Raw genomic sequence first — 144,179 nt, 5'->3', positions numbered from 1 at the left:
ATATATATATATATATATATATATATATATATATATACACACACACACACACACACACACACTGATGTCCGGCACTAGCAGGAAAGATGTTGCAGCTGCTTAAGGTGCCTTCGGTTCCCTTATACCAGGGAAGTAGATACGGTGTTGTAAGTCCGTGGCACTCAAAAGTCTTGTGTAGCAACGAAATGATACCCAACCACAGGTCAGGTAGGTCAACGTTTCGGGAGATTTAATCCCTTTTTCAAGACATAAAAGACAAGTCAAAACATACTTACATATATAGACAATCATGTGTGAATGACACCCAGTGCACCCGCTCCAAGTCCAGCTCCCCGACGGAGACCCGATGACGTCATGGACGCGACCCAGCGCCGACGCATCCAGCATCTCTAGGGGGCGTGGACTACACCCTGTGTACCATCACCTAGGTGATGAAAGAAAACAAAGCCTGTTAAGCGGACTGTTCAATACTTTGAAATATAACTTGAATAAGTGTGAGAATCAAATAAAACAAATAAATCTAGTCTCCTGGCAGTGCGCTATATGCATGAGAGATCTGATATAACATATTAAAGGAAAACATGTTAAAGAAAACAAGAGAGAGGCAGTAATTCATTCAACCCGAATGGTTGTACGGTTTGGAGTTTGTATATCCAGCGCGACTCCAATTGTAGAAGTGCCCTGTCACGATTGCCTCCTCTTGTATTATCCGGGATACAGAGATATATATATATATATATATCAGGGAAGTGGGGGGTGATTGGGGTGCGCTACCTAGTATAGAAACTGTACCTTCCAATAAAACATTACAATTTCAAAACCGAATACACATTTCTGAAATAGTGTTCTTGTATTTGAGGATGTTCCCAATGAACAAGCTCAGTCCATCTCTGGGTAAATAGTTCTTTTATTGGCGAAGAAACCCAACGCGTTTCGTCTCTAAGACTTCATCAGGGGTAAGAACCAATGGGTGAGTGGATTTTGTGTGGCTGGTCCTATTTGAAGTTTCTGCTGATCACAGCTGATGCAAATAAAATAAATATCACCAAGTCCTTCTTGATGGGGCTCAATTAAATGGAAATTTCTGAGTTGAGAGTCTAGTGTAGGTTCTTATCAAGAACAATATCAGGACGCTCTCTCTGCAGTATCCTCCTCGCTCTGCATTCAAAATGAGAATTCTGAATGCAGAGTGAGGAGGATACTGCAGAGAGAGCGTCCTGATATTGTTCTTGATAAGAACCTACACTAAACTCTCAACTCAGAAATTTCCATTTAATTGAGCCCCATCAAGAAGGACTTGGTGATATTTATTTTATTTGCATCAGCTGTGATCAGCAGAAACTTCAAATAGGACCAGCCACACAAAATCCACTCACCCATTGGTTCTTACCCCTGATGAAGTCTTAGAGACGAAACGCGTCGGATTTCTTCACCAATAAAAGAACTATTTACCCAGAGATGGACTGAGCTTATTCATTAGGAACATCCTCAAATACAAGAACACTATTTCAGAAATGTGTATTCTGTTTTGAAATTGTAATGTTTTATTGGGAGGTACAGTTTCTATACTAGGTAGCGCACCCCAATCACCCCCCACTTCCCTGATTACTACACCGTTCCTCACTAACAGGAGGAATTTTGGTGGTGCTGCACACACAACCCAGCGCAACTCAGAGTCAAAAACCCTTTCTTCTATATATATATATATATATATATATATAGATAGATAGATAGATAGATAGATAGAGTGTTAGTTTTAATTTTGTAATACGGAGTGTAGATACTTTTTTCAATAAAGATGAGAATAAAATCCAATAGGACCGTGATGGATAACCTATGGCGCACGTGTCACTCCAAGGCACTTTGACTGACATGCAGACACAGGTCCGTCTGACCAATCAATGCAGAGAGTGAACACCCGGTAGTCCGCAAGGGAAGCGGCTAAGATGGCATGCATGATGCGCCGCCAATGGGAAGGGGACAGAGGGGGGCATCGCCTGTCCGCTGGAGGGAGCAGACGTGTACAGAGCTGGCTCCCATTCTCCTATAGTCCACCCCTGCTGCTGTAGTGTGGACTGTTGAAGTGCCGGCTGGGGACTAAAGACCCGCCTGCTGCTGAGCACCTGACCTGGAGGATCAACAGAGGCTACCACATCGACAAAGGCTGACAGAGAAGCTTTGGGCGAGGTGAGGACTGAGCTCCGGTGCCCTGCTGCTGCGGCAAGCCATATTGTCCAGGAAACCCACAGCTTACCCTCCCTGGGACACCTTTCCCACACATGGGCTCTGTTGAAAACTGCAGGCTCCGAATGCCACACTATTCAATGCTTCTATTGGCACTGGTAGCTGCCTTATTGACAGACACTGTATTATTGCAGCCTTCTTAAATTATATCTTGCTCTTTCACAATGGCTTTCAAATTTATAATGGGCACCACAGTGTGTGGCATATGTATAATGGAGCATCACAGTGTGTGGCATATGTATAATGGAGCATCACAGTGTGTGGCATATGTATAATGGGCAACACAGTGTGTGGCATATGTATAATGGGCAACACAGTGTGTGGCATATGTATAATGGGCAACACAGTGTGTGGCATATGTATAATGGGCAACACAGTGTGTGGCATATGTATAATGGGCAACAGTGTGTGGCATATGTATAATGGGCAACACAGTGTGTGGCATATGTATAATGGAGCATTACGGGGTGTGGCATGTGTATAATGAAAGCATCACGGTGTGTGGCATATGTATAATGGAGCATCACAGTGTGTGGCATATGTATAATGGGCATCACAGTGTGTGGCATATGTATAATGGAGCATCACGGTGTGTGGCATATGTATAATGGGCATCACGGTGTCTGGCATATGTATAATGGGCATCACGGTGTCTGGCATATGTATAATGACTGCAAATATCATCAAATTATTGATATTTCTTGAAGTGACAGGCGACTCGAGGAAGGCTACACTTTTTTATGATTTTTGACACACCAAGTTGAAAAGGTTAGCCATCACTGCAATAGGACATCAGTAAATAATTGCTTACTACTGTATATTATAATCTCATGTTTATCATTTTAGTCCACAACACAGCTGACTGTAAAAAACAAAAAGAAATAAGTCATGTTTTTAGGTTGCAGTAAATCAGGGACGGGCAGTCAGGGGAGGCAGTGCCTACCCTGTCATTAGTGATAAGTATATTCTTTGTATTCTTTTATTATGGTTATGACACATATTATGTGTCATAAGTATCTGCTTTATATTAATCTATTAATTTTGACACCATAATTAGTTGCTTTACTGTTAAGGAGGCACCTAGAGCAGTGCCTTCGTCTGTTAATGTTAAGGTTCAAGAACAAGGGGCGGGCAGGGGGCTGGGCCAATCATCAGGCTGTAAAATCCCATTTAAAAAACCTCTATAAGCGGCACCTATAGTGTTGCCTGAGTGACAGGGACATGCTTTGAATGCACGCCCCTTCAGTTAAGTAGCTGCGATTGGCTAGCGCAGCAGAAGCAACCCAGCTGCACTTGGTACAGACATCCCCCCCCCCCCCCCAACCCCACATGGCAGGTGCACAGACCTCCACACCCCACACCCCCCTTCCCCACCCGACGGGTTCACGGACCTCCGCATCCCCCTTCCTCATTCGATGGCTGCACGGACACCCACACCTCCCCCGGCGTGTGCTTGATGAAAGTAACCTCCACACCCCCTCTCCCACCCGGCGGCTGTATGGACACCTCTGCTGTGTGCACCAAGGGGCCGCTGTCAGCTACACGCAGGGGACATCCAGCCAGAGAACCGAGGAGCCATGCACGCAGCCTGAGAGCCCCAGGACAGCGACTGGGCAGACTGGACAAAGCCAAATTAAGGCATACAATCTTATGCGATGGGCGCCATTCTAGGAAATAAGTACCGGGCCTTTAATAATGTGGGGCATATGTAAAAGGCATTATATGCATAAGAACAATTAATAATGTGGGGAAAATGTAAGAAGCATTATTTGGGGCATTATGTGTAAACAGGATTTCAGCAGCAGGCGACCGGTTAGTCAGAGCCGGGGAGCGGACGGTGGGGGGGGCTGGATACTGAAGGGCAAATGCTCGCTTTTGGCGCAGATCACTGCAGGGTGAAGGTGTCAGCCCTGCTGGTGCTGTCACTGATCCCAGTGTTGTGCTGTTCTGGGAAGGGAGAAAAGTTGGTCTTAAAACAATATGGGGGCCGAGGGATATGTGTTAGAGGCATTCTGTGTAAAAGGGCCTATGGTACTTATTTCCTAGCACGGCGCCCACGATCTAGATTGTATGTGTCGGGCCGATATGGCAAGCATTGCATGCATCTTATGTGTTTGTGCGGCATAAGATGCATGCGATGCAATCGATGGGATCAATGAGATTTTTACATTGGAATCAATGTGAAATGGTCCCTGAGACCCAATTTTACATTGATTCCAATGTAAAAAGCCCCCAAACCCCCAATTTTAATTGCTAACCCCCCCTCATGGGTGAAATGCCCCCCCCCCATTGTTAACGCCACCCCAAAGCGCGGCGAGCCCGCGAGGGGTGGCGGTACGCGTCCTCCGACCCTTTCATACCCCCACTATCCACGTCGGCGTGGAGTTGATTATATATAGTGTGGCGACCGCAGCGAGACACCAAGCCCAAAGCGTGGCAAACCCCGCGTGGGGCCGCGCATTACTTCACAGGTATTACGAGTCCGCTCGCCACACTATATAAAATAAACTCCACGCCGACGTGGATAGTGGGGGTATGAAAAGGTCGGAGGACGCGTGCCGCTGCGCTCGCCACGCTTCGAGTTGGTGTTAATGGATCTTTTATCTTATGGCTTCTTATGGATCTCATGGATCTTATGCATTTTATGGATGCATAAGATGAGATCCATAAGATGTGATATTGTATATACAATTAGAAATCTTTTCAATTGTATAGATTGTATGCCTTAATTAAGGCATACAATCTTATGTAATTGGCGCCATTCTAGGAAATAAGTACCGGGCCTTTAATAATGTGGGGCATATGTAAAAGGCATTATATGCATAAGAACAATTTATAATGTGGGGAAATTTTAAGAAGCATTATTTGGGGCATTATGTGTAAACAGGCATTTAACAATGTGGGGCATATGTATAGGGAATTATGTTTATATGTGAATTTAATAATGTGGGGCATATGTGTATGGGGCATTGTGTGTCATGTGTATAAGGGCATTAATAATGTGGGGCATATGTGTCATGTGTATAAGGGCATTAATAATGTGGAGCATATGTGTACAGGGCAATTTTGTGTACAGGGTATTAAAAATGTGGGGCATACAGTAGGTATAACGGGCATTATGTGTATAAGGGCATAAATAATGTGTGACATGTGTAAGGTGCAATAAGTGAGAGAGAGCATTAATAATGTGTAGCAAACAGTTTGTGTATGAGTGAATTATTTTTATTTGGGGATTAATAAATTGTGGCATAATGTGTAAAATACATTAATAAGGTGTGCCATATGTGTAAGGACCTTTATTGTGTGGCAATATGTGTATAAGGAAATTACTAGTGTGTGGCATTCTGTGCATATGGTGTATTAGGGTACGACTGTGGAGGTTGAGCGCAGTGGCATAACTACAACAGGTGCAGGACATGCGGCTGCTATGGTACCCTTGATGGTTGTAGGACCTGCCGCTTCCCTTTACCAAGTCATGCTGCTGCCAGTGCCTCACCAACCACTAACCTCACCGCACATCACTGCAGTAAATTGGAGAAAACCAAAGTCTTGGAAGAACCCATTTAATGTGCTGACTGCTTGCTTGGCAATGTGACTTTAAATGTGCCATACAATAACATGATTCATGCCGATTAAACAAAATTGTCAGCCTTTTGCTATTGCTCAATAGTTGAGTAGAAAAATCTTCCAGAAATCGTGTTGGCTGCCCAGGTGGGCGATCGATAGCTGCAACACGCAGCGAGAAAGAAGTGTAAGTTCTGATGGAATGTACTTCAAATGATGTGAATGTGAGTGATGGAACCTGTGGTATAACGGTGTATGTGAAGGATTGGGATAGTAACATTGCAACCGCACCTCCTCTGCTGTCACCAGGCCTGGAGTGTGTGAAGTTAAGACCACCATATGACAGGGCTGCAGTAGAGGCTGTGTCTGAGGGCGGGATATATTAATATACATCGCCGCCCTTCGCCGGCTGTCCGCCGCGATGCCAGCGCATATGTACTAACATATGCGGCTGGCATCGCGATGCGGTGACGGAGGCCCCCCGGATACCTGGAATGTGGTGTGCGGGGGGTCTCCGTCACTTCCCTGCCCCCTCCTGCATCCCTCACGCCGGGGACAGCTAAGCAAGCTGTCCCCGGCGCCTCCTCCTCCCCCCTGCAGCCGGAAGGACGTCCGGCTGCCTCACTAGGGGGAGGAAGGTGTTACCTTCCGGGGTCCAGGAGGACCTGGACCAGGTAAGAGAGGGAGGGGGAGAGGGGGGGTCGGCGGGTTTTTCGGCGGAGGCGTCGGGCGGCGAAAAGAAGCCCATAGGCTTCTATAGGGTATCGCAACCCAAAGGTAATAGTACATAGGAAAATGCGGTAAAACGGGGGGTTTTACCGCATTTTCCCGTTAGTACATCCCGCCCTGATTGTGAGAGCCATGTTTATGTTATAACCAGCAGGTTGAAGTGGTTTAAAATAAAGAGGTCATTGATGGATGTTAATTTGTTGCCAACAGAGCGTGCAATCCATAACGCACATTTTAGTGATTTGGGGGATGAAGGGAGGCATTTGATGTTTATGAGGTTAGCTGGATTACTATGTTCCTGAGAGTTAGGTGCCTGCGAGCAGGGCAAGCAGCTGGGACCTGGATTAAGTGAAATGTCACCTGCTAATAGAAGCAGTAGAGTGAGATCGGTGTAGCTGCAGGTGGTTTGTGAATGTTGTTTATGGCGACAGTTTGTGGATGTTATTGTCAATGTAGAGAGATATGTAGAGAGAGTCTTAATAAGAGGGGTGTGGATAATGGAGGCAGAAATGTGTATAGAGGGCTGAGTTTCAGGGAGTTGAGTCAAATTACTGCCCTGCTACAGGTAATAAAAATCCCTGCTGGGTCCCACCACCGCCTGTAGGAATTAGGTTCCAGACTGTCCGCCTATGGTGTATTTTCTAGAGTGCAGTATTTTCTATATTTAGTGTTCATTCTATCTAGTGCCTTGCACCTTTCAAAACCCATGCAGTTCCTCTTTCCTGCCAGGGGTGCCACTCTCTGCTGTGGTGTTTCTAGCAAAGTCTGGTCTGTATGGAGATACAGACCAGACTCTGCTAGAAACAGCACAGCAAAGAACGACACCCTAGGCAGCAAACTGAACTGCATGGGTTTTAAAAGGTGTAGGGTGCTAGAATGAACATGAATATTTATCTATCAAGGGGGCCCAGACCATGCACTCATAAATGGCTATCCAAGCCTCTGTAGCAGCTGGCCACATGCCCTCTGCAGATGCCCCAATCACTGTATTCCCCCAGTGAGCCCGTCATGTCCAAGTCCAACACTAGTCACATAGATCTTTGCTTCTTATAATCAACGCAGGGAAATGGCACTGATAGAGGAGCAGTGGGGAGGACGGCAGGTGCTGAGTGCTGCGCTAGGTGGCGGTGATCAGATCAATAGCGGGACGGGCAGCAGTGGTTATTAGAATTGAAAAATAACCTGTAAAATGACTAGCACTCACCACTGCCCGTCCCGCTGATGATCTTATCACTGCCAGCTAACGCAGCACGCAACACCCGCCGCACTGCTCCTCCGCTGCCCGCTAGCGCATCGTTCAGCACCCGCCACCTGCCCCTCACCGCCCACTAGAAAATGTACCACCCGGGAAATCAGAGGCTAGCCCTTTTGATATATGTGATACTCACTATTCATCAAGGGTGATTCATTCTCCCTTCCTTGGTTTTTTTTTTTTTTACTCTATTGTATCATATTTATTGCTTATTTCTGTCTGTACGTCTAATATTTATATACACATGTTTATGCCCACCTAGCCTATTTTAAGTTAATAAAATAAGTTACATTTTAAGAATTTAGACAAATGACTTGTTGAAGCTACAGTAGCATTGTACTGATCCTTCCTCCCCATTTCACTATGGACACAACTGTCCTATAAAGATTGCCTGAGCTCACTGAGCTTCACACATTCACCATCGGGTATCCTCCCGGTTTACACCTTGTCTGTTGACAAACCTAAACACAACCTTACTTCTAAACTTAAATTACTTAACCTAAAATAAGACACGACACAAAGTGCTGGCGTTTCAAAAGAATGTCAAATTTATTTTGACAACTAAAACTATGACTATAAAATGGTGTCGGCACTAAAGAACGGTCACTATAGGAAAGGTGGGGTTAAAGATCACTATGCATACATACATCGCTGGTGATCACTCTCCCTGGTCAGCCACCCGGCCTGGTGGTGACGGCCACCCCCCGGACAAAAGCATGGCCCATGACAATCGATGTCGAGGGAGAGTGCACCCCACTACCTACACACACACAGAGTTCCTAAAGAATGACCGTTCTTTACCGCCGCCGGAGAAGAAGAGAAAGAGGGCATGGTGGGTGGGGCTTCTTCAGACAGAGAGTCTATCACTATAATGCTGGCCACACATCAGACCAACTTTCCTCCAACCATCCAACTAGTTGGTTGGTTGGACTGAAAATCTGGTACTGTATGGAGGCAAATGCCAATAAGCAATTTGCTCACAAATTCAGGAGAATGGACAAAACATTCAGTGAAATTGTTTAAATCAAATAGGTCCAACTACAGTACATTGTCTGAGTGACAGTTGTTGTCCATTTTCAGATTTGGGAAACAAATGACTAAATTACAAATTACATTTGCTCCCATGCAGTACCAGGTTTTTATTTCATCCAACCAACTAGTTGGATGGTTGGAGGAAAGTTGGTCTGATGTGTGGCCAGCATAACTCGTGATCCCTTCCTACCCTGTCTAGAACCCTCCCCCTGCTCTGATAGGCATTGTGCCCATCCTCATTAACACACATGTGACCAACAGCACTGTGTAACCTGTGAAGAACCCTGGTTTATGCCCCTTCAGGCTTAATCAGCCCTCTGTGTTTCTTTACCTCTCTCTGGGATTCCCTTGATATCGGTATACAAGCTCTCCACACTACAGTATATATTTACTGAAATAGAAGATTCATTATATTAGAATATATATATATATATATATATATATATATATATATATATATATATATATATATATATATATATATATATATATATATATATACACACACACAGTCCACTTTGCTGTAGGTTCCTATTTCTCAAAATAATGACCATAAATATAGCGATCACGTTAGTGTAAAGCCAGGTACACACAAGTAGATGTATCTGCAGATCAACTGATCTGCAGATATATCTACAGACGGATCGTTCAGCATGTTCTCCATGCATGATCCCTCGGGACTGACATCACAAATTGGGTGGGGGTGGAAGGGGGGGCATTTGCCTGCCCACTGAGCTGGCTGGCGTATATATCTTACATATTTGTCATCTGTTATTTAGTATGCTTATGTATTCGGACGCTGTGTGACCGTTTTGGATTAAGCCAATGCAAAGTGACTTGACTGGGTCCAGATTACGTTCACGATCAATAAAACCTCCAATCCCGACCCTGTGGGTGTCCTGGGTCCCAAAAAAAGGGATCCAACCACTACAAAACGTTTGTAAGAGAAGCAAGATATAGCATAGAGAATGTAGAGGACACGGGGTGTAAGATGGTCAGATCTGGGAGCCCACCACAGAGCGGTGTATGTCGGGCCTTCCAGTGGATGGATTTGAATGAGAACTTCAGAGAGGGATGCCAAACAGTCTGGGATGCCTATTGGAATGGTCAGGACTGCTGAGAGAATGTGAGATAATGTGATCTGTTAAGTGACTGTCATTTTGTCCTAGCATTCATATACCTGGGTATGAATAATGGCAGTGGCGTAGCTATCGTGTGGCAGCCCCCGCAGCCGCTTGGGGGAGCGGGTCTGTGGTGGGCGCCCAGCACAGGATAGCTATCGCCAGTGTGTCCAGTCATGTGTCAGCGGCACCCGTCACTGACATTAGGCTGCCGCAGCCGCAGGTCTCCCCCCCTCACTTATGTGCAGCAGCGAGGATTATCCAGCGGCGGACAGCTTGCCTTGTAGTAGCGCTGTGCCGTCGGGGCGGGAAGCGCTGCTGATTTGAAAAGACCATCCGGACACTGACTGGTTGAATTCTCTAAGCTAATCAGCGTCCGGATGGTCTTTTCAAATCAGCAGCGCTTCCCGCCCCGACGGCACAGCGCTACAATGCCGGCACCCCCTAATGACTGCCCACCCCCTTAAGATTAATCCCGCATGTTACCAGCATTGCAGGTGCGGGGCATCATGACATCATGCGGCTACACGGACGGACCCGCTCGCACTCATCTCGCGGCACACAAATATCGGGGCAATATGGAGGAGGGACTGCTGGCGCCGCACCATCTACCCTCAACACAGGGTCCTAAAGCCAGCCAGAGACACCCCACATTGAAAGCCCGGACCCAGCGCTGCTACTACAGTGCCAGCACGAACAGGTCAGGCAGTGACTGGCTCTTTGTGGCTTAAGTCTCCCTCGCTGATTTCCTGGCTGACTGCTGTTGCTTTGAACATGCAGCGGCTGCTGTGCTGTTTCTCAGCTGGTGGTCTGGTCCCTTGTGCAGGAACAAATTTACTCCATCCCCTTGGCCTCCTTTCTGCAAACTGGTGGTGGGTGACTGACCATGTGCTGTATTATTTATATGGATTTTTTTTTTTTTTTTTTTTTTTTTGGGGGGGGGGAGGAGTTATATGCCGTTTTATATGTGGGGGAGGGGACCTATGTGCTGTATTACTATCTGGGTGGGGACTTATCATGTGCTGTATTATATGTGAGAGGGGACCTGTGTGCTGTGCTATAATCTCAGTGGAGGGATTTACAGTTGCTGTATTATCTGGGGGGTCTATTTGCTGTGTTAGTATCTGTGGGGGGACCTATGTGCTGTGTTATTATCTGGGGGCCTATTTGCTGTGTTACTATCTGTTGGGGGACCTACAATATGTGCGGTGTTATTATCTGGGGGCCTATTTGCTGTGTTACTATCTGTTGGGGGACCTACAATATGTGCTGTGTTATTATCTGGGGGCCTATTTGCTGTGTTACTATCTGTTGGGGGACCTACAATATGTGCTGTGTTATTATCTGGGGGCCTATTTGCTGTGTTACTATCTGTTGGGGGACCTACAATATGTGCTGTGTTAAGATCAAGGTGGGGGACTTAGTGTATGTGCTGTATTATTATCTGGGGGACGCCGAGTTATATGCTGTAGTAATTTCTGGGGGGGACCTAGAGTATGTGCTGTATTATCTTTGGGGGATGACGTAATATATAGTTCTGCTATAGTAAAGTATTCATTCCTTTTTTCAATGCGTTTGCATTGATGCCCGGTAGGAGGTGATAGACACACCCCTCCAATTGTGCACCCTCTAATAAAATGGGCTGCGCACGCCTATGCAGGGAGGCATGTGGTACTATGAAGGGACTAGGAGTGACACGAAGGGACCAGGGAGGCATGTGGTGGGAAGGGACCTGGGGGGACACAGGGAGGCATGTGGTGGGAAGGGAACAGGGGTGACACAGGGAAGCATGTGGTGGGAAGGGACCTGGGGGGACACAGGGAGGCATGTGGTGGGAAGGGACCAGGGAGGCATGTGGTGGGAAGGGACCTGGGGACACAGAGAGGCAAGTGGTGGGAAGGGAACAGGGGTGACAGGGAAGCATGTGGTGGGAAGGGACCTGGGGGGACACAGGGAGGCATGTGGTGGGAAGGGAACAGGGAAGCATGTGGTGGGAAGGGACCTGGGGGGACAGAGAGGCATGTGGTGGGAAGGGAACAGGGGTGACACAGGGAAGCATGTGGTGGGAAGGGACCTGGGGGGATACAGGGAGGCATGTGGTGGGAAGGGAACAGGGAAGCATGTGGTGGGAAGGGACCTGGGGACACAGAGAGGCAAGTGGTGGGAAGGGAACAGGGGTGACAGGGAAGCATGTGGTGGGAAGGGACCTGGGGGGACACAGGGAGGCATGTGGTGGGAAGGGAACAGGGAAGCATGTGGTGGGAAGGGACCTGGGGACACAGAGAGGCAAGTGGTGGGAAGGGAACAGGGAAGCATGTGGTGGGAAGGGACCTGGGGGGGCACAGGGAGGCATGTGGTGGGAAGGGAACAGGGAAGCATGTGGTGGGAAGGGACCTGGGGACACAGAGAGGCAAGTGGTGGGAAGGGAACAGGGGTGACAGGAAAGCATGTGGTGGGAAGGGACCTGGGGGGGACACAGGGAGGCATGTGGTTGGGAAGGACACGGAGAGGCATGTGTATGGGGCATTATTGGGGGGGCGCCTAAAAACATTTTGGCTTGGGGGAGCAAACTTTATAGTTACGCCACTGAATAATGGTATAAAGTAGGACAAAATGAGAGTCGCTTAACAGATCACCAATCTGCAACACAAGCTTTCTGTTATAAATATAATCTCTCAGCGCCGATATTAGTACATGACAAGGAAATGATGCAAATATACTTGAATGCATATTTAATAAAAATTGTTTTAAAATTGGATTTGTATAGAAAGACAGACACCAGTTTTGCTTTTATATATTATTTATTAACAGTTTCTTATATAGTGCACACATATTCCGCAGCGCTTTACAGACAATATTTGAACATTCACATCAGTCCCTTCCCCAGTGGAGCTTACAGTCTATATTCCCTACCACATGTACATGCACACACAGACATTCTAGGGTTAATTTTTTGTTGGAAGCCAATTAATCTATCTGTATAATTTTGTATTGTGGGAGGAAACCGAAGTACCCGGAGTAAACCCACGCAAACACAGGGAGAACATACAAACTCTGCACAGTTACAGCCATGGTGGGGATCGAACCCATGACCTAAGCGCTGTGAGGCAGTAATGCTAACCATTACACCGTCCGTACTGCACTATATTAGATTATATATTAATTTGCCCACTCCCCAATATACTAATTAAATAATATTGCTGTCATGGCAAAACAATGTTTTTTGCCTCCTTAACAGCCTGGGCATATAATAGCACAAAGAAAGGGGGTGGGGTCATGACTCATGGGGGATCACTAAAGTCTAGGCATCACAGCATGCCCCCATTTCACTGTCTCCTCATGGTAACTGTATTATACCTACTCTTGTGTTACTTTTGACAAATGTAAAATTGCTGTACATAGCCCAATGTTTTATCAGTATATAGAGGCGAGTGGATGACAGGGTCATGTCAGGGTTAGAAGACACTGAGCTATATACATTAATATCGGTACTTGTGTATTTTCACGGCGCCCAGAATCCCTACGTATGGCACCGTAGGGAAATCGCATCCCGATTTTTTTTTCCCATTAATTTATTCACTGCTCATGTCCGCAGGCCATCTCATCGCACACCTCCAAAATTGCATGCAATTTTTTGATTGCATGTGATTTTATGGGGTGCCATGCAAGACAGTTGGATGGCATGCAATTAGGTTTGAATGACCCCCCACTATCCATGCCAACCCAAAGCGTGGCGACCGCAGCGAGCCCCGCTTCAGGTTGACAGAACGAGTCCGTCCGTTCTTTTCATTGCCCCACTATCCATGTCGGCGTGGAGATGATTTTAGATAGTGTGGCGAGCGCAGCGAGGGGATGTGGATTACTTTACATGGATTGCGCGTCCGCTCGCCACGCTTCGGGCTCGATGGCTCGCTGCGCTCGCCACGCTATATAAAATCAGCTCCACGCCGACGTGGATAGTGGGGGAATGAAAAGGTCTGACGGACGCGTTCCGCCGCCGCTCGCCACGCTTCGGGTTGGCGTGGATAGTGGGGGGGGGGGGTCATTCAAACATAATCGCATGCCATCCAACTGTCTGGAATGGCATGGCACCCCAAAAAAATCGCATGCGATTTTTCGGGAGGTGCGATGCTATGCGATGAGATGGCCTGGGGACATGAGCAGTGAATAAATTAACTTTAAAAAAATCGCATCGCATGCCACTAAAATAGCATGCGATGCGATTTCTCTATGCAGAATAGCCCTCTATGCATTTGGCGTAGTGGGTGCCATGATAATATACAAGTACCGTAATATCCACTAACACTGAAGAATTGGACATCATTTTTCATCCACAAAATATATCAGTAAAATACCAACATGTACAATAACATTGTTAATATGTCAAGACGACACAAAACCTTCCTCCATTATAAAAAACGGTACTTATATGTTAGTTGGGCGCTCAAGTAGCATACGTACGTTACCGTAGGGAAATCGCATCGCATCCAATGTTTTGCAGGCGATGTGATTTTTCCATAGGGTTCTATGTTAGTGACTTTACTATAAAATATTGGGTGCCATGGCATCCGATGTTTCAAATGCGATGCAATTTTTCCATGGGGTTGTATTTTAGTGAATTTACTGTACAATATCGGGTGCCATGGCATTCGAAAATCGCATCCGATGTTTTGAATCCAATGTTTTGCATGCAAACCATCGGATGCGATACGATTTTTCCATAGGGTTGTATGTTAGTGAATTTACTGTACAATATTGCGTGCCATGGCATCCGATAATCGCATCCCATGTTTTGCATGCAGATCTGATTGTGTAGGGTTTTATGCCATATTATGTACCCCCACTATCCACGCCACCCCTAAGCATGGCGAGTCCCGCGAGGGGCGGCGGAACGCATCTGCCCAACCTTTTCATACCCCCACTATCCACGTCAGCGTGGAGCTGATTTTATATAGTGTAGCGAGCCCCGCGAGGGGAAGCGTATTACGTTACATGTATTTCGCATCCGCTTGCCACACTTCGGGGTGGCGTGGATAGTGGGGGGTGTGCGTCCGTCACATTATAGGTCATAATACATGGATAGTACATTATATGGCATAAAACCCTATACAATCGGATCCGATATTGTATAGTAAAATCAGTTACATACAACCCTATGGAACAATCGCATGCAAAACATCGGATGCGATTATCGGATGACATGGCACCCGATATTGTACAATAAATTCACTAACATACAACCGTATGGAAAAATCGCATCGCATCCAATGTTTTGCATGCAAAACATCAGATGCGATGCGATTATCGGATGCCATGGCACCCGATATTGTACAGTAAATTTACTAACATACAACTCTATGGAAAAATCACATCACAACGCATCCGATGTTTCGCATGCAAAACATCAGATGCGATTATCGGATGCCAAGACACCCGATATTGTATAGTAAATTCACTAACATACAACCCTATGGAAAAATCGCATCCGTTGCTTCCCATGCAAAACATCGGATGCAAAACATCGGATGCGATGCCGATTATTGGATGCCATGGCACCCGATATTGTACAGTAAATTTACTAACATACAACACTATGGAAAAATCGCAACGCAACGCATCCGATGTTTCGCATGCAAAACATTGGATGCGATGCAATTATCGGATGCCATGCCACCCGATATTTTACTGTAAATTCACTAACATACAACCCTATGGAAAAATCGCATCCGATGTTTCGCAGCCAAAACATCGGATGCAAAACATCGGATGCGATGCGATTATTGGATGCCATGGCACCCGATATTGTACAGTAAATTCACTAACATACAACCCTATGGAAAAATCACATTGAATGTTTTGCATGCTAAACATCAGATGCAATGCGATTATCGGATGCCATGGCACCCGAAATCGCATCGCATACAAAACATCGAATGCGATGCGATGTGAGGCGATTTGCCTACGCAGAATAGCCCACTAAGCTATTTGCTTAGTGGGTGCCCAACTAACATATAAGTACCTAAAAAACTAATTTTTATTAAAATTGTTACAGATCATCCACCTGCCAAATACTCTCCAAACCGCTGAATAGTAAATCCATAGGTTTTGAGGTAAAACCACAGGCAAAGGTGATTATTTGTATTCAAATTTCCTTGTTCCTCTTTGAGGCCTGTGTATCAGGACAGTTGGGATCTGCCCCCACTTATCCCTAAACTCAATCTGAGACACTTTCACTTTACATTCTTGCTGCATAGCGGCCATCTTGTCCCATGACATCATTATGACATCACAAAGGCTTTGTGGCACAGGGATTCTATCACCTGAGACTCTGGAGTTGTCAGGACAAGACGTGCATTTTATGCTCTCTTGCTTTTTTCGCTTAAATTTGGGATTTCTCTGAATTTTAGCATTTACTTGTACCTTCGGGAACATCATGGGCTGCCTGAGCAGCAAACTGTGCATCCCTGCATGCAGGAAGAAGGTAAGTGTGCTGTTATATAAGGTATATGGGTTGTACATTGCACATATAGAGGATTATCTTAGGCCACAATAAGGGGGGGGGAGGCACAAATTTCCACACGTAAACATATCTACTAATGTATTTAAACATGTTTTACACATCTTATGTAACAAAAAGGTTAATGCTGATCCTCACCTTCAAGTGTTTTGCGCACTGGAGGCCACTAGCTGGCACCCAACGGAGCAATTCAAATACTGCTCCAATTTGGGCGGGCACAGCTGGCGCACTGACATTATGGTTATGTTGTTCCATCATTTTGATTGGCTGGTAACTAGTAACATATAAATGTACCACCCTGTATGTAGCATTAGAGGTACATGGGTGGGTGACTCTCCCTGTATGTAGCATTAGAGGTACATGGGTGGGTGACTCTCCCTGTATGTAGCATTATGGGTACATGGGTGGGTGACATTATGTACCTCTCCTGTACCTTCACCTGCACAATTCCCAAGCAGCAGTGTCTTATAATGTGGGCATGTTGTATGGTAACGGTCAGGTTTCCCCATTAGCCTCACAGGCTCCTCCCTCCCCTTTGCTCGGCTTTGTAGTTTGGAAGCACTTCTGCTGCTGTCGTACATATAGGTTCCCCCTGGAGACCCCCTCTCACATTTGTGGCTCCGTGCAGTGTGCTCCTTCTCCTGCCAGTAGCTGCCTCCTGCCTGACTAACTGCCACTAACTGCCTATGCCCCCTAGTGGTGACCCTCATACCAGAGTCTACCTCACCATGAAGAGAAGGAGGCCCACAACCAGGTTTCTCTTTTAAAGCACCCCTGGGAGGTGGCATGGAGAAGGCGGTCTGGGGGTGTGGAGATACGACACATCATTGTACCCCTGCCCCCTGCTGTTACCAACTTTGCAACGTGTGGGCAGAGTTATGATTAAATGGTTTAATGTGAATAGCATCATTGCCCCACCCACTTTGCAGGGGTAAGGAGGGCTCAGCACGATCCAAATGCACTAAGCTTCAAAACTGATAAAATGGAGAGTGATTAACAGCCAGCCAATCAGCTCCTGCCTGCCATGTCACAGACTGTGTTTGAAAAATGTCATGCTGAAGCTGATTGGTTGATTGTTTAGCACTCTCCATTTGATCACTTATGAAGCTTAGTGCATCTGGCCCTAAGTGGGCAAGTTCTGGCAGGAGGGGCAAGGTATTGCGGGTGACTTGCCTACTGTCCTGGGCCCAATTTTGGAAGCCTCCTGGCCTATCTGGAAGAGTAGACAAGTATGATTTTTGCCTCTTTGCCTTATTATGTCATGTCTGTCCCATGTGTTCTGGGAGCTCAGATATGTCAGCATTGCATGTAAGGTGGATTCTCCTCTATACTAGGGATGGCCATCGATGATTCAAAATCATCAATGGTTTATGGCCGATGTTGAATACTTTTGCCATCGATGGGGGAGAACAAGATGGTTTCCCTCCAACGATGGAATAGCAAAACAATGTTTTGCTTTCTTTTTTTTTCCAAAGTGCCTGGACACGGAGCTTAGCTTCGCCTCTGACACCCGCGAACCCCCTTGTTTTGATTGGCCCACATGCCAATCAATCAAATACAATGGATGACCATCGATATGTAAAAATATCGATGGTCATCCAATGCATAGTTAAGCACTATTGATGGCCAGTTGTAGAATTGCCATCGATGGCAATGGCAACGATGGGCATCCCTACTCTATACAAGAGTTTCTGCTCCCTCTCTGCAGTTCTGTAAATGTAACTATTCTCCTTTTGGCATGCTGCCAATTAGCTGCCAATCACCTGAGAGCTCAGATTGCAGCAGCAGCTGCTGTGACTGTAGCTCAGTGCCTTGTTCTCTATACACAATGGGCCTGATTCAGAACTGCTCGCAAGGCTGCATATATTTGGAGCATAGTGATCAGGTCAGGGGTGTAACTCGAACGTTGTGGGGCCCATAGCAAAAAGAGCCCCAGCCTTTGTCACCACAATGCCCCCTTGGGGGCGTAGAGTGAGGCGTGTGAGAAGTATAGCTGGGGGGAGGGGCATTACAAATAATATATATCACAAGGGATCGCACTCACATCTAGCCACACACAACTGCTGAGGTGACCTCCAGAACGTCAGTCCAACATATATAGAAGGGAAAGAGGCGCTCACCAGACTCCAATTTGCAATTAAAAATGCAGAGTATTTTATTCAAACCTTCATAGGTGCATAAATCAAGTTACAAGAGGCAGGGGTTGGTGGGTGAAGCAGCTGGGGCACAAGGTATGGGAGCTGGAGATTGGTGGGTAGAGTGGCAGAGTCATTACAGTATGACCTGTCATTGGGTGGGATGCTCTAACATTTATCACCCATCTCCGCCGGGCTTCACATAGGATAGTGTGATAGCCATAGGCAGCTACAGTTCACAGCAGCTTAAGCAGCGCGGGGAGAGCGCACCTCCAGCCTCGCTCCTCCCTTCACTGCGGAAGCTGATGGGAAGCAAGGATTAAAACTAAAATAATGTTCAGAGGGTGCCAGGCCCCATAGCAGCTGCATCCCCTGCACCCTCTATAGTTACGCCACTGGATCAGGTTAACGCTGCCCCAAGGAACGCACGCCCCGCTGCGCCAGTATTTTCTCACTGCGCTGCACGCGGATGTGTATGCATACACACCCTCATGTAAGTGCCCGCACAGAGGAAACATCTCTCTCTACAGGAATATTCTGACATATAAAAGCAAAACGGTGTCTGTCCTTCTGTCTTTCTATACAATTCCACAGTTTACAAGGGAAGATCATATTACCAGCATATTAACACACGGCTGAGGCAACTAAAAACATTTCCAAATCAAAGAACAGAGTATAGGGGAGATTCTCTAAGAATCTCCGCCCCCCTTCGCCGCCCATCGCATACTTAATTATCGCATATGTTGTAACATATGCGATAATTAAGGCAAAGGACAGCTCTTGCGTTAAGAGCTGTCCTTTGCGGTGGGAGTCGCCGGGTCCCAGCAGGTCCCGGCGGCTCCCCCCTCCCTCACACACCCGGCGCTGCTGCTGCTGCGCCGGGCTCTCCTCCTCCCTGCACCCGGAAGAGGATCAGTGCAGGGAGGAGGTCACAGGTCCGGGCAGCACTGCGCTGTGCTGCCCGGACACAGGTGAGGGGGCGATGCGGGGCAGCGGTGGGTCGGCGCGGGGCGGCGGAGGGATGCGATAGAAGCCCATTGGCGGGGGATGCTTACAGCATCCCAAAATGCGGAAAAAACCCTGATAACGGGGTTTATACCGCATTACTTGTTTAGAGAATCTCCCCCTATATCAGCATCATATGTTAGTGATGACAGGGACAGTGACATGATGTGAGGAGATTGCACAAACCCACACACACAGTTATATAGTGTCTGTACTGTAGCAGGGTCCCCCAGCAGTACAGAGTATATCAGGAAATTCATAATGATGTGCTGCGCTTTAACGTAAATTAACAAAACATCTAGTGTTATTTATACTGTGTGCTTAATATTTAAATATATTGTTGTAAACAAACATTCTTAAAATCCTGGGCAACACTGGGTATCAAAAATGATGGGATTCTCATTGTATTGTATCATACTAGCCCCTGACGCCAGTACTAATAATTAGAACAATAAATGATAAGCCACAATGGGGATGTTATAGCTGGTTCCACTGCCCTGATCTGTTCTATTGCTTCCGTGGTAGAAGGTGCTTGCACTGCAGAGAGTTATGTACATACAGCTCATGATGTCTCTTCCTCTGCTCCTTACAGCCAAGCAAGTCTGCGTGGCTTAAGAAAGGAGAGGCCAAGAAGCCCACCAACGTGCAGCCCCCCGTGCCCAATGTGTCTGGCGAACTTCCAACTGAGCTGGGCACTACTCTGGTCACCGAGGATGCGGCAGCAGTTGTGGCAGAGCTTTTGGACTACCTGATCAGTGAAGGTAAGCTTCCCCCAGGTGCAGAGGTGGAAGTCCATCCCAATAGCCCGGAGGCAAGTTAGAGTTTCATGCCCCCTCCTCCTTTAAAAAAAGAGAAAAAAAACAACAATTGTGTGTGCGCACCGGTGACCACCGTGGACTGGCAGTGGGCTTGATCCTGGTTGGAGAGGCCACCCCACTGAATACCCCCGCCACCATTTCCCCTTGCAACCATGTTGGGGGGGGGGAGATGTGTAACTAAGACACATCCCCTCGCATGCCGCCACTGCATGAGAAATCATTTTATAGTCACCGACCATCGTATGATATTTCCTGCGTCACAAATAAAAGTCTCTCTCAACTGACTTTTCATTGCATGTGCCGGGACGAAGACAAGGCGGGCAGCTAACATCATGTGACATCAGCCACCCGTCCCCAGCAGGCATCGACCTGCCCACGTACCCATGGGAATGCCTAGCATTTTCATGGGGACATCAATAAAGCGCTGGGCGTTCCTATGGCCAAGTGCCACCACTGCCCATCCCTCCCCACCGCAAACAGCCCGGTGAGTGTGTAACTCCTCACAGCCATTCGCAGTTAGGGTCTGTATATGTGCAGAAATGTGCACGCGCAAACTCCGACCATTGGGGCAGGGGCCGAATTCAGATCATTGCGTGTGATCCAGAAGTGGCCCCTAAGTGAGAGTGGCCGGTAGGTCAGGGTCAGACTCCTGAATATTCAGGTGCACCGTCACTTGCTGCAGGTGGTACCAGGAAGGAGCCATCCTGTCCTGTATTACAGGTGTTAGCAGTGCTCCTGGGATAGAGCCAGATACTGTAACTATGCGGGTGTGCCGCAGAACGCCATTGGAAGAGGAGAGGTCCCCACGGTGAACCGCACGGGTGCTTGTGTATATGCAGGGGCCCCTTCAGGGCTTGTATCCCAGAGGCTGATGCCTCTATTACCCCTGAGAGTTACTCCCCTGTCCAGGCGCTATGCATGATGGTGGTGGGGGTGGTGCTGACATCAGGGCCGTTTCTAGACAATTTAGCTCCCAGGGCAAAGGAATGAAAATGCGCCCCCCCCCCCCCCCAAATATAAAAAGTTAACACGGCATAGAAGAAATTGCGCGCGTCGTAGGCGCGCGCGCCAAAATAGGGGGCGTGGTTTATTTTTCAAATGGGCGTGGCTTAATATAAGGGCGTGGTCTAGCAGGAAAACAATTACCTTACAACTCACCTTTGCAACCTGCATGTCCAGACATTGGTTACCGCAGGAATTGTCATTGTACTCCCGCACTTTAGTTGGCCGGCTGAAGGCCACACAGTGACATAAAAATATAAAGGCCCACACAGTGACCTAGTACGCCTCACAGATCAAGGCCAAACAATGATAGGTTACTTGAATCATTATACACTATTTATCCATGACGCCGCACACCGTGATGACAATTACACATTGTCGCACACCGTGATGACAATTACACATTATGTCGCACACCGTGATGACAATTACACATTACGCCGCACACCATGATGACAATTACACATTATGATGCCCGTTACACCCCACACTGTGATGGCAATTACACAATACTCCCCACACCGTAATGCCTATTACACATTATGCCCCACACGCCGCTGCCGCACAACTCATGCTGTTTATTAATATGCCCCCACAGTGCCACACATATGCCCCCACAGTGCCACACATATGCCCCCACAGTGCCACATATATATGCCCCCATAGTGCCAAATATGCCCCTAGTGCCAGATATGTCACCAGTGCCAGATATGCCCCCCCCAGTGCCACACATATGCCCCCACAGTGACACACATATGCCCCCACAGTGACACACATATGCCCCCACAGTGACACACATATGCCCATACAGTGCCAGATATGCCCCCACAATGCCACAATATATCCCCCACAGTGCCAAATATGCCCCTAGTGCCACAGATATGTCCCCAGTGCCACACATATGCCCCCACAGTGACACACATATGCCCCCACAGTGACACACATATGCCCCCACAGTGACACACATATGCCCAAACAGTGCCAGATATGCCCCCACAATGCCACATATATATCCCCCACAGTGCCAAATATGCCCCTAGTGCCACAGATATGTCCCCAGTGCCACACATATGCCCCCACAGTGCCAGATATGCCCCTACAGTGCCACAGATATGCCCCCAAAGTGCCACATATATGCCCCCAAAGTGCCACATATATGCCCCCAAAGTGCCACATATATGCCCCCACAGTGCCACACATTCCCCCAAAGTGCCAGCAGCACTACTCACTCTCTTTCTCTCTCTCTGGGTCTCCCCCTCCAGTCCCCCGCCGCTGCATGCTGCTGCCTGCTGCTGCTTTCGATGTGTCCCTGAGCCGGCAGCCATTCATACCTCGCGGGCTGGCTCCTGATTGGCTGCCAGCCCGCGAGGTCCTCTGATTGGCTGCCAGCCCAAGGACACAGTGAGCGAGGGGGAAGGAGAGACGCGCTGCGCTCTCCTCCCCTGGGGCTCACCTGTGCGCCTATTCGTTGCGGGGGGGCGGGGGGGGCGAGACGGGACTTGGAGGAGGCGGCGGCGGGGGAGACTTGGAGGCGGAGGCGGCGGGGGAGACTTGGAGGCGGAGGCGGCGGCAGCGGCGTTGTGGGCTGTGGGGAGCTGAGAGCTCAGCTGCCGGCCGGGCGCCCTGGCTGTGTAACAGGTGGACAAGCCGTGCGGCGCCCCGGGCTGCTGCACGGCTTGTCCGCCTGTAGAAACGGCCCTGGCTGACATTACTGTTATGTTCCGTCACTGTGACAGGATGTAATAGGCTGAGAGTCTAGTGAGGGGGCACCAGCCTGATTCTGCTCTATATCTACAGAGGAGATTGTGCCTCCACACAGGACTCGCAGCCTATTACACAGAGCCCATGGGGTAAATTTACTACAATGAAAAGTATTGATGTTGTCCATAGCAACCAATCTGCTTCTGTCCATCATTTTCTAGCCTGCAAGAGTGATGTGATGCGGTGTGAGGACTCCCCAGTATCCTCCACATTGACAGATGACACCATATCTTGCTATGACACCAGTGATAGCTGCAATAGCTTCTGTTATGAGCTGATGGACCTGGCAGAAACATCCTCAGATGCTAGCAGCACTGGCTCTTCTGTGAGCATAGACTCCTCCCCCAGGTAGGTTGCTGGCACAATACGCGCGTCTTCCCTGCTCTGGTCGCTGGGGTAGATTTTGGGTCTCTTGTCTTACAAACATGGTGTGATATAGAAACGGTATCTCCATATCTGCCTGCAGCTGGGGCTGCTACAGAAACTCTGCCTATACTGTATATGCATATGGTATGTAGTTAAGTTGCCGCCGGACAGAAAACGGATTGACAGAATCCCCACAACCAAACGTTGATGGACAATGGGCCTTATTTTAGTTCACTCTGACAAAATCCTTCTTAGATGGACAAAACCATGTGCACTGCAGGGGTGCAGATTTAAAAAGTGCAGGGAGAATTAGATTTGGGTGAGTTATTTTGTTTCTGTGCAGGGTAAATACTGACTGCTTTATTTTTACACTACAATATAGATCTCACTTTGAAGTAAAACCCCACCCAAATCTAGTTCTCTCTGCACAAGTAACATCTGCCCCACCTGCAGTGCACATGGTTTTGTCCGTCTAAGAAGGATTTTGTCAGAAAGAGTGAAGTAGAATAAGGCCCAATATACCGACATATACACACCATGACAATCGAAATACGGTACCTACCACATCAAAATATCGACAAGTAAAACAGACAGGAAGAAAGCAGTGACACAACCACAATGCCGAAAGCCAAAATAATGACACGAATAAAACCGAACAGAGTTTTTCATGATTTTTTTCTCAAAAACCGACTTGTTCATACTTTACCATTCCAATAGGCATAGAGGGAGAATATGAATATAATAGTATGGCGAGCACAGCGAAGGGACACGGGACCCTAACACGTCCATGTCGACATTATAACTGCCGTTTTCTTACCATGATTAAGATCAATATGATCTTCTTGATATATAGATGGAAGGCATTTCAACAGTCGGTATCAGAGCCGGCCCTAGCCTAAATGATGCCCTAGGCAAGATTTTGACTGTTGCCCCCTAGCACCGCCACTAGTTCCATCTCTGACCCTGCTCCCCTTTCCCAGCACCATCAACCCTCATCATAGCAGTCATCATTTTGGTGTCCCTACCCGCAATATTTTAAATAGAACCAGCGCACCCATTCGGTGCCTTTTTAGCTGAAAATTCATCTTATTTGCAATGTTATGACCAGCACACACAAGGAGCTTCTGATGAGTAAAATAATATGCAGCATGCCTATATTCTGTGTGCGACTGTGGCTGTACCTGCATACGGAATGCTATGTTACAGTAATGTCCATGAATACACTATTTCATATGCAGATACAGCCTCACTCACACACAGAATATAGGCATGCTGCATATCATTTTAATCAGCAGAAGCTGCTGATGCCCCTAAGCATTCCAAATGCCCTAGGCAATTGCCTAGTTGGCCTATGCCTAAGGCCGGCTCTGGTCGGTATTATGTATGTCGGGATATTGACCATAGTCATTTACACAATACCGGTCAAGTAATAGATAATAATTCAGTTGTAGGTAAATCATACGGATCACATCCATATCCAATAGGACAAGATCATTTCCCAAAGCAGCATTGTGCTCTAGGCCCAAAAGATGGGAAGTTGTTGTCATCCACTCACTGGTCATCTCACGGTTCGACTACTGCAATGTTCTCCTCACTGGCCTCGCTCGCTCCCAACTGGCTCCTCTCCAATCTGTCCTTAACTCCGCATCCTGGCTTATCTTCCTCTCCCGTCGCTCCACTTCAGCCACACCCCTTCAACAAAATCTGCACTGGCTCCCTTTCCCCTACAGAATCCTCTTCAAATTCCTCATACTCACCTACAGGATCATTTCGAATTCCACTGCTCCATATATCTCCATTCACACTCCCTCCCGACCTCTTCGGTCGCACGACTGTCGTCTCTCCTTCACCCTGATCACTGCTTCACATGCTAGAGTTCAGGACTTTGCCCGTGCTGCACCCCTTTAGTTAAACGCACTCCTTCGCTCCATAAGACTCTCCCCGACCTTGCGAAGCTTCGAATGGGCAAGGAAAACTCACCTATTCATCAAAGCGGTACCCTTCCGCTGCACAACCTTGTCCTGAAGCTGGTCCTCCAACCTCTACCACAGGCCTTGGTCATCTCTTCCTGCTTACATCCTGCTATCACCGTCCACTTGCTTACACCTCATGTAATCTGTCTGTCTCCCGTCCCTACTAAATTGTAAGCTCCTCTGTGCAGGGCCCTCTTCCCTCCTGTTGTCAGAGCCCTCTTCTCTTCACATTTCACACTCACAGCTCTCCCAAACACTCACACCCAGCGACCATCTTCGTCCACATACTCATCTTTGGCCACCAGTCCCTAGTAGCACATTGATCACATCCTCACTACTTACATTTAAGCTGTAATGTGTATTAAATTGTGACACTTTTTACCTGTACTCTATTATTGTTAGTTACTGTAATTCTAAGTTTTGTCTCCCTGTACTGTTCCTTTGTGCGGCGCTGCGAAACACTTGTGACGCCTTATAAATAAAATAGTAATAATCCTTTATATGAAAATATCTTCTCATACTGGGGCAGATGTATGAAGGGTCGTTATGGGGGAGAAGGGGTATCAGCGCACGTTATGTGCACTGATACCGCTTCTCCCCCATGTATGAAGCAGCCAGCGTGCGGTACAGGACAGAGGCACTATGCGCCCCTGTCCATATCGGCGCTGCTAACTAAATGATAGCAGGCCGAATGTATGAACGGTCAGCATCGCTGCTGTCAGCTGTGGGCTGCGCTGGGGATCTCGCGTGAGTAGCGAGATCCCGCACATGCCCAGTGCAGCCGGCCGGGGGACAGGAGGGAGTGTAAACTGATGCGCTATCTCCAGGAGGGGACATCGCCGGAGGGGGGAGTTAGCGCTCCACCGCTTCGGCAGACAAGATGTTAATACATCTTGTCGGTCTCCCCTCCTGCTTAGCCTCGCTAATGAGGCGAAGCAGGAAGTATTATAGCGGCGCAATAAGCGCTGCTATAATACATCTGACCCACTGTGATTAGTGACGTTATGGACTAAAATCAGGACAGTTTGCAGGTCACTAAATAATGAGAGGACTTGTACATGGCAAATGTTTATGGTTTTTAGAATAACATTCACTGATCAAAGTTTGTTTTTACAGGGGAAGTAGCTCTTTTAGCCTCCTTGGACGGGAATGGAATCGATGGAATGCCAAGGATGGATTTCTAATATAAACCTTGGCATCAGACATCAGTGTATTTTAAAGTGATGTATTTCACATTTGTATATTTCGGTCTGTATCTTTCAGTATTTCAGATTTGTATCTTTCAGTATTTCAGATTTGTATATTTCGGTATTTCACATTTGGATCTTTCGGTCTGAATGTTTCAGTATTTCACATCTCTATCTCATATGTCTCTTACAGTGATGTATCTCTCATTTGTATTTTACATTGATGTATCATACAGTGATGTATCTCTCAAATTCTTATTTTGTGAGATAAAAAAAAAAAAAAGAAAAAAAAAAATATATATATATATATATATTTTAATAATAATAATAATAATAATAATAATAATAATAATAAACATACAGAAATTAATATACATATGTATGCATCTATATATCTGTTGTTTCAACAATAAAAAAAGTAAAACAATGTGTGATGTGTTAGTTCCCACTTTCTAATGTGAATGTTTCCCATTGTTGTATTTGTCTGAACCATATTCATGGGTAATAATAGCTGTGGGAATGTGCTGTGGGTTAGGAGGATCTGTGCAGCTACACTGAGCCCCAGAGGTGACTGATGCGCTTATACTTGGGGGGGGTATTCAATCCAGGATTCCGACTGTCGGAGCGTTCCGACAGTCAGAATCCCGGGCCATTTTCGTTCCTCTTGACTGACACTCAACAGTTGCAATACAATTTTCCGAGTGTCAGGATGTCCGGGGATTGGTGAAAATGGCTGCGTATTGTCAAAAAACAGCTGTGAATTGGACAATCCGCATCCCTTTCCGACAAAACAGATCCAACTTTTAAAAAATTTGGATCCAACACCCTTCAATGCTGTCATTAATGGCAACATTGAATAGGTGAGTGCCGATAATTCTCTGTTGGGAAATATCGGCACAGATTGAATACCGCCTTGGTCTCCTCCCTGGGTTACATAGGATTATCTACTCACAAGAGTTATCTGGTCATTAGGTCGACCACTATTGGTCAACATGCATTAGGTCAACATGGTCAAAAGGTCGACACAATCACTCGTTTTTCATTATTAGGTTTTTAAATTGACATGTTCATACGGATACACTGATATGGTCTTTATGTCAACCGATGTCAACATAGACACACACAAAACCTGTGAAAAACTCAGGTGGACCTTTTCCAGGTAAACCTTTTGATTGTGTAGAACAGAGGTGGCCAACCAATCAGAGGCATGGTTACCATATGTTATGGTAAGACAAAGAGCTGATACCATGCAAAAAAATGGTCACGACATTGCTCCCACAAGGTCACGCCCCTTTTTTAAAATAGGTTGTGGCCTAGCTGGCACAAGGCCATTTTTGGATTCCTGACTTTAGAATGACACTTTCTTGGAGCATGAACTTGTGTCAATCCTCAGTCATCAGTTAGGCTGGGGTAGACAAGACCATTGAACATTTCTGTAATCTCGTATCCGAAGCTACTTGCAGTAATTCTCTCACATGTAAGAACAGATCCAAATTTTAATTTCACTCATTTCAGTATTGAAAAAAAATGACTCAAAAATGTAAGTACACAGCCTCCACACCTGCTCTTCTATGTAGCTGCAGACCTGCTCTGCTCTACAACCGCTGCACACAGCCTTTAACCCCCCCACAGTCTCTGTGCCCACTTCCTGACACTGGGTGCAGCATGCTATTCCCGCAACGGGAGACCATGAGATCACAGAGCACAAAGCAAAGTAGAGCACAGTCAGAGGAGGCAGTGCAGCAGGTGCGGTAACCAGCACACAGCGGTGTACCGCCATACAGCAGTGTACCACACGGTCAGAGGAGGCAGTGCTGCAGGTGCGGGAGCCAGCACACAGCGGTGTACCGCACAGTCAGAGGAGGTATGCAGCAGTGCCGTGGGTGCAGGAGCCACATCTCATAAGGAAAAGAGCCACATGCGGCTCAAGAGCCACAGGTTGGTCACCCCTGTCGATCAATAGTGGTTGACTGTCAACTTTATAATACGTAACCCTCAGAAGATAGATACCACCAGGGCCGGCTCTACCATTAGGCAGCTTTAGGCATCTGCCTAGGGCGCCGGGATCTGGGGGGGCGCCACCAAGTCTGCAAATCAAGGATGTCTATGAGGATCCTTGTTGTACAGATGGAGCCGGGCTCCCTCTTGCTGGCGAATCGCCAGAGCGTCACCGCTGGTGATCCGCGAGCAGCCCAGCTCTCCATCTGACTGAGACGCGCGCGCGTCTCAGTTTCCGTGCGGCGGGGCGACGGACAGGGTTAGGGGAGGTGGTGCAGGGAGGCGGTGGGGACCCGGGGGAAGCGCCGCCGGTAGGGGACTCGCGCACATCTCATGCGCGTGTGTCCCTTTTCTCAGATACAGGTGGCGGGGGGGTGGCGGCTAGCGTCGCCATCGCCATCCCCTGCAAAGAAGAGACCCGCTCCATCTGTACATGCAGGTGGTGACTGTGGAACTTCTAAGACCTCACCTCCATACTTTCCCTTGAGACATACTTGCCTACATTGCTACCCCCTCCTCCTTGTACTCTTTTGTGGGTGGCAAAGGGGAGGGTGCAGAGGGCCTCCAGGGAAAGCAGGGGACTTGCCCCATCACCCCGGGGGAGCTGGGAAGACCACATGTTTTTTTTTTTTTTTGGGTGGGTAGTAGGTTGAAGTTCTGCCTAGGGTGCTGAGAAGCCTTACACAGGCACTGGATACCACACACATGGCCACGTGATCAGCATTATGGGCCCCTGGGCCAAGCAGTGCAGTGAGACCCTTACCTACACAACCACTTACAGGAATAAAAATGGAATATGCTTAGGTACCACTTAAAAGAAAACAATTACATACAATTCACAGTATCCAACAGCATATTCTTGTGTGGGTTCATTCACTCAAACGATGGGGGTGATTCAGACCCACTCCCAGCAGACCCAATTCAGTCGCCCGGTGGATGCTGGGGGTCTGCACATATGCACACCCCCTGTGTGAGCACCGTTGGTGAGTTTAACACTCGCAAAGGCATTTATTCATTGGGCAGTATTCCATGAAAATATTCACGGCGTGCAGCGAATCCTGTTTAGGATTCGCTGCACAGTCGCCGTGTTCCGGAGCCTCGCTGTCCCCCCTATTCAACGTCGCAGGGGATCGCTGCCCCTGACGGCGAGTGTGAACCCCTGTGGCGGATGCCGCAGGGAGCCTGAGGACGGCGGCAGGCAGGGAGATGGAAGTCTCCCTGCCTGCCCCAGAACGTATGTGGGGGGGGGGGGGTTGGGCTCCCCGGGAGCCAGGCAGCACAAGCTGCCCCCCGGGAGAGCCAGCAGGGGACCAGGTACGCACTGCTCCCGAATACTGCCCATTGATGGGCGGGCAGGGGGGAGGAAGCAGCGGGAACACCCATAGTTTCATGGGCACACCTATAAAACCGCTGGGCGTTCCGCTGTGAATGCAGGTGTGCTGATGCCTGCTTGGGGCAGGTGGCGGACGTTGCATGCATTGCCTGAGGGACCTTTTGTAAATACCCCCTGGCTATGGCATGACACCTCTGGCTGTTTGAGCCCGGTGCTGGTTTCCGAAATACAGGGGGACCCCTATTCCTTTTGTCCCCTGTATTTTGGGAACAAGGACCGGGCCAAGAGCTTGGTGCTAGTTATTGAAATACAAAGGGACCCCAGCCTCTCCCCCCTTTACTATTTATCTCTGCAACCAGGACCTGCTTAATGAGCCTGCACTGATTATAGCTGGACCAGGGGGAGGGGTGCGGGGCTTTGCCGTTTATTTATTTTTCTTATTTTTTTACACAGAAAAGCATGGCTTGGATCTGACTGGATCTGACTGATCCGTGCGATGCTTCACCATTGAAAAATATGAATTCGGAGAATAGAGTAACTTTTTCTAAATTTGTAAATTCCTACACATGATCGACCATCTTAGTAATTTTACCCCACAGTCTCAGAAATGTCCTAAAAATGTAATGGTCGTTCCTAGGCGGTGACAGGGAGGAGGTTAAGCAGAGGTGCTGAGATGGATGGATTTACGGGCTTATAATGGGAGAGTATGTAACATGTATGTCCTGGGGCGGATCCAGGATAAAATGACAGGGGGGGCACCATGATAAAAGAGGGTTTAGGTGGGGGAGGGCCAGTGTTAGTGGTGCCAGTGTACATGCTAAGAGAGCGGCAGAGAGAGGGTGGGAATGGGATTAAAAATAGGCCCTGGCATTTAAAGTACGCAGGCCCACCATGGCAACAAAAGTGAAGGATGTAGTTGTGCGCGCGCCGAAGGCGCGCTCTGGAAAAGGGTGTGTGGCCACTCAACAGGGGGCATGTCCTTGAGTGTAGTGTACAACACCATATACAACTTCACATTATGCAACAAAATACTAGACCCTATTATAATTGCCCCTTACACATGATACCAAATGGATTGAGCCAAAATTCACATAATGCCACATGGATTGTGTCAAAATTCACATAATGCCACAGGGATTGAGCAAAAATTCACATAATACCAAATGGATTGAGCCAAAATTCACATAACGCCAAATGGTTTGTGTCAAAATTCACATAATGCCTCACGGATTGAGCCAAATTCATAAAATGCCATATGGATTGAGCCAAAATTCATATAATGCCACACGGATTGAGCCAAATTCATAAAATGCCATATGGATTGAGCCAAAATTCACATAATGCCACATGGATTGAGCCAAAATTCACATAATGCCACACGGATTGAGACAAAATTCACATAATGCCACACGGATTGAGCCAGAATTCACATAATGCCACACGGATTAAGACAAAATTCACAATACGCTTCATAAACAGGGACATTGTCCACCAAAGGCGCGCATTAAACATTTACACCATAATGTCCATTGCACGTTAAGTTACACGGCATGATGTCCATTCTGTATTATGCCAAACACCATAATGCCTATTAAAAATTATGCTACATACAGTAAGTGCTACTTATCTACATGCTCATTGCCAAGGGTTCCATGCTCATTGCCAGAGGTTCCATGCTCATTGCCATGTGGGATTACATGCTCATTGCCAACGGGGAATACATGCTCGTGGTAAATGAGGGACAGCTGCCGCCAGGCAGAAGTGATAGCCACTGACAGTGGCAGAGCCTGGCTGTATTCCGAGCACTGCAGGTCCCAGCTATTTGAAATAATACCCATTTCACACCAGAAATTGCATTCCCAGGTTGGCCCCTTTTACACCAGCCTAGTCCCTGCATTTTCTGGTGTGAGGGGGAGAGAAAACCACCCCTCCCCCCCTTTAACCAGTTATCTCATTTAACCGGCTATATCTTCGGAACTAACTGACCCATTTACATGAGACAAGTATCATATTGAAGAACTTTTGAGTGGGCTTTGAATGATTTTGGTCCATTAAAACTGGAACGTTTGGTTCCAGAGTAATCTGCCTTAAAAGAACATGAACAGCCATGAAATTACATTTCAAAAATAAATAAAAAAAAAAAATCGATTTACACGCTATATCTCTGGAACCGATTGACCGATATGGACCATCCTGGAATCATATTGAAGGCCCAGCAATTTGGAATTGAATAACAATTCAATTCAATCACAAGCTCCTGTAGGGGAACTGGCAGCTGTCGGAACCGGGTGGGGGGTCGGGATTGACGGTTCCCATATTATCCTATGGGGAAAAAATGTTACAGCTTTGCCAGGCGATATCTCCGGTTCCCGGGGGGCTAGAGACATGGGGTTGGGCTCGTTGGAAAGCTCTGGTCCTCATCTACAAAATGAATGACAGGGGGGGCACGTGCCCGGGTGCCCCCCCCCCCTGAATCCGCCACTGTGTATGTCTGGTGTACATTCTGAAGACACTCAAAATGGGTAGACATTGCACAATCAGACACAGTTGAATAACAGGGTAGAGCTTGTACATACCTTCTGCTCCTTATGGATGTGCCCCATGGCAGCAGGGATAGGACAGGGAAAGCTCAGCATGTGAGAGTGCAGTTACTGAAGAAGGGTGCAAATCATTAATTTGGGTTTTTATGCCTACCTGTACAACAGTGCGATGCAAGGCAGGCAGTCAGTGCAATGCATTGTCAATCCTTTATTAGCTGCAACAGCCATGATTACTGCCCCTCAGAACCTTAGGTCCCAGCACGGGTATACCCTTTGTACTCCCATCGCCAGGCTTACCAGTACTGTGACTATATACTAGCATTAGTATATAGTCACAGATTCCAATACAGATGCTACAGTGGTCACAGAAGTGTGCAGCAGCTTTTGAAATTTCTGTTAGGGTTAAGGTCCGCATTACGATTACAGTTAGCATTAGGGGCACAGGGGTACATGTATGAAGCAGTGATAAGGGAGGAGAAGTGATAAAGTGCCTGGTACTTTATCACTGGCCAATCAGCTCCGCCTCCTAACTGTTCCTTTTTCAGCCCAGCCTGTAACTTAACAGTCAGGAGCTGATTGGCCGGTGATAAAGTACCGGGCACTTTATCACTTCTCCTCCCTTATCACTGCTTCATACATCTACCCCTAATTACATGAAAAAAACAATACCATGTTGATATAAAATCAGTGCTTTCATGCTGAACATTAACAGTACGACCATGTTGACATTACAACTTTGCCGACATTCTTATGTTAACATAATGTACAGATTTGTACAGTCACTGTCATACCCAGAGCCGGCCCTAACCAATTTGAAGCCCTGGGCAAAATTTAGGCTGGTGCCCCCTAGCACCACACTACAGTAGTTCCACTTTTAGCCTAGCACCCTTCTTCGAACACAGCACACATGAACCAGCAGCACAGATCATAGCATCGGCCAGCAACACCAATCAATGCTTACCCATAGTAATTTTCAGCCAGAGAACTTTAGCTAGACATTTTGTTGTTCTATACCAGCAAGAGCACCCCCCCCCCATTCACATTACACCACACAGTAGTGTCCTTTCTACAGGCTACACTACATTGAAGTGTACCTTAAACATATAATGCCACACAGTAATGCCCCTTACAGATTAGTAATTCCTGTATACACATAATACCCTTACACATGTGCCACATATTATTACACACCAACTATATGGCTGTGATTAACTATAGCTATGGTGTTTTTAAAAAAAAGGTCTTTCTTTTTCAATAAGACAGTTTGTCCGATAAGTTGGCTAAATACCATTTCAATAACAATTGCTTATCAATATAAAGGTTTACATCAGAAACATTTACAATCTATACATGCTGGCAACAGTATCACAATTTATTGTACTAGAAAAGGGTCTCCCGGCCCCCCGGAAGGGTGGGCAACCCTCCTGGATTCATGGGGGACCCCCGCTGTCCCCCGGACCGCGGCATTAAAATGCCGCAATCCTCGGGTCTCAGGGGAGGGGGCGGAGCTAAAATGACACAATCACATCATTTTAGCCCCGCCCCCTCCACGGAGATCCGTGAATTCGCTGTTTTAACATCATGGGGGCGTGGCTTAGTGATGTCACTCTTAAGCCCGCCCCCTGAGCGGCTGCTGAAACTCTACTCTCCGGGCTTCTCCCGGAGAGGAGAATAATAAAGTCGGCAACCCTGTACTAGAACTTTTGGAAGACTTTGAATAAAATACTTCAAAGTTCAGTATTTTGCAATGTAGCAATCAGAATTAAGGCCTATACACATTGGGCGACTTTGAGCTGAAAGTCGCTCAAAACAGCAAGTTTGAATGGCTTTCAGCTCAAAGCCGGCCAGTGTGTGTGTGGCGCTGCTGCGCACTCCCGCATCATTGACTGGTATTACCAGCAGATGAGCGGCTTTGAGGACGGCTTTGCATAGCACTGTGCTATGCAAAGCCGCCCTCCCCCCTTCGTTGGTGCCAGGAAGGGGGAAAGCAGCTCAGTGTGTATGCACCGAGAGGCTTTCCCCCCAGCGATGATGGCGACCATCGCTGTCCATACACCATACCTCCAAACATGACCTTCTCCAGGAGGGACACATTGCTCTGCTCCTGCAGTTGAAACACCTTTCTTATTACATAACCTGTGCAACACAGGCGATGGTAATCATACATTGGGCGGTATTCAATGAGCCTGATTCGCCATGTTTTTATGGCGAATTTGTGCTGTTTGGCGAATTTCTGACTAAAACGGTGAATCACCCTATTCAATGACCACATGGCGAATACATTTCAAGGTTTTTTTCACCATGATTCACCGAGTAGCAATCGCTATCTTTTTATGGTGAAGTTGAATGTGAACTTTTAAAATAAAGTGTTTTGTTTTTTACATTTGGTGTCAAAAAATCAGGAATTTTATTCTGAGGAGGGGCATGCTATTTTTATTCATGTGCTGTAAGCACATGAATATATATTTAATTTAAAAAAAATATATATATATATTTTTTTTACACAGCAGCCAGCAGGGGCGCCGGAGCCGAGCCGCTCATTACATATTCATATATTCACTGCACCCGATCGTTACGATCGGGTATAGTGAATATACGGTCCCCTGCTGGCACCCCCGGGGGGCAGCCTGTGCTGCCTGGCACCCGGGGAGCCCACCTACCCCCCACAAAGTTCTGGGGCAGGCAGAGAGACTTCCATCTCTCTGCCTGCCACCGTCCTCAGGCTCCCTGCGGCAATCGCCGCAGGAGCTCATATTCGCCAGTCAGGGGCAGCGAGCCCCTGACACGTTGAATACCGGAGCCCGCCAGCTCCGGAACGTGGCGAATGTGCAGCGAATCCTAAAAAGGATTCGCTGCACCTCACAGGTATTCTCATTGAATACCGCCCAGTGAGAGAAGCCCAGGAGCAGAGCATTCTGTCCCTCCTGGAGAGGGTCATGTTGGGAGGTATGCATACACGCTGGGAATAGTCACCCAGTGAGTATGGACCTTAACACTCCTGTACCACTTCCGCAACATACTACATAATCACATTGTAACATAAAAAATTTCACTCATAACACTTTCCCAGGAGAATACAGTTTTAACGCTCAATGTCCACGTGCAACAGAACATAATGCACATAACTCAGCAGACTATACATCTACACAGGTTCTGTGGCTGCATACAGTAAAACCAAGTGAAATGCAGACTTGAAGTCAGACAGCCACAACCTGTGTAATGTGTGCGTCCCAGTTAAAATGATCGCATGGTAAGCCTGTCCATATACAATGCATGATAAATATCAGTCACTACAATATAACATTTGCCTGGTCCACTTAAATTACAGGTTCCCCACACAGTGCATGTTTTGCAGGTCTCCTCACAGAATAAGGTGAAATAATTAGCTCCACCTGTGGATCTTTAAAATGTGTCAGCAAGTAATGATTGCACCTGTCGGGTGACCTGGAAAACATGAACTGTGTGGGGATCGGAGGACCGGGTTTGAGAACCACAGCATTAAATGAACAAGATATACATTTATATATGCACAAAATTGTGCTCTCAAAGGTCTTTGCATGGCTATAATGGTTGACTGTGAGAGCAAAGAAACGGTCCGGCCATGACAATAGCATACATACCTTCTTAACAGGAATCCCTCCTATCCGGAAAGAACTCAATTTCTTTGATCTTGGAATTCTCTCTTTTTTGTCGGTTTCCATGTGGTCAATTGCTCCCAAAAAATTCCAGATTTTCATTCCAACCAGCCAGATTGGAAAGATAATCTTATAATGTGTATGGGTATAGGGCGTGTTGGCACCTTTTAGTCTGAAATGCAAAAACAGAAGAGTAAAGGCAAAATGGTAGCAAAAAAACTGCAAATGTGGTTTGCATGAGCAATGAAATATGAAAAATTATTACATCAAAGAACTGTAATAAATTACTTCACCTATTGTACCAGTCCTATCTGACTTTTATAGTAATATGCAATAACCACCTCACAGCATCCCCTCACCTTCAATGTACAGCTCACACATACTTGCCTACCTGACCCTCTCCTTCAGGGAGACAATGCTCTGTTCATGGACTTCCTTGGTAATGTATGATTGCCATCACCTGTGGGGAGCTAAGGTAATTGATAAGAAAGGTGTTCACCTCAGGTGATCGCAATCCTACATTACCAGGGAAGTCCAGGAACAGAGCATTTTCTCCCTCATGGAGTGGATCAGGTAGACAAGTATTACCTCACAGCACCACATACAGTCGTCACATTATCGGTGCAATCATGCATGCCTGCACCAACCTTATACTGTATACATCCGATGCCCACATTTTCTGCTGCTGGTTGCTAGAGTTATCTCACAGTGTACAAAGACAGAACCACAATAAGTTTCAGAGAATGTGATATTTGGTAGATAAGTTATTTTAGCCTAGATAATGGGCTGCAGTATATTGCACTTCTCAGAAGGGAACATGTCTGTAATGATTATAATGATTATTCTACTCAGAGTCACAGCAAACAAGGCTCTGGACACCACTGTAGTTTGCCCAGTGCTGCAAAGTACAATGGTAACCGTATGCCCAATACTGTGGTGTCCCCAGTGTTGAATCTTACCTGCTGCCAGTGTGCCTCCTTGCTCCTCATGGGCTGCTCCAAGCTGGTGGCAACAGATACTTCTGGTAGCAAGGTCCATTGTTCACTGTGGGCAGTAGCTGCTGAGAGTGGACCCAGAGTGGTAAAACATCCCAGACCACATCCATTAATAAGGCATCAGTAATCAGTCTGAGGAATGCACAGACAGGAGAAGTTCTTACAGGCAGACTCTCCCAATAAGCCCCACCCCTTTCCCATACTTTGGTTCCTGGGAATGAAAAGCTGACTCAAATGATCAGCCACTATATCTGCCAGTGTGTATACAGCATTATATAGCTATTTATCTGTCCAATCTATCTGGTGGGAAAAAAAATATGGCAATGTATGGGAGCATCTGACTCAACCATTTGCAGCCGAATGCAGGAAAACAAACAATAGTAATTCAGATAAATTGGTTAAAGTAATTAGATATATCAACTTAAATTGAATCATTTCTATCCATTTTCCAGTGATTGGGAGCAACTGATCTGTCAGTTTCTCTCATAAATATCCAGATTTATGTTCCCTCCAGACAGATTGGACAGATAAATATTTGTGTGTACTCAGATTAAGATGCTCTGTCCAATCTTTCTGCATGTAGCAAAAATCTGGTAATGTATGGAAGCAAATGACAATCAACCATTTGCTCCCAAAATCCAGAAATTGGCAAAACAGTCCTTGAAATAGATAAGGAAATGGATTTAATAATTTGGTCTGAATGTCCATTTCTGTCCGTCTTTGGCATATGCAAAATGCTGCCCTGCACAGATAGCTCAGCACACATCGCGGGGGTGCTGAGTGGTCCGTGCTCAGCACTGGCTCCCCGTGTGTACGGGACGTTACAGAGTGGACAGTCCTGGACCACTAAAACTGTATTGGGACAGGAGGCAGCCAATCCAAGCTCGCCCTCCGTAGAGGTTCTTGTGTATTTTATACAGCCAAATTCTCAGGGTCCAATGCAGAGTTGCCGTTTGCATGTTTTCACGCTGCTCATTAAACCAGTGTACACAACTATGGATGAAGAAAAGTGATAAGTGATTGTGGGGAAGATGTATCAAGCCTTGGAAAGAGAGAAAAAGTGGAGAGAGATAAAGTACCAGTAGTATCAATACTTTTGGGTATACGGTTAACGCAGCTAAAGGCTTTCATACAGGGGCAAACTTACTTTTCCAACAATCTGCATTTTAAAAATATAATATTGTTGAGTTTATTTAGACACAATAAGGTCTTATTTCTCCGGAATTTTCAGGTCAGTTGGATTACTGATGTGAAATGGAAAAGGCTCAGAGCTAAATACTGAAATTAAAAACAAAAAACAATATGAAAAAATATTGAAAATTGTCAAAATATTAAAATGTACATATAACGCCTGAAGGGTATTACTTGTCAGCTGGAGAAGATGCACATACTGTGGAAATAAACGTGTATACGTCTACCAGAATAACAGCACTCGGAGCTAAGAGCAGTGGTTCTCAAGTGCACGTTTTCCAGCTCTCCACACAGACTCGCAAGAGAAATAATTAGCTCCACCTGTGGATCTTTTAAAATATGTCAGTGAGTAATGAGTGCACCTGTGCACCTGCCGGGTGACCTAAAAAACATGAACTGTGTGGGGGTCTTGAGGTTGAGAACCACTGGTTTAGAGACATACAGTAGGCGTGCGCAGCACATTATTTTAAGGGGTGCACCGCCTATTGTGCATGTTTAACATCATCTATTGGCACTCACTACAATATAAAAGTCTCTCAGCCACAACATAATCTCCTGCCTGTTTCAGTCAGTTTTTAATCTTCTTATTACTCTTTGTAACAGTTCATGCAAATAAAGTCAAAAACATATATGGATGACACGGGTATAGTACAATTAACAATGCAAAACACATAATTGAATGATGGGCTCTTCTTTTAATAGAATACAGTTCTAAAGCCGTGTACACACAGCGATATGGGCTATAATGGATGGAAATATGGTCGCTGGCGACCATACTGCCAGTGATGGGAGTGTGCCCCGGTGATAAATCGCCGGGTGCACGCTCCCGTTTTCAGCCCCTTTCTAACCGCTGGTCAGCTGATTCCCTGTGCAGGTTCCCCGGCAGAGGTTACCTTTCATCAGCGACCATCTCTGGTTGCTGATGAAAAGGAGAGACTGAGCAATATATTGCTGAGCAATATATCTCCCCCCCCCCGTGTGTACTCACCTTTAAAAGCAAAAGTCTTTGGTAAAAGGTATTGCTGGTTGCGGCAGGGAGGTGTTTATAAGGGCGGGCACAGCATTAGGGGGTGCCTGTGCACCCCTAACACTCTATTGGCGGGATGTACTAAAGGGAAAATGCGGTAAAACCCCCGTTTTACCGCATTTTCCTATGTACTATCACCGGTTCGCCCCGTTTTCGCAGGCCAGGGTATCGCCACCCAGAGGGTGGCGATACCCTATAGAAGCCTATGGGCTTCTTTCGCCGCCCGACGTACGCCGTCCGCGCGCCGCCCCCCCTCCCGTCCTCCTTTAACCTCCTCCTCCCCCTGGTGTGACAGCCGGGAGGACATCCGGCTTCAGGGGGGAGGAGGAGACACAGGGGGACGCTGGCAGCCGCCGGGAGGTGACGGAGACCCCCGCAGCCCACATCACAGGTATCGCGGGAGTCTCCGTTACCGCAGCCCGATGCTGGCCGCATATGTTAGTACATATGCGGTAGCATCGCGGCGGCTGCCGTGCGAAGGGCGCGGATGTATGTTGATACATCCCGCCAATATGTGCGCACGCCTATGTTTAGAGATAGTTACATTTATATACATATGAGGCATTGAGCACTATGCAAGGGCATCACTCACCCCAATGACAAATGCTGAGGCACTTAGGGCCTTATTTTGGTTCACTCTTTCTGACAAAATCCTTCTTAGATGGACAAAACCATGTGCACTGCAGGGGAGCATATGCAAAATGTGCAGAGGGAGTTAGATTTGGGTGGGGTTTTATTTCAAAGTGAGATCTATATTGCAGTGTAAAAATAAAGCAGCCAGTATTTTCCCTGCACAGAAACAAAATTACTCACCCAAATCTAATTCTCTCTGCACATGTTACATCTGCCCCCCCTGCAGTGCACATGGTTTTGTCCATCTAAGAAGGATTTTGTCAGAAAGAGTGAACCAAAATAAGGCCCTTAGAGACAGCGGTTGCTCCTACCTCTCTAGACGAGAGGGCTGCCGCGATGTGAGCCCCCCCCCCCCCCCCAACCTCCTCTGCTGATGCCGCTGTTCTCCTGGTCCCGGTCCCCGTTGCTGCTGCTCCCGACCACGAGTCTTGCTCCCCGCCGTGGGGCCTGCGCATGCGCTGGCCCCCAGCTTCTAACGGTTGCTTTTACAGCAGCCCACAGAGGCATATTCAGGGTTCCAGGTCGGCATATGCAATTTTACCTCCATACTGCGCATGCGTAAAACTCAGGTTTTTATGTAGAAGCATTCCGGATGGAGGGGACCCCTCCCAATAGGACTGCCTTGGGTGAGTGGCAGGTCGGACCTCAAATGGGAAGTCAGTGCTAGTCACAGTGAAGCCAGAGCAGTCCCACAGACTGCATCTGGCTTCACTTAGGCAGAGAATAGTGGCAGACTTTACCTGGAGGGGCTGTTAGGGATGCCAATCCCGGGGCATTTTTTCAATCCCGGGATTGGGGATTGAAAAATGCTCAATCCCGGGATTCCCGGGATCCCGGGATTGGCCTCCCTGATAAAAAAAAAAAAAAACAAACTGCCCGGGCCGCACTTCAGATCATCCCCACCATTTCTCTGTAACCCCCCCTGCCCTGCACTGCACTGTCACTTACACGGGGTTGACAGGCAGTAGCAGGACCATCATCTCCAGCAGTCGGTGGCCTTGGAGCATCACAGTTGGCGGGCGGGCGGCGGCTTGGAGCATCAAAGCGGGCGGGCGAGCGAGCGAGCGCGAGAGAACATCGGGAGGGCGGCTCGGAGCTGCTCAGCAGGCGGGCGGCTAAGCGCATGAAACGGAGGAGGGAGAGTGGGTGACTGGGAGCAACACACGCCGTGAACAGGTAATCAAGTGTGCTGTGCTGTAGCACCATGGCGGCAGCCGGGTTGTGCAGCGTGACGTTATGTCAAGGGTCACGCTGCGCAGCCCGACCGCCGCCATGCCGCTACAGCACACTTGCAAACAGCCGGTATGCCTGCCTGTATATTACAAGCGGGTACTAATCCCGCAATCCCGGGATTGAAAGGCTCGATCCCGGGATTAAAATCCCGCCGTTTTTAGGCCAAAATCCCGGGATCCCGCCGATCCCGATCCCGGGATTGGCCTCCCTAGCTGTAGCCCTGCAGTCCATAGATAAAAACCTTCACTGCATAAGGTGCCCATACAGTGGCGTTACTATAGTCCCCTTCTGGCACCAACTGGTATTTTGCACAGAAAGTCATATTGCAGAGTATAATCATACCTCCCAACATGATCCTCTCCAAGAGGAACACAATGCTCTGTTCCTGGACTTCTCTCATAAGGCCCATACACACTAGTAGACTCATTTCAAAAGACTTTGTCAAAATCTTTGATAGATATAGCTTTCACCAAAGTAGGGTGTACACACTGGACTATTTTCCTCAAAGAGCAAGAGATTTTCAGGAGGCGAAAGACTTTGCTGAAAATCTTTCATATACAAGGCTATTTACATAATGGTCTGGGTTTGAATTCCAAGGGTGGGAGCAGGGGCCATTTTAATCAGTGCATTCCTTGGTGCCTGATTCAGAACGATTGCTGGCAAAATCCCGCCCCTGTGTACGGCAAACATTTCATTTGTAGCCGTGCACATAGGGAGAAATTCATTCACTTTTGCCAGCAATGTATACATTACGCCATAACAAAATATACATTGGGGGGGCAGTGGCGGTGGTAATGTATACATTGCTTGCCTGCAAAAAGTTTAAGGCATGGCTTTGTGGGACAGGGGACTAAACACATCATCATGTCCATTACACATTATACCACATACTATAACGCCCATTACACAATATGCCATACACCACTGGGTGATAGCAGGGCCGAAACTAGGCTTTCTGGTGCCCGGGGCAAGACATCCCTTTGGTGCCCCCCTCACGGCCCCACCCCCTCCCGGCCCCGCCCCCTCCCGGCCCCGCCCCCTCCCGGCCCCGCCCCCTCCCCACAAAAAAAAACCTCGAGACTTTAAGAAATGGCACCATCACATTTCAAAATAGTTTTATTGAAATAAGTCCAAAAAGGAATGCATCTGCAGATTTACATAATTCGGAACATGTATGTATGCTAAGTAATTCCTATCTGGACTGTAATGTCGCTAGTTCCAATATAAAACACAGAAGTTCAAAAGTAACAGAATTTGTGCATCTCTAAACATTGCAACAGAGCAGCCTTAGGATACTTTCAATGTTCTAAAGCATGGGTCCTCAAACTGCGGCCGTCGAAATGTTGTGAAACTACAAATCCCAGCATGCCTTGCCACAGTTTTAACACTCCCTTATAGCAAAACTGTGGAAAGGCATGCTGGGATTTGTAGTTAATAACATCTGGAGGGGCGCAGTTTGAGGACCCATGTTCTAAAGAGTAAAGACAAGGACTGACAGCATGCTGCAGACATTCACAAACAGGACAACATACAACATTCCAACCCTATGAATGCAATCAGATGCCAAAACTCAAATATAAAGGTATTCAATACATTCCCTTGTAGTGGAATTTGTGCAGCTCTAAACAGTGCAACAGAGCAGCCTTAGGATACTTTCAATGTTCTAAAGAGTAAAGACAAGGACTGACACCATGCTGCAGACATTCACAACCAGGACAACATACAACATTCCAACCCTGTGAATGCAATCAGACGCCAAAACTCAAATCTAAATGTATTCAATACATTCTTAAACAGTGCAACAGAGCAGCCTTAGGATACTTTCAATGTTCTAAAGAGTAAAGACAAGGACTGACACCATGCTGCAGACATTCACAACCAGGACAACATACAACATTCCAACCCTGTGAATGCAATCAGACGCCAAAACTCAAATATAAATGTATTCAATACATTCCCTTGTAGTGGAATTTGTGCAGCTCTAAACAGTGCAACAGAGCAGCCTTAGGATACTTTCAATGTTCTAAAGAGTAAAGACAAGGAATGACACCACGCTGCTGACATTCACAACCAGGACAACATATAACATCCCAACCCTGTGAATGCAATCAGACGCCAAAACTCAAATATAAATGTATTCAATACATTCCCTTGTAGTGGAATTTGTGCAGCTCTAAACAGTGCAACAGAGCAGCCTTAGGATACTTTCAATGTTCTAAAGAGTAAAGACAAGGACTGACAGCATGCTGCAGACATTCACAACCAGGACAACATACAACATTGCAACCCTGTGAATGCAATCAGACGCCAAAACTCAAATATAAATGTATTCAATACATTCCCTTGTAGTGGAATTTGTGCAGCTCTAAACAGTGCAACAGAGCAGCCTTAGGATACTTTCAATGTTCTAAAGAGTAAAGACAAGGACTGACACCATGCTGCAGACATTCACAACCAGGACAACATACAACATTCCAACCCTGTGAATGCAATCAGACGCCAAAACTGAAATATAAATGTATTCAATACATTCCTAAACAGTGCAACAGAGCAGCCTTAGGATACTTTCAATGTTCAAAAGAGTAAAGACAAGGACTGACACCATGCTGCAGACATTCACAACCAGGACAACATACAACATTCCAACCCTGTGAATGCAATCAGACGCCAAAACTGAAATATAAATGTATTCAATACATTCCTAAACAGTGCAACAGAGCAGCCTTAGGATACTTTCAATGTTCTAAAGAGTAAAGACAAGGGCTGACACCACGCTGCCGACATTCACAACCAGGACAACATACAACATTGCAACCCTGTGAATGCAATCAGACGCCAAAACTGAAATATAAATGTATTCAATACATTCCTAAACAGTGCAACAGAGCAGCCTTAGGATACTTTCAATGTTCTAAAGAGTAAAGACAAGGGCTGACACCATGCTGCAGACATTCACAACCAGGACAACATACAACATTGCAACCCTGTGAATGCAATCAGACGCCAAAACTGAAATATAAATGTATTCAATACATTCCTAAACAGTGCAACAGAGCAGCCTTAGGATACTTTCAATGTTCAAAAGAGTAAAGACAAGGGCTGACACCACGCTGCTGACATTCACAACCAGGACAACATACAACATTGCAACCCTGTGAATGCAATCAGACGCCAAAACTGAAATATAAATGTATTCAATACATTCCCTTGTAGTGGAATTTGTGCAGCTCTAAACAGTGCAACAGAGCAGCCTTAGGATACTTTCAATGTTCTAAAGAGTAAAGACAAGGACTGACAGCATGCTGCAGACATTCACAACCAGGACAACATACAACATTGCAACCCTGTGAATGCAATCAGACGCCAAAACTCAAATATAAATGTATTCAATACATTCCCTTGTAGTGGAATTTGTGCAGCTCTAAACAGTGCAACAGAGCAGCCTTAGGATACTTTCAATGTTCTAAAGAGTAAAGACAAGGACTGACACCATGCTGCAGACATTCACAACCAGGACAACATACAACATTCCAACCCTGTGAATGCAATCAGACGCCAAAACTGAAATATAAATGTATTCAATACATTCCTAAACAGTGCAACAGAGCAGCCTTAGGATACTTTCAATGTTCAAAAGAGTAAAGACAAGGACTGACACCATGCTGCAGACATTCACAACCAGGACAACATACAACATTCCAACCCTGTGAATGCAATCAGACGCCAAAACTGAAATATAAATGTATTCAATACATTCCTAAACAGTGCAACAGAGCAGCCTTAGGATACTTTCAATGTTCTAAAGAGTAAAGACAAGGGCTGACACCACGCTGCCGACATTCACAACCAGGACAACATACAACATTGCAACCCTGTGAATGCAATCAGACGCCAAAACTGAAATATAAATGTATTCAATACATTCCTAAACAGTGCAACAAAGCAGCCTTAGGATACTTTCAATGTTCTAAAGAGTAAAGACAAGGGCTGACACCATGCTGCAGACATTCACAACCAGGACAACATACAACATTGCAACCCTGTGAATGCAATCAGACGCCAAAACTGAAATATAAATGTATTCAATACATTCCTAAACAGTGCAACAGAGCAGCCTTAGGATACTTTCAATGTTCAAAAGAGTAAAGACAAGGGCTGACACCACGCTGCCGACATTCACAACCAGGACAACATACAACATTGCAACCCTGTGAATGCAATCAGACGCCAAAACTGAAATATAAATGTATTCAATACATTCCTAAACAGTGCAACAAAGCAGCCTTAGGATACTTTCAATGTTCAAAAGAGTAAAGACAAGGACTGACACCACGCTGCTGACATTCACAATAATTTTCTTTACCAATGATAACAATTTATCTTCCTAGAATATTGAAAAATAGATGAACAAATGTTTAGTTTAATCTCATAGATTGGCCTAGGTGTCGTGGTCTTTAAAAAGCTGAACATGTCTCTATAATGACTTCATTCCATCACTACATTGAAGTCAGAGACATTTCCACATTTTTTCAATGGTCTAGACATCTGCACTTCACGTTTGACGTCTGCCAATCTACGATTGCACTACGCATTTGTGTATTTTTCTTTTTTCTATATTCTAGTGTTCGGAATTGTCACCACGGGTAACAAAATTCTCAAAAACATCCAAATCTGCACTTTGCGAGCTTTTTTGGCAGCTAAGATTTTTATAACGTCAGCATAGCAAATACTAGAGGCTCTCTTGTGTTCAATTGAAAGTATACTGAGGTTTGTCAGTCTTTCTTGACCCATGGTACTTCTGAGGTAGGTTTTATTAAGTTTTAATTTAATAAAACTTTATAAAACTCCTGTCCCCTGTGGCGACAGACTGGAAACATTATAAAAATTGTAAGTGCTGTAGTAACATTAGCCTATGCCTCCAGAAGCCTATGTTTGTGGATAAGGAACAAGATGATGATGCATGTAACAAGTCGCAGGAAAAATTGCTTTGGATTTCGCCATGCAACAGACATTCACACAATCCGGACAACATCCAACATTCCAACCCTGTGAATGCAATCAGACGCCAAAACTCAAATATAAATGTATTCAATACATTCCCTTGTAGTGGAATTTGTGCAGCTCTAAACAGTGCAACAGAGCAGCCTTAGGATACTTTCAATGTTCTAAAGAGTAAAGACAAGGACTGACACTACGCTGCTGACATTCACAATCAGGACAACATACAACATTCCAACCCTGTGAATGCAATCAGACGCCAAAACTCAAATATAAATGTATTCAATACATTCCTAAACAGTGCAACAGAGCAGCCTTAGGATACTTTCAATGTTCAAAAGAGTAAAGACAAGGACTGACACCACGCTGCTGACATTCACAACAAGGGTAACATACAACATTCCAACCCTGTGAATGCAATCAGACGCCAAAACTCAAATATAAATGTATTCAATACATTCCTAAACAGTGCAACAAAGCAGCCTTAGGATACTTTCAATGTTCAAAAGAGTAAAGACAAGGACTGACACCACGCTGCTGACATTCACAACTAGTACAATCCAATACATTCCCTTGTATATAGATGTAGCATTCAAAAATATTTCTATAATGCAATAATTTTCTTTACCAATGATAACAATTTATCTTCCTAGAATATTGAAAAATAGATGAACAAATGTGTAGTTTAATCTCATAGATTGGCCTAGGTGTCGTGCTCTTTAAAAAGTTGAACATGTCTCTATAATGACTTCATTCCATCACTACATTGAAGTCAGAGACATTTCCACATTTTTCAATGGTCTAGACATCTGTACTTCACGTTTGACGTCTGCCAATCTACGATTGCACTACGCATTTGTGTATTTTTCTTTTTTCGATATTCTAGTGTGCAGAATTGTCACCACGGGTAACAAAATTCTCAAAAACATCTAAATCTGCACTTTGCGAGCTTTTTTGGCAGCAAAGATTTTTATAACGTCAGCGTAGCAAATAGTAGAGGCTCTCTTGTGTTCAATTGAAAGTATACTGAGGTTTGTCAGTCTTTCTTGACCCATGGTACTTCTGAGGTAGGTTTTAATAAGTTTTAATTTACTAAAACTTCTTTCCCCTGAGGCCACAGAGACTGGAAGCGTTAGAAAAATAGTAAGTGCTGTGGTAACATTTGGATATGCCTCCTCAAGCCTATGTTTGTGGATAAGGGCCAACATGCCTGCTGGAGGGGATGATTTCATCTTTTCATCGACTTCCAAAGCATGAAATTTGAAACTCTCAATTTCATTGATGAACTCTTCTTCATTTATATCTTCTTTGTACATTTGTGCCAGATCCTTTGCTCGTGTTTTCAGGTGCTTTACTTCAGTTGTTTGAATCTCCATCCCATGTAGGAATCCAAATTTTTGGTTGATTTTTTCAAGTGCTTGGAATCTCTTCTTAAGTTCACTTATAATTCTATCAATAATTTCCAGTAGTGAAATCCTCAGCAATTTTTCCTGCGAGTTGTTACATGCATCATCATCAGCTGTTTCATCGAACATCTTCCTTTTCTTTCTTTTTCTTGTTTCTTTATAATCAACTGTAAGGCTGTTAGAGCATGCAATATCTTTAGCCTTTGTTATAGCTTCAGGCACAGCACTGTCTCTTGTTGATTGAATCAGATTTATCAATGCGTGTACATTTCTTACTGCCTTGTCAACTGTGACATCACATTTCTGTAAATATTTGCTCACGCGATTAATTTGTTTTAGTATTCCATACCAAAAACAAGTGATGATTACAAATTCCAACTTGCTCATGTGTTTTAGTAGCGATTTTGCCCCTGTCTTAGTTTCCGGAGAAGACAGAGTACTGGTCCCCAATTCCTCCAGGGCCTTCAGAACTTTATCTAAATGTTTGTATACTGCCTCAACAGCGTCCACCTTTGCAGACCATCTTGTATTACTTTGTGATTTTAATGAGGTAGGGACGTGTTTTTTAAAAACTTCCCATCTCGAGGTTGATGCTGCAAAGAAAAGATAGAGAGAGTGAAGTGTCCCAAAGAACTTCTGTGCTTCAGGAGATACATCAGCAGCATGTACTCCTACTAAATTTAACGAGTGTGCAGCGCAAGGCACAAAGTATGCCAATTCATTTTCTTGGAGTATTCTTCTTTGGACGCCTTTGTACATTCCAGCCATGTTCGCTCCATTATCATAGGACTGACCTCTGCAAAACTTCATGTCTAGACCATCAGCTTTTACTTTCTTGAGAATTTCTTCACTCAAACCAAGGCCTGTCTTGTCAGTAACCACAAAAAAATCAATAAAACTTTCTATAATTTCTGTGCCACTCTCACTCACTTTTACATATCGAATTACCTGTGTCATTTGTTCAAGTTTGCTCACATCTGGAGTGCAATCAAACATGAGTGCAAAATATCTTGCTTCTTTTATCTCTTTCAGTATATCTTCTCTTACTTTTTTGGCCATCACAGCTAGGAATTCGTCTTGAATAGCCGGAGAAAAGTAGCTTACTTGGCCTTTCTTGTGACGTTGTATGTGTTCACGCAAAGGATCATTGTAGTGGGATATAAGATCTATGGTGTTTAGAAACTTCCCACTGTTGGGGTTACCAAAGTCAGCACTTTCTTCAGTTCCTCTTAAGGGACTCCCCTGCTTTGCCAAGAACAATATAGCATCAATAATACAATACAAGACTGCTCGCCAATGTTTTTCTTCCTTTGCTATCTGCTGTTGCAGTTCTTTGTCGATACCACCCATTCCAATTGAGATTTCTAGAGTTTTCCAAGTACAAAAACATGATTTGTGATGTTGTGAGTTCTCATGGTCTGGGATTTTTTCACTGAGCTTTCTCCACTTTGTTAAACCTTCCTGTTTAGCCAAATAGGATAGAGATGTTTCTATTGAAGCTTGAGAAAATAACCTACATGGAATGCAGAACAAAGCATTTTTGGTTTGGCTATACCCTAGCCATGATCTGTTTACTTTATGACCATTTGGTAGCTGTTTGGAAAACCACTCCTTTGTGAGATGTCTCCCATCTCTCAAGCTTTTGCGTAGATCAGGAAAAGATTGTGTCTTTGCTCTCATTCTTGTAATGTAACATCGCTCAAGATCCATAACTATTCTTGGCCATGTACCAGGGTCACTGAAATCAAAAGAGAATTCTGCACAAATAATATCTTGTGAGCCTGACGAGGTTACAGAAATGGAGTCCTGGTTGTGAACGTCTGTAGAGTTGATGTTACGGCCTTGTGAGCCTGACGAGGTTACAGAAATGGAGTCCTGGTTGTGAATGTCTGTAGAGTTGATGTTACGGCCTTGTGAGCCTGACGAAGTACCAGAAATGGAGTCCTGGATGTGAATGCCTGTAGAGTTGTCACTAAGGCCTTGTGAGCCTGACGAGGTTCCAGAAATGGAGTCCTGGTTGTGAATGTCTGTAGAGTTGATGTTACGGCCTTGTGAGCCTGATGAGGTTACAGAAATGGAGTCCTGGTTGTGAATGTCTGTAGAGTTGATGTTACGGCCTTGTGAGCCTGATGAGGTTACAGAAATGGAGTCCTGGTTGTGAATGTCTGTAGAGTTGATGTTACGGCCTTGTGAGCCTGACGAAGTACCAGAAATGGAGTCCTGGATGTGAATGTCTGTAGAGTTGATGTTACGGCCTTGTGAGCCTGACGAAGTACCAGAAATGGAGTCCTGGATGTGAATGCCTGTAGAGTTGTCACTAAGGCCTTGTGAGCCTGACGAGGTTACAGAAATGGAGTCCTGGTTGTGAATGTCTGTAGAGTTGATGTTACGGCCTTGTGAGCCTGACGAGGTTCCAGAAATGGAGTCCTGGTTGTGAATGTCTGTAGAGTTGATGTTACGGCCTTGTGAGCCTGATGAGGTTACAGAAATGGAGTCCTGGTTGTGAATGTCTGTAGAGTTGATGTTACGGCCTTGTGAGCCTGACGAAGTACCAGAAATGGAGTCCTGGATGTGAATGCCTGTAGAGTTGATGTTACGGCCTTGTGAGCCTGACGAAGTACCAGAAATGGAGTCCTGGATGTGAATGCCTGTAGAGTTGTCACTAAGGCCTTGTGAGCCTGACGAGGTTCCAGAAATGGAGTCCTGGTTGTGAATGTCTGTAGAGTTGATGTTACGGCCTTGTGAGCCTGACGAGGTTCCAGAAATGGAGTCCTGGTTGTGAATGTCTGTAGAGTTGATGTTACGGCCTTGTGAGCCTGATGAGGTACCAGAAATGGAGTCCTGGTTGTGAATGTCTGTAGAGTTGATGTTACGGCCTTTTGAGCCTGACGAAGTACCAGAAATGGAGTCCTGGATGTGAATGCCTGTAGAGTTGTCGCTAAGGCCTTGTGAGCCTGACGAGGTTCCAGAAATGGAGTCCTGGTTGTGAATGTCTGTAGAGTTGTCGCTACGGCCTTGTGAGCCTGACGAAGTACCAGAAATGGAGTCCTGGATGTAGGTACTGCTTGAATTATCTCCCTGTGGATTTCGGAGTTTCTCTTTTAACTCTACTGCCTCCAAATCACAGGTCTTTTCCATTTCACCTGAAAAAATATACAATATGAAAATATAATATTATACAATTTACTACTTCACCTGTACATCAAGTAAAAACTTAAGTATTATAATATAATGCATTAATATTTTTAACTTACCTGTCTTTGATTTTTTGTCGCTCAACCATGACGACATCAATGATGATAAACGTTGTGCTGCTTGTTCTCTTTGCCTCGCCTTCTTCCTGTTCTCTGCTCCAGAAGGTTTTTTCGACATCTTTGTAACCAATATTCACTTCATGCAAATTGTGCAAAACAAATCTACAAGCCAAATATAAATATTTCAAATCCTGCGCCAACAATTCCATCTCTTTTCTGAAGTTATTTATATAGTGCATATATATATTCCGCATCACTGTACAGAGAATATTTGAACATTCCCATCAGTCCAACACTTCCATGCACAATTAGACTCTCCGCTAGCCTCCAAACTTTCAAGCGTTCCCTGAAAACTCACCTCTTCAGGCAAGCCTATCATATTTAAGTTCTACACGCATAATCCTCTGAGGCACTTATGTATTATATAGCTTCCCTTCTGGACTTGTAACTTGTTGGGACTGCTATGCTATTACTGGTGCCTGTCCTTGTGTTTCCCGCCTATATACCAAATAGATTGTAAGCTTGCAGCAGGGCCCTCCTACCTCCAAGTCTGTCTGTTACCCAGTTTGTTTTATCACTGTCTACTATTGTAAAGCGCAACGGAATCTGCTGCGCTATATAAGAAACTGCAAATAAATAATAAATAAATAATCAGTCCCTGCCCCAGTGGAGTTTACTATCTATATTCCCTACCACATGTACACAGACATTCTAAAATTACTTATATTGAAACCCAATTAATTTAACTGTACATTTTTGGCATGAGGGAGGAAACCAAATTATCATGAGGAAAATCACGCAAGTACGGGGAGAATATACATGTCAAAACTTCTTTGTTCTCTTTAGAGCTGGATAACAACATAACAATGACATAGCAATAGTGACATGATAGTCCATATGGTGCAATTTAATTTTTTTTTTTATATGGATAGTAATTTAACTGTCTCAAAAGAGAAAATAAAACCAGATGTCCTCAGCTAACTCCTCCTCTAGTTGTACCAGTTACAAAGCAACATTAGAGCACCTGCAAGGAATAGTACCGACAATTGCATAAGACTCATCCAAAGTTTTGAAACAAGTCAATTACAAGTATCATTGCTGAAGTCATGAATACCACAAACAGCAGTTACATCGTTTATATCATATGAATAATGTACCAACAAAAAGAAGCATACAAAGCTAGAAATCTTAAGGTCCATAAACACAGGGTGACTATGCCCAGCGTGTATAGACAGCGATGATCACGTCCAGGCTGGAGGGAAAACCGCTCAGTGCATATACACTGAGCGGCTTTCCCCCTGACTGGTGAAGACGGAGGAGGGAGGACGGCTTTGCATAGTGCAGAGCAACCCTCAAAGCAATAATATTAATAAACATGGGAGTAAACATATATATATACACACACACACACACACATAACCCTGAAAACTGTAATTAACAAACAGTAGAAACCAAAAAAAAAAAACAGGAACATACAGTATACATAACATCAATTTAGCAAAAAAAGGCCCACGGCGGGGCTCAATAGTACATATGTTATGAAATGAGCCTCGGCGGGCTCTAGGCAAACAGGGTGCACCTTGCACGGTAACCGCCTGACAGCACAACACAATCCTTAAGAGGAAAGCATAAACATATCCAGAGTATGCAACAGAGCAATCACTGACTATACACAGGAGCTGTACAACCAGTGGGGATACAATACCCTTAGCGGGATCATTAAAGACATACACTGTTAGCATAATATGCACAGTCCCATGGCATTGTGTACATTAATCCAGTATAGTCCATCCATCAAGTATATTGGCCATCAATAAAGTACATACATTGAGATATATAGATAGATATTGCTTGCTGGACAGTAAATAGAGAAAATACTGCTTCACATGTGCCCTCTAATATAAAACAATAATGAGAAAATGTATTCCTGGGGCAATTTGTTTCATTACACTGCAGAATCTGTGAAAGCCACCATTTCTATATTTAATATTTACAGAAGTATGTATATAAAATACATATTAAATATACACACATGTGCATAAAAATTTTATAGTGGCTTTCACCAATTTCAAGTCAAAGGAGTAGCACGTGTAGTGTGTTCATTCACAAACATCCTACACTATCCATTTCACTACAATGGCATATATATACACATGTATATCTATATATGTGTATATCTATATATGTGTATATCTATATATGTGTATATCTATGTATGTGTATATCTATGTATGTGTATATCTATGTATGTGTATATCTATATATGTGTATATCTATATATGTGTATATCTATGTATGTGTATATCTATGTATGTGTATATCTATGTATGTGTATATCTATGTATGTGTATATCTATGTATGTGTATATCTATGTATGTGTATATCCATGTATGTGTATATCCATGTATGTGTATATCCATGTATGTGTATATCCATGTATGTGTATATCCATGTATGTGTATATCCATGTATGTGTATATCCATGTATGTGTATATCCATGTATGTGTATATCCATGTATGTGTATATCCATGTATGTGTATATCCATGTATGTGTATATCCATGTATGTGTATATCCATGTATGTGTATATCCATGTATGTGTATATCCATGTATGTGTATATCCATGTATGTGTATATCCATGTATGTGTATATCCATGTATGTGTATATCCATGTATGTGTATATCTATGTATGTGTATATCTATGTATGTGTATATCCATGTATGTGTATATCCATGTATGTGTATATCTATGTATGTGTATATCCATATATGTGTATATCCATATATGTGTATATCCATATATGTGTATATCTATATATGTGTATATCTATATATGTGTATATCTATATATGTGTATATCTATATATGTGTATATCTATATATGTGTATATCTATATATGTGTATCTCCAAAAGGAACGGCACTCAAACACTGTTTTCAAGTGCAAAAAGAGAAGCCTTGGCACTCAGACAATAAGCCTCTATTCAGGACTGTGGTGCCCAGGTGCACGGTGCTGCCAACCAGGTGGAGGGTCTATATATGTAGTAATCCACCGGCACTCACTCGGACATCATACAAAGCAGTGGATAGGCGTATGTAGTCTAATCAGACTATACGCCTATCTACTGCTTTGTATGAAGTCCGTGTGAGTGCCAGTGGATTATATCTCTCTATCTATACATACCCTGTACCCAGCAACCTTGCTACTAGCCTCTGAGTGCTACTTCATTTACAGTGTATATATATGTATATAGTGTAAAAGAAGTGGCACTGGGCTAGTAGCAAGGTTACGGGATACAGGGTACGGCGACTCCTTCATCAAGTTAATTACACACAGTGCAAAAGCAGGCTTAAATATACAAGAAATAAGGAAGAAACTTACCCCCACCCAGTGCAATTAACGGTCTGTGGCCGCCAGAGGTGTCGTCAGCCCCAACTTCCGGGTGTAGCTTTCACTCCGAATAGTGGAAGTTCATCACACGGGAGAATGCGTGTCGTCGGGTGCTGTGTAGTGACATAAGGCATGAAAATCAATAGAATAAATATTATGAATGTGACGTAGCTCCTGTGCGCATAAACAGTGGCATCCGAAGTTACAAAAATACAGAGGGGGATGTATGAGTGTGCAAACTGAAAAAAACATTGGAAAATTGAATGGTATATACCATGGGTCCTCAAACTGCGGCCCTCCAGATGTGGTGAAACTGCAAATCCCAGCATGCCTTGCCACAGTTTTCCTATAAGGGAGTGTTAAAACTGTGGCAAGGCATGCTGGGAATTGTAGTTTCACAATATCTGGAGGGCCGCAGTTTGAGGACCCATGGTATAATACGGTCGTTTGGTAGACTGAAGAGAAGTATGTCGACAGTCATTAGGTAGACACCGCTAGGTCGACATGCGGAAATGTCATGGTCAAGGTCGACATGGTATTAGGTTGACATGACCGTGAGGTCGACATAAGGAAGGTCGACTGGTCATAAGGTCCACATGGGGTTTTTCACGTTTCTTGGATCCGACATGTGCCGACAGGCAGTATTTCATGCAATACCATCCACTAGGGTGTGGTCTGAGATTAAAATACTGTTCCCGGGCGAAGCAAGCGATGCAAGGGTACGATTCTCTCTGTCAACTGTGCCCATGTCAACTGTGTCAACATTGGTGTAAAAACCAGTGAAAAACCCCATGTCGACATTCCTCATGTCGACCTAACTGTCATGTCAACCTAAAACCATGTCAACCGTCCATGCATGCTCCCTGTCGAAATAAACCCATGGCGACTTGACATCATGGAACAGTCAGAAGCACTCAGTTTTGCACAGAAAGAAATAAAACCATTAATCATAAGCCATTTGTGTGCTTACAGTCGACACAGCAGAAGGTATTTTTACACCACCAAAAAAAAGATTATACACATATTATTACATGATAGATATACACTCAGTACTCACTATATTCTGAAATGAAATATATATTTAAAAATTATCCCTCAGTACTGTCATTATTGACTCTCTCTGAAGGTAAATTATTAAGCCAGTTGCTGACTAAGGATTGACTCAGTCAGCAGTTAGGGTTAATAATATAGCTTCAAAGAGAGTCAATGAGACTGAGGGATAATTTATAGATTTTTAATTTCAGAATAAAACCCGGACCCCCAATTTCTCCCCCTGGGCCTGGGCCAGGGCAGGCCCTGGTCCTCAAATAATACTCAGTATTATTTGAGGACCAGGGCCTGCCCTGGCCCAGGGGGAGAAATTGGGGGTCCGGGTTTTATTCTGAAATTAAAAATCTATAAATTATCCCTCAGTCTCATTGACTCTCTCTGAAGCTATATTATACAAAGCTGTTTATCACAAATGACATTTGTATTTCCAAGCCAACAGAGCATTGCTATCTTGTCACGTTCCACCTCACTGTGTGATAAACAGCTTTGTACTACTAAATGGTCACTGTAGGACAATGAATTGCAAGAACTACTTTCTCTGTGTCTTGCCAAAATAGCTGTATATGGGGCTTGTTACCTTTAACATAGGCTAAAGTGAAGCATGAGAAACTTCGCAGAACCCCTTAACATGTAATAATGCCATAATATGCACAGCTTAAACCAGAAGTTCCAAAATGGTGAGCTACAGCATGTTTTCTTGTCTTGCCTGCAACCAGCCCGTATATTATTACCTTAGTGGAGTCGCCCGGATAAATAACTTTTTCACCACCCGCTCACTGTCACACTTGTCTGACTCAGTCTGAGTTCCAGGATGCGCCCTGGGCACAGTGGTGGCAGCCAATTCTTGCCCTGCCTGCTGCTCAAATCTGGCTAGGGCGCGGTGGGGGAGAGGTCTGGAGGTGATCACGCTGGCTTGGTGGCGGTGCGGCACACTGTCATCCGGCTGAGTGACGCTGGCTGAGACTGTGTCCTGGCTGGCTAGTGACCGACTGGGTCTCTGCCCAGGATGGGCTGCCCCCGCCGGCCTCCACGTCCTCGAATGCGTCGGGGAAGGCCTGTGATGGCGCGCTGGCTGGCAGGCAGCAGCTGCGTACTCTGCTTCCTCCTGCCTCGCCCGACGCCGACCTGCGCAATGCCTTCCCGCGCGCGGGAAAGTTCATAGAACTACCCGCGCGCTGACTTTCTTTCCGGCGCCTCGTTGACTCCTCCTCCTTGTACGTGTGGGCGGCGCATGCGTCATGACGTCACCCGCACACCAGCATAACAAGGAGGAGGAACCCGGCGGCGCCGCGGACATGTTTAAAAACAAGCGTTTGTGCCCTGCACGGTCAGTGGCACTATTGCGCCCCCCCACTCCAGCGCCCGGTGCGCGTGACCCCCCAGCCCCCCCCTAGTTACGGCCCTGGTGATAGGCAGTAAGTGATAGTGATGGATAGTGGGTGACAGCAGCGTAAGGGTTGTGGATGAGGGTGACGGGCAGTGGGTGATAGTGACGGATAGTGGGTGACAGCAGCATGAGGATGATGGGCAGTGGGTTATAGCGATGGATAGTGGGTGACGGCAGCATAAGGGTGACATCAGTGTGAGGGTAACGACCAGTGAGTGATAGTAATGGATAGCGGGTGACACCAGCATGAGGGTGATGGGCAGTGGGTTATAGCGATGGATAGTGGGTGACGGCAGCATAAGGGCGACATCAGTGTGAGGGTGATGAGCTGTGAGTGATAGTAATGGATAGTGGGTGACAGCAGCATAAGGGTGGTGGATGAGGGTGACGGGCAGTGGGTGACAGCAGCGTGAGGGTGACGGGCAGTGGGTGACAGCAGCGTGAGGGTGATGGGAAGTGGGTAATAGTGACGGATGTGGGTGACTGCAGCAAAAGGGTAGCCGGTGATGGTGACGGATAGTGTACTGGCTTGGGGGAGCACATGCCATCCTGCCACCAGACAGAGTCCGCCACTGGGACTTGGGCTCCTAGAATTATGGGGCCCTAGGGCAACTGCCCATTAAGCCCTTGCATTAAGACGTCCCTGAATATATACATTGCTGGTCAGCAGCTGCGTGTGTAATGTAAACACACACTGTGGAGCAGGGAGGAAGCGGCCAGTGAGCTGGGGGGGGGGGGGCGCCGCCATGCCGTGTAGCCTGGAGGTAGAGAGGAGTCTGTGCTGTGTGCAGCATGTGTGCCGGGCAGTGTGGGAGTGAGGTGGGGGGTGTACAAGCAGGGGGAGGGAGTGGGAGGTCTGCTGGGCTGAAAGTCGGTAATCTTTCAGCCTGGCTGCCGGACACATTTAGCGATGATGGCTAAAAAACCAGCCATCATCGCTAGATGTGCTGGTAAAACCAGCAGACTTCCCACCTCGCTAGCGATGATGCGGGAACCCTATCTCACCATGGAATGGCTTTTCCCCCTACTCGCAGTGCTGACTAAGCCAAGACTTGCTTACCGCTGTGATGGCCATGGAGAGGAAGATGATGTTGATGTCAGTGGCCCTCCTTCCCAATGGCTGGCAATGCCTGCAATTTCTGGTGCACTTTCTTACACTCCTAAATACCCGGAGCCTGTCAATCAACTTGCAAATGGCTACTGCAGACCGCGTGCATGTGCGGGCATTATATAAATAGTTTGCAGCCCAGTGATGGAGCCTGAATCGTATCCCTTGATTATCCCTTATCCGAAATGCTCGGGACCACTAGCATTTTGGATAAGGGATTTTTGAAAAAAATTCATACTTACCTAGACTCCTGGTGGTGCCCGATGTCCACGGCGGCCTACGGGATCCTCTTCAGCAGCATCTCCGGACTGAAGAGGATCCCGGAGGCCGCCGTGGACATCGGGGAAGGGGTAAGCATGGAAAAAAAGGGTCTGGGGAAGAAAAAATATTCTGAAAAACCACGATTTTTGGAATATTTTGTTTTTTGGAATACACGGATAAGGGAGACCCGACCTGTATACTGTAAACAAGAACCACTAACACAAGATACACTATAGCCTACAATTTGTGTAAATTACAAAGAAACATACATTGCATATAATATGAACAGTACATGCCTCTTAGAATACATGAACTAACTCAACCTTATTTAAAGCAGAACAAACTCTAGATATTTTTAAGCATAAAGCAGCATATTTTAGACAGTGACCAGCAAAGTGATGAATTGATAAGATATACAGTTCTGTTAGTGATTATAACCATGATACCATCATTTAAAGTTTCAAAAATAAAGCAGTATTTTTGGCAACAGCATTAAGTGGCCTGAAAATCCCAGAAGGCACAGTAACAATGGCCCTTATTCTGATCGGTGCGGCCGGATCCGAATATGCGGCCAGGACCGTGCGTCCGAAACCCCGCCTTCCATACAGATCGCCAACTCCGTCCGTACGCGGTAAGAAGCTGTCCGCACGGACCGCACGTGTATTTTTCATTATTACACCTCCTCCCTCTCAGGGAACCTCCCCCATCATTCGATGGTCGCAGACCATCGAATGCAGGACTGAGTGGCCAGGCAGCTCCCGCAACCTCAGACCACACGGGCATTTCTCCGTGCAAAAGCAGGGATCTGGGCGGGCAGCTGACATCCGGCAATGTCATATGTCCGACCCCTACACGTGCGTCATGACTGCATTACCATACGTACGCCCAGCGTTTGCATGGGAACGCCCATGAAACGCGGGGCGTATGCATATGGTAATGAGCCCAAATAGCCCCTCTCCACCCCCTGTTCGAAGTGAACACATTTCATACGGAATTTGGACGTGCGTTCCGTTCACACATGCGCAGAGACGACTCTGCACATGCGCAGACACAAAACATCGGCGGGCCGAACGCACTCGGATATTACCGCACCAACCAGAATAAGGGCCAATGTGCTGATAAAGGTAGCAGCAAAATAATGATTGGCTCATAACTATCAAGTAGGAATTGTTATTCAAATATGTTTAAGTGCCTCCATCTTCATTCTAGAAAGGCATAAAACACTCTTGTGTATGATTAGCTAATGTTTTATTACAAACTGCTTAAGTCAATGGTATGTTCCGTTTTTGTCAGTGCTATGTTTTATATATATATATATATATATATATATATATATATATATATATATATACATATATATATACATATACACACACACACACACACACACAGTTTTGTCCAGCAACTCCTCGGCTGACAGGCTCAGCTTGATAACTTGCCCGGGTGCCCGTGTAGAGGGTAAGGAAGCCCCCACATACAGAACGGAACAAATAACACGTCACTCCGGGTCTGCTGTCACATCAAAAGAATTGTCTACGCCGTTTCGGGCCAGGCCCGTCTTCAGGACATTTGATATATGTAGAGATATATATATATATATATATATATATAGATATAGATATAGATAGATAGATAGATAGAGTGTTAGTTTTAATTTTGTAATACGTGTAGATACTTTTTATCAGTAAAGATGAGAATAAAATCTAATAGGACCGTGATAGATAACCTATGACACACGTGTAGGGTGGCCAATCCCGGGATCGGGATCGGCGGGATCCCGGGATTTGGCCCCTAAAACGCCGGGATTTCAATCCCGGGATTGGAGTTTCCAATCCCGGGATTTCGGGATTAGACTGCGCATGCGCAGTCTAATGCCGGGCAGCGTCTGAGCTAGTGCTCAGACGCTGCCCGGCTTCTCCCGTCCCGGGCAGTGCAGCTCTGCGCAGCGTGACGACGTCAGAGGTCACGCTGCGCAGGGCACACAACAGCCGCCGCCTCCTCATCTGACTCCTGCGCTGACCTCCCGCCGCCCGCCCTCCCACCCAGCCTGCATTCTCCTTTACCTCCCACCCAGCCTGCATTCTCCTTTACCCGGACCCCCAGACCATCGACCGACAAAGGCTACAGCCTCCCGCAACACACGCCTGGCTACTGTATATCCGCCCGGCCGCACCGCACCGCAACTGTAAGTAAATATGCGGGCGGCCGGGGCGGGTTTTTGTATTAGGGAAGCCAATCCCGGGATCCCGGGAATCCCGGGATCGGGCATTTTTCAATCCCGAATTCCGGGATTGAAAAAATGCCCCGGGATTGGCAACCCTACACACGTGTCACTCCAAGGCACCTTGACTGACATGAAGACAACCGATGCGGAGAGTGAAGTGGGCAAGGGAAGTGGCTAAGCCAGCACGCACGCTGCGCCGCCAATGGGATGGGGACAGAGGGGGGCGTTGCCTGTCCACTGGAGGGACCAGGCACGTACGGAGCTAGCTCCCATTCTCCTATAGTCCACCCCTGCTGCTGTAGTCAGGACTGTGGAAGCGCCGGCTGGGGACTAAAGACCCGCCTGCCGCTGAGTCCAGGCACTTGACCTGGAGGATCAACACAGGCTACCAGAGGAGCTTTGGTGAGGTGAGGACTGAGCTCCGCCATCCTGATGCTGCGGCAGCTATATTGTCCAGGAGACCCACAGATTACCCTCCCTGGGACACCTTTCCCACACATGCAGGGCCGGCGCCACCACTAGGCAAATCTAGGCATTTGCCTAGGGCGCCGGCCACTGGAGGGCGGCATTTCGCCCCCCCCCCCCCGCCGCGGGGGTACCTGTCCTTCGCCTGCGTATGTAAAGCTTGCGGCGGCAGCGGGGGGTCCCTGCAGACAATAAGAAATAACGAGCACTATCCGCCTGGCTACGCGGAAGCGCTTCTGTTGTGGAAACACTGGCCGCACGCTGATTGGCTGAGATTCAGCCAATCAGCGTGCGCCGTGCGGCCAGTGTTTTCACAACAGAAGCGCTTCCGCGTAGCCAGGCAGATAGCGCTCGTTATTTATTATTGACTGCAGGGACCCCCCGCTGCCGCAAGCTTTACATACACATGCACAGGACAGGTACACCCCCCCCCCCCCCCCGGCACCGGGGCGCCCCGACCCCAACTCACCTGGGGCGCTCCGGTGCCTTGCACCGGCCCTGCACACATGGGCTCTGTTGAAAACTGCAGGCTCCGAATGCCACACTATTCAATGCTTCTATTGGCACTAGTAGCTGCATTATTGACAGACACTGTATTATTGCAGCCTTCTTAAATTATATCTTGCTCTTTCACATTGGCTTTCAAATTTATAATGGGCACCACAGTGTGTGGCATATGTATAATGGGGCATCACAGTGTGTGGCATATGTATAATGGGCATCACGGTGTGTGACAATCTATAATAGAGCATCACGGTGCCTGGCATATGTATAATGGAGCATCACGGGGTGTGGCATATGTATAATGGAGCATCACGGTGCCTGGCATATGTATAATGGAGCATCACGGGGTGTGGCATATGTATAATGGAGCATCGTGGGGTGTGGCATATGTATAATGGAGCATCATGGGGTGTGGCATATATATAATGGAGCAACAAGGGGTGTGGCATATGTATAATGGAGCATCGCAGTGTCTGGCATATGTATAATGGGCATCACGGTGCCTGGCATATGTATAATGGAGCATCATGGGGTGTGGCATATGTATAATGGAGCATCCTGGGGTGTGGCATATGTATAATGGAGCATCACAGTGTCTGGCATATGTTTAATGGGCATCACGGTGCCTGGCATATGTATAATGGGCATCACAGGGTGTGGCATATGTATAATGGAGCATCACGGGGTGTGGCATATGTATAATGGAGCATCACGGGGTGTGGCATATGTATAATGGAGCATCACGGGGTGTGGCATATGTATAATGGAGCATCGCAGTGTCTGGCATATGTTTAATGGGCATCACGGTGCCTGGCATATGTATAATGGCTGCAAAGATCACCAAATTATTGATATTTCTTGAAGTGACAGGCGACTCGAGGAAGGCAACACTTTTTTACGATTTTGACACACCAAGCTGAAAAGGTTAGTCATCACTGCAATAGGACATCAGTAAATAATTGCTTACTACTGTATATTATAATCTCATGTTTATCATTTTAGTCCACAACACAGCTGACTGTAAAAAACAAATAGAAATAAGTCATGTTTTTAGGTTGCAGTAAATTGGAGAAAACCAAACTCTTAGAAGAACCCATTTAATGTGCTGACTGCTTTCTTGGCAATGTGACTTTAAATGTGCCATACAATAGCATGATTCATGCTGATTAAACAAAATTGTCTGCCTCTTGCTATTGCTCAATAGTTGCACAATGAAGACATTGAGAATGACTCAACACAAACAGGCATGACCCGTTTCACTAGACATCACTGCATTTTACACAATTAGATTCTTCTTTAAGACTTGCACAACAGCAGCTCTGCACACCATGGCCCTTATTCTGGTTGGTGCGGTCAGAGCCGCACACGGGGCTCCGACCGCACAAACCAAGGGCCGCCCACCGGACGGATCGCCACGGCCGTCCATACACGGACGGCTGGCGATCCGCACAAAAATGGTGGAGGCTACGCCTCCACCATGGTGGGAGCTGCCCCCTGCCTTCGATGGTCGACGACCATCGAAGGCAGGCCCGCACGCCGCGGCAGCTCCCGCAAGCTCAGACCACACGGACAATCGTCCGTGTGGGAGCTTGTAAGAGGGCTGAAAGCTGACATCCGGCGACGTCAGCTTTCCGCCCCCATGTCATGGTAATGAGGGCGTCATGCCCTCATTACCATGCATACGCCCCGCGTTTTCATGGGAACGCCCATGAAACGCGGGGCGTACACATAGGGAAATGAGGGGCTGAAGCCCCTCACGCCCCTATACGCCCCCTTTGCGGCGGACGAAATCCGTCTGCGGCGAAGGGGGCTGCACATGCGCAGAATGACCTCTGCGCATGTGCAGACAAAAAACATCGGCGGTACGGCCGCACGCGGGCCGTACCGTGCCGATCAAAATAAGGGCCCATATTTTTAGGATCCATCTCTCCACGTGAGATCTGGTTACAAAGCCAAGTAACATACTTTTAATTGTGTGTTTTTTACGCAATGTTACATATTTATGTGATATACAATTTCTTAAGTGTCCTATGAGAGCATAGTTTTTATATTAAATATATATATTTTTATCAATCTGATTCACTCATGTTTTAGTTTTGAGCTCTGCTTCTTTCTTTGTGTTTTTATTTGTCATTCAGGTTGTATACTTAACCTGTATCAGCCACTGCCAGCGCAGTGGTGGATAGGCCAACAAGCCAATGCAGTGTGTATCCAAGTTTACCTACAACTTACAATACTATCTATTAAACATCATCCTTAGTTTTAGAAAATGAAATTTTAGTACATTCAAAATGTTAATTAGTGCAAAGCATATTTGCTCTTTGCTCATGGAACATATGGCCTTATTCTAGTTCACTCTTTCTGACAAAATCCTTCTTAAGCCGCGTATACATGGCTGCGATAGGGACTGAAATCGCTGGGAATAATGGTCACTGGCGACCATATTGCCAGTGATGGGAATGTGCCCCAGCGATAAATCGCCGGGTGCATGCTCCCGTGTTCAGCCCCGTTCTAATCGCTGGTCGCAGGATCTTGCTCCTGCGACCAGCTGATTAACTCTGCGGCACCGCCGGCAGAGGTTCCCTTTCATCAGCGACCATCTCTGGTCGCTGATGAAAAGGAGACACTGAGCAATATATCTCCCCCGTGTGTATGCACCTTTAGATGGACAAAATCATGTGCACTGCAGGTGGGGCAGATGTTACTTGTGCAGAGAGAATTAGATTTGGGTGGGGTTTTACTTCAAAGTGAGATCTATATTGCAGTGTAAAAATAAAGCAGCCAGTATTTACCCTGCACAGAAACAAAATAACTCACCCAAATCTAATTCTCTCTGCACGTTACATCTGCCCCACCTGCAGTGCACATGGTTTTGTCCATCTAAGAAGGATTTTGTCAGAAAGAGTGAACTAGAATAAGGCCCATAGTGCTACAGACACATCGTAAAAAATGTAAATTCGCTAATGGGAGGAGGGAGAACGTAAGATAAAAAATGTATTTATATACAAAGCACCTATGTACAGAAATTATATGATTCAGGCAGTGTATGGTCGCTGCCTAGCGAGCACATAAACGCTGTTTGCCGGGGGAATCCTCACGCTAGCATGGGAGCGTATGTGTACTTTCACACATCTGCTCACATGTGGGCGCATGGAGGAGAAATCATTGGGGCCTGGGCTAATTCCAGCCTGAGCGATCAGGTCTGAATTGCCCCCTGTAAATCAACAGCACTCTCTCCCAGCAGTAGTAATAGATGTTCATATGAACACTAAATGTAAACCAATTATATAACCTGCATAGGACTTACAGAATATTATTTAATGGACATAACCAATAGATGGAAATAGACACCGATACGGGTAAACGAGCCATTCGGTTATTTTAACGAGTTCATTTACATTTTCTTTACACAACATTCAGTAAAGTCTGAAACAGTTGAACTTGGGTCAGGTAATGTACAGACGGAGCTGATCCTGGCAATAGAATCGCAAATTGCCGCTGTGCGCCGTCCGACAGAAGGGGGCACGCTCGCATGAGATGCTTGTGCGCCTCGTTCTGTCGGAAATCGCCTCCGCCGGTTTCCCACTGCTCCCCCATAGCACCAACTCGCCCTGCCCGTCTCCCTGTAGCGGAGAAAGGCAGAGAATCCGCTCCCCGCCGCCATGCTGACTGGGATGCGCAAGCGTGTGAAATACTCGTGTGTCCCAGTCAGGTGGAGCTCCTGTCCACCAGCCTGTGCCAGCTCAGGAGATCTGGCGATAGTTCAGGCTGGCTGACAGGCGCTCCATCTGTATATATATCTAGTGTCATTGTGCATTGGCAGGGAGTGAAACCACATCTCTCTCTCTGTCACACATGCACAAACACAGAGGCAATCACAAGGTAGCAGACTAGCTTTCCAAGCATTTGTTTCGAGGGGGCTTACTAGTTTGGTTATATTTTTTGCTGAGTAAAGGGAGTTAATTTGTAGCAAACAAAAAAAAAACACAATAATTTATATAACCCAGGAGAGTGTAGTGTGTGTGGTATAACTCACAGACAATGTCTAGTTAACCGCAAAAGGTTGACATGCACTATATTGACATTGACAAAAGGTCAACACATGGAAAAGGTTTTTCACTTTACTTGGTGGACCCCCACTTAGCATGTAGACCCTCAAATCAGTGTACTGGTTCACTTGCCGTGCCTCGAGCCAGGTACCTCGCTCCGCTGCAGCTGCACCTTTTACCGTTCCCGATCATGGATGGTAAAGAAAAATAGAAATTGGTAAAACTTATCAACATTTTTATGTATCTCTACCTTTATTGCAATTGCAACCTTGTGCATGTCAATGTATTGACTGTTGACTCAGACATTGTCTGTCAGCCATTCCAATACTGAGCATAGGGCCTGATTTAGATTAGCAAACAATGGAAAAGAGCAAGCAACTCCGTAAAATCATGCTGCACTGCGGGTGGGGCAGATGTAACGTAGGAGGATGCTTTCCCCCAGCTTGTGTCAACATTCATTTGAAACATGCAGAAAGTGTTTTTATTTAGTTTTTTTTTAAATATTCAAAAAAAAAGCAAGAGTAGGCAGATGATGTCCACCTACTTCTGTGACATCACAAGTTGGAGAAAACTTGGCTGGTCTGAGTAACAAGTTCTCAGTGTCACAACAAGTTTGGTGCCTTACCTGGTTTATAATTTCTCCCATCAGTGTAGCTCTGCTCCATGCTGCAAGGAAGTTCTGTGTGTCCTGAACATTGCTGATTGATTACAGCACCTGAGTGAGACATGCTCAGCTCTCACTGATTGAGGCATCTGGGAGACTCCAGTAATTAGCTCCCTATATAAAACAGTCTCTGGCAGTCAATCCCTGCCAGAGTATAGTTTCACTAACCTGCTCCAGAATCCCTTGTGGTTTGTTTTCTCCAGACTTCCAGTGATTGACCTCGGCTTTCCCTTGACAACTCTCCTGCCTAATCCTTCTGTACTGACCTCGACCCTGCTTTTGCCTCATTCCTTGGGTACCTGCTTTGCTTGCCTAATCTCGACCCGGCTAGACGACCACAAACTTGCTAACTTTCTATACGCCATTGCTATATATGCCAGCTATACCAGGGGGAACCTGACCGAGGGTCTGCGACCGGAGTGCCGGGTGCCACTACAGCCCAAATTCCGCTGGGAGGGGTCACTGGCAGAAAAACCCCAGTATGGTTTGATTCCGCTCCCTTGCATCAGGTCACATCAATCCCCAAACAGGTAGGCCTTAGCCCCAGTAATTTGTGACACTCCGGATGAGTGTTCTAATGAAAAAAGTTGGTTAGGTGTGTGGAAACTGAAAAATAAAAACCCAATATTTAAATTTGTAGTGACATATAAATGCAATTTGTTGTAGAACAACGTTAATAATTTGTGTTTGAAAGCTTCACAGACGATGCACTTACCATCAATGTAGATCTACGCAGGTATTTCATTCCTTGAGGACGACAATTTAAGTGCGAATACTTTTTTACACATTACTTTCTAAATTGACGTCGCATTCAGATAAATTCAGCTAGCATATCAGGGGACAGATATTAAGTGAATTTTTTATTTCCCCCAACAGAACATTATTCAGCTCTAAAATAACAGGTGCTCCTAGTTCCACGACACTATAACTTTTGGTTAAGAGTCATACATTCTTCAATAATTTATGAAGACTTACTGTAAGTGTCTCCTTAACACATGCAAATGTTGCACTCGCTGCGCTCTGTTTTAACTGGAACCTAATTTTTAACTGGAGTTCCAGAGCCACAAGTTTCTCTTAAGGTCACCAGGAGACTAGGGCATCCATCTGCTGTGGCAGCAGTCCTAGTTAGTGATCTCTGTGTTCCGTACTTATCTAAACTGTTTTTCGAATCGTTTAATGCTGCCAAAGAGTCTGCTCCATCTCACTGCAACCTATTTCACAATCCAATTACCTTCTGTCTAAAGTAATACTTTATCTGACCCAACCAAGCTGAAGAGAACTTGCTTCTCTACAACACACATTCCCAGCACTGAGCAGTGAAATTAGATTCTGGGTCCCATCTTTCTGATGCATCTACTGCTCACCTTGCTCTTAAGAAAATATAATGTTTTGCACCCTGTAATGTTTAATAGAAAGGAATTTTAGAATGTATTTACCTCCTGCAAACAACTGTATGAAAGGTCAGTAACACATTAATCAGATCCCATACAACATGGAACAAAGCATCTATAGTGTTTTTATTTCCATAAATTGGCAAATAACGAAATAGAGTAACCAGCACCAAAATATTACTATTTAACACATTAGTGATACTCAAAATTTGCAAAGATAACCTAACATTCTAGGCAAAATAATCCAGATGGATTGCTTGGTACTTAGAACATCTCTTGAGTCACAACCCAAGCTGATAGTGGTCCATGACAAAATGCATAGCAGTGAATGCAAGAAAATGTTGTATATTATCGCCACTAGTATGACATCACAGAGACGCCATTTCTGAGTACAATGACTGATCCTTACAGCTAGTTGGCATTTCATACATTGTTTAAAAAAATTAAATCACTTACAGTATTCTACTGTTATTTGACAGATCAGGATTTAAAGCTATTCATGAACACAAAAACATTTTTTTAGAGCGTTTTAAATATCTAAACCAGAGGTGGATTTTCCACAAGGCGACCTAGGCCTAGGGTCCAGCAGGTCCCAAGGGGCCCCATAAAGATATGCTGGCTGTCCATAATGTTCCCAGAGCAGCATTGCGAACCACTTGCGGTGCTGCAAACCATTTGTGGCGCTTTATAAATAAAATATAATAATATTAATATTGATTGCGTGATATTATGACATAGCATGGACCGGTCTACACTCCCAAATTCCCTTTGATGTTCTTTGATAGGATTTTTTTTCCCACTGTATACGAATGGTCAGTAATTTAAAGTGAGACAAGGTATTAAGCCTACTTCCAAAACACCTAGAGCAAGCATGTCCAAACTATGGCCATCCAGCTGTTTTGAAACTACAAGTCCCATCATGCCTTGGCAGTTTTGCTATTAGGGAATGCTAAAAATATGGCAAGGCATGACGGGATATGTAGTTTCACAACAGCTGGAGGGCCACAGTTTGGACAAGCCTGACCTAGAGCCTGATGTTTACAAAGCTGAGCATTAATCAATAGACTGTGCACACACCTCGGTACTCTATCGATGCGGTCTGCAATCAGCTGCAAAAATATAGTGCTATGGATTGTTTGAGGGTCCAAGACTGGTATCCTGCGGCCTGCCTAGGGCCCCATGCCGTATAAATCCGCCTCTGTTCTAGACTACACTTCTGGAGTTGTTACTAGGTAAAACTGCTGTGAGTCTGTTAGTCACTGTATTTTAATTTTGGTTAGGTACTTTGTTAGTCGCAACAAAACCTAGTAGAGCCATATGAAGCATAATAATAAATAATAAAATCTATGTATCCATATTTTTTTTGTGGTTTCAAGTTACAAGTGAAAAACATGGCACATTTTTGTTTAAAAGGACTGTACAATTTCAGCAATAAGGTTTTCATATGGCTATCTTCTTTACAAACATAAAATACCAGTAATAAAAAATCTACTCCTATATAAACCACATTCTATAATACAGTTTATCACTTTACACTATATTATATATTAACCCCTTCAGTGGTGTTTTTTTTTTTTTTAGGGAACGCTCACCACTGGGCGAGATTTTTGGGGGGAGAGCACTCCCTTAAAAAATCAACCACCTTCTCTCCTGGGGCTGGGCAGCTCCGCTAAGCACCCTGCTGTATGCGGCGTGATGTTACAAGGTCACGTTGCACACAGTTGGGGGAAGGAGCTGGGCAGCGGCTGAATCGGAGGTCAGCCCTAATCTTAGTGGCCCTGCCCGGCACTAGATAGCGTAGACCCTGGTACTCCCGAGAATGTTCCGGGTTTGCCAATCTGGGCACTGGAGCACAGCCCAGAAAATTCTTGGGAATATCACTGAAGGGGTTAATAGTGGGATATTACAATGTAAGTCTATAGGTAGAGTAGTTAATGCAGCTGAGTGGGTAATTGGTCAATCAGTTCCTTGTTTGGCAGAGATCTATCAAAGAAAGCAAAAAAAAAAAAGTATGCTAATAAATAAAATGATCATAGACCAGTGATGGCTAACCTTGACACTCCAGATGTTGTTGAACTACAAATCCCAGCATACCCTGACAATTTTGCTATTTGGCCATGCAGGGCATGCTGGGATGTGTAGTTCAACAACAGCTAGCGTGTCAAGGATAGCCATCACTGTTACAGACAATAGCCATCCACGTCAATCTTTTTCAGCTTTTACCGTCAAACAAGCAACAAAGGAATAGTTGCTTTCTGTCTAGTGACTTGTTATTATCAAGTGTTACTACTGTATTCGTGTATGATTGTCATTTCAGTTCATAGCATTTGAGGTTTTCCTGTGACAATAAATAATTGCATTAAACTGATTACAATGTATGCATATTGCTATTATCAGTAGATCTGTGATGGTCATTGATGCATTACGTTAATACTTACATGGATCGCAGAATAAGAACCGCAGTTTAAAGACCGACAAGTAGACATATGTAAAACACGTATATTTTTAACAGTTAAAAAAGTGCATTAAATACTCATTTACGAAGGACCTAATTTTCTATCATTAAAAAGTCTGTTCCAGATAAAGGCATTGTTAATTATGCATTAAAAGGTTTGCCTCATATTAATAATATATTATATTAAATGAACGAGGGAGGAGAATGCTGATCCTATAGCTAATCCCAAACCAAGGAAAAAAGACATAACTATTGCAGTACCCTCGGCCGCATCTTTGGGAACAACTTTAGGACCGTACACCATGGAGAGAGTCCCCAAGTAACCATTGCTCAGTCCCAGTAAAGTGATAAATATAATTGGATAGACATCACTCTGGAAAAAGACTTGGTATATGTGTTTCCGGGGCTGGTAATTACAGAACATAAACAGCGGGATAAAAAATGTTCGGAGTAAAACCAGTGTTGGTAGGACCTTGCTTTCGGGCCCTGGGGTTTGGATCCATGTTGTGATTTGGCGTCCGGTCCAGTCTGCAAAGTTATATGCCAGGAAACACGTCAAGGGAGTGAAATATTTATTAGTCCAGACGCTCCCTGTATGTTTTTCAACAGACTCAATGCTGGCAGAGATGCTTGGGAAGATGATGATGCTGATGAAGAAAGTGTAAAATAAGCAGGCAGCCAGGACCTTCACTCTCTTTAAGATAGGTATGATTGGGGGAGAGTTGGTCTTTGATGAGTCAGTGATGCTTGTCTCTGCTGGACCATCAGACAGAGAACCGTTTGGTCTCTCATCAGATACATTCAAGTAATAACTAAAAAGAAATGCGAGATAGTTAAAATATATCAATTAATTTAATAACAAGTTTACTGTAATTGTATTTGATATCACCTAATCAATCGTCATATCAGAGAGTACTTAATGCTCAGTTACCAACAAATCTACATAAGTATAACTGTACAATGTGTGTGTGTGTGTGTGTGGGGGGGTTCATCTTCAAACTTTGCAGATTACTAGTGTTTACTCTAGGGTTTTGGTCGGGCAGGGCGCCGGGGGGGGGGGGGGCGGTCCGGGCCCGCCGACGTCACACTTGTGGGCGGTCCCGGGCTGCCGACGTCACTAAAGTGTGCGGGCCGAGCCACCAAGGTCAGTAAAGGGGGCGTGCCCGGCCGCCGCCACTACTACAGGGGGGCGGGCCCGGCCCCGCCGAAGATGCAGTCACTACAGGCAGCGGCGTAGCTACGTTTTGGGCGCCCCCCCGCCGCCCATTCAAACCCCCCCAATCCCCCGCAGCCTTACCTTTCGCGCTGGTCCCGGCGGCTCCGTTCTTCTGCTGAGGACCACCACAAAATGGCCGCCCCCATACAGGAGACAGTTTCAGAGAACTGTGTGCTATATGGGGGCGGCCATTTTGTGGTGGTCCTCAGCAGAAGAACGGAGCCGCCGGGACCAGCGAAATAGGTAAGCCTGCGGGGGATTGGGGGAGGTGTAACTATAGCACCGCAGCCCCCGGCGCCCCCATATGCACAGCGCCCCCCCCCCCCGCGCGGTGGCGGGGGCTGCGGTGCTATAGTTACGCCAGTGACTACAGGGGCGAAGGTGCCGTGATGTCGGGGAAGCGCCGGGCTTCACCATCTAAGGCGGCGCTGGGCTTCCCCGTGCAAGCAGTCGGGCAGGCACCAGGCTGTTTTAGCGGGGCGATGCTAGAGGGGCAGGGCGCATTTTGCCCTTTAAAAATCAGGCAGGGCGCAGCTAAAACAGCCTAGCGGGAAAACTACATTACCTTATCATCTTAAGGGATAGTCTAAGTTCGAAGATGGGTTTAATTGGACGAGCCCTTAAGGGTGTTGTCATAAGGGTCCATGCTATTTCTATTTTTTTCATGCATTGTGATATGTCACTGGAAAACTTATGACTTTCTGAATACAACATAATAAATAGGTTCACTTACATGGACCCTTAAAGGCCTATAAGGGTCCATTAAATGAAAAAAAATTTCACTTTACAAAACTTTTGACATTGCTTCTATCTGGACCTGGGATCTCTGTGAAGGATCGGACATTCAGCAGGAAGGACTCTGACCAGATCTAGACTGGATTGCCCTACCGCTGAGACTGCCTTGTCCCGGGTTGTGGATATCTATGTGTTTTTATACCCCCCCCACAATTGTAAAGGCCCCCATACACTATGCGATTTTGGGGCGATTTCATCCGATTTCGGCACTTTGTGCCGATAACCGGGTGAAATCGGCCCAAAATCGCAGGACTGTGACATCTGATCCGATCCGATGCGCGGTTCCGTGCGCATCGGATCGGATCAGAGAGGTTGGACGGTCAGTACATACGATCACGTCCGACCTCCCTGTTAGCTGGTGGCGCCGGTGAGTGCTGACCTGGGGGCGGTGTGGTCAGCAGCAGGGTTCATCAGGGGGACGCCGAAGCGGGTCCTGACGCTGTAACTAGCCGGCGGCGCCTGTGTGTGATGATCTGGCCGGGCGCTGTGATCATTCACATATATCATTCAGCAGCGCTGCGGGACGGACGGGGCCGGGCAGTGGCGGGTATTATATTTTTAAAACACCTGTCAAATGACTAGCCGTTCTCTGATTGGCTGAGAGCTCTCAGCCAATAACTAACCGTTGGCTGAGAGCTCTCAGCCAATCAGAGAACGGCTAGTCATTTGACAGGTGTTTTAAAAATATAATACCCGCCACTGCCCGGTCCCGTCCGTCCCGCAGCGCTGCTGAATGATATATGTGAATGATCACAGCGCCCGGCCAGATCATCACACACAGGCGCCGCCGGCTAGTTACAGCGTCAGGACCCGCTGCCCGCTCCGGCGTCCCCCTGATGAGCCCTGCTGCTGACCACACCGCCCCCAGGTCAGCACTCAGTACCCCCGCTGCCCGCCCCACTGCTGCCCCTGATCACCACCGGCCCCCATGCCCCTCACCGCCCGCCCCCTGCCCCTCACCGCCCGCTGCAGCTCCCCGTACATGTGATAAATTGCAAGCGATTTATCACATGTAAAATTTGGCTCATCAAGTGCCAAATTGTATGTGATCCTCCCGGGGAGCTGCCGGGCGGCTCACAGGAGTATTGGGTCCGACTTGTCCTAAGGACAAGTCGGCCTAATGTATGGGGGCCATAAGTGTACATCCTGATAAAAATAGATAAAGTGTTTATCAGTCTGCACTATCTGTTTTTTCCTTTCTATTCTATGGTACCGTTTGTGGAGGAGGAGTACTTCATTTGGATTCAATTACACAGTGCCTATGAAAAGGATCTTATGGTGAAATAACTCTAAAGGCCCCCATACATTAGTCCGACTTGTCCTAAGGACAAGTCGGACCTGATTTCCCCCTGCAGCTCCCCGGGAGGGGGACACACGATTTGGCACTTGATGTGCCAAGTTTTGCAAATGATACATCGCATGCCTTTGACAGTGTAATATTCCCCCATGCAGTTTGCGGCCAGTAATGACAAGTGCAAGGGGGCCCCCCTGTCTAAAGTGCCCCGGGCCCCCTGAAGGCTTAATCTGGCACTGATTCTGCCAACTTTTCATGGACTCTCATGTGCATTAAAGTCCATTAACATTGCATACCTCCCAACAGTCCCGAAAACCGCGGGAATGTCACGGAATGTCATTGCATCCCTCCCGCAGCCGGCAGTGTCCCCCGGCGAGGGGGGGCTGTTGGGAGTCCCCCGGCGGCTGGTGAGCAGCGGGGAATAAAGGCTGTGCGCATGTGCACAGAATCTATTCCTGCAGCCAGGGGGCTGGGGGCATGGCTAGAGGCTCATAGAGCCTCTGGGTCATGCCCCCATAGCGGCAAAACGGGGGCATGGCCTCGCAGGTTAGCGCGAGTTTAGGCGTGCAGTGCCCTGTCCCTCCTCTGGCTCCCAAGAAGTTGGGAGGTATGACATTGGTTAATTGGTTCTAAAAAGGGCTTCTGGTGAAAAAGGGGTCTGTAATTGAATAGTCTTAAGGTGATAACATCCTGACTACCACACTTTTTCACCCCGGGTAAAAGTTTGTGGACCACTGTTATAAAGCAAACTTGGAAAGCTACAATTATCAACCTGCATTTGGTGTTCTCAAATTTCCTACAACCCACAGTTCTGCTGTAGAAGCTGTACAATGCCACCTGCTGTCAATAAATAGTACTGCAGCCACAATAAATTAATAAAATACATAAATAATAAAAACGTTAAGAAAAATCTGGACAAGCAAGATATCTTCATAATGTAAATATTACCCTGAAATTTTCATATTCATAAGGTGCCAAAAATCAGTATATCTACACATGAATATAGTTTTGTTACACAGTGAACAAAACCAAAATATTCTGGGTGACAATGGACAGATCATTAGATTGAATTTTAAGTGAGGAAAATGTTTAAATAACAATATGTGATGGTGGTTATACAGTCAAGTCACAGTATTATGACCACCAGATAAAAGCCAGAGTAACCGCCACATGCAGAATTGACAGCAGCTACATGGGCTGGGAGTAACTTAGTACGGTGCTGGTAGGTTGGCACAGGGATCTGGAGCCATGCTGACTGCAGTGTATCCCACAGCTGCTGGAGGGTGCATGGAGTAGGATCCATACAGTGAATGTGACAATCAAGGCGTCTGACAATGCTCAATTGGGTGGCCAGGGGAGTACTTGAAAGTATTGTTCGCACTTGTCCAACCACTGTCAGACATTTCTAGACATGTGACATGCCGTATTGTCTTGCTGGAAGATCCCATCCACCCCAGGACAGACAATCAACATGTATGGGTGTATATTATCTGCAGGGATAGATTCATAACCAAATTGGTCAAGAGTACCTTCCACATGGATGTGTGGGTCCAGAGAATGCCATGAACACATTCCCCAGACAATAACGCTGCTGCCACCAGCAGCTTGTGTTCTTCCAGCAATGGCCTGGCAAGTGCCTACTTTCAATGAAGTAAAAAAATAATAATCAGAGAAGGCAACTCAATCAGCGGAGGTCTAATTCCAATATTGCCATGGGTTCGCTAAACTATCATTTTAGACACGACTGATAGCCCCAGGTTCATTTTGACAGTGAGCTGTTCCTCTATCAGCTAGATAAATCCCCCCTGTTACCCATGACAGCAAGTATTGATATATGTGCAGATGGCCTATCGCACAACACGTAACATACTTTATGGGCTACTGAAATGTGGGAGGTGGTCATAATAATGTGACTTGTCTGTGTGTACATACTGAGTGATTTCTCCGATATGGGGCAGGCTTGTGTTACAGACCAGTAAGGCTATGGAATTAAAGGGACAGGGATTAGGGTGCCTACAGTCTAAATACATAAATGAGTCCATAGTAAAAGACCTAACTCAAGCTGCATGCTGATTTAACAAGGTGTACACACTAAATACAATGGAGCTGTAGCTGCATAAACAAAATAGGTGTAGATTATTAGATAGACATGTCTAGATAGACAGTCAATAAGTCAAAAGGTTGACATGCAATAGGTTGACAGGGTCAAAAGATCGACATGAAAAAAGGTAGAGCCATGAAAAGGTAGACCTCAATTTCCCAAATTTTTGGGGGTTAATGTTAACAACTGTCAAAATGGACTCACAATCAGTGCAACGCGTAACCCCGCATGGATCGCGGCAATCGCCATGCTTCGGGCTCGTTGCCTCGCTGTGTTCGGCAAACAGGATATTCTTCCTCAATGCTGGATGGTGAACTTATTACAAACTGGTTAAAAAAAATGTAAAAAATCATGTCGACCTTTTGGGGTAGACCTATTGACTGTCTATCTAGACACCGTAGAACCATCAACTGGATTCAAACAAATCACGGGTATCGATGTTGCAATGTGACAGCCCAAAAAGTTCTCAGGGGCAAAAGGGGGTTGTTGTCTTGCTTTGGGATTCATTACTTTTGAAGATAAGAATGGAATAATGTTTACGTATCAGGGACAACATCTGTTTTTTGTTGTTACTCCTACAGGGCCAGATGTATCAAGCTTCAAAAAGGGATAATGTGGAGAGTGATAAACAACCAGCCAATCAGCTTCTACCTGTCATGTTACAGGCAGTGTTTAAAAAACATCAGGTAGGAGCTGATTGGCTGTTTTTTTTTACCAGTCTTCACTTTATCACTTTTTGAAGCTTGACACATCTGGCTCTTAAAGACACACAAAACTATTTCTTAGTTTGCTTAATAGTTACTGTGTCCAACCTTATAGTAGCTATGGATACATGGTCATCACCAAGTTTTGCTACAGTTTACTGTATGTGGTCATGAAGACGATCCAAGGTTATACAGTGACACAGTGCTTAATATTGAGCAATGAATCTTGGTCATGTGACCGTTCAGAGAGCCCTCAGATGAAACTCTCCTTTGCTGAGAGTAACACTTCTCTTTTGCTTACTGATGGAACAAGCAGGATCGGTCTGTGGGTGAGATTAGTCTGTGGCCTTAACTCCAGTTTCACTCTGTGGTTTTGTGTTTGTTTTCTATCCAATTTTACAGCAGAAATGTATTTCAGTGTCTTGTGTACAGAGAGGAGAGGGAGATATCCCTACTATCCCCAATGGAAGATGTATTAAACACTACAGAAAACCATCACTTGTTATGAATGACCTGCTCAACAACAGACAGGATTTGAAAACATAATGCAGAATATAGATTGTAAGCTTGCGAGCAGGGCCCTCCTACCTCTATGTCGGTTTGTTACTACCTAGTTTGTTTTACCACTGTTATATAGCACAGCGGTATTTGATGCGCTATATAAGAAACAGTCTCCTCAGGTAAACTGAGCTTTATCACCTGCAAACTGTATCTCTCTCTCTGCTGTAACGTCCACACGCTTATTGAACTCTACTGGGTAAACTGAAAATAGAATATTCTTTGTTTAGCAATATCTGCTGCAGTCTGAACTAGGGATGCCAATCCCGGGGCATTTTTTTCAATCCCAGGAATCGGGATTGAAAAATGCTCAAGTCCGGGATTTTGTAATTGGTGATCATAATAAAAAAAATTGCCCCCATCCCCCACATTAACTTACTTTAGGGAGCAGCACAGGCGTCAGCGTTGCAGCGGAACAGCCAGGAGGAGAAGGTTGGTGGGTGCTACACTGGGTGCGTGTGACATCCTATGTGCCGCCGGGAGCAGTCGTCACAATGCGGCGGGTTTCGGCGGTGGAGGTGCGGCCTGCGCAACGTGACCTATGACCTAGTCATGCTGCGCAGGCCGCACGCCGGGAACAGCCGGGCAGCGTTTGAGCAGGTGCCCAAATGCTGCCCGGCATTAGACTGCACATGCGCAGTCTAATCCGGAAATCCCGGACATTTTGAGGCCATATCCTGGGATACTACCGATACTGGGATCGGCCACCCTAGTCTGTACCCAAACAGGAAATCTCTGTGTATTAATGGGGTAGTGGGCTGGTTAATCACATCTTGTTTAAACCTTTTGTTGTGGGTGAAGTTTTAGGGGGTGGGGGGTACTACCATCGGAATTTCTACATAATCAATACCTCTGTGGCTGAGAAGCCTTTAGGCTGGGAAGTATGGTAGGGTAAAGTATGAGGATTATATTAATATGACCATAAGACATATACTGGAGATAGGGAATGGGATCATTCGTCAGACTGCATTTAGGTCTACAGTCATTAGGTCGACCCCACTAGGTCGACTGGCAGGAAGGTCGACCTGACTTAAGGTCGACATGAGACAAGGTCGACATGACTTAAGGTCGAATTTGCATAAAGGTCGACATGAGGAAGGTCGACTGGTCATAAGGTCGACATGGGTTTTTCACTGTTTTTTTTTTATCCGAATGTCGACACAGTCGACATGGACACAGTTGGCAATGAGAATCGGACCCTCGCATCGCTCGCTTCGCTCGCAATGCTTCGGGCACGGTGCCTCGCTGCGCTCGGCACACTATTTTATTCTCCCACCACGCCCTAGTGGATGGTAGGGCATGAAATACCGCCTGTCGGCACATGTCGGCTCAAAAAAATAGGATTTTGGGTACCTACCGGTAAATCCTTTTCTCGTAGTCCATATGGGATACTGGGCTTCACTACTATGGGGATTGAGACCTCCGCAGGAGAGACAGGCACATAAAAGAACTTTCAGTGTGGGTGCACTGGCTCCTCCCCTCAATCTCCCTCCACTAGTCAGTTAATGCAAAAACTGTGCCGAAGGAGAGCATGTGAGGAGTATGTGATAATGTATTGTGGTGAGATTCATCCAGCACACCCAAACGAACAAAAAACATATAAAAGAGGTGAATCCTAACAACTTAAGAGGACACCTGTAACTAGAACAATCTATAGTCATATTTATCCTATAGAAAACAAGGCAATAAGCCTAACCATAAAGTAGGTCTGACAGCAGAAAAAGCCGCACTGAGGCGGGCTCCCAGTATCCCATATGGACTACGAGAAAAGGATTTACCGGTAGGTACCCAAAATCCTATTTTCTCTACCGTCCAATGGGATACTGGGCTTCACTACTATGGGGAGGTCCCAAAGCTACCAGAACGGGTGGGAACGTGCGGATTCTGCTGTAGAACCGCATTCCCGAACTGGGAATCCTCCCTGGCCAGGGTGTCAAACTTGTAAAACTTCACAAATGTGTGTTGCCCTGACCAAGTTGCGGCCCTGCATAGCTGCATTGCCGACACCCCTCGAGCAGCCGCCCAAGAGGTACCTACAGACCTGGTTGAATGAGCCTTTACTGAAAAAGGAAGCGACAAACCAGCTGATGCATAAGCCTGCTGGATAGTACATCTTATCCACCTGGCAATGGTACGCGTTGAAGCAGGTAAACCCTTCTTCTGCGCATCATAAAGCACAAACAGGCTGTCCGTCTTACGGATCCTAGCTGTGCGCTTGACATACCCCTTAAGGGTGAGGACCACATCCAAGGTATCTGGTATATCTGGATGTGTTGCGCTAGAAGGAACCACAATAGGTTGGTTTAGGTGGAACCCTGACACCACCTTTGGAAGGAATTGTGGTCTAGTCCTGAGTTCCGCCCTATCGTTGTGGAACACAAGGTAAGGGCTCCGACAAGATAAGGCCCCGAGCTCGGACACCCTCCTGGCCGAAGCTAGAGCCAGCAAAACAACAGTCTTCCAAGTGAGGTGTCGCAGCTCAGACTCTTCCAATGGAACAAACCGGGCTGATTTTAAGAAAGTAAGAACTACTTCCAAATCCCATGGTGCAGTGGGAGGCACAAAGGGGGGCTGAATCCTCAGCACCCCCTGTAAGAAGGTTTGCACTTCCGGCAAGGCCGCAATCTTTTTCTGAAAAAACACAGATAGTGCAGAGATTTGGACCTTTAAGGAACCCAATCTGAGTCCCTTATCCAGGCCAGCCTGAAGGAAACGTAGCAGACTGTTTAATCGAAAACTGGCCGGAGGCAAGTCATTCTTCTCACACCAGGCCATATATCTGCGCCATATTACATGATAATGAGCAGCCGTCACCGGCTTCCTGGCTTTTATCATTGTAGTGACGACAGAGGGATGGAGACCTTTGTGGACTAAGATCTGCCGCTCAACCTCCAGGCCGTTAAACGTAGCCGCTGTAAGTCCTGGAAGACGAACGGGCCCTGGAGGAGCAGGTCTTCTCTTAGGGGCAGACGCCACGGGTCTTCCACTAGCATGGCCTGAATGTCCCCGTACCAGGCCCTTCTTGGCCAGTCTGGTGCCACCAGTATGGCCTCCGTCCCCTGATGCCGGAGCCGCTTTAGCACCCGAGCCAACAATGGGAGAGGTGGGAAGAGGTACACCAATTGGAAATCCCAGGTCCAGGTGAGAGCGTCCACCGCTATCGCCCCTGGGTCTCTGGTCCGTGCACAGTACATTGCTACCTTGTGGTTCAATCGTGAAGCCATCAGGTCGATCTGAGGGAGCCCCCACAGATCCACTATGGCATTGAACACTTGAGTGTGAAGGCCCCACTCTCCCGGGTGAAGATCGTGACGACTCAGGAAGTCCGCCTCCCAATTGTCGACCCCCGGGATAAAAATGGCAGACAGGGCCTGGACATTCTGTTCCGCCCAGGACAGAATTTTTGACGCTTCTCTCATGCAAGGCATGCTCTTGGTACCACCCTGCCGATTTATATAGGCCACAGTGGTGGCATTGTCCGACTGGACCTGGATCGCCTTTCCCTGTAACAATGGAGCTGCCTGTAACAGGGCATAGTAGACCGCCCTCAACTCCAGCTTGTTGATATGAAGGCCTGACTCCAGTGGAGACCATCGACCCTGTAGGCGGACTCCCTGTGTCACAGCTCCCCAGCCCCTCAGGCTGGCGTCCGTGGTTACCAGAATCCAGTCCTGGATCTGGAACCGTCTGCCTGCCAACAAATTGGATGAATCTAGCCACCACTGTAGCGAGATCCTGGTTCTTGTTGCAAGGCCAATCCTTCTGCGCATCTGCAGGGGGGAGCCGGACCATTTTGTCAGAATATCCAATTGAAAGGTCCTGTAATGGAAGCGGCCAAATTGTATTGCTTCGAATGAAGCCACCATCTTGCCTAGAAGCCGGAGGCAAAGATGGATCTGTACCAGAGGTGACTGTAGGACCTCCCTGACCAGCTGTTGTATTGCAGTGACCTTTTCCATCGGCAGAAAAACTTTTTGGTCTGATGTATCCAGGATCATGCCCAAGAAAACCATCCTCTGGGTTGGAACCAGCGATGATTTGGGCATGTTTAGGATCCACCCGTGGTCTCTTAGCACCTGTATGGACAGATTGAGAGCACTGCTTAAAGCCTCCGCCGACCCTGCTTTTATTAGCAGGTCGTCCAGGTATGGCACTACATTCACCCTTCGGAGCCTGAGTAGTGACATCATTTCCGCCATTACCTTTGTGAAAACCCGCGGGGCTGTCGACAGGCCGAAAGGTAACGCCCGGAATTGGTAATGGTCGTTCCCCAAGGCAAACCTGAGATAGATTTGGTGTGGGGGCCAGATAGGAATGTGTAGATAGGCGTCTTTGACGTCTATAGAGGCCAGGAACTCCCCTCTTTCTAGGCTGGCGATCACAGAGCGCAAGGACTCCATCCTGAACTTGAACACGCGCAGGAAGGGGTTCAGTGACTTTAGATTCAGGATGGGTCTTACTGAGCCGTCTGGCTTCGGTACCAGGAATAAGTTGGAATAATATCCCTGGCCCTGCTCCGTGACTGGCACCGGTACAATTACCTGAGACTGCAGCAGCCTGGTAATGGCCCCCTGAAGGAGCACCTGATCTTCCTGGGATGCTGGAAGTGCCGACCTGAAGTATCGTCTGGGAGGGGGTTTGTCGAATTCCAGCTTGTAACCTAGAGAAATGAGACCTCTGGCCCAGGTATCCAGACCCGAGGCGTCCCACACATGGCTGAAATGCAACAATCGCGCTCCCACCGCGAGAGAGTCTCGTGGCGGGAAAACCCCGTCATGCTGCAGGCTTAGAGGAAGTCGCGGCATTTGGACGGTCCTGGGTGTTGGAGGTGTTAGGCTTCCTAAACTTGCCTCTCGTGCCCCTGCTGGCATTGGAGGCGCCCCTAGCCTTGGGGCGAAACCTGTTCCCACGAAAGGACTGCTGGGAAGCACCTGTGAAGGTACGCTTTGCAACCGTGGGGGCTGATGGAAGGAAGGTAGATTTTCCTGCCGTGGCTTTGGAAATCCAACCGTCTAATTCACTGCCAAACAGCCATTCTCCTGTAAAGGGAATACCCTCCACACTCTTCTTTGAGTCTACATCTGCAGACCACTGCCGCAGCCACAAGGCCCGTCTGGCTGACACCGCCATGGCTGAATTGCGCGCGTTAATTGCGCCCAATTCCTTTTGTGCCTCGCACAGGATTTTTGCGGTATCCTGAATGTGACGCAGGCTGTCCCCTATTTGGGCCACAGTCATGTCACCCAACAAGCCTTCCTGAATCTGGGTTGACCAGGTATGAATAGCCTTGGCCATCCAGCAGCTGGCTAAAACTGGACGCTGGGATGCCCCACTAGCCGTATATATGGACTTGAGGGTAGCTTCCAGCCTTCTGTCCGCCCCGTCCTTAAGGGTGGATACCCCTGGGACTGGTAACAACACCTTCTTAGAGAGGCGGGAAACAGAGGAGTCCACTACCGGTGGCTCCTCCCATTTCTTTCTGCCCAAAGGTTCAAAAGGATATGCATTTGTGAACCTTTTTGAAAGAGTAAACCTCTTATCAGGGTTTTGCCATGCAGCCCTGAAAGCAGTTTCTAACTCTGCCTGCTCAGGGAAGTACACTGGCTGTTTCTTCTGAGTCATGAAGAAAGGATCTCCTTCTGTGGATGCCTCTACAGGGAGATCTAAAACATCCCTAATGGCCCTGATAAGGGGCTCGGGACCATGTACTGCCGTCTCAGGAGCTGGTTCCTGCAGACCCTGCTCCTCACCCTCCTCCAATATGTCCTCATCGTCCTCATCTGTGTCAGGATCCATAGCAGTAGCCTGCCTCTTTTGAGGCTGTGCGGGCGGGGGAGGTACATTTTGGGTATGAAGAATATCCACCCTGGCAGATAACATGGACAATTCCCTCTGAACCCTCTGCGTTTGCTGAGTGTTAGTGGAAAGCTGTGAAGCCACAGAATCCAACAAGGTCTTTATGTTGGAGGCCCACGCAGGCTCCTGCTCGTCTGCCTGCGATTGCCCCGCAAGCTGTGGGGGAACCCCACTGATCTGGGTGTCAGCACTACTGGGCTGTGGTGACATACAAGCCTCACAAGTAACCTGGGACTGTGACTTGGGCACAAACTTGGTGCTACACACCATACAAGTGAACTTTTTCACCATGATGAGATAGTACTACAATGTCTGTAGTAACAAACACAACCCCCACGCAGTCACACACGTGCACACACTGCTGGATGTGTTTCCTCTGAGTGAAAACAGACTATGTGCTTGCTTTATGCTGTGTCTGTAACTAAACAGTGGGGAAAAACAGAGCAATTGGGGAGCCAAGTGCACCCTTAACCTGAACTCACAGATCTGGGTGAGCTGGTAACGCTAAACACAGTGATATAAACAACACAGTGTCTGACTAAGCTAGATAGCGCAGCAGCGCTAAATCGCTATAAAAACCTGCTGTCTCTGCCGTGCTGCAAGTACCCGGATCCACCACGCCAGTGAGGAGCCCTGTAATGGAGTCTGGCAGCGTGTGAAGAAGCAGGAAGTGACAGCGCGCGCCCAGCAGAGCTTGGTCCCGCTCTGAGTGAAGCCCCGCCCCCTTCCACGGAGCTGGCGCTTACATATAATTATACTGACATTATTAAAGGTGTAAAATATATATATCATACATTATACCCTGAGGGGTGTCCCTGGTGGTCCAGCGGCAGCACCCCTATGCCAGTTATCAGACGCGGTGTTCACGCGGTCCCTGCTGGAGAGCCGCCATTACTAGCCGTCGTCTTGCCGCACCAGCAATGGCTGCGGGGACCCCTTGTGGGACCCCCAGCCTGTACTCACCACCGATGTCTTCAGACCTGTCAGGGGTGTGCGGCGGCTAGGGGACTTGCTCGCTACAGCGCAATGCTGTGCGGTGACAAGTCCCACGCAGGACTGGATTGTCCTGTAGCAGGGTCAGCTCTGCACCTGAAGAGGTCGGGGACTGACCCTTCCCCTGACACCCACGAAGCAGGACAGCTGTGTGGTCACTACAGCGCCCCAAAATAACAAACTTGAAAATAAATGTAGAAAAAACTCTGGAGCATCCAGAAGCACTGCCTCTCCTGAGGCACATTTTTCAAAACTGACTAGTGGAGGGAGATTGAGGGGAGGAGCCAGTGCACCCACACTGAAAGTTCTTTTATGTGCCTGTCTCTCCTGCGGAGGTCTCAATCCCCATAGTAGTGAAGCCCAGTATCCCATTGGACGGTAGAGAAACAGTGAAAAACCCATGTCGACCTTATGACCAGTCGACCTTCCTCATGTCGACCTTTATGCAAATTTGACCTTAAGTCATGTCGACCTTGGCCCATGTCGACCTTAAGTCAGGTCGACCTTCCTGCCAGTCGACCTAGTGGGGTCGACCTAATGACTGTAGACCTAAATGCAGTCTGACGAATGACCGCATCCCGGAGATAGACAGGATAGAGACAGAAGGACAGAGGACCATTTAACCTCCAGATAAAGTTCATCAATCAGCACACTGCAATGAATGACCTACAGTAATCCACCAACAACTGCAGACTGCACACCCTGGGGTATATTCAGTGCTGATCAGGAGAGCTATGACAGTGATCAGTGCCTATTGCTCGCAGTCATAGCCTGCCCTCAGTATTCAACACACCCCTGCACTCGCCGTTTCCACCTCGCTATTTCTAAAAAATGGATGTGGAAACGGCAGTGCGGCCATCAAAACTGCGAGGCTTACTGCATTAACCACAAACCTCGCCGTTCAGGGGAATCTCCTGGAACATATAGTACAATAGGGCGAGTGGCCGGTGAGGGGGTTAAACGGGGAGGATGGTGACAAGCAATCTTCGCCACAAAAACCCCCTCGCCGGCCGCATTGAATACACCCCCTGCTTCTCACACTACTTTCTCTGTATTTATTTTTCTGCTCTCCATTTTGACATTATCTGAACTACACTTTGTACAGGAGCCATGGTTCCTCTAATCTGTGCTATCAGGGTGTATTGTGGCATGGGCCACAGTGCAGGGCTGTTAGAGGTCAAGGGTGCAGGCGGAAGGGAGCGAGGAGGATAGGAGGAGGGAGAGGACTACTTTGTCCGTCCACTTTCTCTACCTGCTGCCTCACGTCCTGACCATCCCTGCCATGCTTATTTCTTGCCTTCAAGACTCCTTACCTGCACCTCATGTCACCCATCTCCCCCTCCCTCTAGACTGTAAAGGTGCCCATACACTAACCGATTTTCCCGCTGCAATCCTATGCTATGAGATGCGTGCTCCCGCGGCATCTCATCGCACAGTACAAAAAGTATGTCCTGCACATACTTTTTGTACTGTCTTTTGATCGCATCGCATTGCATGCACATGACATGCACAACGCATGCGATGTGATGCGATTTAGCACAAAAAGTACCGGGTAATCGGTACATGTATGGGCACCTTAGGCTCCTTGGAGCAGGGCCCTCTTCCAGCTGTTCTCACAGCACTCTTCCTGGATTTCAATTAGAGCTTGATTACTCACCTACCTACATCGCTTTTCACTCACTTCCCTACATCTCAGCTGTATTGTGTACTACGAATTGTGCTGCTAATTGTTACTTGTGCTCTGTTTTAGTTCTGTTATGTTTATTTGTGTACCCTGTACTGGTCTAATGTATGCTATATGTACGGCGCTGCGTACCACTTGTGGCACCTTATAAATACAAATGTAACAATAATAATAAATAATATAATAGGCATCAGATTTTCATAAGAAACCATCTACGACAGAAGATCTATAAAAAATTAATCTAAAAATATGCCAACTTCATCCATGTGTTAAATATTACATTTCAAGGCTTCATTAACTTGATTGAGGACATTGCAACAATTGTTATTGTTACCACTATAAATAACTATTATTTGCTTTAAGCAACATTAACCCCTGTGCTAGTATTTGGGACTGACTGTAGCACACAAAAATAATAACTGATTAATGCTGCTTTCAGACCGCAAAACTGGCTTTGACCCTGTATTTGAAAACGTTTCCAAAAACGGGTCTGCCAGGTAAAACCCCTTTCACACCGCATCTCCGCATCTCTTAAACAGTATATTACCGTTTAGGTGCGGTTTTTTGGACACTGGCAGACCCGTTTTTGGAAACTTTCCAAATACAGGGTCAAAGCCAGTCATCAGCGTGCCCCCCTCCCCCCCCCCCTTGCGGGTTAACACACACAAACCCCCCCCCCGTTAACCCCTCCCCCCGCAGGTTAACACCCCCCCCTAGGACTAACAACCCCCAATGTGTTTAAGAACACCCCCCCCCCCTGAAAATGGCTGCCCCGTAGGAAAACACCGACGTGGATAGTGGGGGAATGAAAAGGTCGGAGGACACGTACCGCCGCCCTTCGCGGGCTCGCTGCGCTCACCACGCTTCGGGTTGGCGTTGATAGTGGGGTGGCGTTAACAATGGGGGGGCATTTAACATTGTCAGTACCCATCAGGGTGGGTGTACAATGTAAAATCGGGTCTGGGTGCGTGTACAATTTAAAATCGGGTATAATCGCGTCTCATCGCATCGCATGCGATCATATGGCATGCGATGCAATGCGATTTTTTGGTTGTACAATGGCATGCGATGGAAACGGGGGCGCCGTGATAATACACAAGTACCGGCTGGTGCTTTATCTCTTCTCCAGGCTTAATACATCTGCCCCACTGACAGCTTCTGTTGTTTTAATGAATAAGTATTAATTACATTTTGAACACATACACAGGAAAAAGTTATGGTCAATAGTTTGACACCAAATGGAAGACATGGACAAGGTCGACATAATAAAAAGGTTGACACAAGCAAAAGGTCGACACAGAAATTGTTGATATGCGTTTTTCATGTTTATTATTTGTATCAGTTTGTACATTTCATCATGTGGACCCCTCACTGTGTTTCGGATAAGGCGTCTCACTGCTTTTGGTACACTTTATCATCCCCAATCAGAATCTGAAAAATTAAGAATTAAAAAGTCTCCCCCCCCCCCCAAAAAAAAAAAAAAATTTCATGTACCAACCATGCCCACGTCAACATTTTTGCTTATGTCGATCTTTTCACTACATATTTTGTGCATAGAAACCATTTGGTGTAGACCTATTGACTGCCAATATAGACACGGTTGACCTATCTACAGGATACCATGAGGATAAATAAGCACATTACATTCTGTACACTAGACATTATTTCCCGCTATAGAAGTATGGGTTGGTCATACAGCGAAAACACATCTCAAATGGAATTCCTAAGAAATAACACATTAAAGAGGTATTTCATGTGAAATGTACAGATGGAGTAGGAGTAATCTTTGCAGGGGATGGCGGAAGAATCACCATCCTCCATCCCCCCGCCAACCGCCATAAGGGGACACGCGCGCTCCCCCCGGGTCCCCACCCCAGGTCCCCGCTGCATTGCGGCCCCCCCCCTAACCCTGTCCGTCTCCCTGAAGCGGAGACAGACAGGGTTCCCGTCCCCCCGCCAACGGGAAACTGGGACACGCGTGTGAGGGCACTGAGCGCTAGCAGGTGTACAGCAGGATGGGCAGTGGTGGGTATTAGAATTTTAAAATAACCTTTCAAATGACCGGCCGGCCTCTGATTGGATGAGAGAAAGCACTCTCAGCCAATCAGCGGCCTCCCTTCGGAGCGGCCACTGATTGGCTGAGAGAGCTCTCAGCCAATCAGAGGCCACCCAGTCATTTGACAGGTAATTTTACAATTCTAATACCCACCGCTGCCCGTCCTGCTGAACACCGTCTAGCGCTCAGCGCCCACCCCGCTGCTCCTCACCACCCACCACCCGGATGCAAGGTCGGACATGATCTTATGCGCAGCCCGTCCGACCTCCTTATCCGGTCCAATGCGCACGGGGCCGCACATTGGATGTCACACACATGCGATTTTGGGCCAAAAGTGCCAAAACTGGCCCAAAATGGAATAGTGTATGGGCACCTTTACACTCTGAGAAGTGGATTATGACAACTGACATTAGGTGCTCTACAAGGAAGGAGTAAATGTAGACCTAAGCATGCCTCTTTGTAGAAGGGTCTTATTTTCTGTTACACATATCTTGAAACATGTTACAGGGCCTACACAATTAGCGATTTAGGAGCATTTTCTAATCGATGTCACTAGAAGATGCCCCTTCATCACTCTGTGTGTAGGGGTCATATCGATAGCAATGCTCAACCCCAGTCCGTCAATATCGCCCAGCGATTAATATCTAGCAAGTTGGATAAATCTTCTTAATTGCCGGTCGGGGACAGTGTCCTTACCAGAAAACACTGGCTCTGACAGATCGCTCAGCACATTGTGCTGACACATGGCAGTGTGCTGACCGATCTAGCATCGCTCAGGACAATCTGCAAATCTCCCCTGTGCATAGGAACCTTTAGTTCTGGACAAATCTATACACTAGATCAAAGATTGCCCTTATCTTATGATTATAACTGAAAACACAGACATAACTGTGCAAGCGTGCAAACCTACAGTTCTACACAAATAGGGGATTCTTTACATTAACTTGTAAATCAGTTCATGTGTATTTTATTGAATGCATTCAAGTACAGCACCTAGCAAATTGTCTTGAACAGCCTGAATTTATTAGAGCCTGGACTAAAAGTATTTTAATGGGCTGCTTTGCCCTAGATGGCTGAGATAGGTCCACACTTATTCAGAGGTGGTGTTACTGTAGAGCAATGCTCCACCTAATACTATAAATGCTCAGTGGCACGGAGATGTCATGACTGGGAACACTAAACAAACGTGAATCTATCATACCCTCCAACATCTGAGGGGAAGAATTCGGTACACAATATGAAAGGGGGCGTGGTCACTGGGAAAGGGGGCGTAGCAAAGCCTACTTTCCAATCCTTCAATGGTAAAGTTTTTGCAGCCTGGCCAAGCACCTGACCCGTCACCCTACCCCCCGGCCCAGAAAATGATGCAGCTGAGCGCATGTCACATGGTGGCTTGATGGGCTGCTGGCATATTAAATAAGTATATTTAATATACTTATTTAATAAATAAGTATATTAATATACTTATTTAAATATGCCAGCAGCCCATCAAGCCACCATGTGACATGAGTTGCAGGCAAACAGGTGCGTCACACGATGCTGAATTTAGTCAAAGTGCAGCCCTGGCTAAACCAACTTGCCCTGCACTGGATCTGATGTGCTGTGCTGACAAGACAACTGTGGCAGGCTCCGGATGGTCCGCTGCGAAGATGACATCATCATGAGCGCCGGGGCTGGCCTGGCACCCCTCTCCCTCACAGAGGTTCGAGGCTTCGCACCCTCAGTTTCCCCGTCATTGAGGGTTGAGACTGAGACGTCTTTTCCCGTGAGTGCGCACGGTGCGCGGTCCCGGCATTTGACATCATGACACACGGGACCGGCCCTGCAATACACTCATCGGAATGGAAGGGGCCAAGGGGGGAGATCCGCAGTGCATGGAGCGGGGACCGGGAACGCTCAGCCCGGAGCAGAAATTATTTTGCGGCGCAAAGTCAGTGTGAGTGTCAAAAAGCGGTACATTCGGTACAAACTGAATTTGCCGGTACAGACTGTTAAAAAACGGTACTGTACCGGCAAATTCGGTACAGTTGGAGGGTATGATCTATTCTCATGTTGAAGAGCAATATCTTTTTAAAAGGTCTGTCTATTTAAAAAAAAGCCTTTTTGTGACAACTAAATCTTACCTGGAATATTCAATTCGGGGAAGGATGAGGTAAACAACAATGCAAAGAAGAATAAACACATCAGCAGTGAGGAAATAAGCAAGAGCGCTATCTGTGACATTGGATGCGACAGTCAAGTCCAAAATTGCTGCCAGTGCACTGATTGTACCGCCCATCGCCTGGCCTGGAAGAAAGTAACAATATGACATGTGGTCAACTCAAGCAGAACATTTTTAATGCAAATTTACATGGCTAAACCGGTTAAAAAAAAGCACTTTTAATTACAGTATACAGTATAACAGATATTGTATTTCTTTCAGGCAAAAATTACTTAAAAAGGTAAAACCAGGTCACATCATACCAGGGTATAATCAGTTATGTTAATTAATATTTTGTACAGTGTAGTAACACTTACATGAGTTCTTCTCAACAAAAAAACATTTTAAAGAACAGTATCTTTACATGGGAGGCTTGCTAAAGGTCTGGTTATGCTAAGAGCACAATCACTTTAACGCTAGTCAATAAAAACCTATTAAAACTGTAAATAGATGCAAACATCATGTTCATTCTATTTAGCCAACATAACTGTAGAGAAACAGCCATCAAAGCAAAATAGAGTTGAAGAGATAAAAGATAATAAAATGAATCTCCAATTTAGATCACAAGACTTGCAAAATAAATATGGGCAGAAATATATATATTTTTTAGGGCAGGACGCTGATAAAAAAATATCCTCTGCCTCAAAGGAGACAGTTATAAGGTATGTTGAATGAGGTGATAGCCATTTTAGGGAGGGACATTTTTAATGTAGCAGGGGTGACAGACCTGCTGCAGTGGCCGTGGGGAAGGGGGGGTGTCCCTGTCAACAAGCATATATCAACAGGGGATAACGGAGGTGGTTGGGTGCCACCACTCTACACACACACACACACACACACACAATAGGGTTAATTTCTGTTGGGAGCGAATTAACCTTCCAGTATATTTGTGGATTGAGAAACCACAGGGAGAATGGCCCACATTTAACTCTCTCTGCACAGGTACATCAGCCCCACCTGCAGTGCACATGGTTTTGCCCATTTTGAGAACAAATTTGTACTGCAATCAGATCTGAATAAGGGCCCATGTATACAAACTCCACAGTAAGGGCTGTGATGGATAGCAAACAAGACTGTGCGGTGAAAAAGCCATGCTAAACATTAGTCCAACCATGGTGGACATTATACTTATTATTTACATGTGTGCAACATATTTGAGATGATTGATGTTACTCCTGCTATTAGCATGCTTTAACATGTAACTCATTTGTTTAATACATTGCTCTTGTTAATAAATAAGGAATTTGGTACTTACCGATAATTCCCTTTCACCGAATCAGCAGGAGACACTGCAGTCATTACATGTGGGGATAGAGTAGGTGTACTGGAGGAGTGGCACTTTAAGAAAACTTTACTGCTGCAGGCTCCTCCCTCCTCTATCCCCACCCAGACCCCAGTCTTAGAAAAACTGTGTCCGAGAGGAGAAGAGAGACCAGGGCCAGCCCGGTAGGGAACGGAGCTAAAACATAAACAGAGTTAGTAGACAATGCACATAACGTGAACATACTAACAAAACAGAACACATAGGATTTTTGAAAAGTTCCCTATGTAACAATAACTATGCAACAAACATTGCAACAATAGAAAGAGTATATCTTTCACACACACACAAACCACACTAACATCATGGCAGGAGAACCAGTGCTGGGTGGGCGTGCAGTGTCTCCTGCTGATTCGGTGAAAGGGAATTATCGGTAAGTACCAAATTCCTTATTTCACCTACATGCAGCAGGAGCCACTGCAGTCATTACATGTGGGGATACATACCCAAGCTTTTAAGTCCGGGCGGGAGAGCTCTGGGGCTCCTGTAACACTGCCCTACTAAAAGCCGTAGCCGAGCTGGCGAAGGTATCAAACCGATAAAACTTTGCAAACGTGCTAGATCCCGACCAGGTAGCCGCTTTGCACACTTGTGTCAAGGAGACACCTCTCGCCATGGCCCAAGAAGTACTTACTGACCTCGTGGAGTGCGCTGACACTCCCGATGGTACTTTCTTTTGTGCATACAAGTAGGCTTCCCTAATTGTACAGCAAATCCATCTTGCCAAAGTCCTTTTTGTCGCAGGCCAACCCCTCTTAAGTGCATCGTAGAGCACAAAAAGGCTGTCAGATTTCCTTAGATGTTGGGTACGCCTAACATAGACCTGTAAGGCTCTGACTACATCCAGAGAAGCATCTTCACCCTGAAGAACCGGTACCACTATAGGCTGGTTTACATGAAATGCAGAAACCACCTTAGGAAGGAAATTCCTGCTAGTACGTAGTTCAGCCCGGTCCCTGTAAAAGGTAAGGAAAGGAGACTTACACGATAGGGCTCCTAATTCAGAAACCCTACGTGCTGAGGCCAAAGCCAGCAGCATCACCGTCTTCCAAGTCAGAAATTTGAGATCCGAGGTGTCCAATGGCTCAAAAACATCTGACTTCAAAAACTCTAGAACCACCACTAGATTCCATGGTTCCGTAGGAGCAGTGAACGGTGGTTGAAGTCGAAGTACTCCTTTCAAAAAGGTTTGTACTTCAGGAATCAGCGCTATCCTGCGATGGAAGAATACTGAGAGGGCTGAAACCTGAACCTTGAGAGAAGCAAGCTTCAAACCTGATGCAAGTCCCGCCTGCAGGAATTCAAGAAGTCTAGCCAGAGAAAAGATTGCCTTTGGCACCTTCCTGGCCTCGCACCAGCGGATGTATGACTTCCATATTCTATGGTAGTGAGACGCTGTTACATCCTTCCTTGCCTTAAGCATTGTAGGAATGACCGTTCCTGGTATACCTCTTCTCTTCAAAAGTTCGGCCTCAACCGCCATGCCGTCAAACGTAGACGAGGCAAGTTTTGGTAGACGAATGGACCTTGCTGCAGCAGGTCTTCTCGCAGCGGCAGGCGCCAAGGTTCCTCCACCAACAGGTCCCTTAGGTCGGAGTACCACGGACGCCTGGGCCAATCTGGAGCGATCAAGATGACTTCTACTGCTCCCCTCTTTATCCGTTTGAGTACCTTTTGAAGTAACGGAATAGGAGGGAAGAGATATACCAGGTCGAAGTTCCAGGGGATGGAGAGGGCATCCACTGCCGCAGCCGCTGGATCCTGAGCCCTTGCACAATACTGCGGAAGTTTGTGATTCAGTCTGGATGCCATGAGATCTATCTGTGGCATCCCCCATCTCTGAACCAGCTGTTGGAAAACCTCCGGATGAAGGCCCCACTCTCCCGGGTGGAGATCCTGCCTGCTGAGGTAATCCGCCTCCCAATTTTCCACTCCTGGAATAAAGACTGCGGAGAAACCGGTGGTGTATGTCTCTGCCCAGGACAGAATCGGGCGGACTTCCCGCATGGCTGTCCTGCTTCTGGTGCCCCCTTGTCGGTTGATATAGGATACTGCCGTGATGTTGTCCGACTGTATCCTTACCGGCAAGCCGACAAGTAGGGGGTGGGCTTGAGCCAGTGCCAACCTGATAGCCCGTAACTCCAAGATGTTTATGGGTAACCGGGCTTCCTGGCTGGTCCAAAGACCCTGGAAAGTGCGACCCAGCGTGACCGCACCCCAACCCCGAAGGCTGGCATCTGTGGTCACCATGGTCCAGACTTGAGACTGGAAGGAGCGACCCTTGGTAAGGTTGGATGTATCCAGCCACCATTGAAGAGAGAGTCGAGCTTCCTTGGAAAGAACAATGGTCTTGTGGATTTGAAGATGGGACCCCGACCATTGAGCCAGAAGATTGCCTTGGAAGGTCCTGGAATGAAACCTTCCGTAAGATAGGGCCTCGAAGGCTGCCACCATCAGGCCTAACAGCTTGGTGCACAAATGCACCGATACTCTGCGAGGCGTCAGAACCTGACGAACCCTCTGCTGGATAACTGTGACTTTGGATAATGGCAGAAAAACCCTTTCCTGGACAGTGTCGAACAACAGACCCAGAAACAAAATCACTTGTGTTGGTTCCAGCTGTGACTTTTTGAAGTTCAGGATCCATCCGTTCTGAACCAGGAAGTCGCAGGTAGTCCGGGCATCCTGTTGTAGCTTCTGCGGTGAGGATGCTTTTAGGAGTAGATCGTCCAGATAGGGCACAATCGTTATCCCCTGAATCCGAAGGGCTGATATCATGCAAGCCATAACCTTTGTGAAGGTTCTTGGAGCTGATGAAAGACCGAAAGGGAGTGCTCTGAACTGGTAATGCTGATTGCGAATAGCAAACCTGAGGAACCGATGGTGTGGTTCCCAGATCGGGATATGCAAATAGGCATCCTTTATGTCCAGAGATAAGAGAAACTCCCTTGGCTCCAGGCTTGCAATGACTGACCTTATGGATTCCATCTTGAACCTGTGGTACACGATGTAATCGTTGAGGTGCTTCAGATTGAGAATGGGTCTTACCGAACCGTCCGGCTTCGGTACTAGAAAAAGACTTGAGTAGTAACCCAGCTTTTCCTGAGCTTTGGGGACAGGTATAACGACCCCTGCTTGTAAAAAACTTTGAATGGAGTTGACCAAAGCTGCTTGTGTTGTTGCTAAAGCAGGTAGGCCTGTTGTAAAAAATCTGTTCGGCGGAGCCTGAACAAACTCCAGTTTGTACCCGTGTTCCACAATCTGAAGCACCCAACTGTCTCGACAGTGAGACCTCCAGACGTTCTCGAAGAGGGATAACCTTGCGCCCACCTTGGGGTCCCCCAAATGGGCGGGAAGCCCGTCATGCCACAGGTTTGTCTGCAACCTTGGGTTCTGCACGGCGGGTAGAGGTAACTGCGGCTGCGGCACCTCTGCCTCTACGCCCTCGAAAGGACGAAAAGCCTCCCCTGGCACGTCCTCTAAATGAGGCGCCCCCTCTAAAAGCCCGAAAGGACGGACCCGTAAATTGTCTTTTCGGTGGGGGAGTGGCCGAAGGGAGGAAGGTAGATTTACCTCCGGTAGCTTGAGCAATGAGCTTGTCAAGCTCAGGCCCAAACAACATATCTCCCGCATAAGGCAAAGCTTCTACTGCCTTTTTAATGTCGGCCTCCGCCTGCCAAGACCTTAACCAGATAGTACGTCTGGCCAATACAGCTGAAGCTGAGATTTTTGCCCCCAACTCAGCTACATCTGAAGCAGCTTCTCCTGTATAGGCAGCTGCATCCTTGACATACAGAGCCAGCTGTAGCAGCTCTTCACGGGGCCTACCGCTCTGTAAACCCAATGCAAGCTCCTCAGCCCATTTCTCCATGGCCTTACTGACCCAGGCTGAAGCTAAGGCTGGTCTGAGTAAAACCCCTGCCGTGGTGTAAATAGATTTTACCGTGGTCTCAAGACGACGGTCAGGAGCCTCCTTGAGAGCCACAGCAGCCTGAACTGGAAGCGTGGTTCGCTTGGAGAGCCTGGACAGCGAGACATCAGCTGGAGGCGGAGTCTCCCATTTTTCCCTAGATTCAGGAGAAAAAGGGTAGAGCAGTTTCATGCGCCTAGACAATTGGAATTTTCTGTCTGGCGTTTTCCACACATTAATAAGTGGTCTGTCCAATTCATCCGAATCAGGGAAGGTAACCTGATGCTTTTGTGTCCGACCAAATATGGACAAAGGAACAGGAGCATCCTCCTCAACCAAATTAAGTGTGGTGCGAACTGCTTGAATCAGGCCCTCTACCCCCTGAGGATCCTCACGCTGTAGCGCCTCATCCTGAATGTGTTCAGGTTCATCTACCTGAAGTAAATCCACATCCTCATCCCCATCAGTATCAATATCAGCTCCCTGTATTGAACCTATGGGTGATCTAGGACGCTTTTGTGGAGGGCGTGAAGGGCCAGCCACTGGGTTGGACAAAGAGCCCACAGACTGTATAAGGGTCTTAACCCAGGCTGGTTCAGTAGAACCCATCATGGAGAGGTGAGCCTGAAAATGCTCCCTGTCCTTCCTGGAAGCAGCTAATTCTGCAGGTAATCCAGCCAACACATCCTGTAACAAAGGTTCAGAAGAATCTGACTGAGAAGTCTGTGTCTGAGGCTCCACATCCTGTGTGTGCTTTGCCTGATAACAAGATTCACACAAAGAGACACCCTTTATATGCTGGGTGAATTGCTCCTTACAAGTTTTACAGGTGAAAACTTTAAGAGCAGCCTTGGAGGCAGCTTTTCCTGCCATATTGTCAGTGTATGAGATTAGTTCTAGAATCACACACTCACACAGACACAAATATACCAAGTGCACACACTGTAAGCAACAGATATTCTATGCCTAGAGCAGCGGAGCTGAGCTAGGATAGGGAGGGGGAGCCTTCCGCCCTTGTATCAGAGATTATGCACAATCTCTGTAAACTGTGCACAAAAATAATCCCCCAGTAACTTACAGACCTTCTCTGTAGTGGATAAGGGGGAGCGCTGGACTGCAGTGCGTGCGCTGGAGCGCGGTACACGATGTCCTCAGATCAGCCTTGCGGTGGGACAGCAATGGCGCCGGCAGAGAGAGAGAAGGAAAGAGAAAGGGCGGCACCCGGTGACGTCACCTAAGCCCTCCCTCTCCCTCCGGCGCGTAGCTTTGCTAGAGCGGAGCGCTGTGTACAGCCTCCGCTCTGATTCTGTCCCCACTGACGCACACCAAAATGGCGGCCGTCAGGACTTCGGCTGCTGTAACATTAGAGAACGGGTGCGCCCGCCCGTCTCAGGCCACATTTCGGCGCACAGCGCCGCTTACCTGCAGCGATGCTGCCTTCATTCCTGGAGCAGTGGCCAGGCCTTGGACCCGTAACGCGAGCCGCGTGCAGCTGCGGCGGGTCCCCGATGCGGTGGCACCGGTGGCCGGATGCGTGGAAGGCGCACTGCGGGCAGTGGCGACCAGCACCCCTCCAGGTCCCACGGAGCAGGCAGACCCTGCGGAGGGGTCTGCCTGATGTTCAGCAGTAAAAATAAAAATTTCCAAAGAATAAAAAATAAAAATAAAAGTAAAAAGACCTAACTCCCTGAGGAGAAGAGGCCCAGAGAACCTACTCCTCCGGGCACTTTTTCTAAGACTGGGGTCTGGGTGGGGATAGAGGAGGGAGGAGCCTGCAGCAGTAAAGTTTTCTTAAAGTGCCACTCCTCCAGTACACCTACTCTATCCCCACATGTAATGACTGCAGTGGCTCCTGCTGCATGTAGGTGAAAAATGTATATATATATTAATAAATGTTATGTTTTAAGAAACCATTTCAAAGCACCCACATCTGATCTTGGTGATCTTTTTAGGGTGTACCAGGACACATCATTTTTAATTACAGTAGATCACAGATTTGTATACAGTGAATCGATCCCTAAATCCTGGTGCAGTGATTTCCTCTCTGCCTATTTTTAAATTGTGTCTTTGATCTCATTCCACGCTGACTTCTTATTGAAACACTCTTGGACTATGTGCACGATTAGCTGCTTGGCAGTCATCAGAATGAGGTGAATGTCTTTGGCACTGGAGTTAATTATAACTAATTACACCTAATTCTATTGAACACAATACCTGTAAGCAAAGGCACTTCTTATTCCACAGAATTAGGCAATCAGAAACACTTTGTGCAGAAGGATTGTTAGTGTGTCAGGTTTTGTCATCTTTTCCTGCTCATTAAACTGAATATATTCTTCAATTATGACAGATACGATACAGCAGAAAAATAATATGTACTGTTTATAATCCAGACATATATATACACACACACACACACACAAGGAGGATATTTACACATTGGACATAACCATAACCCAGATATATGCTATAATGATGTAACTTTCACCACGCAGGTCACGTTGGTTGCAGTGGGCTACCATATCTCCCAGTAGTCATTCATTTAAGAGGGACCCAATATACATTTAAAGGTGCCAATACACAGGGCATAGTGTCATATCAGTCTGACTGCCAACTCTGTGTAAGATCGGATCTATGCTGTACATCACCTTTTATCTATACGTCAGACATGATATACGCTGCTTCTAATAGTAGATGATAAATTATATATTTTCCAGTCTTAAAAAAGACAGTATTTATCGATTCAATATTTTAGGAGGCATGTGATGGGTCATAAACTAGGACTTCTGTCACCCGGGGCAAGGCAGCAATGTGACTCCTCCTACCAGAATCTCTGTAGTAACCTGTGTCCAATGTTTTTAGAACAGTCTGCGACATTCCCCCCTTTTCCTGTCACTACACCAGTCTGTGTCCCTCCCCTAGATTTCTGCAGCAGCCTGTGCTTACTTCTTCCCAAACCCCTGCCCCACCCCCACCACTTACCTGGATCTAATTATTATTCCTCCTTAAGGCTATAGGCTCATAACACACTCAGCACAAGTGATGTCATATCAAACTGACAGGAGAAAATACACTATTATTTCGGGTAATTCTGGTCCATCTATGTCTGCGCCCTGGCCTACCCTCCAGAACAGCATGCGTCCGACCCATCATGGATTTCCTGCTTTCTAGGCCATCTCAGCAGCCCCTCCAATCCAGAACCTGGGCCACATGTGCCGCACTCACTTTTATAGGTACTGATGTTATTTTATGTGGTTATCTATTATATATGTTTACAGATGAAGCCCTGTCATCTTTGCCCGGCACCCGACAGAACGTCCCCAACAGCGTGCGCCGACAGACAGGGACTCCATTAAACAGGGGCTTTATCTGTATATGCAAGTGCTGAGAAAAATCTCATAAATTTTTTTTTTTATATATATTTATTATTACATGATTTGCATGATTTTTATTCTTTACATCATTAAAAGAAAATAATCACAACATGGGGTAAATATGAAGTGTGCTTACAATGTAAAACAAATGCATTAAAATGTCCCACTTCTTTCCAGAGGGAGACATTCACAAATAATAAATAACATGAGTGTCTGTGAACTTGATAAATGTTGAGAGCAAGGGGAAGCGCAGAAAAAACACCAGCATATAGAATCCTGCAGGGGACTCATCATTCATAGGAATGAATTACCAGCTTATCAAATATGCAAATCAGGCAGATCTGAGGGAAGTGTGTGTCATTACAGCAAGCAGAGATGATGCGGGCACAAACATGCCAATGGCATACCCTCCAACATGACCCATTGCATTCGGTACACAATGCTCTGCTCCTGGACTTCCCTGGTAATGTATGATTGCCATCACCTGTGTGGAACTAGGTAATTGACAAGAAATGTGCTTCAACTCAGGTGACGGCCAGCATATATTACCAGGGAAGTCCAGGAGCAGAGCATTGTGTACCGAATGCAATGGGTCATGTTGGAGGGTATGCAATGGCTGGACAGCTTGTGGGTAAGAATTGCATCCTTGGTAGCTGTACTAGACAAGGTATTTTTGCAATTAGATACTCTCTCATACCAGGAGATTTTCCGGTACTTGTTTCCTAGCACGGTGCCCATCGCATCGTATACCATAAGCCATACAATGGTATGCGATGCAACGAGATGGCACCCGATGTCATACAATTTTAAAATTGTATACCATTGTATATGGCATACAATGCGATGGTATACGATTTTAAATTGTATAAGCACCCTAATGGGTGCTTTCAATGTTAAATGGCCCCTCTATAAGATTATTAATTGTATAAGCACTGTAATGGTTGCTTACAATGTTAAAAGCACCCCCACGAAACCCCCACTATCAACGCCATCCCGAAGTGTGGTGAGCGCAGCAAGCCCGCAAGGGGCGGTGGTACGCGTCCTCCGACCTTTTTATACTTTCATACCCCCACTATCCACGTCGACGTGGAGTTGATTTTAGATAGTGTGGCGAGCGCAGCGAGCCACCGAGCCCGAAGCATGGCGAGCGGACGCGGAATACATGTGAAGTAATACGCGTGCACTCGGCACGCTTCGGGCCATACTGAAAAAAGTCGACTCCACGCCGACGTGAATAGTGGGGGTAGAAAAAGGTCGGAGGACGCATACCGCCGCCCCACGCGGGCTCGCTGCGCTCGCCATGCTTCGGGTTGGTGTTAATAGTGGGGGTGCCGTGGGGGTGCATTTAACATTGCTTATACAATTTCAAATCGTATAGGGGCGAACATTTAACATTGAAAAAACCCATTAGGGTGCTTATCCAATTTAATATTGTATCGCAAGCGGGCATTTGGCATGCAATGCGATACAATGCATACAATGCCATACGACTGAATATCGTGGGTGCCGTGCTAGGAAACAAGTACCGATTTACCTGTTCAAATGTAAGTGTCTTACAATGAATAAAACTGGTTAAGAAGTATGAGCATAATTTGGGTCGTCCTTAATCCTCAGTGAGCAGAATATTATAAGTCACCATTCTGTACTGAAGAAGTAGATTTGTTTAGTTAACTACCATGCTATACATACTTTATGTCTCTCTTTAATATGATCCTGTTAAAAGGCAAACTTTGCTTTAACAACTTAAGTCACAACAGGTCCACCAGGCCACCACTGAATCCACAAACTTCATGCGGCACGGTATCATTAAAGGTCCCCTGCTAGTCATCAGCTAATTCAGTGCACACGCAGACTAAAAGAGTGACTTGGCCTACTAACTTTACTACTTTCCTATGAAAGATATGACCGAGTATGGAAATTCCTGATACAGACTATGGTGGATATTCAAGCCCCGCCACTATTTCCGACGGGGAGAAAAGTGGAGGATGTTCTATTCAATGCGGTCTTTCCCGAAAGCATTGAACAGGCATTTTGTCTGAACAGGCCAGTTCTGCCAAGAACGGCCGTGGATTGTCGAGATCACGGCCATATTTCGCAGCCACTCCTCTCTTTCGCCGGTTGGCAGACGGGACATTGAATCCCACCTGCCAATATGCAGTCAAGGAAAATGAAAAGGACCAGGGTTACGGCTGTCATGACCTGCTGTTGAGACAGACCTACAGTCGTGACCCTGGATTGAATACCCCTCTTTATATCATATTGCACAAGTGTGACATTTTTCTCGGTACTTGTGTAGTTTCACGGTAGCAGTTACGCCGTCAGCGTAGCGTCACTGTCAGAATCAGCGTAGTGTTCCCGCGGCCAACTTAGTTAGTCAGAAGTAGCGTAGTTAGCTTAGTCAGTCAGAAGTAGCGTAGTGTTCCCGCGCCAGCTTAAGCATCCCTGTCAGATCCAGTGTAGTCAGTCAGCAGTACATTATATGAGTTATGGCTGCCAACAAATTAACTATCCACGTCAGCCCGAAGCATGGCGAGCGCAGTGAGCCCCGCGAGGGGATGCGTTACGTATCCTGCCTACCTTTTCATACCCCCACTATCCACGTCGGTGTGGAGTTGATTTCATATAGTGTGACGAGTGCAGCGAGCCACCGAGTCCGAAGCACGGCGAGCGCAGCGAGGGGACGCGGATTACCTTACATGTAATCCTTGTCGTCTCTCTGCGCTCGCCACACTATATAAAATCAACTCCACGCCGATGTGGAAAGTAGGGGTATGAAAAGATCGGGAGGACACGTAACGCGTCTTGCACGCCACGCTTTGGGCTGCTGTGGATAGCCTCCTTCATTGTGAATTAGACGCACTTGCGTCCCCACCCTCTCTTTGGACAGGATACGTACGTGATACAGAACCGATAACCCTGTTGGAAGGGTTGCTGTACTCTGCCGCAATAGCTACTCAGACGCTCTTGTGTCTCTTTGCTGGAGCGTCTGAGACGTTCCTGCGTCTCAAACAGATGGAGCGCCTCTACGCCGGAGCCAGCATGATCCCCTCTCCGCCAAAGAGAGGGTATCTTGCTGGCACCAGCGGTGTGAGAGAGGCACTGACTAGGCTTGCCAGGGATAGAGATGCAGTTCCCAGTAGTTACTTGTGTAGTTTCATGGTGGCAGCCTACGCTGATAACTTAGCTTAGGCTGCCGCCGTGAAACTACACAAGTATAGCAGCCGTTGGGCTACGCTGATAATGTAACATAGGCTGCCGCCGTGAAACTACACAATTAAGGCAGCTGTTGGGCTACGCTATTAGCGTAGCTTCAAATGTAGCATAAGCTGCTGCCAACGTGAAACTACACAAGTACCTTTTTCTCCTCTATTCCTTGGGTCCTTGTATTGCTTATCTCCCAGTGTCACCTTTGCAGTGCGCCTACCATGGCTGCCTCACCTGGTACACTTGTGGAAAGGATGGGCCTGGCTGTGTTAGGACCCTACTGTAAGCTTTAGGATGCTGCAACCACTTAATTTTCTGTAATCCATTCTAGGAATAACCTATTCCATCCAGGGTATTCCTACGTAGTGCTCCCAATATGGCTGCCTCACCTGGTACCTTTGATGAGTGGCATAACCTAGTACTGAGGCTGCTCTCCCTACCTACCACTTTAAGTCCCGGCAATCCCTTCTGGCACCTGGCGATCCGACCTCCAGACCCCCACTAGATGGAGGGCGCTCCATCTGTATAGTTTATGTACTTTGTGTGGCACTGCAAATCCCTTATGATAGCCATAAACTAAGGCTAACAATAATATTAATAATAATAAAATCAGTGTCAGATACAAATTCATACAAATTGACAGTCTGCATAAGGAGCTGAAGACAGGCAACTATTCAGCTGACACAAGTATGTTTTTTGGATTGAAACTGACTAATACATTCATTTCCTTTTTCTTAAAAACTAAATAAAAAAGCACACTTGTCTATCGGAGCACGTGCCTTAAGATGTGGCATGGAGCAGGAGAACTAATGTTTCAAGTCAGTCTCTAACCAGTTCTGCAGCAACTTCAGGAAATGTGTTTTATGTGCAAAAACTTTACCTTTTCCTGGTCATAATAACATCCAGTGGTTGCAATCCAAGCACCTGGCACAGGGTGCGAGTTGTCCTTGCAACATAATTTCCAGTTGTTGCCGGGACCGTAACTCACCACTTGCCATGGCCTCGACTTGCACCAAACTCACATATTTTTGCTCCCATCCTTATGGGATTGTCAACAAAAATTCATATATAGCAATATTTCCTTGCAGCTGTATACAGATCACACACAACTGGATAAACCCCCTAGAATCAGAGAATATCTGAACAGCATAGTGCAGAACAGTATGCACCCACCCCTCAGTGATTAGGGATGCTCGCCATGCTGTCCAATATGTACGCAGTCCACATTCTTTATTGCAATGTACATTCTTTGACATCACAATGCCACTTCTGTATCTCATGATCCAATCAGCTGCTTAGACAGTCAGATATGAAGACTAAACATCTGTTTAAATAATGAAGCACCAGCTCAACAAATAATAGATTTACAATAAAATCTATCTCCTCAAATCTATTTACAATTAAATAGAACATTTTAAATAAATATGTACTTGTATAGTTTTCCTATCTGCCTGTGTATTCTCTTTTTTATCTGCATACATTACAAATAATATTTAAATACATTTACCATGGACAATTTGCTGCTGGCCCAGTCACCATATTTAGCACACAATTCACAAAAGTAGAAAAATAAAAATGTGCATTTATAATGCTCCTCACCAATAAATATCACATACCGAATACTAAACGACGCAAATAAAATCCCAGCAGTTGGGTTACCGACAATGAGATGACAATGTGGAGAAAGACATTGAGAGAAGAGGACCCTTTCCTCCGCATAGTTCAGGCACTGAAGCCCCTAACTAAGGATGATTAACTCTGATTTTATTTATTGTTCTTTAAATCATTACTTTTTTTGATTTTAAAAAGTTTTTATATTGTAATTATTAATGAATGTTCTTAATTATTTATGCTACATTAATGAATTTAAGTAAATTAGTTATTAATTAACAAATGTCGTCATTACTGTGTCAGCCGTATGATTTTGCAGGTGTGAATGTGTTCCTAAAACATACGGGAGGATAGGAAAGGGTGTCTTTTATTGGTGCACCAAGAAAGAATTATACTAATAAAAAATGACTTTTATTGATTTCATTAAAATAGTTGCGAAGATATAAAAGAAAACACGACAAATACATGAGACAACATTTAGTGGTTTAAAAAGGATATAAATCCTCACCTAGTGGGACCCCACTTCACACTGTCCCTAAATAATTATTCAATTGATCTAATAAGGCACGGTGGGTTAAATAACTGTTACTGTGACAGATATTGGCACTTACAGTGTGTATGCTAGCCAGGATTGTTGCGACTTTTGAAACAATGTATGAGTATGCTCCTGGAGCTCTTTGTCCAGCAGCGGTGAGCGTTTGAACACGGGTGTGATCCCGCTTCAACGCCGCCGCTGGCTTGCTGGAGCCACTAGTTCCACACCTTGCGTGCTGACCGCATAGCTAGGTAAGAGGTGTGCCGGTGTGCACAGCCTCGCTCATGCGGGTCAGGGAAGACAAGGGTGTGCAGGGTTCTGGCGCCAGAACCCGTGTCACAGGGCATCCGTTGGAGACAGTCCCCTGCAGCACAGTGACATGGGTTCTGGCGCCAGAACCGTGCACACCCTTGTCTTCCCTGACCCGCATGAGCGAGGCTGTGCACACCAGCACACCTCTTACCTATAGTGGGGGTATGAAAAGGTCAGAGGAATGCGTTCCGCCGCCGCTCGCCGCGCTTCGGGGTGGCAATGATACTGGAGGTGACGCTAAACAAGGGCATAGGTGCTTTCAATTGTAAGCACCCATCACATGTCATACTATGCACAAATCACATCTCATCCCATCACTTCTCATAGTAAGTACCCATCACATCTCATCGCATGGGTGCTTCTACTATGAAATATAGCATCGCACCTGGTGCCCTGCGATCCCATGCGATATTTCATTGTATAAGCACTGTTGTGCACTTCATATGGACATCGCATCGCAGAGCACTGTACACGCTGCACGATGCAATGTGATTTCACTACAGAGAATAGCCCAGTACGCTAAATACATACTGGGTGCCCTGCCAGGAAACAAGTACCAAACATTGCATAAAAATAGTCTTGCAAATAAATTTTGAGACTATATTTTGGCCAGTTAATTGTGCTTTTAGGCATGTTGATTTAAACATTATATGAGCATATTTTTTAGAAGTTTCCCTCTGCTTCTCACTATATATTCTATACTACAGTAGTACCAAATCACACTTTGTTTTAATAATATTACAACCACTCACAAGTCTAAAGGCCAACCAAATGGTGAAGCGGTAATCACAGCAGTCTCATAACCCCATACATATTTCTGTGTGTGCTATTAATGGTTTGGAATCACTGACAGGGTTACTGCATGGCTATGGAAGAAGAGATGGGGAGGGGCGATGGCATGTATCATATTGCCTCAAATGAGAAAAAATATATTGTTTGGGCTTATCTAACAGTTTTGCTTCCTCACAACAAAACTTGCTGAATAAGAAGAATGCAGAGACAAGTTACTCACTACAATGAGAGACAAAGGGGGAAATGTTCTAAGATGTGAGTTGTATTTTACAAGGGATGTTGCTATAGGCAACCAATCAGAATCTACTTCTTATTTTATTAGCACCTTCTAGAAAATAATAGATATTATCTGATTGGTTGCTATGGGCAACATCCCACGTGAAATAGAACTCCCATCTAAGTAAATTTACCCCAAATCCCTTTAAACTGGGGAACTCATGGATTAAACAGGTTCTCTAGCTGCTTAAAACCAGGTGAAATGCAGGCTTGACATCAGCCAGCCAACTTCTCGGAGCAGCGTATTGGCATCCGATCCCCTTGAGCCACCTGACAATGGGCAGGATCCCATGTAATACATTGCATGTGGTCCTTCTGCGTGTGATGTATCGCATGCGATCCCTGTTCCCCACTGCAGAGAGCAGGGCCAAGTCAGAGATCAAACATGCAGCACGTATGATATCCGGTTCCAATTCGATGCGCACTAAACCTCACATCGGAACGGATGTCAACACTGTTCCGATTTGGCCACTTTTCACCTGATCCGTCAACCGCATCCTTCAGAATCGGGTGAAAACAGGCCGATTTGGACGTGTGTATGGGCACCTTAACCCAATAAAGGTTTTCAGAAGTGACAATACATTTTGCTGAAAACAACAAAAACGTAGAAAGAGCTTAATCTAGAAAGATACTAATCATGTGTTTCCCGGTAATGGTAGGCACTAACTGTCACACACTGATTACACATACCCTCAGAACAGGACGTGATTATCAGATCTCAGCAGCTCGAGTCGATAAAGGAGGAGCACAAACCAACACTCCGGTTATCTCATTATTCTCATCACCAAAGCAGCACTACCACTGAGGACACCCTTGGAGCTCTTTAGTACCCACTGAACTGGGAAGGTTAATTCAAGGGCTTGCTACAAAGTATTAGATGACTAACACCAACCTCCAGGTTGTTCTTGCATCGCCACTGTACTAAGATTTTGTTTGACTGACTGTAGCCTGTTCAATTCAGTGGTTCCCAAGCTGGCATACCTTAGGGCAGTCTTTTTCAACCACTGCGCCGTGGTACACTAGTGTGCCTTGAGCTGTTCTCACGTGTGCCCTCAGATCTAGAGATGCCCAAACCAGTTTACAGCCACCACCAGTTCAACGGTTATTGACTGGTTTCTTCTTTTCATGTAAAGGGCCAATGTATTTTATTTTTGTTACCTGTGGGGACTATTGTGATTGTTTTTTATATGGGGCCAATGTGTTTTACCTTGTGGGGATCTCATCCCATATAATTTTAAAATCTTATTTAGTGTGCCGCAAGGTAAAAAGGTTGAAAATCACTGCCTTAGGGGTTCTGCTGTGATGCTCAGACAGACATGTTACCCCACCAGTCTATCCAGTATAGTAAACACAGTCACAACCTTTCCCTCCCCCTTTAGTAGGCTCAGCCCTCGGCCACTCCTTAATTTGAAATCCTTAATGATTTTTGCCAGCAATCACACAAGGACCTGTCCCACACTTAGGCAGCCAACAGCACCCAAATGACATTTACATATTTCTCAGCTGTCCTAGTGTACAGAGAATGCATTATTGGCACAGGGATCTCCACCCACAGTGACAAGATAACTGGTGGTGTTTCCTTCATAAAAGAGATTACATGGATCTTGATAACTCCAGTACTTAAGGTTAGAACTTGTGACTATGCTATGCAATTGTCACGGCTAGGGCCATTTGTGACCCCGGACTAGGACGAGCTGCAAGTGGGCTGGGCTAGCGAGGACAAAAGTTAGTGGGTTAAATGTAAGATTTGCTCATAAGACATGATGGTTGAAGAAGTCTATGGATTAGGCGATGCTATAGATGCTGAGAATACCAGCAGTGCCAGTTTAACTGGATAGCTAAAATCTACATAGGTGAGAATTGGATAACTGAGAGCTGGATAGCGGGAGACTGTATGCTGGGGACACCAGCAAGGCAGGATAGCTTTATAGGTTGTAGCCGGGAAAAGCCAGCAGCGCAGGTTAGCTGGATAACTTGAAGCTGGGGACACCAGCAGATCAGGACAACTGGATGACGTGAAGCTGGTGATACCAGCAGAGAAGGATATCCAGATTACTTGAAGCTGGGGATACCAGCAGAGCAGGATAGCTGGTTGGCTTGAAGTTGGTGATGCCAGCAGTGCATGATATCTGGATGGCTTGAGGCTGGAGATACCAGCAGGGCAGGTTAGCCAGATCATTTGAAGCTGGGAACACCAGTGGAACAGGTGATCCAGATAGCTGGAAGTCAAGCAATGCTGGAGATGGAAACTGCACTGTGTCTTTAAGAAGCAGAGTAATGCTGGAGCTCTCTACACACTGACGGACAACAAAGCACCGACAACTACAAATGCCTGGAGCTGGGCTTTATACCTCCTGCTCAGTGCTGATTGACTGGAATGGGCTCTGACTGGGATCTGTTTCCTGACTGGTTCTTGCGGAGGAACAGACCAGGAAGTGTCATGGCACAGCCCATGGAGAGAACTGGTTTGGAATGGTGGCGTGGTGCAGCCTGCAGGGAAGTGTAATGCCAGGTAGCTGAGGTAGAATGACGCAATGGCAACAGCGGGATGCCAGATGGGACAATGCTTAGGATAGCGCCGCACCTATGACAAGGCAAGGCTGGGGAGCGCTGATAAACCTTTGTTTTGTGACAGATTTATCAGTTTTTAGTTAATTTTAAATATACTTTTAAACAATGACAAAGTCCACAGATTTGGGAGCACTCAATGTTAGAACATAACATAGTTTTAGAACTGAGGGGTGGATGAACTGTATTAAGGCTGGTGAAGTGATAAAGCGGCCAGTGATAATGCAGCAGGCAATCATCTCCTAACTGTCATTATCCAAACCCAACCTGTAACTTGAAAGTGAGTGATCATAAATACGCGTTATAGCATGTATTGTACCCGACAATTAAACTGACTCATTTTTTGAAGATCGGTGCGTCACCCGGCATACACACCTTTTCTATATATGCCAGGGAGGGATCTGTTCTGGCTGCTTAAGTGCTCATGTGGCTTATGCGTCCGCAGAGGGGAAAGACTCATCATCACAGGGCGGGCTGAACTGAAGCGCCACAAGGAAAGAGCTGCCTGACTGGCCTCACGACGGAGCTACAGCTGTCAGGGCAGGTAAGTAATGTGCACTGCGGTGGCATCCTTCCCTGCTGCTCTAGACTGTTTGGCCGCCAGGCAATGGTCGTCTGATAGGTATAGATGGTGCTGGCTATGTGTAATGTGAGGGGGATGGAGGGGGCTGCGTATGTGCAATACTGGGGGCGGGGCGGGGGGGAGGGGGGGCTTGTGAAAGGAGGCCATATATGTGCAATCCTGCTGTGGGGGGGGGGCAATGTGCCATGATTGGGCTTTGGAGAAAGTGGCCAGGTTTGTACCATGCTGGGGTTCTGGGGATGGAGGCCATGTTTGTGCCATGCTGGGGGTATGAGGAAGGAGGCCAGGTATGTGCCATGCTGGGGGTTTCGGGAAGGAAGATGGGTATGTGCAATGCCAGGGTGGGGATAAGCGGCATCATAATTAAGAACCTTTGTTCTGCTGGGACCCAGAAAAGGTCAGGTAGGACCCCAATTTTTTTAAGTGAGGGGTTCAAGGAGCCAGTTTTGGTTTGGCTAGGCATGATCACTGAAAGTTAGGAACGGATTGGCAGGTGATAAAGTGCCGGCCTCTTAATACTTCACAAAGCTCAATAAAACTGTCCCTCAATAACAAATCATATTTGGACTATTGTTTTTTCACTTGAAATTATGTTAAAAATTTAATTTGTGAGAAAATATATGCAGAATGTAGAATTCATTTTAATCTGGCTTTTAGCACATTTATTGCATAATATATATAGGAGACCGGCACTCAGCTTATACAGGTCTACTTTCCCGGTGCCTTCACATCAACAGTATGCAGATTCCAGAGAGTGCGGCACTCATCATAGCGTACAACTTTTCAGTCTTTCCTGACGAAAATCAAACAAAGACTGAAACGTTGTACGCTATGATGAGTCTGTGTCTTTTTTACTGAGTGCCGCACCCTCTGGAATATATATATATATATATATATATATATATATAAGGTGAGTTAGTTTGTTGTAGTGAGTGCTGGGCCCCCTGTGTTTGTATTTACTAGTGTGTGGTCACAGGCCACCACACCCCACCCTGGGATGTGGGTGCTGTTTGCACCCCATTCCTAGGAATGGCGAGTGTGTTGGTACTTCTGTATCTATATATATATATATATATATATATATATATATATATATATATATATATATATATATATATATATATATATATATATATATACACACATATACACACACACACACACACACACACACACTGTCTAGAATTTTATCACACAGTAATTATACTTATGTGTGGCTCTGAAAATGTTTCTAATACAAACGCCACAAATGAGATGCCAGGAGAAATAGACATTAAAGAAAGAACAACACTGCGCTAGAACCCGTATGCAACAAGGGATGATGTCACTAGTCCACCAAAGGACCCTTGTTCATGCACAGTGACCCGATGCGGAGTCTTCAGATGCATCATCGTATAACAACAGCACACAAAAGATGTCTATTAACACAAGGCGCCACCGCCAGCATTGGCATAATCCACACACATGCAGCTACTGTTCTTACAGTGTCCGACTCTGAATGTGGCCCATAGTATATGCACAGCCGCCAAATCCGCCTATCATTCACAAACCTGCTCCCAACATCAGGAGTGCTGCATGATGCGTTGGAACCACACACGGTGTACATCGATCGTCTGCCAAACTGCAGGCCACCACAATAGTCTTTAGGGAAATGTATCGGCCATATAGGAACATTAATAGTGTAGTGTGTATAGATGAAATCAGATGTTCTCTGGGTTGTTTCAGCAATAGAAAAAAGAAATGAATATTCATGGATTGTTCCTCTTATCTTTCAGGTGTGCACCCACCATTTGAATTGAATGATTATCTACAAGGTAATACAGTCCTAAAGCATAACTGATATCACTATGCTCAGCATCCTGCTGCTCAAGATCTGAACTCTACAACAATAGCAGCGCACAAAATACATTTTTTACACGGAAGCAGGACAAGGGATCTACTGCAAAAAGATAGAAAGCCATTATGTCGAAACCATTAGTTCGACAAGCAAAAAGGTTGACATGCAAAAAGGTCAACATGCAAAACAGTCGACATGCAAAAAGGTCGACACTACCATTAAGTCGACAGGCAAAGGGTAGACATGGGGTTGTTTCACCCATATATCGACATAGACACCGTTTGAAGTGAACCGCAGCCCCTTGCTTCGCTTGCGATTTGCTTTGGGCACGGTGCCTTGCTGCGCTCGGCACACTATTTTATTCTCACACCTCGCACTAGTGAATGGTAGGGCATGAAACACCGTCTGTCGGCTCCAAAAACAGTGAAAAAACCCATGTCGACCCTTTGACTGTGGACCTAGACACTGTCGACCTAATGGTAGTGCCGACCTTTCTGCATGTCAACCTTTTTACATGTGAACTTTTTGTTTGTCAATCTAATGGTTGTCTATCTTTTTGCTGTAGACAAATAGTCCGGATACCTTTTTACACACATGCACTGAAAAACTGTTAAATTCAGAATTACCTGAAATTAGTGACTGGGAGTGTTTCATTGGGAAGCGTCCAGTTACACCAAACACGCTAGCTGTGAGGATGTTTGATGCACCGCTGAGAATTGCTACACAAAACAAAGTAAAAGCAAAGAACTCCATAGTCCAAGATGAAGTGTCTACTTTCACCAGCACCGTGGTCAGAATAAAGGTGAGCAGCATGACCAGTAACGATGATAGTATTCGTACCCGAGAGGAAATCCTAAAAGAATTAAAGAGAAACATATTTAAAGCACAAACCTCTAACCGCTGCATTATTAGCAGACAGCACTGACAGGTTCTTACTGAAGATGAAAAAAATTGAACAAAGTTTATCAACTTCCACTACCACTTGAAAAGGGGCATAGTAACCCAAAATAAATGTTTTACAATATCAGTAGAAAACCTGAATTAATGATGCAGAGGTGTTCCCATCTGCTAGATCAGGTAATAAATGATTGTGACGTCAGCAGTAAAGGCCCATACACACTGGGCGATTTTGAGCTGAAAGCCGCTCAAAACACCAAGATTGAGCGGCTTTCAGCTCACAGCACCCAGTGTGTATGGCCCGGTGATGAGCAGTGAGCGGTGATGCACGCTCTCACATCATCGCCGGGAAAGCCGCTCATCTGCTGGTATTACCAGCAGATGAGTGGCTTTGTGCGCTATGCAAAGCCGTCCGCCCCCCACCCCCTGCTGACAGCACCGGGCAGGTGGAAAGCGGCTTTCCCCCCAGCGACAACAGCGGTCATATCTGTCCGTACACGCTGGGCATAATCATTCAGTGTGTATGGACCTTTGCTGTTGGGTGGCCCAACAAAAAGCTGACTTTATAGCTAGAGTGGCATATAATACCACATCTCAGGGTTTCATAATGTGAATTGGGGGAATGCATAGTGTGGCATAAAAACTAAATTGGTACATGTCTAATTGGCATCATGCTTATTGTGCATCAGTTGGTGGAAGGAGTGTTAAAAATTATGTAAGCCTTATTGCACAATATCGAAGTCACTAAATTGTATAGGCGGCCTGAGGGCCCCCAGCCATTGACTTCAAATTTCCAAGCAATTTTGGTAAGCGCACTTATGGGCAGCTACATTTAGCCACGAGTTGGAGAAAAAAATTTGCTTAAAGCCCCGTACACATGGACCAATATGATTGCTAAGCAATATTAGCTTCAAATTGCTCAGCAATATATTGCCCAGTGTCCTGTCTTTATCAGCGACCAGAGATGGTCGCTGATGAAAAGGAGACACTGCCGGGGGAAGCCGCAGGTCGCAGCTCACTGAATGGCATTAGTTACCAGGCTTGAACACTACATGATAATAGAATTCAGAGATATTAGATACATATATTGGTGCAAATGGATGAATAAGCCCCCAAGCCATCATCAAGGCTTCTCTGTGAATTAGGATCCCTAGCGCTATATCTAGGTGCAGGGCGTGGCACCCCAAGAAAGTCAGCCTCAGCCACAAAGCCCAGAGAGGCACACTAGTGACAAAAACTATAGCATTAGAGAATATTAGTGTTAGGAAGCCAAAGCTATATACATCAAGTGAAAATAATGTGAAGTAATTAAAATATTAGATCACACATGGTTGCAACTTTTTGCTATTCAGTCATAGAATGCTAGTAATGTTAACATGGGTCAAATGAGTGTATGACAACAGTAGGGAAAATATTTCAAAGGTAATAATTTCAGAACTCAGCACAGAACCTTTAGTACACTCTTCCCAAGGAATAATTTTGCACTTGGAGGCATATAATCAGTGCTTTTATGTATCTGGAGATGTGTTACGGTGGGACCTATTTCATGTGCCAACCTAAAGCCCTGTCGACCCTTAGTAATCGACCTTCATATTGTCAACCCTATGATCCAAACCCATTGCAGGGATGTGGGCAGCAAGTGGTTTACTTTGCCAGGGATGCCCACACTTCTAGTAAATGGCACTGTGCTTATGTTCTAGATTATAGGTGCACTCATAAATACTATACATGTGTTAGGACAGTCATTCTGTTCCACAGGTAATGGTATGTTTACGTAAAGTTGCGGTTTATGTTAAGTAAACTTTTTACCCTGAAGCTTGTAAGATCAGTTGGGTTTATATCAAATGTAGATGTTGGGATTGCATTGTTCAGGTTGGCATTCAGCTGAATATTATTGGTTTTAACAGGAAACCGTATCTTCCTCTTATTTTAATGAGCAGGGGACATGACCTAAAGATTAAAAAATTGTGTCTAATGTACTCCAGGGATTTTTTTAGATCTTTCTCAATTACATCCTACCATAGGAGTGTTGATGTGGCCAAAACCAGGAAGCGTGACCGCAAACCCAACAGACTGAAATAGACTGCCCCATGTACTACATGTATTAAGCATAGAATACATTAAAGAGAACAGGAGCTCAACTGAAATAACAATTATGTGGCCGATTATGGGCTACTGCTCACAGCATATAGTGCAACTTGTCACACTACACCTCTAATCCACACGTACCCTCAACAGGTCATGTTTACTATTTTGTTGAATCAGTAACTATCCCATTGCTTTCCAATGACAAAAATTCTCAAAACATGGCCATTCATTATTCAATAATCATAAGCAGTGTTTGCTCACCAACTCTTTTCCTAAGCCGGGAGCACACTATGCGATGTGTGTACGCGGTGATACTGGTGGCGGCAGTGACTCAGCGCAATTCCGGCATCATCAAGTCCATACATACCTGCCGATGCTGGCAGGAGGGAGCAATGGTGGGGGTGAGTGGGGGACATGCTGCATGCTGTAGCATGACTCCTGTAGTCATGCACTCCCTCGTGCACATTCAGGACGAAGGAAGGTATCATTAATGATCCGCGGGAGCGTGCATGCAGAACAATAGTCAGCATAGACAGTAAGCTATATTTTAAACTATATCGCTCAGAAGGAGGAAAATGAGTGCTTAATCCCTGTACACAAGGGGCGATTTCAGCATGAATTGCCAGGGATATGGTCACTGAGCAACCATATTCCCATGTGTACGGGGTGACGGTCATTGGAGTGCATGATCGCTAGTCACCGGAGCAGTGACCAGCGGCTTCCCCCGGCAGAATGTTTCCTTTTCATCAGCGACCATCAATAGGACGAAAATGGGATACTCAGCAATTTGGTCTCTGAGCGATATATATCGCTCAGCGACCAATTGCTCCGTGTATGCAGAGCTTTAGTGTGTATGTGGCTTTAATCAGCAGCAACAAGCCGACAGTATGTTGGGGCATGCACACAGTGCGATATGAACTACATAGTACATGCATCACCATGTGTATACAGCTTACAATCCCGAGGGTCGATATCACAAGAAAAAAATAGACTGTGCAGGTAGCACAATTTTGACAACAAAGTGTACGATCTATAGTATAATATAATTAAAATTGTACAAAGCCAAAAATCATACATAGTCAGAACTGCACAGTGTATGCACCTTATGGCTTAGTGATCCTTCTAGGATCTGGCCAGGTCAAGGGGGGCCTGTTGACATTACCATTGGAGGCGGGTCTGGTCCCACCAAAGTCACTGCTGGGGAAGCACAGGGCATCTACAGCGGCACTTGGCTTCCCTGTGTGCACCGGCGGGGGGAGACGGCAGTCTGTGCTAGCAGGGTGCTGCTAGAGGGCTAGGGCACGTTTTGCGATTTAAAAAAAATCAGGCAGGGTGCGGCGACCTGCTAAAACAGCCTAGCATGAACACTATTTTTTCAATTATGCTTTGCACTTGTCAAGTAGAATGTGGAGGCAGCAGGAATATTCCCTCTCTCACGACATGGATGCCAAAAGGTTTTAGATGTGGGAGAGGAGACACGGTGCTAGAAGTATGCATTACATTCTAGAACAGCATTACATTGAGAATGCTTTGCACAGAGATGCATTTTCAGCTCAGGAAGAGAAAAATAGGTGAGATGTTTATCACAAAATTATACACTGGAACAAACTTTTCATCTTCTATTATTTACAAGGTTTATTTTCTAATTTTGCTTGTTTCCTTAGCACCCCATCCACCCAGGCAGAGTCTGATAAGCATGCATGCGGGATCTATAAGTTTCTGCCCGGCACAGACAGCTAATTATCTGCCACTGATGGCAGACCTGTATCTGCATTCCCCTATCTCCGGTTATTACCATTCTGCTGCTGTCACTGGCACATACAGTATGCTATTAAGGCTGTAAATAGATATCTGTTGCATAAGGGGGTGAAGGAGGGGGGCAAAACAAAATAACAATTGTTAACAATGTAATCTTGGTAAAGCAGTAGTTCAAGATTGGGGCTAAACTTTTTCTTCACCCTAGAAAATATACAGCATTACAACTAGGATATTTACTTATTTACCTGGTATAATTGCCTGTCATTAAGATGATGGGTAGTGTCATTATAGGCTGAGACACACACACCGACTCGCTGCCTGCGCTGGAGAGCTACTATGCGGTTTAACCCTTTCACCCGGCAGTTCTGATACCAGTAACAGAGAGAGCAAATATTTCGCTGTGGGAAATGTGTATATTTTTAAAGGGTAACCCTACCTAAAATAAAGGTTTGTCTATAGAAAAGAGATAATACTATATAAACAGAATAGGGGTTCCGATGAAGGGGGTGTGCATTGCTGCAGAGTGTAGTGTCTACATGTTTTTGTGTAAATAGAAGGTAGTGGTGTGGGAGGCAAAATTTGATGGTAGCCCTTGTGGAGAATAAGCATGCTCATCGGTTGTCATGGAAAGGTTTACCAAAACACTAGGGGCAGTATTCAATGCGGCCGGCGAGGGTGTTAAACAGCGGGGATCGCCGAAAAGAAGCGACCATCGTAGTTTACCTGTGCTCAGATGCTGCCCGGCTTCTCCCGTCCCGGGCAGCGCGGCTCTGTGCAGCGTGACGACGTCAGAGGTCACGCTGCGCAGGCCAACCAGAACGTCCGCCCGCGCTCCCGGCATCCCTCCCACCCTCCCAGCTGCTGCTGCTGCGCCCGCCCTTCCTCCCGTACCAGCCGCCCAGCCACCCTCCCGTACCGCCCATGTAAGTATATATGCGGGGCGGCCTTTTTTTTAATTAGGGAAGCCAATCCCGGGATCGGGCATTTTTCAATTCTGAATTCCGGGATTGAAAAAATGCTCCGGGATTGGCTTCCCTAGTACACAGTGAGCATGAAGCAGTCGGTTAGGATGAGAGCTGGGTTTGGTAGAAGCTGGTTTTAAGAGCCCGTTTGTAGTTTTGTAGATAGGTGGATAGTCTGATGGGAAGAGGTAGAGGATTCAAGACAGAAGGAGCAGCACATGCTAAATCTTCGGAGCCAGGAATGGGAAGAGATGGAATATACCTTTATAGAAATTTATACATGACTATCCTCCTGGAAGGACTGGGAAGTTTCCAGAAAATCGGATGGCCTTCCTGGCCCACTGGAAAGGTGAACAAGTCCTCTGCATCCCCGCAGACCTGTGCCCACCATTTACAAAGCACCAATGGGCAGACCGAGAAGGACTTAATGAGGCACTTTGCTCAGAATTGTGACATTGTAGCACAGCCCCCTGCTATGTAATGCCTGTTATAATCGCAATGTAGTGGAGGCAAAGTCACAATGATGTGATTGTGTGACAATGCCGTGGCCTACCCGTCTCCCCGCTGGCCACTCCCTCTAAACACCGGTCAGGCTGCCCCCTTCCTGGCATGAAAGTTGGCATGCATGCACTCATTACACTGATCTGTACAAAAGCAAAATAGAGGTAGCCAGTTTTGCCTTGCAGAAGAGGAAATGTGCTAAATTAATAAGACTGTCACAAACACAAACGTCCAGGAGATTGCACACGTCGTGACCTAGAGCCAGGACCTACAAATGTATACAGGGCATGATTCTGCGAAAGTATGAAAGCAAGGATGGTAACTATGCACCTTGGTGAAACCATGTTGAACTTCAGGTGGGGCACATTTAAAATGTGCAGAATGATATGGATTTGAGTGGGGCATGATAACTAAATTGCTATAGACATTTCATGTGAATAGGCCTGATTTCCCATTATACCCCCCCCAAAAAAGGTTCTGTGATTCCCAGTGCTATCTCAGCATCATGATGCCCACTTCACTACGTAGCTAATACCTGCCCATTCTTCCAGGGATGCAGGGGACTACTCGAAAAACCTGAAGCCTCCAGAGACTTCCAAAGTAATGGAAGCACAATAGTTTTATTACGTTAGTTACATATGTAACATAACGCTTTTAAAATCTCCTAAGTATAAAAAGCTAAATAAGTGAACAAACAAATGTTATTTTATGCTTCAATTTACACAATAAAAAGCATTTCGACTAATTGCAAGAAAATTCCACTTTACATGTATGTAGTAACTTTCTTTTTTAATATCATTTAGAAGAGGGGCTAAATGCAAGGTTCTGTGAATGAACGTTACCTGTTTACAAGGTAGAAATTGAGTATAAGACATGGCACTGATGGCACTGCGGTGGCAATGGAAAAGTAACTTTCAAAGTAGTCCTGGAAAACAGAAAAGTGAAAAGATATCATTATCAGACAAGGAGACCTGCAGTCAGGCATCACAGCAGAGTTTCCTCAAACTACAGTATGTCATTACAGTTCAGGACTTCTGGTTGAGAACAAGTGATTTAATTATAACCACAGTCAATTTAACTTAACCGTCTGGACTTAACCCTTTAAATGCCGAGTGCATTTGTCAAAATAGTTGTGAAAATTGCCAAGCAAACATTTTTATTCATCATAATGATTTTTATTGTTTACCTTATATCAGAAATATCATCTTTTTTTGTTTTTTTATGCATTTTTTAATCTAAATTATATAAGAAATGTGAGCGAGGCTGGTATTTTTTAGCAGATCCTTTTCACATCTCGCACAGAGATGGCACTCCAAGGGTTAAGCATGGATATCCTTAAAACCTTGACTGATGGTGAAATTTGGTTAACACTGATTGCCTATTTAATGGTAAACATGTGTATACGCAAATATTTTTACTTTTTAACAATCACAGCAGTGTTCATTCTAGCACCTTCTATCTTTAAATACCCATGTAGTTCCTCTTCCCTGCCTGGGGTGTCGCTGTCTGCTGTGGTGTTTCTAGCACAGGTCTAGTTTGCATAGCGGGTGCTAGAATGAACACTATCACAGTATTCCAAAACCTATACAGGGAAGGCAGCCATTTTGTGGGCTAACAGAACAGCTAAGACAATGCAGAATATATATATATATATATATATATATATATATATATATATATATATATATATATATAGTTACATTGTTTGGGCCAAATTCAGTACTTAATACAGAGAGACACCCAATATTAGCAGAGTTGCTCACTCATGCCTGGCATCTCGCGGCTTATGTAATTTTTGGGGGGGCTAAATGTATGAGGACACATCTTTACCACACTCTTTAAAAAAAAAAAAATTCTATATAACTATGACATTCACTCTATGGCGGAATTACATTCTCGTTTAGAAGTTTAGTTAGCAGAGTTGACGCAGCACAAAGTTCAAATTGTGACATTCACTATAATTAATTCACTTGCCCTGTTATATGTAGGTAGTGGATTGGAAGTAGCCAATCAGAGCAGCCCCTACTGTCCCAGCAGTGGAGAGCAGGGCTGCTCTTGTGGAAAAAACAAATGGCCCTGGTTTTGCTCTACTAGAGCGTCTTTAAATATTTAGTCACAGGATATAAGAACAACTCTTCAAGGTTAAAACAATTTTAACAAAGTCCCATAGCTTCACTGTGAAAATGACGAAACTAGCAAAATAGAATGTGATCGTATAATTGACCTGGATTATAAAAGTAAACATTAATATTCAATACTATATAACTTCATCTGTAGCATTTACAAAAAATGTAAAAATATACTGTATACGCAGGGGACATTTCCCTTTCAAACAAATACATTTTCAAGTGTCAACTAGGTCAGTTTATTTGACATTCAGTGATGTCATCTTGTCAAAACTGAGTTGCATGTAGAGTATAGAAGACCTCATTAATGACCAGCAGGGATGAGCACAGTTAAAGATTAAGCATACACAATAAGCGATATTACAAACGATAATCACCCAAAAGGGCCAAAATAAGCACTATCGTAAAAAATATTGGGTTCTTGTGTAATATCTGGGCGCCCGATTTTTTGATCGGGTCGGAGAAATCGGGTCGATCACATCGCATGCAACCAAATCGCATGCGATGCGAGGGATGCTATTTTTACATAGGATTCAATGTTAAATGGTCCTGTTCATACCCCCACTATCCAAGTGAGCATGGAGTTAAGCTTATATAGCGTGGCGAGCGCAGCGAGCCACCGAGCCCGAAGCGTGGTGAGCGCAGCGTGCCCCGCGAGGGGACGCGGAATACCTTTTAAGTAATCCGTGTCCCCTTGTCACGCTTCAGGCTCGGTGTTTTGCTGCGCTTGCCACGCTATATAAATTCAACCCCATGCCCACTTGGATAGTGGGGGTATGAACAGGACCATTTACCCTTGAATCCTATGTAAAAATCGGGTCGATCGCATCGCATGCGATTTGGTTGCATGCAATGGACCCGATTTTTCTGAAAAATCGCGTCCATCGCATCTGATTGTATGCCTTAAGTTAAGGCATACAATCAAACACATCGGGCGCCCAGATATTACACAAGTACCAAATATTGCTTAGTGTGTGTGGGGCTTAAAGCTGGGTACACATTTGCAAACAATATGCCCCATAATGCTATAGTTGCTAATATTATCGTGCATATCATTTAGTGTGTACCCACTATAACATTAATGTTGCACACACCTGCAGTGAGGGGGGGGGGGGGGGACATCAACGAACGTTAATAGCATTCAGCGGTTTTTTTTTGTGTGCTGAATTGTTCGCCTGGGACTTGAAGCGCTATCATATCTGGCTACTGACTGTGGAAACAGTTTAGTGCTTCCCATGCCGGAATGCAGCTAGTCGAGTACAATAAATGATCTGCTTCGCTGGTGGAGGTTGAGCACAGATATTACTAGATGGCAAGGAGAATAAAACCATGAGCTTTCGCTAGTCTCTTTCCTAAAAGTCAATAACTCGTTTTTACAGTCATCCTTGCCAATAGTGTAGCGTTTGCGACCCATAATCTTGTACATTGGGGCAGATGTATTAAGCCTTAACAAGAGTTAAATCCAAGGGTGATAAGGAGAGATAAACATCCAGCCAATCACCTGCTAACTGCCATGTTACAGGCTGTAACAGTCAGTTAAGAACTGATTGGCTGGACGTTTATCTCTCCTTATCACCCTTGCATTTATCTCTTGTTAAGGCTTAATACATCTGCCCCATTATATTATAGAAAGTTTGCAAACAAGTACAATGTTTATGTGCGGTATGTAAAATATCTTTACAGATGCGATTTCTGAATTATTAATAGATTTCATTTTTAAGGTGACATAAAGGGGTACATTTACTAACATTTGAGCTCTATTGAATACGGGATGTTGCTTATAGCAACCAATCAGATTCTACTTATTTATTTAGCACCTTCTAGTAAATATCAGATAGAATCTATGCTATGGGAAACATCCCATCTTAAATAGAACTCCCATCTTAGTAAATTTGGCCTAAAGAGTGGAAATTTGGGAGGGCTTGAGTGAATGTTTAAAGCTAGCATAGTGTGACCTGGTAAGAGAGTGACTACCATAGGAAAAAGAAAGAGTGGAAGTTACAGGAGGTAACCAGGGTGGAGATGAGGGGTGAGATTTAATAGGATGAGATATTCAGAAAGTGAGAGATTTGGGAAGAAATCTCCAGTTTTTTTAAAGCGGCAATGATTTACACTGCAAGATCAAACTGGTTTTGCAGTGTAAATGGTTGCCGCTTTAAAAAAAACTGGAGATTTCTTCCCAAATCTCTCACTTTTTGAATCTCTCATCCTATTAAATCTCACCGAGGTGTCAATTAGTCAAAGAACAAAAGAGGTGTAGACAGAAAAGAAGTTGTAGGAGGCCTGAAGTAACCGACTTAAGGCCCCCATACACTAGGGCGACTTGTCCTGAGGACAAGTCGCCCCCGACTTCCCCCAGAGCTTCCCCGGCAGCTCCCCGGGGGAGCTTGATAAGATTGGCACTTGATGTGCCATTTTTTACATGTGATAAATCGTCTCGATTTATCACATGTAAACCCGGTGAGCAGGGGGGGGGGGGGGGGTTTGCAGAACAGGGCTGCTGGTGGGGGGTGCTGCTAAGGCAGCGTGCAGGGGACACTGCGGGGGACAGTGACAGAGCCGGGCAGGGGGAGGCGGGAGCTGTCAGTGCTGGAAAAAAAAGCCCATACAATGAATGAGCAGCCTGTGATTGGCTGAGCGCTCTCTCAGCCAATTGCTGACTGGCTGAGAGAGCGCTCAGCCAATCATGGGCTGCCCATTCATTGTAGGGGCTTTTTTTTCCAGCGCTGACAGCATTTACTGCCCGGCTCTTGTACTGCCAACTCTGTGTCCCCCGCAGCGCCCCCCTGTCTTACTAGCAGCGCCCCCCCCCCCCCATTATGGCTCCCAGCTCCCTGCGGAGGTAGTGCAGGCAGGGACCGCAGGCGTTGCAGAGCAGAGACTGTCGGCGCGGCGGGAGAATAGAAAGAAATCTTATTTAACAGCGCTGACCTCAGCCAATCAGTGGCCGCCCGGTCTTTTGAATAGGATTCCTTCCTTTCCTACCGCCGCGCCGACGGTCTCTGCTCTGCGACGCCTGCGGTCCCCGCCTGCACTACCTCCGCCGGGAGCCGTCAATGCGGGGGGGGGGGCGCTGCTAGTTAGACAGGGGGGCTGTATATAAAGATGCTAAAAAGCACCCATGATGGCTCAGATTCCGATATATCTTATGTTCTGCAGGTCCAACGCCGTGATCCGATCCGCACGGGACCGCGCATCAGATCAGATGTCAAACACATGTGATTTTGGTACGATTTCACCCGATTTATCGGCCCAAAGGGCCGAAATCGGATAAAATCGGCTGAAAAGCGCATAGTGTATGGGGGTCTTTAGAAGTAAGCCTGAAAATAGATATTTGGATAAATAAAATGTGTCCTAGTTTAGCAGCCACTACAGTCTTTGTTTCCTGGTACCCCTCTAACAGCTGGATCCCAGCAGCCAGTGCCTCCAATGTCTCTGGAAGTTATGCCGCTACCTACATCAATTTCATTCAGGGTGTGCGGATTTAAATGAACTGGATTTAAATCACACATAATGGAGCCACAGTACTGTGGTAGCTGTTTAACTGCATAAGAAGAGTTAGAAGCTCATAGATTTGCCAAAGAAAAATATCCACATTCGAATATCCTGCTACCAAAACTATCCAGGTTCCAACAAAAGCAACCCTGTGTAATGACCTCTTGTTTGACCACAATGTTGTGTCAACAGTGGCACCAATAGATTGGTGGAAAATGCACATTGTAACTGTAGCTGGTATTGAAATATCTTGGTAGCAGTAGAGCAGCCGCTGACAACTACGGCAATAGAAAGATTAGTTTCCACATTTGGGGCCTTATTTTCATTCACACGCTCCCCCTCGCGTTCGTATAGGGGAGCAATATTTTCCTTCTGTGCATGCACATTTCTACCAGTGCCGGCGGGGGCGTGGGACGGCAGGTTGCACCCATCGGAAAGCCCAGCGTTTCATGGGCTTTCCCAGGGATGTTAGGCCATGACATTGGGGCTGTGGGAGGGCATCTGAGGAAACTGAATTTCAGCCACAATAAATTCAAAGGCATGTTGCAGCAAGTAACTACTGTACATAATCATATGCAGTGGTTCTGGCTCTGAGAATCTAACTTGGGACAGACATTCTGAGCAATCATTGGGTTGCTCAGAGGACAGATGGCGTGACAGATATTCGTCTGCAAGCATCTGGATAATCGAATGGGAATTGAACTGCACCAAAGACCAAACCTACTCATGGAGGTCTCTGGAGAAAATCCCTTGTGCCTACTGTACTAGAAGCTCCAATGCAAACTGATAACAACTAGTATCCAGTATTCTTGCTGAAAGCTCTCAAACAGTATGTGGCATTTACACAATACTCAGATGGCATTAAGGGCCTAATGAGTGTTCATAAAACACTCTCTAACCATTGTACCACAAGCACCAGCCTGAATTGATGACCAAAGGCAGAATGGATTAGTGGATTCATGCGCATTCTTCCAAATTCTGACCCTAACACCTGCATGTCACAGCAATTTGAGATTTATCAGACAAGGTAATGTTTCTCGAGTCTTCAACGGTCTACTTTTGGCCCACTGCAGCCTCTGTACAACATCCACTTCAAGGTATGATTTGCTGTGCAATCAGAATGCTCGTCTGCATACTACTGTTGTAAGACAAGGTAATAATATCTATTAGAATTTTGAATGTCGGGATTCTGCCCTAACCACCTGGGATATCGTACTTGTGTTCCTTCTAGCACCCTGCATCTTTGAAAAACCATGCAGTTCCTCTTCCCTGCCTGGGGTGTTGTTCTCTGCTGTGGTGCTGAAATACAGACCACACTGTGCTAGAAGCACAACAGCATAGAGCCACATTCCAGGCAGGCAAGAGGAACTTCTCGGATTTTGGAAGATGCAGAAAGCTTGAAAGGAACACCCAACCCATTTCACAAACTAATGTGTTAACATTATTACATTACGTACATTTGCACAATTTTTCCTATATTCATTTATTTTAGAACCATGTAATTATCGAGCACATAATTGTGTAACCATTTTTAGATGTTAACTATTATTAATAGTTAAGATTTTAGTTTCAGGTGACCTCACACTAACTTCAACAAAAATAATTGTTCATCAAAAATACCATATGATTAAATGTGCCATGAACATTAAATGTAACTATACTCACACTCAAGTCGGAAACACCTGGTTGCTCTATCACTGGAATATCTGAGCAGTTTCTTAGCTTGTATATCCAATAGTGTTTTGCTGTGCTAATAAAATTCCAGGGGAGCGAGGACCCCACTCCCAGTACAAAAAATATAATATAAGTTCCATTATAGTGGTCCTTTGGTTTCTTAGCAAAGTAATGGTTTATCCGGTGCTCCGCCAGCAGAGTGTCCTGATCATCTGAATCACTTGTGTCTGTGGGTGTGTAAATGGGGCCTGTGCTTAGTAAAGGGTCCTCAGACACTGGGGGGGGGGAAAAAGCACAAAACAATTTAATTATTTCAATGGAAAATAAAGTTACAAAATAACATGCCAGTAAGTTAGCAAAAATTAATACTTCAGCTGTGGTGAATGTGCCTTGGAATACAAAATGCTACATGGTTGATAACAATCATTTGTTCTGCAAAACAATCCATTTCCATTTCATTAACCTCTAACATTTACTGTATCTGTATAATTCTAATACAAAATACTATAATAAGCTTGAAAGCACTTTACCCATTAAAGTGAAATAAACATGTCATAGGAAAGGACAGACTTTCCACATGCTTATTTTATTTATTCAGTTGCCAGATTAGTTTGAGAGCATTTATAATAAATATTATTTAAACTATTAGGCTTTTACAAAGCTTTTTGACGCTGGAAGTTTTTGTCCTTACTGCAGCCATTCCCATGGCAAGATCTAATTTGGCCATCTATATATTAAGTTGAAGAGTGTGTGTGTGGGTGGGTGTGTTTCTGTCGCATTGCGGACACACCGTGGCACTCAGAGCTGCCAAATTCAGCAACAAGGTACCTCTGGACCCGTTGGTGTGCACCTTGAAGCCGTTTTTGGCAAATTTCACTTAGAAATGTAAAAACACCAAGGTTAAATTTGCCTTGATTCATGATATGGAAAAAAAAATTGACGATCTGGAAACAAGATTGACGACCTGGAAAAAAAGATGACGAAGGAACACCACACCTGGTTTTGTTGTTGTCTTGAGCATGAATGCAAACACATTCTAACATTATAGTAGACACTTTAAACAATTAGAAATAATTTGAGATATACATAGACCACAAATCACACACACACAAACACATTGTACACACACATTACACCACATACGCACACACATATAAAACGTAGCACACCTCACACACACATTGGACAGATACACACAACACACACACACACACATAGCACAACACATGCAGTACATACACTAAGACACACACTTAAAAACAGTACATCACACACACAAAAAAAACAAACGCATCATAGGTGCTGAAACTCAGGAGTGGATGTGGAATTCATCAACACATAAACAAGCTATCAAGTCTGGAGTGGTGTGTTTCAAACAACACCACCACACCTGATTTCATTACGGTCATTGAAAATCAATGTAAACACATTCTATAATTATGGTGGAGGTTTTAACAAATGACAATCTTGGGCCTTTGGCACACCATACAATGAAATTTTACCGCAATTTTGGAAATAAATAAACCCCCAAGGTTTTCCCAGGCAACGCCGGGTGAGTCAGCTAATCAAGAAATAACACAACATAAAACTCAGTGAGTAAGTCGAATCTAAAAAACAACAAACACATTTAGAGTTCATTCTAGCACCCGCTATCTTTGAAAACACATGAAGTTCCTCTTCCCTGACTGGGGTGTCGCTGTCTGCTGTGGTGTTTCTAGCACAGGTCTGGTTTGCTTATCAGTGCTGATATACAGACTACACTGTGCTAGAAGCACTACATCAGACAGTGACACCACAGGCAGAGAAGAGGAACTGCATGGGTTTTGAAAGATAGCGGGTGCTAGAATGAACACTAACATTTACTAAAACATATTATGCACTACTGATCAAACGTTTTAGTACAATCTCATTAGTCCAATTTTTATCGAATTTGAGCAATTCAAGTGGAGCACATAAATTGAAATGGTACAAAGGTAATTGGTAAACTGAAGTATTTTTGTTTTAAGAGTTACAAATAATGCCTTTTTGTTATAAAGCTAGTAACAGCAAATAAAAAGAGGTTACAACACCTCTGCAGCAATAAAACTAAATTAACTTTGAAAAGCCGATGAAAACAATTCCTACAGGTGTACCAGAGCCAGATAAAAGCTTGTGGGGTCCCTGGGACTGCCCTACAGTGACCACCTAAATTCCTGATAATGCCCCCTCTCAATATGGCCCACATGCATCTCTTATATGTCATAGTGCCCGAGTACTCGCCTCCATGGTCACACCCTTCAAGCACTGACTGAGCATGCAAAAGTTAACACGTTGTGAAAGAGGATTGTATCCAAGGATATGTAGACTGAAGCTGTCCATACATCTACAGATCGATTGTCACATTGGACTGGTTGGATGAGAGCAAATGACAGTTGTCCATTTGCTTTGAATTGCTGGAAAACTGCCAAAATCTGTCAGGGGCAGATTTATTAAGCTCGGTGAAGTGATAAACTGTCTAGTTTTTATCACCGGCCAATCAGCTCCTACCTGTGAAGTTTGGTTAGAAAAAGGACAGGTAGGAACTGATTGGCCGGTGATAAAAACCAGACACTTTATCACTTCACCGAGCTTAATAAATCTACCCCTTCAGATACTCCCAGGTTTTTGTTCCAACCAGCCCAATCTTACAATTGATCTGTAGATGTATGGCCACCTTGAGATTATACATTTAGAGCTTTGCATTTTAAGGTCAGCTCTCCATTAGAATATCAGATGATACGTTGCAGATCAAATCATATTGTTATGCCAATGTTTTATTACTGACTGAAGGAATGTAGGGTGTAACTATAATGGGAGTAGTATAGGGCTGAGTCAGATGCCGCAGCATTTGTGTGTTTTTGACCTTTTGGAATATTGCTTCTGCCACTATACAGAAGCCCGTCGCTGGACTACAAACGTGTATCTGAATGTACAAGGACTATAAAGGTGTAGTCAATCTCGCATATGTGCAGCACCCCTTCTGTTTGCGTGATCATTTGTGATTAGAGTGTGCTTCACTATATCACTTCTCCTCGGTTGTCCGTATGAAATCCACGTAAGGCAGAGGGCACTACTGACATGCAAGAACGTTTTACTTGTGCACTATTGTTGGTGAAGGGTTAAGTCGAACCTCTGTAAATACAGAATGTGTCAGCAGCTGTGCGCAGCTTGGGTTATACTACTTTTTTCAAAACAGTTCTGAGACTGTGGAGGAAATTTACTATGCAAATAAGACTGCCTATACGTAATTTTGGCATTTACTATGCCGAAAATCCGCCTATTCATATTCATGGCACATTTGTATTTACGAATACATACGCCATTGACAGAATACGAGTAGAAATCACCATTCATTCGAAAGGTGATTCCTAAATGATTAAGCGGCCGTATATAATATATATATATATAACATACGGCCGCTAATTGCCACAAAAATACGCCTTGAAAATACTCGTATTTGGCAGAAGCCTGCACAGATCAGCCTGCACAGACACTACATTCAGCGTTTCTCTCTGCTCATCATGCCATCAGGTACTCTGTTATTTTGCCAAGTACCTACATGGACAGAAGAGGATGTTATCCATGCGAAGGAGCTGTAAGCATAAATTCCTTCAACAGGTACCCATATGGATTATCTTAAGGACCAGCGGAGGGATGGATACCTACGTGTCAAGGTAGGCAAGTATCAGTATGTATGTGATGTATGTTATAAAGTTATACTTTACTGGTGTGTGTGTATGTTTATTTTACTATTTGTACTGTTGTGGAACTACAAGTTCCAGTCTGCCCTTTAATGCCCCATATGCTGGGACTTATTGTTCTCCAAGTCCCTGCATGTGGTGCAGGCTTGCTGGGACTCATAGTTTCACAACAATACATACATTTTTTTCTATTTTTACACAATGGCTATCAGCCCAGTGCCCACCGCACAGGGGCACCAAGGGCAGCCCGGGCAGGGTTAATCCTAATGGGGGACCCCTTTATTGGGGGTTCCCCACTACCCCAGGGTCCCTGCCCGGGCTGATCAGTCAGTGGGTATAATGCTTCGGCCGCGGGACCTTATACAATAAGGCTGGTTACAATAACCCCTACTCATTTTGTCCCCCCATATTTTGGGAACCAGAACCGGCCCTTGAGCCTGGTGCTGGTTTTAAAACATCAGGGGATCCCCTATCCAGTTTGCCCTGTGATTTTTAAAACCAGGACCAGCTCTTTAAGCCTAGGGCTGGTTACGGCCGGGGGGAGACTCCACGACGTTTATTCAAATTATTTATTTATATTCATTTTTTTAACACTGCAGCCTGAATGGATCGGACTGATCTGTGGAGGGGCTGCCGACTCGTATTTGTATTTAGCTGGCGTATATATGGCCGCTACATATGAATATGGTGGCATACGGAGAATACAAATCAATAAATAGGGCAGATTAGTAAATATGCCCTATCTACGATTCATATTTTCCTGAAAAAACGATAGATGGTGGTCGTATAAATTCGTACCCGGCATCAGTCATATTTGGGGATCTTAGTAAATTTCCCCCAAAGATCCATCTGTGACTCTGGGCCCATGCAGAGTAGCAAAAAAATCACTCAACTGCATCCGCCACTGTGGGGGAAATATAATAGGATGAGATTCAGAAAGTGAGAGAATTGATAAGAAATTTCCAGTTTTTTAAAGCGGCAATCATTTACACTGCAAAAGCAGTCTAATGTTGCCGTGTAAATGATTGCCGCCTTAAAAAACTGGATATTTCTTACCAAATCTCTCACTTTCTGAATCTCTCATCCTATTAAATTTCACCCTGTGAGTGACTCAAAATCAGACCCTATGTATAGTCCATCCAATGAATTTTAACTAGCTAATAAGGTGTATTTGTTACTATGAGAAGACATAAATATCCGTGTGCTGTTTGTATACTCCCCCATGTTTGCATGGGTTTTCTCCAGCACAGGAGTTATACAATTGTAATTGAAAAATCACCACTTGGATTAAATAGGTTGAATGTAAATTTGAGCGAAAATTGCCGAAAAGTGCAGATTTTCAGCACTTATTGAATACCCCCTTAGTGTTATAGGACTGCTACTACTCAAAAAATAAATAATACATATGTAACAGTACAACCACATGACAAGAAAAAAATTAATTTCCAACAATTAAGAGCACTGTACAAGTACTTCCAGCCAGTACAATAGCTTCTCTTGTCCCTTACATATGAATACACGGCATGGTCATGGGGTTTTAAAAGAAACACTTCAGATCACATATTCAGTTACATTTTGGAAAACAAATACACAGAAAGACGCCCACAGCCTGTAGCTATTTTTTATTTGTTTGCTTTTATTAACAAGTAGCTTCTGTAACCCCAAAAAAGATACACAATACAGTAGGTTGTGTTTGTGTTTTTTTCCTTTAGCAGTAAAACAATATGTAAAATATCTTCACCCATCTCTAGTGTTTTTGAAATAACTAATACTGCTTTCACATTGCAGAAATGGGTAATGACACGGTATTCTTAAATGGGACTTTAAAACGGGTCTGAGCCTTAAGACCTTTCACATTGCAGGTGAAAACCGTTTTAAAAATCATTTAATACCATTCAAAATTCAACCCGTTTAACCCCCAAGGGACACGTTTCAAGCCATTGAAATAGAGCCATTCACACTGCCTACAAAACGGCTTTAAAACGTGTAGGACTCTGCTTTTTAACCGTATTGAAATACCGGTTATCTTTAACCGGTAAATCAACTTTGGCACTTTCACATTGCAGCCTTAAACGTTTTAAAATGGGAAAAAAACGGCAATATACCATTTTAAAAGTGCAATGTGAAAGGGGTATAACATTACTAGAGCAGCAGCAGAGTACAAGCCTTATTGCAATGTCATTAACAAACTCCCTAAAGTTAAAAGGGCTCAGTGATTGTCCTGGCAGCAGTCAGAAGCCATGTCCTGTAATAAGGAGAATCAGGACAGATCCTCATGCCTGGGTTGTAGCAGTGATGGGCACAGGCTGGCCTGGCAGGTGTATGGCATAGTATGGCAGGTATACCCACCTTGGGCTGCGTCAGTGAGGGGCAGAGGCTGGCTGGTGTATGACAGCTGTGTGTGTGGCAGTGAGGGGCAGAGGCTGGCCCTGCAGATCCCCAGGCTCATCTGTGCTGTGGCAGTGAGGGGCATTGGTTGGCAAGTGTATGACATGTGTGTGTGTGGCACAGTATGGCAGGTGTCCCCAGGCTGGGCAGTGGCAGGGTGTGTGTGTGGCAGTATCAAAGGACTAGGCTACAGTATGAATCTATCACCATCAGTACAGTAAAAGAGCAGGCAGCAAACAGGAGACATAACATGGGCAGTTGCCATGAACACGGTGCCATCCAGCCGGGCACTGGCGCTGCCAAGCAGAGGGGGGACCCCGGCGCAGACGCTGCCACTTACTGTTTATCAGGGCAGCTACATCCGGGGCAGTGCGGCGGTGCTACAGCTGGTGCTGGGATGCCGGCCTCACTGAGCCGCCTGCTTCCTATCCTATCTCCTGCTGCCGGGCAGGAGAGGGCGATGGGCGGGGGGACGTCTAGCGACGCCCCGGGGATGAGCTCCGGCCTGTCCTGTTCTCACACACAGGCAGCCTGGTTGTTGTCACTTGTCAGCGACGCGTTACACACACAGGAAAGGAAACAGCATACACAGTGCAGACGGCATGCAGTGTACAGGTGCTCCGGGCTTAGTGGGGGCATCACCTCCGTAATGAGCATAAGTAGAGAAAATGTGTGTGCATGTGACACAACTGTGTGAATGTACTGTGTGTGCATCATGTGATGTCTGTGTGCATGTGAGTGAGATACATCTAGTACAGGAAACCCTTCACTGAATGCTCTTTGACATATAGTTGGATGCACACACATAACCTGGCAGCAGGATATGAAATAAAACAAGTAGACAATTTCCAGTTTCCACTTTGCCTAGAGCAGCTATAGAAGAGTTAATCAAACTCAGGGGCAGATTTATTAAGCTCGGTGAAGTGATAAAGTGTCTAGTTTTTATCACCGGCCAATCAGCTCCTACCTGTCATTTTTCAAACCAAGCCTGTAACCTCACAGGTAGGAACTGATTGGCCGGTGATAAAAACCAGACACTTTATCATTTCACAGAGCTTAATAAATCTACCCCAGAGGTCGCCAAAGCGGGATGAAGTAAAAATCAAACCACAAGAGCCCGGAACGCCTGACCGGACATCAAACTCTGCAATCTGGAGCTTGTAGTTTCTGGTGAGGCTTTATTCCATACTTGCCGACTTTTGAGCTGCCCTCTCCTGGAGAGGGCAGTCAGCTCTGTTAGGCAGGGAAGCCATATCATTGGGGGTGAAAAAGAGGCGGTTTGGGGGCGTGGTCACACAGTTTGGGGGCGTGTCTACAGCGCTGCGTCATTTTAGCCCCACCCCTGCTGTGCAATGCCGGTATTTCAGGCATTGCACTGTGGGGGGGGGGGGGGCTAAAATGCGGCGATCGCAGCCTTTTACCCGCGGACCCCCCCACCGAGGGACACATCGCGGGAGCTGGGGGGATATGCGGGAGGATTTCCACCCTTTCCGGGGGGCCGGGAGGGGGACCCGATTTCCGGGACCCTCCCGGCCATTCCGGGTGGGTAGGCAACCCTGCTTTATTCTCGCCCTTCTACTCTCCTTGGTGACATATGTTATAGGCAGCCCCACTGGACAGGACACTCCCAGACAGGCACCCCCCCCCCCCCCCAACAAGAAATTGTTCATGTAAATAAAATTATTCAGCAATAGATGTGGGCCCAAGTCAATCTGCACTGAAAATCTGATTCCAGCATTAACAAAAAATATAAAAGTCACAGACCCCAATGAAACAGAAGCGTCAGTGTTCAAACTAACATGGATAAATGTTGAGATAATGGTTTCGCTTTGGCATGCAAAAATAGTTATATCTCTCAGGCATAAGAATAACCACATGCAAAACTAATGCAGCAAATTAAATATTTATACATGTAATAGACCAAAGACAAATAAAAGCGATACATACATTAAAGTAATAAACAATGCAGTCTTTGGTATTTGCAAGAGAACAAAACAAGAAATATTTTGATGCTCACGACTGGCCCACTGCAGGGAGAGGACATTACAGCCGGGAATCACCACCCTGGCTGCAGAGCTGACAGTCACCTGTCCAAGGCCGCAGGGTGTGTGCCACTCATTGGGCTCCTTCGGGATAGTTCTCACCTCAGTAAAATGAGTGACATGTCCTGCAGTTCACACGTAAACACACCCGATGCTGGCGGCGGGACGTGAGGCTCCTGCAGGCTGCACACAAAGACTAGCGTCTGTAGCTTCACGCCGGCCGGCAGTCAGTCAGTACAATGCCACTGTGAACAATAGTGAGGCTACACCGAGCCAGGTACACAGGCTCACCCCTCAGGCTGAGAGAGTCCCTCTCAGCATGATTATCTCCTCCGCCGCGACCCGGAGCTTGCCCAGAGAAGCCAACAGGCTGGGCAGCGGCAGCACCATATTCGGAGGCTGTCCAGGCTTTACCAGTCACCCGGATTCTTTGAGAATCCTGGAATCCGAGTGACTGGAAAAGCCTCCTGGAGGGTTGCCACCAAATCCGGGAGAATCCCAGAAATCCAGGAGAATCCCAGAAATGATGTAACATGTGCAGAGAGAGTTACATCGCCATTTCAAACTGAAATCTAAATTGCAGTGTAAGAATACAGCAGCCAGTACCATAGGCGAATCTAGGGGGTGGTCTGGGGGTGCACAGGACCACCCATTAGCCCATTTTGTAGCTGAGGGCTAGGGCTTTCCAACGAGCCCTGCCCCGTGTCTCTAGCCCCCTGGAACCGGAGATACTGCCAGGCAAAGCTGGAATGTTTTCCTTATAGGATAACATGGGACCCGCTAATTCCGACCCCCACCCAGTTCCAATGGCTGCCAGTTCCCCCTTTGGCATCACTGAAGCTCGAGGTTGATCTCAGTCAAACCCAAATCGCTGGACCTTCAATCTGATACCAGGCTGAATCCATATGGGTTAATTGGTTCCAGGAATATTGAGGTTAAACCTTTTTTTTTTTTTCATTTCTTAAATGTAATTTCATGACTGTTTATGTTCATTGAGGGTAGATTTCTCTGGAACCAAACAGCCCAGTTTTACGGGACCAAATTCATTTGAAGCCAACTGTAAATGGGTCAGTTGGTTCCAAAGATATAGCTGGTTGGTTAAAGGGGGGTAGGGAGATGGGAGTGGTTTTCTCTCCCCCTCACACCAGAAAATGCAGGGACTAGGCTGGTGTATAAGGGGTCAGCCTGGGAATGTCCCTGCATGATCCTGGGACCATATTCCCGGGTAAATCCCTGCATTTTCTGTTGTGAAAGGGGTATTATTTCAAATAGCCGTGACCTGTAGTGCTCTGAATACAGCCGGACAGCCCCCTGCTGTCTGCCCAGCTGTCAATGACTGTCACCCCTGCAGCTTCTGCTCCAATTTTTCTCCCCGCTTTCACCTCAGCCCGCCCCACCTTTAATCATGTGGTGCCGGCGCCTGGTGTGCTCCCCCGATGTCACGCACAACAACAGCGTGCACAATATTTCAAATGTCCACTCGGCTAGAGAGGACACCAGGAGGGGAGTGGGAGCGTGCTCTGCACTGCACTCTGCTCTGCTCCTCTCCCCATAGAAGCAGCAGCGAAGGCTCATATAAAATTTTACAGTAAGTGGCACTTTTGGGGGCATTGCTTACTGGACGCTACAAGTGGCGGTATGTGGGGGCATTACGCATAATGTGTGGCTTAATGTGTAAGGGGCATTACGGTGTGCAGCATCATGTGTAAGGGGCATTATGTGTGCAGCATCATGTGTAAGGGGCATTATGTGTGCAGCATCATGTGTAAGGGGCATTATGTGTGCAGCATCATGTGTAAGGGGCCTTATGTGTGCAGCATCATGTGTAAGGGACATTATGTGTGCGGCATTATGTGTAATGGGTACTATGGTGTATGGCATCATGTGTAATGGGTACATCATGTGTAATGGGTACTATGGTGCCATCAAGCAAGAACCCCCTAGCAATGAGCACGTAGGTAAGCTGCACTTATGTGGCAAATATGTAATGGGCATTACGGTTTGTTATATAGTATGTAATGGGCATCATGATGTGTGGCACAATGTGTAATGGGCATTATGGTGTGTGGCCTTATGTTTAATTGGCATTACGGCGTGTGGCTTTATGTGTAATGGGCATTACGGAGTTTGCTAAATTGAGTAATGGGCATTACTGTGTATGGTCTAAAGTGTAATACCACACCCCTTTTTGTGATGTCACGCCTCCTTCCCATGAGGCCATGCCCCCTTTTTGGTGCGCGGCTACGCCGCGCAAAGGTCCCCCTGCTATTATATCTAGATCTGGGACCTCCCATTACAATAATTCTAGATTTGCCTATGGCCAGTACTTACCCTGCACAGAAACAAAATAACTCACCAAAATGCAACCTTCTCTGCACATGTTACATCTGCCCCACCTGCAGTGCACATGGTTTTGTCCATTAAAGAAGAAGTTTGCTTTTACAAACCAACCAGAATCACCCCCATTGCCCTTAAGGTCCTCTCCCCTTTTCCTCGTTTTCTCCTTATGAATGGTTAGGACATGTGAAGAGAAGGGGGAATATCATAGTGTAGTAAATCATGATAATACGAAGTACTAGGATGGCCATCGACCATTGACGATTTGAAATCATCGATGGTTTGTGGCCGATGTTGAATACTTTTGCCATTGATGGGGGAGAACCAGATAGCTTCCCTCCATCGATGGCACAGCAAAACCAATGTTTTGCTCTTTTTTCCCCCCCAAAGTGCCGGGATACCATACACATACCATGACAGGTAATAAAATGTTTAGTAGTAAACTTTCACCAAAGCATGGTAGTAGTGCGCCAGTCTTCACAGCCAAACTGCAAAGGCAGTGGGCAAACCCCCTAATTCTGTGATGCTGTGCTGGCTGGTTCCCAGCATGCAAGATACAGCAGTTGAAGCTTTTCTATATTAGCAAAACTGTAACTGACACTAAATCAGGCCCATTGTCCTTTACGGTCTACTCAAAGATGCCTGAATATTAATTTGCAGCTGCAAATATGTACGCAGCAGCTTTGTGAAAATATGCAAAGGTCATACCTTACGGGAGTCGTATAGTCTCCCATAATCAGCATCTCTGATTCGCCATTTACATTCAAAGATGCAACCATTGGACACAAATCAAGTGAACATCAACCAAGTGAGATGCTGGGGCAAATTGTAACAGGCTCAAAGTCGCAAGCTGAGCCATGGACCAACGTCCCTGCACTTTTGCTGAAACTACCCTAACTGGTCCCTTATTGTCAATCACATTGAGGAAATCCTCTTTGTATCCACCAAAAACAAGACCAGAATCTTGATATTAAGTCAACAGTTATTAGTCAATAGGTCTACAACATAAGGTTGATATGCACTAAATCAAGGTACACAAGGTTGACATGGTCAATAGGTCGACAGTGCTTATTGCCAACAGGCTCAAAAGGTCAATGTGACAATGGCCGAAATGTCTTTTTCCCTATTTTTGTAACATTCTCATTATTTACCACACAGGTGGACTATGATTTGGAATAGTAATTAGTGCAGAGAGAGAGACCTATTACGGTCAACCTCTTTCCCAGTCAGCCCAATAATCCACACCCACCAAGACCATCAGGATACATGGCACACCATTTTTATTCAATGAACTACATAAAAAGAATTCAGGTTTGCATACATCTCTGAATCAGGCCCTCAACCCCAACTTGCCCAAGATGCCATCTTCACATATTGGGGCAGATGTATTAAGCCGGATAAAGTGATGATGAAGTTTATAACACACCGTCCAGTCAACTTCTAACTGTCATTTTCAAACACAGCCGATTGGCTGGTGCGTTACCACCTTCCACCTTATCATTTTACCAGGCTGAATACATCTGCCCAACGATCACTATTTCATTGAACGCTCATATTTATGACAGGCAACTCATGATGATCTAGAGCAGTGGTCGCCAACCCGTCGCTCGCAAGCTACCGGTAGCTCACCGAAGCAATTTGGGTGGCTCTACTACTGCTTCCAGCCCACTCCGAGGAGACAAACACTAGAGATCATATATGACCTCTAGTGTCTGAAAGGGAGCACAGCACTATTTGCTTCCGGCATTTCCAGGTAACTCTGCAGTGATGTACTCCCTGTCAGATGCTAGAGGTCAAATATGGCCTCTAGCGTTTGTCTCCTCTGAGGCGGGGGAAGACGACAATGGTGGGCAAGCAGCAAGCATTAACCCCTGGCAACGAGCATAACCCCTGGCAACGAGCATGAAGCCCTGGCAACGAGCATGAAGCCCTGGCAACGAGCATGAAGCCCTGGCAACGAGCATTAGCCTATGGCAACGAGCATTGACCACTTGGCAATGACCATTAACCCTTGGCAATGAGCACTGACCCCTGGCAATGAACATTGCAACTCTGGCAACTAGCAGGTATTTTATTAGAAGCCTTACTGTGGGATATCGTGTGCAGCATATTGTGTCAGAAGCATTGCGGTGTGTGGCATAATGTGCCAGGCATTACGGTGTGTGGCATAATGCATACCATATAACGGTCTCAATTATTGCTGGGCCATCCCTTGGTGGGCACCATTTAGGAGCTCCCCTTGCCTGCCGCTGATCTGCTGAGCAAAACAGCAGGGATTCGACACTGGGTGCATGCACACAGCATCTATTTAGGCAGGCAGAGGGGCTGATGCATGGCCAGCAGCTCAAACTGTGCTGCCCATGCTCCCACAGTGGCAAAAACTGTGCCCTCAAAATCTTGTTCCTCTTCATGTGACGGCAAAGCTAGAAGGTACGCATTATGCTTCAGAAGCATTGCGGAGTGTGGTATAATGTGTCAGGGGCATTACGGTGTGTGGCATAATGGGTAAGGGGCATTGTTTAGTTATTATTAGGCAGATTTTTGTTTTTGTTTAGTAGCTCTTCAGGTGGTTTATTTTGACTTGAGTAGCTCACGCCCGATTAAGGTTGGAGACCACTGATCTAGTTTCAGGGATATCAGTTTTTCAGTTCCCTAGTCCCATGATGGTACTGGGCAAGAATGATCTGCCTTCCCTCCACTCTACAGTACTACTCTCTGCTTGCAGTCGGAACATCTTAAATGGCATCAAGCATACGTATGTGTAGTTTCTGTTTTGGAGGTAGGATTTTAAATGCTACGGATTACCGTAATCTAATAAAACAATCATTCATGTATTGCTTGCATGTTATTTTTTCTGTACTGAACATTTATTACTTTTCTTGCATACAAATCGTGCAACTTTTTCAGGGCCCTGAGGACTTATGAACTAGTTGACCTTTCAATTTTTTTTAAACTATATTAACTCTCATGAGTAACATTTTACAGCAAGATTTATTGTGTTTAGCCACATCTGTTATGGTCTACAGGTTGAAATTAACCTTCATGTTTTGGATCAGGGACCCTTTTGAATGAAAGCAGTTTTCCTCCACTAAGCAGGACTAATATTTGGATCATTGCACCTGATGAGAAATTAGTCTTCTCTATAACAGGTATGAAATGGCACTCTTTTAAAGGTGAAATCACAGAGAGTAAATATAACACTATACCAGTGGTTCCCAAGCTGTGTGCCGTGGCACCCTGGGGTGCCTTGGGCGACTTGCAGGGATGCCATGGATTGGTGGACCATGACCCATTAAAATTATTTATGATCAGTGTAATAGACAAATTGTGGGCAAACAGAAGTGAATCATGTCTCCCACCACATAACTGACCCCGAGGAATAGAGATAAACACAATTTACTTACTTTAATGTTGTTTTCATACATTTAGAAACATTTGGGCTAGGGGTGGCATGAACAAAATTCTGATACTTAGGGGTGTCATGATTGAAAAAAGTTTGGGAGCCACTGCATTATACTATTAAATATCATTATTAAGCGTTATTGTAACACAATCTGGTCTAACACTTTTTAGTACCAAAACTACTTTGCAGTAAGGTATCGCTTTTAAACACCCTAATTACTACTCACCTACTGTATATAACACTGATATAAATTTTTACACATTTCATGCTTAAACTCCTACTTCTCACTAGCGTGCCTTGGGTTCAGTTGGGTTGTGCTGGTCCGGGGGTCCCATGTTAGGGACCTACCTTATGAGGTTACCTGGTCGTGGGGTGTAGATCATTAGGTCTACAGTAAGAGAGTCGACAAGCATTAGGTTGACACCATGAATCTAGGTCGACATGGGTCTAGATCATGGGTCTTCAACCTATGGCCCTCCAGATGTTGTAAAACTACATGTTCCAACATGCATTGCCACATTTTTTCCTATAAGAACATGCCAAAACTGTCAGGGCATGCTGGGAAATGTAGTTCCACAACATCTGGAGGGCCACAGGTTGAAGACCTGTGGTCTAGATCAACAGGTCATTAGGTTGACATGGGTTTAGGTTCACATGGGTCAAGGTCGACATGGATTTATGTTGACAGGTCATTAGGTAGACAGTGTCTAGGTCGACAGTCAAAAGGTCGACATGGGATTTTTCACAGTTTTCTTCGGAATGTCGACACAGTTGGCATGGACACCGTTTAAAGTGCACCAAATCCCCTCACATTCCTCGCGATGCTTCCGGTACGGTGCCTTGCTGCGCTCGGCACACTATTTTATTCTCCCGCCATGCCCTAGTGGATGGTAGGGCATGAAATACCACCTGTCTGCACATGTCGGCTCCAAAAACAGTCAAAAACCCCATGTCAACCTTTTGACTGTTGACCCTGCCCAAGTTAACAAAATTAATTAGGGGAATGGAGAATTTAAACTATGAGGAGAGATTGAGCATTTTGGGATTATTTAAGGGGGGGGGGGGGACATGCTCAACATGTACAAATATATCAGGGGCCAATATAAGGAACTGTCAAACACCCTTTTTACTGATAAAAAGGAACCTAGGACGCGAGGGCACGAGTTTAGATTAGAAAAAAAAAAAAGTTTTTGTTCTCTTAGTAGAAAAAATTTCTTTACAGTCAGAGCAGTCAAACTTTGGAACTCTCTTCCTGAAGAAGTGGTGTTGGCAGACACTATAAATACGTTTAAAATAAGTTTGGATAAACATTTATTAGTTAAAAACATCCAGGGGTATGAATAAGTAACAATCGGTCTTTAAAATATCAGAAGATACTATACAACAAGGGATAAGCTACTATAAACATAGGTTGACCAAGATGGACGCAAGTCTTTATTCAGCCTTAACTACTATGTAACTATGTTGACCTAATGACCTGTCAACCTAAAGCCATGTCAACCTAGTCCCATGTCAAACCTTGTTGCATGTCAACCTTTCAGCATGTCAACCTAATGCTTTTCGCCCATCATGCTATAGACCTAATGACCGTATCCCTGGTCATGGTAATTCGATCCATATTTGTTGGACAAAAATTTTCCTAACAATTTTAAATGTTACATTGCAGAGTTCATTATATTCCTTGTGATTGCCAGTGTCCTTAGCATGTAGAGTGTACACCTGCATTTTTTTTCCTGTGTGGTACTACAAGTCTCAGCATGGTAGCATTTCATATTAAGTTTAAAATTAGTATGTGCAGGCCAGAACTCCACCATCATACTGTATGTGTAATAACCTGAATAGGTAGTGATGTGTACATTATAAACAAGTGACATGGACCAGACATGGATGGAGGATCTGTTACACCCCTTAATAGGGATGCATGGGATTTAGCTAGCTGCTCCAACTGAGGCAGCCCTGTGAACAAAGACTGGGGTGAATTGACTAATAAAGTTGGGGTGCTCGAGCCCCAGAACTGCGTGCCTGCGGTTTTGATCCATATGGTCGCGTGGATAAACCTATAAAAAGGAGCGGTCGTTAAGGTTTTGACAGTTGAGTCCCCAGAGACAGGGTCAGAAGGTGGCAGAGCTGCGCAGGGAAGGTGAACAGTGGTGCTGACGTCGGTCAGCATACTTACCGGAGAGACCCGATCTGCTGTTAGCCGGCGGGCGGCGTGACACCGCCCGCTGGGCGGACCCGGAGCTGCGGACGCAAATAGGAGGTGAGCCGGGCAGAAGAAGGACGGCGCTGGGCGGGATCCCATGGGAGCTGTGAGCCACAGAGAGAGTGCTGGGCGGCCGGAGTGACGCACTTAGGCCCTCCCCACCGCTGGTCAGGTACAAAGAGGTAGGCGTGACGGAGGCGAGGCCCAGTAACAGAGAGCCAACTGCCAGCACAGGATATAGAGAGACAGTGCAGTGACGCATTTAGGCCCTCCCTGTGAAAATTGGAGGAGGGATAACATATGAGACATTTGCAATAGACCATTGTTTGCCTGCAAGGACTGAACAAAAGGGACTCCGTGTCTAATAGCGTTTGATCAGTCTCCAGAATAGCAGCCATAGTACAGCCACCTGTATAGACAATATTGCCAGATCTCTGAGCACAGAGTAGATAGAGCCTGTTTACAGTGTTAGGAAACAGCAAACCCTAGTCTAGGTTATAAGAGGGAGCAAGGGTGCCAGTGTATATACTTAAGTGGATACAAATACTCGTTACCAGCACAGCTTATATACTTAAGTGGATACAAAGACTTGTTAACAGCACAGCATACTTACCTAGGAAGGGAATGCCATTGTTCTTCAGAAATCACCACGGTAGTTTCTACGATTAAAAACACAGACAGGATCAAGTAAAGCATTTCCATATGTTACAGAGCCTAAAGAAAGCAAGGGATTTTTATTTCAACTGACGGCATTAAATATGAGAGGTCTAGTCCATTGAAGCACAGGATTACACATTGTAGCAAAGACGTTGATACTTTGAAAGCGAGAGGTTATTGTCAAAATCAGACAGTGTGGCTTGATATAATAATCCGTAACATATCTGGGAAGCCTTTGGGACACAAGTTGAGCTGTCTGTATAAAGAGGAATGTGTATTCAGAAAAGTAAAGTTGACTTTAATGTATGCAAAATAGATGTGTATAGTAATTGGGTCGTTAGAGGAACAACTCTGAAGTTTATTGTTTGCACTGCAATTTAGCTTACCGAAATAGGAGAATTTATCGCATTGTTTATTAATTGAGATTGTTTATTAATTGAGATTGTTTTGCCATTGTATCTGTTATACGTTGACATGCATTGTCTCATATTCTATGAAAGATGAAAAGTTATCTATGTAATTAATATGATATTTTAAATGACAAATTAAACTCCTTATTATAAAATAAATTGCCTATACTTACCGACAAGAGAAGAGTCTTGGAAGTAGAAGAAGGAAGCACATAGAACGGAGACGTGGGAGAGTGTCTTTCATTGGAGATTTCGATAAGGGGAGTGAAAGTCCCTGCGTTATTGGACACGGGCTCTCAAGTGACAACAATTCAATTAGACGAATTTATGAAACACTGGAAGAAAGATGAAATTAACACACCCCCTACTAACTGGATGAATTTAGTGGCAAGTAACGGCCAGCCCATTCCATGTAGTGGTTATTGGGAAGCAGAGATGGAAATTGGGAACACTAAGTTACCAGCGCAGGGCTTTCTAATCTCCACTGATAAGAATGAGTACTTCCCACCTGTCATCGTTGGGATGAATGTTCTACGCAACTGCCCGGATGAGATTATTTACGCCCTGAGGACCAAGATATCTTTAGCCCCGCCAGGTGAAAGGAGAATCTTACAGCAGACCATTCGTTTTCTACAAGGCCAAAGAAATTTCGCTAATAAGCTTGGGGAAATAGGAAAAGCCCGAATTGCGGACCGGAATCCTGTTATTCTTCAACCCAATTCTGAAACGGTTGTATGGTGCAAGGCTCGAATGGGACCAGGAGGGCTCGACTATGAAGCATTGGTTGAACCATGTGACAATGAAGGCCAGAATCCATTTGTGGCTGCCCGGGCTCTAGTCTCAGTACATCAAGGGAGAGTGCCAGTTCGGATATTAAACCCTCAGTCTTATCCGGTGCGGATGTTTCGGTATTGTCCTGTTGCCAAGATCTCACAAGTAACGTTCCAAGAAGTATTAGGAGAAGTGTTAACGGTAGCGCAACAGGGGGCAACCTCCGAGGAGCATGAAACTCACTCAACTGAATGTTCCTGGCTGAAAGATGTAAAGATTGGTGATGAGGGCACTTCAGAAGAACGAAGACAAGGAGTGATCCAGGTTGTGTTGAAAAATAGTGCCGCATTTAGTAAACATGCATCCGATTTCGGCAGGGCCCTGGGAGTTTGTCACCATATTCCTACTGGAACAGCTCATCCTATTAAAGAACGGCATCGTCCTTTGCCCCCTGCTCTGTATCAGCCAGTACGCACGATGTTGGAGGAAATGAAAGAGTCCGGAGTGATCAGGGATAGCTGTAGTCCATGGGCAGCACCGTTAGTGATAGTGAAGAAAAAAGATGGAAGTCTCCGGTGTTGTGTCGACTATAGAAAGCTCAATGCGGTAACCCATAAGGATGCCTATCCTTTACCGCGTATTGAAGAAACGTTAACCGCATTAAAAACTGCCAAGTTTTTCTCTACGTTAGACTTAACAAGCGGATACTGGCAAATCCCAATGGCCATCGAGGATCAAGAGAAGACCGCATTCACCACCCCGATGGGCCTTTTCGAATGGGACAGAATGCCATTTGGGCTGTGTAATGCACCTGCGACATTCCAACGCGTAATGGAGCACTGTCTTGGGCACCGGAATTATGATATGGTCCTCTTATATTTAGATGACATCATCATTTTTTCTAAATCATATTCTGATCATCTGCAACATCTTGATGACGTCCTCTCCCAGTTGACAAAGTACGGACTCAAGTTAAAACCAGCGAAATGTCATCTGCTAAAGCCTCGTGTACAGTATCTGGGCCATATAGTTAGCGCCAATGGAATTGAAACAGATCCCGAAAAGACCCGTGTTGTGGAAGATTGGCCGATTCCTAAAACCCTTAAAGAAGTTAGGAGTTTTCTAGGGTTTGTAGGATATTACAGACGATTCATCCAGGGGTTTGCCAAAATCGCCACGCCCCTAAATGAACTTTTACGTGGAAAGTCAGGTGCGGATAAGAAAAGCAATATCCCTGTGCGATGGGTTGAAGTGCATCAAGAAGCGTTTGAGCAACTGAAATCTGCATTACTGAAAGCCCCGTTATTGGCTTACCCAGACTATGAACAGCCCTTTTATGTCAGTACAGACGCTAGCCATCAAGGACTGGGGGCCGTCCTATACCAGAAAGAAAATGGAAATAATAGAGTAATCGCCTACGCCAGTAGAGGTTTAAGGAAAACTGAGAGGAACGGCGAAAATTACAGTACCTTTAAATTGGAATTCCTCGCTGTGGTTTGGGCAATCACAGAAAAGTTTAAAAATTATTTAGCCGCAGCCAAAGTAATAATAACCACCGATAACAACCCTTTGGCCCATCTCCCGTCAGCCCACCTGAATGCCCTGGAACAGAGATGGGTATCGAGGTTGGCAAACTTTAATTATACTATCCAGTATGGTAGCGGTAAAACCAACAACGCTGCAGATGCATTATCCCGCTTACCCACGGAAGAGTTAACGGAGAAAGAGGATGAATTGGAAGATATAGAGACTCCGCCATTTAGTCGTTCTAGAGTCAGGCAGAATGTCATTCAAGTCAACATGACAGAGGAGGATCAAGGGATTCCAGGAATAGATTGGAGTGAAGTTCAAACTCAAAGCCCTATCTTACAAGAGGTCCGACGTATGATACAGAATGACGTCTGGTTGACCAAGGAACAGAGGAAAACCGCCGACCCAGAATTAATAAAATTGTTGAGGCATCGTGATAAAATCCTTTTTAGAAAAGGGGTGATGGTTAGGAGCATTGTTGATCCCGGAACGCATCAAAGCCTCCAGCAAATAGTCGTGCCCAGAGCACAAGTCGAACATCTGTTGACAGCCTATCATAATGAATCTGGACATTTTGGGATGCAAAAGACTGAGGCTGTGTTGAGAAATCGATATTTCTGGATAGGGTTAAAATCAGACGTGGAAAGGTGGTGTCAGAATTGTGCTGTCTGTTCCCGAAAAAGAAGTACTGGACCAACGCAGAAGGCCCCTTTACATCCTATCACCAGCCAATATCCCCTTGAACTAGTGGCTCTTGATCACGTAAAGTTGGATACGAGTTCGCAAGGATATCAATACATGCTCACTATAACCGATCATTACAGCAAGTTTATAGTGGCTGTCCCAGTGAAAGACATGACCGCAAAGACCACAGCAACGGTCTTTCTAAATAAATTTGTTCGCCCTTATGGATATCCAGATCGCATCTTAACGGATCAAGGTGCTGCTTTTGAGTCGCAATTGTTCAAAGAACTCTGTCAACTGTATGAGTGCAAGAAATTAAGGACAACTGCTTATCATCCTCAAACGAACGGATTGTGCGAGAGAGTTAATCAGACCCTGATTGGGATGATCAGAAGTCTTCCAATGGAAAAAAGATATAGATGGCCAAGTGTCCTTCCAGAGCTTACCTATCTATATAATAACATCGAACACTGCTCTACAGGATTTACACCGTATTATCTACTGTTTGGCAGGAGGGGCAAGCTCCCTAGAGATTTGGAACTGTTACCTGAATTAAATGACTCCTTTCCCCCTGAAACGGATTGGGTACAGGAGCATCAAAATCGGATGAAACTCGCTAAAGAAATTGTGCAACAAAAGATGGAGACAGTGCATCAGCGACAAGAACAAAATTATAACTTAGACGCCCGAGCGATTCCCTTACCGTTGGGAAGTCGCGTGTGGAAAAAGAAGAATCACCGTTCTGGAAAGTTAGACGACAGATGGGAAGAAGAGCCCTATCAAATTGTAGGGGTTCCGGATGACAATGTATTCACGTATCGGATAGAGAGACAATCTGATGGATACACTAGTGT

General features: G+C 45.7%; 2 protein-coding genes and 1 long non-coding RNA gene across 3 annotated transcripts; all 3 read right to left on the bottom strand.

The window, feature by feature from the left end:
- Positions 1 to 47,218: 47,218 nt before the first annotated feature.
- LOC146009605 (zinc finger MYM-type protein 1-like) lies at positions 47,219 to 49,375 on the bottom strand. The gene has a single exon (XM_083150053.1). The coding sequence runs from the start codon at positions 49,373 to 49,375 to the stop codon at positions 47,219 to 47,221; it is 2,157 nt and encodes a 718-aa protein (XP_083006179.1).
- Positions 49,376 to 50,659: 1,284 nt separating this feature from the next.
- On the bottom strand, positions 50,660 to 54,663 carry LOC146006979 (uncharacterized). Its single transcript, XR_014444158.1, has 3 exons — positions 54,337 to 54,663; positions 50,950 to 51,111; positions 50,660 to 50,838 (listed from the first exon to the last, which is right to left on the bottom strand). It is a non-coding gene; the product is annotated as an uncharacterized LOC146006979 (long non-coding RNA).
- Positions 54,664 to 67,555: 12,892 nt separating this feature from the next.
- On the bottom strand, positions 67,556 to 129,977 carry SLC29A3 (solute carrier family 29 member 3). The gene is made up of 6 exons (XM_083146302.1): positions 129,629 to 129,977; positions 123,173 to 123,456; positions 116,729 to 116,811; positions 110,307 to 110,533; positions 89,284 to 89,446; positions 67,556 to 70,715 (listed from the first exon to the last, which is right to left on the bottom strand). Coding segments are annotated over exons 1-6 (1,392 nt in total). The 5' UTR covers positions 129,630 to 129,977; the 3' UTR covers positions 67,556 to 70,081.
- Positions 129,978 to 144,179: the final 14,202 nt, after the last annotated feature.

Source organism: Crinia signifera, chromosome 6, assembly GCF_055691185.1.
Source record: "Crinia signifera chromosome 6, ASM5569118v1, whole genome shotgun sequence".
NCBI classification, from domain to species: Eukaryota; Metazoa; Chordata; class Amphibia; order Anura; family Myobatrachidae; genus Crinia; species Crinia signifera.
The sequence above is the reverse complement of the archived record's forward strand: the minus strand, read 5'-3'. Positions and strand labels throughout refer to the sequence as shown.

Bases quoted from the DNA above. Each gene is read 5' to 3' on its own strand.
- LOC146009605 (XM_083150053.1), bottom strand. From the start codon at position 49,375: ATGAGAGCAAAGACACAATCTTTTCCTGATCTACGCAAAAGCTTGAGA.
- SLC29A3 (XM_083146302.1), bottom strand. The intron at 110,534-116,728 runs GTAACGTTCATT...TAATTCTTTTAG, and splicing joins AATTTCTACCTTGTAAACAG to GATTTCCTCTCGGGTACGAA. The intron at 70,716-89,283 runs GTAAGATTTAGT...ATTTCTTTTTAG, and splicing joins CCCCGAATTGAATATTCCAG to TTATTACTTGAATGTATCTG.